Here is a 144,179-nt window from a genome sequence, read left to right as displayed (position 1 = left end):
GAGGGAATGTGAGAAGTTGAGGATGATGCTATAATTATGAACACAGGACACTGAAAAGATGGTGGTTCTCTAAGAAAAATAGGGAAGTTTGGAAGAGAGGAAGGTTTGGGAGGAAAGATAGTGGATCCTGATTTGGACATTTTGAGTTTTAGATGTCTCTGGAATGGCCAATTTGGAAATGTCTATTAGACAGTACCAAGAGAATAACATTTTTTTAATGGAGAAAACATCCAGGAGGACAGGTTAATCAAATGCAGTAGATTTGGCAATTAATTCAAGAAGACCTGGCTTTAAGTCTCATGTTTGATATACTCTCTTCCTCTTCCTCATCCCCCCACTAGTAACTAAGACTCAAAGTTGTAGAGAAAAAATGATTTATACTAGGAAAGTTAGGTAACTCTTCTCTAGGTTACATCAGAGAGATATTATTCCATTGGCCCATCCCAGTGAAATCACAGGTACTAATGAAATCAAAAGTCTAGTTTAAAAAAAAAAAAAAAAGGAATATCCATCTTTCTGGCCATCCCCTAGTTTGATGTATCACCATTTCAGAGCTTGTTTACTTTGACTGGGTTCTTCTTCAGTGTTTCCAGATTTGTAATTTCATCAATGTGAGCATTCAACCTATCAATTCCCATTATATACACGCCCTTACATGTCCTGGTGATAGGTACTTTGTAGTTCGGTGACGAAGAAAAAATTCCTCACCTGGGTTTCTAACTTCATGTATTGCCTCTTTCTGAGCTTAGATTGCCTGATTCTTGCAGGAGAGGTAAAATCTGTTTCTTGACCCTAGTCTTTCTAATTTAGGATTTAGGGAATCTTGTAGGCAGCTGGGTGGTGCCATAGTCTATAGAGTGCCAGACCTGGAGTCAGAAAGCCACATTTTTCTACATTCAAATTTGGCTTTAGACCCTTCCTAGCTGTGTGACTCTGAGCAAGTCACTTCACTCTGTTTGCCTCAGTTTCCTCATCTGTAAAATAAGCCAGAGAAGGAAATGGCAAGACATTCCAGTATCTCTGCCAAGAAAACCCCAGCTGGGGTCACAGATAGTCAGACATGACTGAACAACAACCACAAGAAATCAAGACGCTTCAATGAACCTAATGCCTTCAGAATAAGGTAGAAATTTTGTCATTGATAACTCTCTGCAAACTGGATCCAGCCTGCTTTGTAGACTTATTCTACTTTTTACAAACAGATGGACCTTTTTGAGTAATAATAGTAGCTCATATTTATTGAATGCTTGCTATGTGTCAGACACTTTACAGGCATCCCAACAATACTGGGAAGCAAACACTCTTTATAACCCCATTTTACAGATGAGGAAACTGAGGCAAATAGGAATTAAATGACTTGCCTAGAGCCACACAGCTAGTAAGAGTCTAAGACTAGATTTGAATTTAGATCTTCCTGATCCCAGGCTTAGTGTTCTATTTCTGGGTCACTGAGTAGTCCCTTTCTATAGCACCTTTTGTTGGACAGCATTCCATCTCCTGCCCCCATATATATGTATATACACACATACACATATGAACAAATGAATAAATAAATAAGCATTTATTAATTGTGTTTGCTAAATGCCAAGCCTTATGCTAAACACCAGAATACAAATAGAAAAGCAAGACAGCTCCTATTCTCAAAGAGAGCATATTCTAATTGGAAGAGATAACTCATATAGGAGAGTTCAGGTTCAGGGCAGATGCACTGGCTTAATGATTCTTTGGGCACAATGGTAAGGCAGATGGTAAAACCCGGTGGTCTGCCATCTTGCTGGAAGTGTTATGGTTGGCAAGGTCCTTGTTATGAAAATGGTGTGACTACCTAAATGAATCTACTTATTCAGTACCATACCAATCAAACTCCCAAGAAATTATTTTATAGAGCTAGAAACAATAATAATAAAGTTCATTTAGAAGAATTAGAAGTCAAGGATTTCAAGGGAATTGATGACAAAAATGCAAATGAAGGTGGCAACCTGTACTAGACCTAAAACTATATTATAAAGCAGCAGTCATCAAAACCATTTGGTATTGGCTAAGAAATAGAGTAATAGATCATTGGAACAGGTTAGATTCACAAGATACAGTAGTCAATAACTATAGTAATCTAGTGTTTGATAAACCCGAAGACCCCAGGTTCTGGGATAAGAATTCACTATTTGACAAAAATTGTTGGGAAAATTGGAAATTAGTAAGGCAAAAATTAGGCACTGACTCACATCTAACACCCTATAAGGTGTTAAGATAAGGTCAAAATGGATTCATGATTTAGACCATAAAGAGTGATACCACAGGTAAATTAGAAGAACAAAGGATAGTCTACCTCTCAGATCTATAGAGAAGGAAGGAATTTGTGGCCAAAGAAGAACTAGTGTACATTATGGAATGCAAAATGGATAATTTTGATTATATTAAGTTAAAAAGTTTTTGTACTAACAAAAACAATGCAGGCAAGATTAGAAAAGAAGCAGAAACTGGAAAAAAAGTTTTATATCTAAGGATTCTGATAAATCCATCATTTCTAAATTATAGAGAGAATCTAATCAAATAAGAATAGAAGCCATTCTCCAATTGATAAATTGTCAAAGAATATGAATAGACAATTTTCAGATGAAGAAATTAAAATCATTTCTAGTCATATAAAAAACGCTCTAAATCAATATTGATCAGAGAAATACAAATTAAGACAACTCAGGTATTACACATGTCTCAAATTGTCTAAGATGACAGGAAAAGATAATGATGAATGTTGGAGGGGGTGTGGGAAAACTGGGACACTAATAAATTGTTGGTGGAATTGTGAACACATCCAACCATTTGGAATTATGCCCAAAGGGCTATCAAACTGTCCATATCCTTTGATCCAGCAGTGTCACTTTGAGCCTGTATCCCAAAAAGATCATAAAAAAGGAAAAGGACATACATATGCAAAAATGTTTGTAGAAGCCCTTTATATAGTGGCAAGGAACTGGAAACTGAGTGAATGCCCATTAGTTGGGGAATGACTGAGTATGTTATGGTATATGAATGTAATGGAATATTATTGTTCTATAAGAAATTATCAGCAGGATAATTTCAGAGACCTGGACAGACTTGTATGAACCGATGTTAAGTGAAGTGAATAGAACCAAAAGAACATTGTACACAGCAATAAGTTTATGTGATGATCAATTCTTATGGATGTCAATGGTCTTGTGATGGAGAGACCCATCTGTACCCAGAGAGAGAACTGTGGGAACTGAGTATGGATCACAACATAGTATTTTCACTTTTTTGTTATTGTTTGCTTGCATTTTATTTTTTCTCTCATTTTTTCCTGATTTGAACTGATTTTTCTTGAGCATTATAATTGTGAAAATATGTATAGAAGAATTGCACATGTTTAACATATATTGGATTACTTTCCATTTAGGGGAGGGGGTGAGGGGAAGGGGGAAAGAAAAAAAAATGAAACACAACATTTTGTAATAGTGAATGTTGAAAGCTATCTATATATGTGTTTTGAAAATAAAAACGCTTTATTAAAGAAAAAGGAAAATAGTGTGAATAATTGTAACCACTCTGCATCTGGGAGATTTAGACAGGTACAACCAATGATATTTGGGGAAAGAAAAATGGATTTAAGATTCAGAGTGGAGTAGGGGGTCTGGATTCTTCTTTAGGGATGGGGGGAGTCAGAATCCAGTAAGAAATGGGACAAAACAAAAGGGAATGGTACCTCTCAAAGATTGGGGATAGGATCCCTACCCATCATGAAGATAGGATGGGTAGTGAAAACCTAATAATGGTCATAGGGCTCTTGGAAGAACACAAGTCAAATAAAAAACCCTGAACACTACAATACAAGAAAACTGTCCAGAATTTTACCAACAAATAAAATGAGCTACTTGGTTGAATTTTTTGGAAGAAGTTTGGTCATTAAGATATTCAAATAGTTAATACCACTGCTGTTTACCACATAGGGTTCTTTGAAATAGCCTTGGTTCAGTCTTTTTTTTTTTTTCTTCTTATTTCTCCAATACCCTGAGCTACTCTTGATGTATCAGTATGATTGATCTTATCTTCCTCTCATCTCCCTATATGGTCTTGAATAGCAAAGAATTTGTTCTTGCTGACTTAAGTCCTAACTAATTCTTTATAGCCTCATTTTGGGGCTTTCTTGGCAAAGATACTGGAGTGATTTGCCATTTCCTTCTCTAGCTCATTTTGCAGGTGAGGAAATTGAGGCAAGCAAGGTTAAATGATTTGTCCAAGGTCATGCATCTAGTGAGCTCATGAAGATGATTCTTGCTGATTCTAAGCCCAGAGCTCTATTCACTTGCAACTTCAGATTTTAATTAGAGCCAGATTTCTTATTCCAGGATGATCATTGTGAGTGAACTCTACCTATTCCATCCCATTCTGTTGGTGAGTAACAATGTTCCAAGATCCTATAAGATTACTTGATATACAGATACAACCATATAAATGGCTTTGCTTAAATGACTTGTCTTTTTTTGGCCACAATACAAAGTGAGGCAAAAATAGAAGGACATATGCTTGTGAAAGATTTTTCCATCATTACTTAGGATGTTCTGCATAAGGAAAAGGAATTCCCTAATAGATGGCAAGGTTTTCTACTTTTCAGATGACATTATGCTGGCTGCATTTAGGTTTTAGAAATCAGGGGTCTTAGCCATTTTGTGTGTGTGTGTGTGTCCTGGAGTTCTTCTTTGACATGCTTTTAAATACATAAAATAAAATACATAGAATTTCAAAAGAAACCAAAGTGGAAATAAAGATATATATATATTTTTTCTCCTCCAAGATCACAGATTTCCTGAAATCTGTTTCTATTCCCTTAGGAATTGGAGGGTTTGTGGACTCCAGGTTAAGCAACCATGGATGAGATAATCTCGAAGTTCCCTTCCATTTCTAAATCTAAGAGTGTGTACATTTTATAGAACATAATGTTATATAAATATCAGATATTGTCAATTAGTCTGCTAATCTTGTCAAAAAAGAAAATTAAGCTAGCCTAGTAAAACTGTATGTCCTCACAGTGAGCATTTTTTCTTTTTCTAAGTGCTCAAAAATATCCACTTATAATATGCAATGGCTAATTTTAAAAATAATGTATACTAGTGATGAGGTTCTGGGTGTGGTTGGCAGAAAAAGAATGAAATATTGATAGAATTGCTCTCTGGAGCAAGGCACTAATAGGAATGAATGTAGCCTTACGGTCCCACTCTCTGTGGAGGTTCCTCCCTACCCATGTCCCTGGGGTTGAAGTTCCCCTATAAATCTGCCTCTGGCCCATGCCAACTTTGCTGAACTCCTTTTTGTCAGTTGACCATGGCAGTTTGACTGGTGATGTTTTTCCCTTCACTCCTCCCTCACCCCATTTGGTATCTCTTCTCTCAACCACCCCCCTGCCTTTTGGAGTCTTTCTCCTTATAGTTAACTAATTCTTTTAGCGTGCTTCCAGCTAAGGGCATGCCCCAACCTCATGGAAAGTTTCCTTTCTCCTTGCTAATTGTGAGTTCCTCTAGGAAACTTGAATTTTCCATCATTAATTATTAAAACCCCTGTCTATGCTATGCTCTCTCAATTCTATTTCATATTTACCACTCTTAGTGTCTATTGTACCTCTTTATTTTTGTCTGTAGCCTCTTCTCCTAAATAAACCTACTTTTTGCTAAAGATTGCAAATTCTTCACATGACCGAACCCCAACATTTGGTGCACATCATTCCGTGCCTGAGCCTACAATCACATCATTTCGTACCTCAACCACATCACTAGCATTTTTGTCATGACTCAATACTAAGTTGAAAATTAGGACATTTGTATATGACCAGCAATGAAACATCTTCTCTCTGTGAGTTTTCTTCAATCTTGAACAACAGTTCATCAATCATATCCACAAACTCTTTCATTTTCTAGGGACATAATTCAAAATGGCCAGATGAACTTAAGTGATTGGAGATGGCTTGGTATTCTCTGGCCATCTCCTTATCTGGGTTCCATTTTCTTTCTAACAGTTTATAAAAATCTCTTCTTCCCAGAATGAAGTTTAATTCTTCTTTGTAAAGAATAGAAATGCAAAACCTAATTGGAGTGCCTCCACTTTTGTTTTCATGTGTCCATCTCTGTGTTATTGCCATCCCACTTACCCTAAATAGTGGTTCCTTACATTTCCCTTTGGTATGAATATAGCTAAAAATAAGAAAAAGCTCTTTTAGTTATCCTTGGCATTTATTGTAAGCCTTTCTTTCTGAGATTTAACTTTTCTAACATTTTTATAGGATTGTACCCTTCTTCCCTATTCATCTTAAGATATTGCCCTTGCTATTGTTTTCTGCAGGTCTTTAAAAACAAACAAAACCATGAGTTTATCAGTGTGTTCCATATGCAACTACCTCAGCCTGTTTAGGGAGGCACATTTCTCTTTTCTTCCTCATTGGAAGCCTTTTTTGGCTCTTTTCCTTGAAGTTTATGCTCCCAGCCATCTAATTTTTGTGAAAAGCTAAGCATTAAAAAATTTAACTATGCTGAAGTTTTATAAAATTGCATATTCTGACAATTAAATTTTTGTGGAGGCTGCTGCTATTCAAATCAGTGGGAATTGCTTTGTAAAACAAATAGTGGTAATTAGTAGCAGAGATGGTATCCTTGGTGAAGGGAAGAACAATTAGTAAATTTGTGGAGAGCTAGCTGTTTGGACTTGCATATTTTAAAGAATGTTTATTTGCTAAGGAGACCCTATGTGCTTCTTCAATACATTAAAAATTGGGGTAGGTCTGGATTTGCGTAAGAGTATAAAATTCAACCATTTCTTTATTTGGTCACATATACTAATAGGATTAATCATAGATTATAAGAAGACCAGTCATTGCATTTCCCACTGTGAGGAAGTATCAGTATTGAATTGAGTGAGCTAGGCCATCTTTCTTAAAATAAAAGAAATGCAAACATCTTGGTTTGTAGAATTAGGAAAATTTTCTTCTTCACTATAGACATTATCCAGTGTTTACAGGATAAATCTCGAATTTTCTTAAAGTATGAAATTTTTTCCTTGTTAATTTTCTAGATATTCTAAAATTACCAATTCTAAAGTTACCTATATATATATATTTAGGGTAACTTTTGTAGGGTATGTGAATTTCTACTCTACTAACCTGTATTGAATCCAGCTAATTAATTAGTAAAAGAAACTATTTATTAGGCATTATATTCTGTGGCAGATACTGGGAATAAAGCTAAATTCTGATTAGTGCAAATAATGAATCCCTTGAAAAGGACCCAAATATTTGAATTTTCACTATTCAAAGTTATAATTATGTAAAATAGAGTATATAGTGGCTAGGTGATATAGTCGATAAAGTACTGGGCTTGGAATCAGAAAGTCTCATCTTCATGAATTCAAATTTGTCCTCAGTCACTTAACTCTGCTTAACTCTCAGTTCCTCATCTGTAAAATGAGCTGGAGAAGAAAATGGCAAGCCACTGTAGTATCTATGCTAAGAAAAACCAAATGGGATCATAAAGAGTTGGAAACAATTGAACAACAATTAAAAAATATGGTAATCAGGTCTAGCCCAATGGAAATAGGTGATGCAAATTCAAATAATGAAAACATATCAGGAAAATTCACTATTGACACCAATTGGAGACAAGATATAAATGGCAGCAAGTTAATATTTGCTCCCAAGGAATTTACATTTTCATGGGAGAAGAGGATACTTACAGCGGCTAGAAAGGTGGGGAATATCTTGTAGCATGGTCTGGAAATATGATGCCCTGGAAATTACCTGGGAACCTGGTTTCAGGTAAGATAAAGAGAAAGAGAAAACTCATCTACTAGAACCTGGATTCCCGGAATAAAATATCAGCAATGAAAATCAGGTTTGAATCCAGTGCAATAGAAAACACAAGTTAAAAAGATTAAAAACAAAAGTGCTATTTTAAAATTGATAACCCTGTCCCTAATGAGCTTCAGGCAATAATAATTGAATTAATTTTAGCTCGTATAGAAGAAATAAAGTTTTTCTATGTTTAATATTAAGATGCTAACTACCCTGCATTTGAGCCCAATGTTAATAAGAAAGGAGGCATTTCTAAAAAAGATTGCTCAAAAGTTTGTTTGAAGCAAAGGTATATTTTCAAAGCATAATAGCATACTTCATTGAAAAGGCATAGATCTTCCTCACTTCTTCAGCAGCCAAACCTTGATGGTAGGAATGAAATTAGCACTGAAAGTATTAAAATATTGATAACAATCATTCCATGTCCAGGCTTTGCCAATTAATAATTAATTTTACCTTGAAGGTAAGTGTGAGAGTCAGACTTTGTTTTTTTTACTTAATGCTTTCACTCGGCAAGATGTTTGACTTTCTCCCCAATGTTATCAAGTCTCTAGCAAATAACTCACATTTTATGTGGTTAGTGGCTGGAATTTATTTTGTGTGGCTTCATAAAATGAGAAAAAAAAGATTATGTTGTGAAAGGTTTACAGAAGGAGTGAGTTAGTGATCTCTCCAGCTGATTTATATGGAGTATCAATAGATTCTTACTGTGTTATTTCCTATTGTGTACTTTCCATAGACTAGCTCTGGCTTTTAAATTTTTTAAAGGGACATTTCCAAAAGCACAGGGCAACCATATTTACCTTGTGTATGCTAACAATTATGAAAGTACTGCATATGTGCCAGAGAAATGGTTGTTTTCTCACTGAAGTAGAAGAAATTTCTTGGCTTTTATTTGGGTAACTGCTTGGTCTTAGGCAATCTTTCCCAATACCCTCCTGCTTTTGGTATGCAGTGAACAAAATGTCCTTCTCTCAGTTGGGATTTGGGCGGGAGCGGAGCTCGTGTTATGCAAGGGTTGATCTTGCTGAAAACAGCTGGTATCAACACATGCTTAATGACTATTAGACTTCTAACAGCTGTCCATTTGTTCAGGTTCCTTTTTGCAGTGGGGTGCTTTAGGGATTCCTATTTTAATAAACAAACAGTTGTTTAGAAGACAAATGCAGCCTTTCACCAAGCAGGGTTTCTCTAGCAGGACTGTGATTATCCTAAGAAAATAGCTTGCTTTATTTCCTCAAATTGAACAGGATATCGGTAGTCTTCAGACTTGATACCTAAATGTTCCTGCTTTCCAAAGGACTAGTCCTTCCCTTTGTAAGCTCTGATTTGGACATATGCATCTTTGATGTCCTAATGCCCCTTTCAGTTGTGAAAATCGCCTCTTTCCATGCTGTGCTTTAGAAATGTTATTGTAGATGGTGCAGGGGATAGAGCATCATTCAGCAAGGAATTAAGACCTGAGTTCAGATTCAGACGTTGAAGTAATTTTTGACTCTTTCCTCTCTCTTCCTCACTCTTTGTTGGCCAGTTATTGCCATTCCATCTTGGCAATATCTTTCAATTTCTCTCCTTTCCATTCCTAATAGGATGTATTGTTATTATTGTTCAGTCGTTTCAGTATAGCATGTCTGGCTCTCTATGACCCCGTTTGGGGTTTTCTTGGCCAACATACTGGTATGGTTTGCCATTTCCTTCCCCGGCTCATTTTACTGATGAAAAACCTGAGGTAAATAGGGTTAAGTGATTTGTCCAATGTCACCCACCTTCTAAGGGTCTGGGGCCAGTTTTGAACTCAGGAAGAAAAGTTTTCCTGACTCCAAGCCTGGCACTCTATCCACTATGGCACCACCTAGTTGTCAAGCCTTCCTCCCCAATCTATTGGAATAATGTCCTACCTAAACAATCTTTCCAGTAGAATTAATTCTTTAAATCACTTCCCAGGAGAGACAACAGAAGAATTTCTGTGGTTCACTAAACCAGATTACTCTTTATCTCATTTTCTGATTTTCCCCCCCGAATTTCAGTTCTTCAGCTTATACTCTCTCTTATGTCTAAAAGTTGTTTTCTTTCCATAGAATTTAATTTTGGATTGCAAAATATGATCAGTTTTTATCAAATGAGTTGATATGAGAAATACTATCAGAATATACTGATATTTATCAGTTGATATGTTAACAATACAGATATTGGTTATTAAAATTGTCAAGTCTGCAGGCATTTCTTAAATGCCTACTCTGTGTCATGAACTATACTAAATATTATGGATTCAAAGAAAAGTTAGAGAAAGTGAAACAGAGAGAGGGAGAGAGAAATAAAGAGAGGAAGAAGAAGAAGAAGAAGAAGAAGAAGAAGGAGAAGAAGAAGAAGAAGAAGAAGAAAAGAAGAAGGAAGAGGAGGAGGAGAAACAGAAGAGGAAGAGGAAGAAAAGAGAAAAAGGAGGAGAAGGAGAGGGAAAAGAAAAAGAAGAGGGAGAGAGAGAGGAAGAGGGAGAGGAAGAGAGTTCTTGCTCTCAAAGAGCTTATAGTCTAATGGGGAGGGGACAACATGAAAAGTCTATGTGCAAAGAAAATATAGATAGGATAAATTGTAGATAAATAAAGAGCTATGACACTAGCATTAAGGGGAATTGGGAAAGTCTCCATGTACAAGGTAAAACTTTATATTGAATTGGAAGGAATCTATGGAAGCCAGGAGATGGATATGAAGATTAAGAGACTTTCAGACATGGGGACAGTCAGTGAAAATACATGGACTCAGGAGATTGGATGCGTTGTGTGAGAAACAGCCAGGAAAACAGTGTTGCTAGATCACACAGTACATTGCAGTATGATCTAAGAAGACTGCCAAAGTAGGGATGGCCAGATTGTGAAGGGCTTTCAGAGTCATATAGAGAATATTATATTTGATTCTGCAGATCAGATTTGAGAGCAGAGCATATGTTGTGTGTGTGTGTGTGTGGATGTCACCAATAGTGCTTTATAATTTTGAAATAATAATTATCAATGGGATACTTATAACTGGCTCAAATAAAATGACTGTTTTTTTCCCTAACACCAAAACAGGTCAATAGGATCACTGGAAAGATGTTTGATAGAGGTATTATCTGTTTATGTGATTGTGGTTATCATTTCATTTCCAATATTTTGAGACCAGCTGATGTTTCCACATTTAAAGAGAATCAATTCCCGGTCATGATGTGTTTCTCATGTGTTTCATTTTGATCTTTACAATTCTTTATGAAGAGGTGGAATATTTATGAGAAGAAAGGCTCATTGTTGCTTGTAAATTTACAGGTTATGTGTTTTGGTCACATAAGAATTCCCAGTTTAGGTTGACAAGGAAAATCATAATGTTTTATGATCAACTTTTCAAAACCTTGTTAATTGTGCATAAGATAATACCCTTCAAGATCATCCTAAGTAGACAAATGACATCATTTGTTTTATTTGAGTCTCACTTACATATAACTACTGCATCTGTATGAATGCCTTCCTCTCATTTCTCAAAATCACTCATTTATACTATCCTAATATGTGACCAAATGAAAAACACTCACACATATTTATAGTGTAGGTTAAACTCTCTCCACCAAAGCAGAATCCAACTTGTTAATGCCTGAGCAAATAAGTCCTAGCAAGTTGCCTGAGGGATCCAGAGGTTAAATAACTTGCCCAGGTTTACAGAACCAGTAAATGTCAGAGGAGGAATCTGAAGGCCAAGTTCATACAATATGTCATGCTGCCTCTTTCATTAAAAAGTGACATCCTACATCCATGTGGACAGTGTTGTATAGTAAATGAAATTTTCTCCCCCATCAAGTTGCTTCTTGGAGGGAGAAAGATCTTTAAAGAAAAAAAAGTGGACATTTTTTCTTCAAAGGTAAGGAATGTGAAAATGTTCATATGTGTGTGTGTATTTCGGGTATTTGTTCTTCTCTGTTTCACTGCTTTTCTATCCAATGTTAATTGAATTTTTCTATGTCTTTTGCAGAAACTAAATCAGTTACTCAATCAATAAACAATTATTAAGTGCCTCCTGTGTACTAGGCCCTGTCAGATCTGTTATGGTGTGACCATAATTGGAAAAGTGGAAAGCAATTAGAGCTTAATACCTAGGAAGTCACCAGACTTTCTTTTTTAGAGGCTGCCTATAAACAGTAGATGGAAGAGAGAAGAAGTAACAATGATGGCAAAACAACTTCTAGTCTCATCATTCCACCGAAGATGAAACTGGCTCTTACCAAAGTTAATAATGATCTCTTAGTTGTCAAATCCTTTACTCTTTCCTCATTTTCTTTGATCTCTCTGCAGGTCACTGTTGATCAATACTCTCCTCAATACTCTCTTCTCTCTCATCCCATGACAGCAATCATAGATGTCCCTCGGGATTCTGTCTTGGTCAGGTTCCCCCCCCTCCTCTCCCTTCCCCTTCCTTCCTCTTTCCTTCCCCTTTCTTTTTCTTCCCCTTCCCTTCTCCTTCCCTTCCCTTCTCTTCCCTTCCCTTCCCTTCCGTCCCCTCTCCTCCCCTTTCCCCTTCCCTTCCTTCTCCCCTTCTCTTCCCTTCCCTTTTCTTCCTTTCTCTTCTTCCCATCTCTATGCTAACAATTCTCAAGTCCTATCCTGTCCCAACCTTTCTACTGGCCTCCAATCTTGCATCTCTAAATGCCTTTCAGGCTTCTTGAACTGGATGTCCAGCAGATGTCTTAAACTCAGTATTTCCAAAACTGAGTTCATCTTTCCCCTCCTTTGTTTCCTATTATGGGAGAGGTAATCTTCTTAATTTCTCAGACTTACAACCTAGGAAACATCCTTTATTTCTCTCTCTCACTGCCAAGAGTTTCCTTGTTTCCAAGGTTTGATAATCTCACCTTTGGAATATCTTCTGAATATGTCCCCTTTTCTCCTCTGACGACCATCTCTCTAATACAGGTCCTCTTTACCTTACTCTTGGGACTATTGCAATAGCCTACTGATGGGTTTGCCTGCCTCAAATCTTCCCCTATTCCAATCCATTTTCCATTCAGGTCACTAAGTGATTTTCTTAAAATGCAGATCAATCATGTCACCCTTCTTCTCTGTTTGACATTCAAAGCCCTTCATAACTTAGTCCTCTGTTACCTTTCCAGTCTTCTCACTCCAGTGCCATTGGAATCCTGACTGTTCCACAAACCAGACTTTCTTGGTTCTGGACATTTTTTTAGCTTTTCCCTATGCCTGAAATGCTGTCCACTGATCTCCCTGACTTCCTTTAAATCAATTAAAATTCTACCTTCTATAAGAAGCCTTTCCTGACTTCTCTTAATTATAGTGCCTTCTCTCTTTTTGTTATTTCCTATTTATTTTGTATTTAGCTTACTTTTATATATTTCTTTATATCTTATTTCTCTCATTAAGTTGTAAGCTTCTTGACATCAAGGACTATCTTTTGCTTCTTTTTCTACCCCCATCATTTATTACAGTGCCTGGCACATAGTGGGTGCTTACTAGAGACTGACTGATTGACTGATGGATATAATCTGAATGCCTTACTCCCTATTTCTGTCCTTTGTGTTCCTCAAATTGTCTGTGACTTTGAGAAACATTTTGTGAGTTGGTGGTGAGGCAAATTGCCCAATTTTAGGCTTGGTGATGATAATAATTCCATGCCATGAGGTCAGTGACAGATGCATCTTTGGCAATACATGGGATCTTTCCTATATTCCTAGATCTACATGTGGACAAGGTCAAATGAAACTGACTTTTGAAGTCTCATAGGAATAAAAGGTCTAGGAAAAAGGCAACTCCACTTGTGTGAAAAACATGTCCTTCCTTTGCTAGAGCATCTAGGAATAAAGGCTTTTGATTTTGAAGGTGTTTGTGAGATTTTCTATTCCATCTCCTTTATTTTATACACAGAGAAACTGAAACCCAGAGATGGTTACATAGTCAGCAAATGTCCTAACTGGGGTGGAAACTAAGTATTCTTTTTCCTTTACCATGTTTTCATGAGGAGGATATCTGAATGCTAGACTGCTAGGTGCCCATAGTACATAGAGAAGTGGACTGGGAGTCAGGAATAATTATCCTTATGAGTTCCAATCAAGCCTCAGGCACTTCCTGGGCAAGCCACTTAAACCTGTTTGTCTCAGTTTCCTCATCTGTAAAATGAACTGCAGAAGGAAATAACAAGCCATTCTAGTATCTTTGCCAAGGAGGTCCCCAAATGGGTTCATGGAGAATTAGACACTATTTTTTTTATTATTATAGCTTTTTATTTACAAGACATATGCATGCATAATTTTTTCAACATTGACCCTTGCAAAACCTTCTGTTCCAAATTTTCCCCTCCTTCCCTCCACTCTCTCCCCTAGAAGGCAGGTAGTCCAATATATGTTAAATATGTTAAAATATACGTTAAAGAATTAGACACTGTTGAATAATCACAACAACATACTTGAATATTCCTTTAAAATATCTTATAAAATTATTTGTGAGAAGGATAGAAAGAAGAACTATACAAGGACTTGTAAGATGAGGCATAGAACTGATTAAAATGTGTACTCTAGTAAATTAGCTGTAGTAAATGGCTTATTGAATGCTCTCTGCAATATAATCATGTTTATATACAGTGCCAGATTTTCTGGGCACTTCTAAATGAAGTTTCTCAAATGTAACCTCTCCAACCACCTCCCTTCTCCCCCACCAATTCCCAGTTGGTTGAAAACAGCCATTGCATAGTGATGATGATTTATTTTTTTGGCACTGCAGATCCAAGTTGAAGGTATTTGGGTTGCCATATAGGTTAAATGAAAGTGATATGTATTTTTTAATGCTTTGCAATGCACTTGCTATATATATTTTAGAAATCATTCTTAAATACCATAAAGTTAGTCTTAACATGTTTTCTAAAGTGTGCTAAGTTTAATTTTTTTTTAAAGGCTGTATTATTAAGGGGAAGTAACTCTAGGTGGTCACAGGGTAGCTTCTGCCAAACTTTTTGCAGAGTCAGATCTCTTCAATTACTCATGGAAATAGTCTCCAACTTTTCATTGCTGGGAAAGAGGAGAGAGGGTGGTTTTTATGCATTCTGTGAAATGAGAAACAATAAACCATTTTCAAGTTTCAGTGTTATCTACTAAGAGCAGTCTTCAGAAGACTATCTGTAAAACTGTGGATGTTAACTGCAGGAAAGTTGATTTGCCCTTTGGAATTTCCTGTGATCTGTTCTTCCTTATGTAATAAGGGTCTGGTGCCAACGGGTCTTTCCACATGGGAATTTGCTCCTGGGAAGATAATGGTGATGTACAAGGAAAATGACTTGGGGAAAGTGTGGAGCATATGTAGACATTCTGTAACTAGTTCCAGTCTGCTAACCATGTGTTGACAAGGAGGTCATCCCGGGAGCTCTGTGCTTATGAGACTCTCCTTCCACATGTTCCTTGCTACTGGGTGGATAGAGGTGTCCATATCCACTGAAGTTCAGGAGATTATAAGCTCCTGGAGGGCAGGGATTATTTCATGTTTTTGGGTGTTGTTGAATTGAAATGATTCCACGCCCAACTTGATATCCTTGTTATCTTTAAAGACTCCTACCATTAGGAACTATTTTCAGGAAGAAATTATCCTGTGACCTTGAAATTTTTTTCTGAATGGAATTTCTTGGTTTAGGTTTTTAGCAGGCAAAATTTGGACACAACTGTTTGCACTTTTTAGACTTCAACACAGTTATCTGTAATGCATGTGAACCATATTGAAAGGCAATGTGGGATAGTGGAGAAAGTACTATTTTTGGAATCAGAAAGGCCTGGCCAAATACTTAATTGCTGGGTGACCCTGGGTGAATCAAGAACATTCTCTGATTTTCATTTTCCCCATCTGTAAAATGGGGATAATAATAGCAGCTATTTTCTAGGATTGTTCCTCGGGATCAAATAAAATGACAAGATACCTGTAAAGAGTTTTCAAACTTTCAATTACTATTTGAGTTACTATGAACTGATATTTTGTCCATTATTGCTATAAATTCACTATTACTAAGCACTCTTCCAGATCTATGTGTATTGAAACATTTTATCTGTAGAAATATTCCTTTGACACTATCAAAAGCAGTATATATTTGTCTCCTTCTATATTCTACCACAAAAATTAACTAGCTCCTTGGTAAAGATGGTTGTTTAGGTTCTAGTGGAAAGAAGAGGAGCTCTTATGGAGATGGGATATTGGGGATGGGACACTGGAACTGCAGAAAAGTGTGACAGGAGGCAGTGGGATCTCCTTTCCTTCAGGAATCCATCACTTAACAAGATTTTATTAAGCATTTACTATGAGCCAGGTACTGTGCTAAGGCTAGACTAGTCAAGAAGCACTTATTAGGCACTTATGATGTGCCAGGCACTATGCTAAACTCTGAGGATATAAATACAAACAAAAAATAGTTCTTGCTTTCAGAGAGTTTATATTCTGAAGGGGAAATGGAAGGAGCTGAGTTTCTGCTGTTGGTGTTAGTTAAGGGCAGGGAATGAGGAGGAAAGATCTCCAAGTTGGACCATGGAGGAAAATTTTGAACAGTCAAGAAGGATATAAAGGCAGACTGGGAAGGCTTTAAATGGGTGACAGAAAAGCTTGCATTTGATTCTAGAAACAATAAGAAGTCATTGGTATTTCTTGAAAGATCAAGTCACAAAGTATTTATTAAGCACCTACTGTGTAACAGGCAGTTCTATATGACTAATTTCCTTTTAGACATAATAAAATAACAATAATAACAATAACTAGATTTGCATAGGACATTAAAATTCACAAAGCATCTTTACAAGTATTATCTCATTTATCTTCAAAACAGCACCAGGAGATAGGTACTATTATCATTTCCATTTCACAAATGAGGAAACAGAAGCAGAAAGAGATGAAATGATTTGATCGGGGTCATATAGCTACAAGTGTCCAAAACTGGATCTGAATTCAGGTCTTTTTGACATCCAAGGTAGCTAGGTGGCTCAGTGGACAGAGTGCTAGGGCTGGAGTCAGGAAGACCTGAGTTCAAATGTAGCTTCAGATACTTACTAGTTGGGTCACTTAACTTGTTTGTCTTAATCCACTGGAGAAGGAAATGGCAAGCCATTCTAATATCTTTCCCAAGAAAACTCCACAAATAGCATTGGTATGCTATGTTCCAAGGAGTCATGAAGAATTGGACACAAGGGAATGACTGAACAACAGTTTTCTGATTTCATGTTAAGGGCTCTATCTATTGTATTACTTGTCTATCTCATCTTGACTTGGATGTCCTGTAGGCATGTCAAATGTAGAATATCTCCTCCTTCTCCTGACCTCACCTCTCTTCCAAGTTACCCTGTTACTGTCATTTTTCTATTTAAATTAAAATAATTTAATCTAAAATTATTTAGATGCTTACTGCTTTATAGAATAGCTTGGTTAGACACTGAGGACATTGTATCCTGGTTCATTGCCAGTCACATTGTTTTTTGTCTTGACATTAGAATTTGATGACTCTGGGAATAATAGTAACTAGGTTACTATATTACCGAGATTCATAACCTTGTCATCCCTCCCTCTCACTATATCACATATGCAGTATGTTGCTTAATCTTTTAATTTCTATAGGTCTCTCCACTTATAGTCACCATCCTTGTTTAATTTATTATTTCTTTCTTCGACTATTGCAATAGCCTCCTAATTCATTTCCCTGCCTCAGTTGTCTCTAATCTATCCACCACTCAACTGGCTAAATGACTTTCCTATAGCATAGGTTTACTTATACCACCTCCCCACCCCTTTAACCTTACTCAGTCTCAATTTCCTTACCTATTAAATGGGAATAACAAAAGCATCCACTTCACAGGTTTGTTGTGAGGATCAAATAAGATATTGTTTATAAAGTGCTTTGCATAACTATAGAAATATTATATTATTAATATCATCTTAACTTCCAGGCAAACTGGACCACTATTTCCCAAACTGCATCTATTTTCTTTTGTTTCTTTGAATTTGTGCAAATTATCTGCTATCTCTGGAATGCATGTCTTCCTCATTTAAACCTGTCAAAATCCCTTTTCTTAAAGGTTCACCTTTGGTTTCAACACCTGAATCAGAGGACCTGGCTATTTTTAACTTGTGTACCCTTGGACAAATCTTTTAACTTCTTAGTTTCTTTTCAGTAAAATATGGAAATTGAGTTAGCTGTCTTAAGGTTTCCTAAAGTCCTAGAGCTATCATCCTCTGATCCTCTACAAAGCCTTCTGATGACCATAATTGAAGGTGGTTCTCTTCCTCCTCAGATTTTCCCCAAACACTTTGTCTATCTTTCCTCCTTTTTATCTCTACAACATTCCACTTTGTCTTCTATTTTACACTCTATATATCTATATCTATATATCTATATGTCAAATCTCCTTTATTAGACAGCAGTTAATTTTGTGTCATAAGCATCTAGGCTGGTGCTAGCCTTTGAGCACAAAGGAAGTACTCAATAAATATCTGCTAAATTTGCTTGAATTCCATAAGCCAAGGCTGGCTAACCCCAGGTGATATACTTATCTATGAACCTGACTTGATTTACCCAAAGGACACATCAACTTCCAATTTGTGGAGAAAACATATGATAGGCATCTCCTCATTTTCAGCCAGCTGCATTAATTTTGGACTTCCTATAGATTTCTTTTGCTTCTTCAATTGCTCTCATTATGGTCTTTTAAACTTCTCCACTCTGCCCTGTTCTGGGTCTCCACTTCTCCTTTCTGTTTTCATTAATGCGTTATCTTCCCTCATTAGATTGTAAGCTCCCTGTAAATCAAGGAATTTATTTTTCTTTCTTTTTCATATTTGTATCCTCTGAACTTAGCTCAGTGCTTGTATCCTCTCATCTTAGTTCACTACTTGACACATAGTAGGTGTTTAATTGACTATTGATTATATTTGTATGAGGTAACAAATTCTTTTTTTTCCTGATTTATGATGTGATCTTTTATATCTATATTGGTTATAAAATAGAACCAGCCTATTGAGTACATTGTGTGAGATGTTGATCTAGTTCTAATTTCTGCCGGATTGTTTTTCAATATTCCCTGAAGTTTTTGGTCAAAAAGAGAGTCCTTAATCCACGAATTTGTGTTCTTGGGCTTGTCAAACTATTTTAGTGTCTTCAATTGGATCTTGTATACCTGATGTGCTCCACTGATCATTTTTCTATTTAAAAGAAAACCAGCATAAAATTATTTATATGCTTACTGCTTTATAGAATAGCTTGGTCAGACATCAAGGACACTGAATCCTGGGCCATTGCCAATAACATTGTTTTTTATCTTGCCACTGGGCTTTGATGACTCTGGAAGAGAAAGGCTGAAGAACTTGTATAACTCTGCCTCACTGAATTCTAATTCACTCTTAAGTCAAGATAAACACCCTTATGATGTCATCATTCCCCTCTGAAAATGAAGGATGAACAATAATAGTTTGAGATCTGGTATTGCCCTCTTTCCCGTACATTTTGTTTAATTACTTCCCTTGAGACATTTGACTTTTTGTTACCCAAGATGAATTTTGCTATACTTTTATCCAGTCCTATAAAATTACCTTTTGGTAGTTTGATAGGCATGACACTGAATATATAAATTAATTTATTTAGCATTATCATTTTTATTATATTAGAAGTCTAAAAATGTGAGTGATCTCTGTCATCCTTTATTTCTGCAAAAAAATTTTGTAGTTGCATTCATATAATTCTTGTGTGTTTCTTTTGGCAAGTGAATAATAACTATCTTATATATTCTATAGTACTTTTAAATGGATTTTTCTTTTTGTACCTCTTTTTCTGGGTTTTCTTGGTAATGTACAGAAAAACCAGTGATCTTTGTTGGTTTATTCTACATACTGCTACTTTGCAGAAACTACTGTTTGTATTGAAATTTAATCGAATCATCAAGGTTCTTTAAGTAACCATTGTATCATCTACAAAGAGCAATGATTTTGCTGTTTTTTTTTTTCATGTTCTTAGAACCAAATCATGTAATAGTGGGAAAAACGGATACCTTTCCTTTATCTCTAATCTGATTGGGCAGTCAGATGATGTTTGCTCTAGATTTTAGAGGGATACTGTTTACCATTTTAAGGAAAGTTTCATTATTCCTCTGATTTATCTATATAATATTAACATAAAAGGATCACATTTTTTTCCTGAAGCAATTGGGGTTAAGTGACTTGCCCAGAGTCACACAACTAGGAAGTGTAAAGTGTTTAAGATCAAATTTGAACTCAGGACCTCCTGACTTCAGGGCTGCTGTTCTATCCACTGCGCCACCTAGCTGCCCCTGATCATACATAGTTTTAAAAGGTTTTCTTTCATTAATATAATCCTATGATTTTAATGTTTTTGTTATTAATATGGCCTTTAATTTTTCTTAATGTTGAACAATTGCTTTGTTACTCACATAAATCTATTCTGAACATAGTATATGAAAAAATTTAATATGTGATTATAACCTCTGATAATATTGGGCACTTTAAAAAAATCACTTTTCATGAGAGATATTTGTCAATTTTCTTTCTCTGACTATTTCTCCCTGGTTTAGGTATCAAGTATGTCACAGAAGGAGGATTTTTTCCCTTTGGAAATTTATTTGCTCCCCTTACAACTCTTTAGGAATTTAATATCTTTCCTTTGATATCAGGTTATTTAAACTATTTTTTTCTCTGATAATCTGTGTATTTTATATATTGCAAAGGATACATCTATATTATTTAAAAAATGTTTCCTGGCATACAGCAAATAGTTCATTTGTTGTAAGTTTTGCTATTTTAATTTTGTTAGTGGCAATTTGTTTTCCTTTGTTTATCAGATTAAGTAATAGTTCTCTTCCCCTCAATAAAACATCTCAAATTTTTGAATTTAAATTTAAATAGGAATTTTTTGTTTTGAATTTTTTCTTTTTTTCTCCTTTTGGATTTTCATATTTATGTGGGTTTTTTAATATTTGTTGCTTTTCTAGTTTTTTTTTTAAGTCACCAAATTCATTCATCTATCTTATTTTTTGTCATTGAAAATATTTAGAGGTATAGATTTGTCTCTAAAAACTACTTTGGTCACATTTTAAAAGTTTTAATATGCTTTCTTTTTATTGTCATTTTCTTTAATAACATTATCTGTTATTTCATTAATTTCTTAATGTCAATTATTTTCTTTAAATAAGTTCATATCTGAGATCTTGGAGATATCCAGTACTGCCAGTCCTTCCTCAATGTTTATAAATACTTATATTTGAATATCATATATATATGTGTGTATATGTGTATACATATGTGTATTCTCTTTTCACTTTGCCTTCTGATTCTAAAATATTTGGACATTATTCTTCTATGATTAACTTAACTATGGTATTCAAGTTTTTTTTTTTTTAATTTGTTTGGTCATGGTTTTAAGGGACTTGTGTGTTTCTAAAATTATATCGCCTTGACTAGGTCAGTTGGTTTTTAAAGTAGGTACCTACATTTTCTTCTGTTTTTTCAAGTTTTTATTTTGTTCTCATATTTCTTATTTCATATTCATTAATTTGCTCTTTTCTATTTGTCATAGAATCTACTACTTGGTAAAGTTTGCCATTTTATCATTTAAGATATATACTCTCTCTCTCTCTCTGTCTCTGTCTCCCCACTCCCTTACCCCCCACTTCCCCCCATATACATATATAGAATTTATTCAGTTTCTAATTTTTCCTCCCAAAGCCTAATTTTATTTCACTTTTCACTTTTTATTTCTTGCTATATTTCTTTCAGGCACTCTTACAGTTCTTGTGGCCCAGTTTGTTATTTCTCAGAGGCTCTGCTTTTAATTCCACTCTGCAGTGGAATTAGGGTTCTTTTAATCCATAGCATTTCTTAAATGTATTTTGTATTTTCATCTTTTTATTCATATTTTTAATCTTCATTCAGTTTGGAAATTTGTGCTTTTGCTTGTCTCCTCTGTTACTTTAACAGGGATTTGGGAGAGTCAGTTCCCCTCTTTAAACCCGCATGGCATTGTTGCTTCTGATCTGGGTGTGGTGACTGCTACTATGCCCACCTACTGCCTTCTGTCTCACTGTCCTTGTAGTTCATTGTAGGTTTTTGCCTTTTTTCTCCTACTCTAGGAATAATCCTCATTTTGACTTTTGCTCCAATTTCAGCTATGACCCCAACAGAAAAGATTATTGGAGGAGCAAGTTGGTGATCAAGTTAGGTTCAAGCTTCCTATATAGACTTCCTGGCAGATACTGAATTGGCTCTTCTGCTGTGATTTCTAGTACTCAAAGAAGTGTATGTTTGGCTCCCATCTCTTTGTGTAATGACTTATTTATGTTCTGGCCAGGCAACTGATTGTTGGAGTTGGTGCAAGGTCCCTGCTCATAAGCTGATTTCAGGTCCCTTTGCTCGTTCTCATTGACTTTCATCTTTTCAACCTCTCTCTTTATTCCCTTCCTCAGTTTCACAAGTTCAGAGTCTACATGAGTTTTCCTGTCTTGATCCCTTTCCTTACCTTTCCATTTATCCATCTTTCCTAGTGGTGCCTCTACCTTCCTCTACAGGAAGGTAGTCTAATCATCTTTTTGAGAAAGTTTGGTCTGGATAGAAAGAGTTTGCTAATGCTTCTTTTGATTGATCTTCATGGAAAACTTTTCATGTATATTTACTGAAATTTATATGGAAGAGCTGGACCTATATATGATCTTGCATGTTGCTATCTTAGCTAACAGTCTTATTTGTATCATTTTATTTCTCATTTATTTTATCAATTAAATTATGATCAATGAAATTGTTTCTCTATTCTCTTTTATCTACCAACATTTCAAATTTCCCTCTATCCTGAAAATAGAACAAAATGCCTTCTTTTAACTTGGCCATTCTCAAGACTATTGTTTGATTTTTTTTGGTTGCTAAAATTCTGAATAGGAATCTATACTAATTATCTCTGCTTTCTCACTGCCCATCCAATTTGCAAAACCTTGGTATTTGACTTTTATCTTTACCACTCTTATTAAGACAATATTTTTTTCAAAGTAACTAGTGGTTACTAGCAGTTGCCATAGTTAAATTTTTTAGTATTTTCTCAGGCTGCAAACTCCTTAATCTTTTAAGAATAGCATTTGACAGTGCCAAAGATTACTTCTTTCTTGATATGATCTGCTTCCTTTGTTTCTGTGATCCTGCTTTCTCCTGGTTCTCCTTGGACTACTCTGACTACTTCTGCTTAGTATACTTTATTGATTTTTCTCTGGACAATTAATTATGGGCTTCCCCAAGATTCTTTCTTTGTCTTCCCCCCCCCCACTTTACTTTTCCCCCTGGTGCTTTTTATATACTCTCATAGCTTTAATTATCATTTCAATTGTCTTCTCCTTTTAAATATCATTTCTATTTTTTATCTCCATTTCTACACTGTTCCTAGTCTTCCAGTATTTCTAATTGTTTATTGAACATCTTCCCTTACATTTTCTACCGAAAACTAAAGCTCATCATATCCCTAAGCTGAACACACCACCATCCCCCTAAAATCTGTCCCTTCCAAATTCCTCGATTTATTTGAAATAGAGAAGCTAGCCAAGTTTGAAATATCAGTCATCTTTAGTTCTTTCCTCTTTTCCTCACCCAATCAGGAATCAAGTACTATTAGTAATATCTCTGCCATATAGTTTAAATTTCTCTCCTTAGGGCAGCTAGATGGTATAGAGAATAAATAGGGCACCGACCCTGAAGTCAGGAGGACCTGGCCTCAAATACTTAACACTTCCTACTTGCATGAACCTTAGCAAGTCACTTATACCTAATTGCTTCATAAAAAAGTAAAATTAACAATATCATAGATGATCTTACCTAAATATTAATCTATTCCAGTTTTCTATATGCAGTAGATGTTTGTTAAATATTTCTTAAATAAAAAGAATCTAACATAATTATTCATATGTATAGTTTATCCATTGAATGAATTGTAAGCTTGTTAAGGGGAGAAACTGTGTCACTTTTTATTTTTGTTCCACTATGCTTTTCACATGGTAGATATTTAAATTATTTGTCAAATTTTTTTTTTTAAAATGCTTTGAATGACAGGTTTTTTTTTAATGTTACATTGCAAATTTTTTTAAAGTTGAGTATATAATTGGGTAGAGAGATAATTGTGAATGACATTTTTGAAACTGATGATATTTTTGAAAGATTTTAAAAATTAATCATGCAATTAGATGGCACAGTGAATAGAGCATCAGACTTAGAATCAGGAAGCCCTGAATTCAAAATCTGGCCTCAACCCCTGAGCAAGTTGCTTAACTCTATTTGCTCCAGTTTCTTTCTCTGTTAAATGAACTGGAGGAGTAATTGACAAACTACTATAGTATCTTTGCCAAGAAATCCCAAATAGGGTTGTGAAGAGTGGATATGACTGAAACGAATGAATAACAGCAAAAACTAATTATGTTTAAAAAGGCAGCACAAAATTAGGTCTCTCTTTTAAAGTGTGCTAGTTACTAGAATGATTTAATTCCACCAGAAAAAGAGCAGTGAAATGGTTCCATTGTGTTCAGAATCTCAACTCTTACAGATCACACTGCCCTAATTATGGGAACCTTGAACCAAATGGCATTTCTTCCATGAAATGTTTCCTCATCTCTCTGTGACTAATGATTTTTCCTCCTAGACCTCACTGAGCATTTTGTTTTATAATTATTTAGTGAAGTGATCATGTTGTATTGTATATTATACAGACACCGAATTCTTAGCCTGGCATTTAAACCTTTGCAACCTTCCCCCATCTACATGATAGGTTATATTTCATATTAATCTTCATTTATTCACTCTCTGTTCTAAGCATATCTCCTTGCCAACTCTTCCATATAGGTGATATTCCATTCCATTTCTTATCTGCATGCCTTTGCATGCCCTGTCTCCCATGCTTGGAATGTACTCTACCTGCATTTCCCCTCTTACATCCCATAACTTTATATATGCATGTACTTATTTTAATTTGGAGGCCACTAGGTGGTGCCATATTGTATAGTGCACCAAGCCTGGAAATTTATCTTCCCGAGTTCAGCTCTGGTTTTAGATACTTGCTGACTATGGTCCTGGGCAGGTCTCATGTTGCCTCAGTTTCCTCAGCTGTTAGAATTAGAATTAGAGAAGAAAAGAGAAGTTAGAGAAAGAAAAGTTAGAGTTAGAGAAAAAAATGATAAAACACCCCAATATCTTTGCCCCCAAAAATCCCAAATAGGGATTGAAAAGAATTGTACAGGACTGAAAGGACTGAGCAAAACAAAATCTTTCTATGGGCTTAATATGTGTGTGTATTCCTTTAGTATAATGTGGTTTTCTAGAAGTGCTTTATTTCCCATTTCATTCCATTTCAGAACCATGTATCTATTACGTGTCTATTATATGCCAATCCCTATACTAAATATTAGAGAAAAAGAAAAGGAGAGAGAGAGAGAGAGAGAATAATTCCTAGCTTCAAGGAATTAAATTCTACTTCAGAAGGGGGTTGTATTAGTGAGAAGAATTTTTTTTTAGTCATAGAGAAGACCATAGAAAATGAAAGGGTGTGAATTGAGTATGAAGGAGGTTATAGAAGGAGGATGTAGTCAAACTAGTTTTCCTGAATATTTTAACCCATTTAGAGAGAGTTCTAATTTAGAATAAACTCCGTGCAGGGTTCAGAAAAATCAGCCAATTTTGAGTGAATCCAGCCAATGGTTGGTTCAAAGTCACATTTTCCTTTATTAAGCATACACTGATATAATTCTGAAAGAAACTTATCCATTACAGATCCAAGAAACAGTCTGGAGGAGATTTGTTTTTTTTTAAATGTCAAGAGATGGGCACATTTTTTGTTGCTAAGTCTTTTGTACAAAACTGCTTTCCACAGTAGCAGACTGCAGCTGTTAACTAATCTCATAACAAGTGGTATTTACCCACACATTTTCCAAATTAAATATGCTCGCATGCAAGGACTTAGATCCTGTAATACAGGCACTTTTCTAACTAGGAAAGAGAGAGAGAGAAAATAAAACAAAGTTGCTCTGAATGTTATAAACACCTTTTATAAAAAACAAGAGAAAGAGAGAATATATATGGATAATGCATTAATGTCCACTGAAGGTGAGGGTAAGACACAGAGATGGGGATGGAGGAGAAGTGAAAAGCCTTGCCTATTAACCTAGCATTTGTTGGGAGATTTGATCAGTTATCAAGGAATATTTGTGCTTAAGTCATTAGTTAAGGCTCTGCATTATTGTTCTCCAGTCATATTTTTGTGACTATGTTTTGCTAGAAGATATTTATATAAATTCTTCTGGGATGTTGTGGAAGCCTTGCTTTTTGAAATTTTTTGAACATTTAAATAATAGTTTTATATCTCCCATTTAATTTGGACTTAGTCCAATATTGTTTTAAACGCAAGAAATTAATCATACATTGGATTAGAACTTACATGAGATTTTGCTGTTGTTGGGGAATTGCAACATCTCATCCTATAATTTTTTAAGAATCCTATTAAAAAAAATCAGGAGTCCCTTATCAGCCAAATGTATTGTTTCCATGGAAACAATTAATGGGGAGAACAATTTATAAGACTGATGTAAAAAAAATCAGCATTTCATCAGCCCCCCTGCTGGTCTCATATAGAGTCTCAAGGAATAAAGTCTGTTATTAGGAGGCTAGCAGAAGCTAGGTAGTTTAAAGGAGGAGAGCAATGAAAGAAGTCTTTCCCCCTCAATATCAAACTGTTTTATCATTTTTCAAACCCGTTTTAGAACCTTTTAGAACTTTTCCCCTTGTCCCAGATAACTAAAAAACAGACACCTTTTTTTTCTTTGGTGGCTAGAAGTAGGTTCTAGGGAAACATTCAAGTACAAGACATCTTGACCCAGGATGAAATCAGAGTACTGATGGACTGAAATCAGGGTGAATTCACTATCACGAGTTGTCTTCTCTTAGGATCTATCATCCTTTCCATTAGAAATCTCCAGTTTCAGGGGTGATGACTCAATCACTGAAAGTAGACTCCAGAGTGTAGCTTGAGCTCTGTTTGCTTGCTTGCTGCTGCTGCTGCTGTTGTGTTTTTTTATTTGAAAAAAATAAATTCACTGAAGGTACATTTGGACATGGTTTTTTGATCCCTCCTACCCATATAGTGCACAATTTCAAAACCTGCTGCAAGTTCCATAGCTCTGATGAGCCATCTTTCCTTCCCCAAGGCTCTAAGACCTGAAAGCAAGATCTAGACCAGAGGTTTTTATCGAATACCTAAGGGACTGGGATTCCCTCAGAATTAGAATTCTTTTTTAGACTGTTTTGTCCTGACTCAATTTGGGGTTGGGTGGGGGATGAATTAAACAGATCAATCAATCCGACTCACACTAGATTGTGTGACTCGTAGCACGAATACTGACCTTTTCTTTTCAAAAAATTCTTCTGCCTATTTTGAGTGTTTAAATATTCTAGAAGAAGCCCAAATAGTCACTGTTAGAGCATGAACTTTATGTTTTTTAGGGCAAACAAATAGAAAATAGTAATATTCAACGAACAAATCCATTTAGGAGCTTATTTGTTTGTCTTTTCAGGATTACAACCCTCCCCCCCCCCCCTTTTTTTAAATGCAGAAATCTGAGAGTACCTGAAATATCTGTTGGGGATGTATTTCCACCTGCAGAGGGCAGTCTTTATCCACAAAATGCAACCCATCGCCAGGGCAGGGCTTAGCGTTTGAGCTTGGAGAACATGCATATATGTATGCATAATTATTTTTTTAAAACCGTGAATGCAAATAATTCCTCTTCTAGGGAATGAGTATACCTGAAAGAACAACTGGTATATTAGGAAATTATAGATATTATATATAGAAGTGTGTTTGCATGCAATCCTCCGAACATTGCGTATTGTTTTGCTGACCATTTTTTTTTTTTTTTTTTAAGATTGAAAGCGTTTGTGAATAAAGCAGTGAGCTGGAGAGATAACAAATATGGTCCCAAGTGGGGGGGGGGATGGTAATCAGGAGAATAAGAGGAATATCAGACTCAGATGGAGGATGAAAATCTAGTAATATGAAGAATTGGAGGGTAAAAAAAAAATTGCATTGAGAATGCAAAGAAAGTAGAATTGATCACCTATTTAAAAATCCCAGAAATTAATTTTAGTTTAAAGGGGTTTCCACTGGCAGCGGAAGATATTCAATCTGAAAAAAAATGTTCAAGGGGTAGGTCTTTCTTTCGGTAATATTTCCACCCTGGCTGATGAAGGTCCCTGTCTAAGAGAGGAATGGATTAAATAGAGGTGGCTATTCTAGAAGAGGGTCAGAGCTCTTGGAGATGAGGCACGGGAAACAAGTGTAACGGGTGCTGAGATAAATACACAACACCCCAATTCCGAAACAGTTCAATAGCTGTTTTTCTGGACTTCTCAGAAGAGTCTCCTTTTCTGCTGACCATGGGGAAAGTGCTTGCAGATACTGTTGAGGCTGATTTTAAAAGAATGTGAAAAATGATCAAGCAAGAAATTATCATTTCAATAAATCAGCTTCACTGGGGGGGAGCAAATAACTCCTTTCTGATATGGAGATTCATAAATATTAGAGAACATACAATTTTCATTTGTTGAAAAAGTATATATCTCTATAAAAGAAATACATAAAAGGCTTCTTTAAGAACACAATAGCTAATAAAGGGAAAATGCTCAAAAACTTTTGTCTTGGGAATATTATAGGAATCTGCAGCCCACACTGATATTCACATTGTTAATGCAAGTTGTGAAATACCTCTGAGAATTTCTCTTTTGCTATTTGTCTTCCTATTTACTTGCAAGCATTTTTAGTTCCTCTTTTTTTTTTAAAGGTGTGTGTTTGAAAATGTGAATTTGAGACTAGTTGGTTCTACAAAGTGTAGTTTAGTTATTTTCTTCTCTCTAGGCATGTTTTTATTAATGTGAAAATATCATATAGAGAGACAACAAATGGAAGAGTGTGAATACAAAAAAAGAGTGTGTTTTCTGTATGCTAAGAGAACCAACCTGTAATGATTGAAAAAAAAATTTTTTTTGACATATATTTTGAAGACAGCATTCAAATCTCATTCTATTTTGTAAAGTGCAATTTATGATGGCTGGCTGCAGTGGAGGCAGGTAGAATCAGAGCAGCAAAATGGGAGGACAATAAGTTGAAGAGAAGAAAATCATGGTGGAATGTTGTCAGTTTCTAACTTGAGGTTTAACCCAGTTTGCTTTGGGATGATGGGGTCTTCCTTCTTAGCACAATCCAAACTATTTGGAAAATATAAATTGTGAACCTTTTGAAATATAAAATACACACAAAGGTTTAGAGCAGCATAGGTTACTTTGCCAATGATTTCTCTTAATATCATAGACTCTATCTTTAACAAGTTTTTAGCAATTAAATAGCTAGTCATGTTAATGTTGTCTGTACCATCCCAGAGGTTAGGATAGCATCATCATTAAAAATTCTGATATCAGATTTATTATAAATTGTAAAAACGAGAGTTCAACCATTATACATGATATATCATTTCTTTGCTTCAAATCGTCTAAATTAAGGCCAAATAATTTTGTTTGATTTAGGCTCTTTTGGTTTTTGAATGAGTGAAATTTAAAGGGAATTGGAGGCTGAAATAAGATGTAGCAGATCAACAAATACAGAGGATATCATTTAAGCACTCTAGTTTTTAGTTTAAGTTGGATGAATGTTGGGGTGAACTGGTGGTTTTCATTGAAAATTGAATAGGGATTCTTTAGTCCATGAAATTAGTCCTTGTGTCACTAATGCTGCTAGAACTCATCAGTAGCTTTCTTTTGATATACAAATTATATTTACTATCCTTCCCTAGTCCCAAATAAAAACATACCTCAATCTAGTTTTATCCTCCCTGGCCCGTAAGGTACACCTAATCAGCTATTTGTAAATTATTACCCTTCCTGAAATATGTTTACTTTTATGGTCTATGAAATGGATCATGCACATAACCGAATCCATACGGCTCGACTCTCTCTCTCTCTCTCTCTCTCTCTCTCTCTCTCTCTCTCTCTCTTTCTCTCTCTCTCTCTCTCTCCTTCCACAGATCCTTGGAATCTTGTGTGTAGAGAAGAAGCTGTGCACTAGCTGGGCAGCTGGAAAATTAATGTGAGCTTTTTCAAAATCACGATAAATACACTTACGTCTTTCATTTGAAGCTGACTTCCAGATGTGAAAAGAGTGTTGGATTAAGCTTGCAACTTAAAAAAAAGAAGTAATGTAACAACACACAAAACAAATCCCAAAAAGCACAATCCTATCATTTTTAGAAACATCAATATCATTCATTTTAATTCTCATTTAAAAAACAGGAGCCGTGAGAGCTACGACTGGCCCCCTTGTTTACTATTTTATTCTCATTTATGCCTTTTCTCTCTATTATCCACAGCTGAGTGTGGACAGGAGCCACTCACCTCTAATTATTCAGATCTCCCTGTGCCTTTACTGCTTGAAGACCCTTCCTTCTGTCTGATGCCACTGTTCCTGTTTTTTCTCTTATTATACCAAAGAAGAAGCCATTCAGTTTTTCTCCTCACTTTTGCCATTTCTTTGGTTTGTAGGTAAAAGGCATTTGAAGATTTAAAATAATGATAATAATCAATAATAATAACAATAATAAAGCTTTAATAATTATTCATCACATTCTCTTGTTCACTAGGTCTTTGTTTCTTCTCTGTGCAATACGTGTGTATTACGTTACATTTCACAACCTGTTGTGTTTTTTTTTTTAAATAAGACTCATGCAGTTTTTGAAATATTTTAACTCAACAAAAATTCCATTGGTTCTTCCAGAAATCTTGTCTCATAAGCCATTGTAGGACATGATCATATTGTTCTGGGTTTCATTTTGATCACTGGAGTATATTTTAATGATAAATTTAAAAAAGTATAATTTTAAAAATGTATTGTATGTTTGGAAGGCTAAAAAAGAGAATGACATGTTGTGGATAACTAAATAGCCGTGGATGAGGAAAACCAAAATGTACAAGCTGAATGCAATGGGAGCTTGGTAAAAGTATAGGCACTTTATTTTTCTCCTGTATATAGGCAGCAGGCAACCCAGCAGGTCAGAAGGAATGCCAACAGAGCCTCTAACAATTAATGGAAAAGGAGAAGGGGGAAAAATGGAATCATCTGACCTCCTTGCCTATTCAGTTTGCTGATGTGAAATCCTTTTTTTCTTTTTGATCCCAATTTGACATTTATAGAGAAAAATTCTTTGATGAGCACTAAACTAATGAACTATCAAATATCTAATAACTTTTTTCCTAATCAGTCCTGTGATAGAATGCAATTTCTGTATGCCTCAAAGCTTAAGAGCAAGGTCATCTTCTTTCCCAAACTTTTTCATTATTACCCTTCATCTGTCCAATGAATATTTTCCCTCCTCTTTTCATTTATCTCTCCTTTTTCAGAGGAGTAGTTATTTTTCCTTTCTCTTCAAAAGTCAGCCATTTATACTTTCATGTTTAGTATTTTGGAACCTATGGCATTGCCATGCTAAAGATCTGCCTAGTTCCAAACATTCTATCAATTTGAGTTCATTGGATCAACTAATTTTTATCTTACATATTTAGGGGCTGATCTATGAGTGCTCAATTTTTAAAAAAATACCAGATCACAGGAAAACAATTGTATTTACCTGACAAAAAAAGGCAAGGTTAGGGGAAAGTGAAGAATTGATTAAAAATATGTTAGCTTCAAGTTTTGGTCATTGTGATTATATATTTGTAAATAGGCTTACATATATATGTCGACATACACACACATATATTCACATATATGCATATGTGTATGGCCATATGTACAGATACATTTTGTGCATATGTGTATGTATGTATATATATGTATTGTGTGTGTGTGTATATATATATATATATATATATATATATATATATATATGCCTGACAAACCCCAGCATCCAAATGAATGTCCTCCTGTTGTGCTGTGGTAGACAAATGGTTAAAATATACACTCATTGGAGTATGAAGGCAGTTCCTCTTTGCTGACAGATAGTTTGACCGGTGTCAGGGTATCCTGATGCGTTCAGCATACCTTCATTGCATCATAAATAAAACAGACAAATTACTTTTTTTTCCCCCGGAATGGAATAAGCACCATGAAGGGGGAGGAAAAAGGGATTAGGGGGGGATGGGGTGATTTGGAGGGTCTGTGGGGGGAGTGAAGAATTAGAGGGGAAAGAAAAAAAGAGAGAGATCTTTTCAGCCACTCTATGAATCTCTGCATGGCAGCGGAGAACAATGGGAAAACCAAGCAATCACCTAGAATACTGTTCCCTTATCCAGACATAGAAAATATATTCCTGCACAAGCTTTTTTTCCCACCCCCCTTGCCTATTCTCTGCCCCCTCCCCCATATCTAATTCAGTTCTTCAGAGGAAGGCAAGGCAGTTATAACAAAGAGAGAAGGGTTTCCGATGATGGGCCACTCAGGACTCTAGGACTCGGCCTTCTAAGTCTGCTTTGGAAAAAACACTTAAAAAAATTCTGAGCCTTCACAAACTTTGTTAACCTCTGAAGTGGTATCAGTGAAAAATGAACAGAAAGGTATTTTATAGCCTGAATTCTTCATTTTTTAAAAACCTATTCCCTGAAAAATAAAGTAGTGAGAATAGTAAATCACTGGCATCCAAATGCATCCAAGTGACATGTTCTCTTTGCCTTTAGAAATCCAGCCCGGAGGTGTAAATAGGACTTTGGATTCTGAGAGCCTCTTATGCACGAGCCCAGCTGCTAGGCTCTTGGTGGCCTTCTGGAATTTCATTTAGAACAGAGGCTTTGTTTCTTGTTGAATCTCCTTCTTCTCTAAGTGGTCATTCATTACCCCATTTTTTCTCCTTCCTTTGGGCACCATCACTGAAAAAAGGTGATGGTCTCATATTGTCAGGTGGCTTGTTAAACCCAAGTACCTAGGGAGCTTGTCTTATGTAAACTTATTTGATTACTTTTGGTTGTACACAGGACTTACCTGTTTGAGGTCAGAACTTTACACTTATCACTGTGCCATTGGTATCCATATTGGGTAAAGAAACATCATTTTATTCTCCTGCCTTTTAATTATAAATCACAGGATTTAGAGCTAGAATGGACCACAGAAATAGTTTAGTATGGAGGGTTTTTTTTAAACCTGTAAGCTGGAACTGCACAATTAAAAATATATTCTGAGGATTATATTTCAATATAATTGGCTTCCTTTGTCATCCTATGTATTATACTTTATGTACTTACAATATTGTTCTAATAAGGAATTCATTGGTTTTACAGATTGCCCAAGAGGTTCATGACACAAAAGAACTGATGTGGGCAAAATCCTATTATTTTATAGATGAGGAAACCAAAGACAGAAAGATAAAATAATTTGCCTAAGGTTACTAAGTTGGAAAAAACAAAGGTGAGATAGGAACTCAAGTCCTCTAACTCTAACATGCAATGTTCTTCCCATTATATCTTGATTTGGGAACAAATGTGTTTCTTTGATAGGGAGATATGATTTGCAGAATCAGAAACGCTCTTCTGTTGACAAAAATAGATTTCATGGGGATTATTCTGAAAAGTGATGATTGATATGGCATCCTCCATACGCTTTCCAATAACCAGCAATATGTAAAGTCAGGGAGTTGACTAGAACTTGAATGTAATCATTAGCACAGGCCAAAATTCCTTTCTGAGTTTCTTACTGCCATCGTTTAGACTGTGCACATCTTATGCTTTCAGTGGGATGTCTATCTTTTCCCATTATACCTCTCAGGACAATAATACAAAGGGAAATCAGATTGCTTCATGAAAAAATAGTGAATAAAATGTCACCCACAACAAGATAAATAAAATAAAAATCACTGGCATTTCCTTGATTGTTCTACTTTATCTTAAAGAAAAAATAATTTTGCTATTTATGCTCTTATCTCTAGTTTTATCAGGTTTCAAGGGCTTCCTCTGTGATATTTGCTGTTACCTAAGCTATTACATTACTTTTCAGATATTTATGATGTTACCCAACTATAAAATACTCTATAAGCTCCATGAGGATAGGGACCCATCTAAGACTTCTCTGTCACCTCTGCAAGACTTCATATCCAATTGTTGCCCAATAAGTATTTGCTGATTTGATACAAAATTAGAAAAGAATTGAGTTATGACCAATTTGTAGACAATGAAGCCATTTCCCTAAAAGGACTTGCTATATTGTTCAGGACAAACTACTGAATAAATAAATACCTAGATTGCTAGAAAATATATTGGAGGATTCTGGTATCCAAGCATTTATTTTTAAATAAACCAAACACTTAAAAAGCTTGAATGTGTTTGTATATTTTCCCTCTCAGAGTGTGCTAAATTTGTTTCTATTTTTCACATGTTTAAAGATTTGACTTGTGTTTTTATTAGTACAGGAAACTCCCTCCAGCCCATGCAGGAAAGCCTTCTCTGCAACTTAGAATCTTATTTGCCTAAAGCACTGAGAGGTTAATTGATTCACCCAGTGTCACACAGCCTGTATGTGTTAGAAGTTAGAGCCTGAGCCTCCTGGCTTTGAGTATACTTCTCTATTTAGTCAATGATTAGGCAAATTAGTAAATAATTCAGTTAATATATTTCTGAGTTGCACTTTTGTGGATTAGTCATTTTTCAGTCGTCTGAAACTCTGTAACTATTTGGGATTTTCTTGGCAGAGAATGGTTTGTCATTTCCTTTTCTGGATCATTTTATAGATGAGAAAACTGAGGCAAATGGGATTAAGTGACTTGCCCAAATCATAGCTAGTAAGTGTCTGAGTGCAAATTTTAACTTAGGATGTTCCTTACTCTAGACCTGGTATTTTCTCTGCTGCGGTACCCCTTGTGATGTTTATGCTGACATTAATGCATTTCTTTTATCCTACTTTTCAACTCATACAAATTTTATTCTCACTCGGTATCTGGTTTTTTTTTTTTTTTTGGTATTATTGTTCATATTTTTCAGGGGTCCTCTTTGGAGGACCTGTCTAGCACATTGGAGGATTCCTTTTTGATCGTTTAAAATCCTGAGATCATTGCTAGAACTGTCCAATTATAGAAATTATTTTTATTTTCAACCTTAAATCAGTTTGACTGAGCTTTCTAAATGCCCTACAGATGTGTCCCATAAATATATCTATATATCTATAATATTGATATCTAATCAATTTCTCTATCAATTATCATTCATCCTTCCTTCCTTCCTTCCTTCCTTCCTTCCTTCCTTCCTTCCTTCCTTCCTTCCTTCCTTCCTTCCTTCCTTCCTTCCCTCCCTTCCCCCTCTTTCTTCCTTCCTTCCTTCCTTCCTTCCCTCCCTTCTCCATCTTTCTTTCTTCCTTTCTTTCTCTTTCTTTCATCTATCTATCTATCTTCCCACTCAATCATCATTTTTCCTGGAAGAGAAACTTTATTAACTTTTTCTCCACATTTATGAAGTTTTTGCATATTATAAAACTTTAAAAGTTTCAATGATCTCAAAGCCATTATCCCTGATTTATTCCTTTATTCTTATTGCCCTATTCATTGAATTTATGATAACAGAACTCATTATTAAGGTAGAATGAAAACTATGTCACCCCTATGTTTTTCATTGGACAAGGAATATACCTGACTTTTACTGGTTGATTTTTTTTAAAAAAAATTTGTTTTGATTTGATTTTTGGGGGGTTTTGTTTTAGAACTTGAGTCTAAATTTATGTTTTTGATCTCATCAGTGTTAAAGGCTTCTGGTAAGAAAAATCAGTTAATGCAGCTCATCAATTATTCTATAATTTTTAATCTTAAGAGTTATCTGGGGCAATGGAAGTTGTCTTGGAGGACACCATCAGTATGTATCTGAAGCATGGCTGAACCCAGGTCATCCTGGCTCTGAAGAAAATTTGCTGTCTGCTTTATTCACATCACTTTTCTATTGTTTTTTTAATAAATCTTTTTAAAAATTCAATTAATTTATTAGTTAATTTAAAAATATTTCTAACCTATGATTTCATTAATGTAGTGAACTATTGGTATTAAAATTCCTTTCACTGAAGCAGACACTGAAGCAGCCATTCTGTAATTTAACATCTTTGAGAATTGCCTAGAAGGTTGTGACCTGCCTGTGGTTCCATACAGCTGACATACATCACATGGAACTTGAACCTACAAGAATAAGTCAGTGGTCTCTAATCTGCTAGGTCTATGTCTGCTTCTCTTATATAAACCTATGAGAATAAAAATATATAAGCTCTGGAATCATTTGATGTTATCAGTTAGAAAGTGAGGAGGAATGATCTTTTCTGAATATGTGTCATGCTATTAAGGGTATTCCCAATTAGGTTCTGTCTAGATATCTATATGAGGATCACACACCCTGAAAACAGTTTGGATCATTGACCCAACAAAGCAAGAAACATACCAAAGTCAGATCTCCATTTCTTTATGTATGTTCTGCCATTTGATTGTAGCATGCATTAGTATTTATAATTAAACTACCGGTTCATATGTTAACACAATCATTATTTAAAATATTAAGCATGTAAAAAGTTGCATTTAATTGAAAGGATCTTATCACATTGGAAGGAAAAAAAAGAGAGAAAGAATATTTAAAATTGCATTTTATTTTAAACACACTCCAAATATTTCTTAAGATGCTGATTTGGCTTTGAGCTGCTTGGTTTTTGTCAGGTTGGAGGATGACAAATAATGTTCAAGGGACTTGTGAGGTAAGTATATGCTATACTTTATCTTCTCTTGCTCCTTAAGATAACACTTTTGTGAATCTGAACAAGACCTTTGTTTAAAACAACATAAGAGTTTATAGGAGCCTGTCATCTAGCTGCTCATTGGCTGTGTTTTACATAATACCCTTCAGCATCGTTGATATTAACCTTGATGGCATTATTCTTGCTATTTACAGTCATATGCTAGTAATGTTAAGCCTGAATGGGATTAATAAAATAAATTAAGTGATAGAGATATTAATGCCATTAACAATCAGTAACAATACTTGACAGCTCAAGAAAATGAATAGCTTTCCATTAACCAGGCTGCATAGTCTATATACTGTATACATAGAGATTTCTGACACTTCATTTTGATAAACCTGAAATTACTTTTTTCAGGCAGCTATTCTTCTTCAGTCTTCACTTATCTGTCTGTCTGTCTCTCTGCCTATCTCTCCTCCTCCTTTTTCTTTTTCTCCTCTCCCTCTCAGTCTCCTCCTTCTCCTTTCCTTCCCCTTTTCCTTTTTCTCTTTTTTTATTTTCTCTTTCCCTCCATCTTTCTCCCTCCCTTCTTTCTTCTTTTCTTCCCTCCTTTGTTTTTCTTCTCTCCCTCCCTCTCTTCCTTCCTTCCTTCCTTCCTTCCTTCTTCCTTCCTTCCTTCCTTCCTTCCTTCCTTCCTTCCTTCCCTTCCTTCCTTCTTTCCTTCCTTCCTTCCTTCCTTCCTTCCTTCCTTCCTTCCTTCCTTCCTTCCTTCCTTCCTTCCTTCTTTCCTTCCTTCCTTCTTTCTTTCATTTCTATCTTTTCTTTCTTTTTGATCATTCCATTTTAATGTCTGGAAGACATGAATAGAGATAAGATTGACCACTGCCTAAAAACTGGATATATGCCTTTTCCTATAAGCCTGAGACCACCTCCTTCCTCCATGGGCTCTCTGCCATTTCTATCTAGCTCGCTCTTCACTCCCACTGTCTTCCAGCTCCATCCTCAACACTCTTCATCCTGATGCAGATGCTTCCTGTGGTTCTTTTTGAAATTGATGCTTGTCTTTTGTTCCAGTCCCACTCTGAGTCTGCTCGGGTCAGGCAGCTCGCAGCCTCCCTGGGGCAGTGCTATGATGAATTTTGGCATGGCCAGACTGTTTAACAACTCCATCCTAAGAGTGCCAGTATCCTCAAAGATTGAAAGGAGCTCTGATGAGCTTTTCCAAAGACTCAACTCTATGGGGAAAGTTTTGAAACCATAAAGATCCTGTGGAGTCCTAAATTATGTGAGCTCATTCTCTATTAACTACTTTCACCCCCACCCTACCTCCACCAATTTTGACTTTCCTTTTATTTTATTAAAGAAAGAAAGGAAACCATTGAACAATATCCACTAATTTTCTAAGATTATATTATCTGTATTCTCTGATTTTTTAAATTATATTTTATAGGTCCTTGTAACCTGTTTAGTGATGGTATTTTGTTCTGTCTTATCTTTGTATTCATTTCTCTCCTTCCCTTTCTCCCTTTCTTTCTCCCTCCCTCTCTCTTGCCTATGTTTCTCCCTACTTTGTCCCTCCCTCCCTTCCTTCCTTCCTTTCTTCCTTCCTTCCCTTCTTTCCTCCCTTCCTCCTTCCTTCCTTCCTTCCTTCCTTCCTTCCTTCCTTCCTTCCTTCCTTCCTTCCTTCCTTCCTCCTCCCTCCCTCCCTCCTTTCCTTCCTTCCTTCCTCCCTCCTTTCCTTCCTTCTTCCTTCCTTTCTTCCTTTCTTCCTTCTCCTCCCTCCCTCCCTTCCTTCTTTCCTCCCTCCCTCCTTCCTTCTTTCCTTCCTTTCTTCCTTTCTTCCTTCCTCCATCCTTCCTTCTTTCCTTCCTTTCTTCCTTTCTTCCTTCCTCCATCCTTTCCTTCCTTCTTTCCTCCCTCCTTTCCTTCCTTCCTTCCTCCCTCCTTTCCTTCCTTCCTTCCTTCCTTCCTTCCTTCCTTCCTTCCTTCCTTCCCTCCCTCCCTCCCTCCCTCCTTCCTTCCTTCCTTCCCTTCCTTCCTTCCTTCCTTCCTTCCTTCCTTCTTCCTTCCTTCCTTCCTCCCTCCCTCCTTCCTTCCTTCCTTCCTTCCTTCCTTCCTTCCTTCCTTCCTTCCTTCCTTCCTTTCTTCCTTTCTTCCTTCTTTCCTCCCTCCCTCCTTCCTTCTTTCCTCCCTCCCTCCTTCCTTCTTTCCTTCCTTTCTTCCTTTCTTCCTTCCTCCATCCTTTCCTTTCCTTCCTCCCTCCTTCCTTCCTTCCTTCCTCCCTCCCTCCCTCCCTCCTTCCTTCCTTCCTTCCTTCCTTCCTTCCTTCCTTCCTTCCTTCCTTCCTCCTTTCCTTCCTTCCTTCCTCCCTCCTTTCCTTCCCTTCCTTCCTCCCTCCTTTCCTTTCCTTTCCTTCCTTCCTTCCTTCCTTCCTTCCTTCCTTCCTTCCTCTGTCCTTTCCTTCCTTCCTTCCTTCCTTCCTCCCTCCTTTCCTTCCTTCCTTCCTCCCTCCTTTCCTTCCTTCCTTCCTCCCTCCTTTCCTTCCTTCCTTCCTTCCTTTCTTCCTTTCTTCCTTTCTTCCTTCTTTCCTCCCTCCCTCCCTTCCTTCTTTCCTCCCTCCCTCCTTCCTTCTTTCCTTCCTTTCTTCCTTTCTTCCTTCCTCCATCCTTTCCTTCCTTCTTTCCTCCCTCCTTTCCTTCCTTCCTTCCTCCCTCCTTTCCTTCCTTCCTTCCTTCCTTCCTTCCCTTCCTTCCTTCCTTCCTTCCTTCCTTCCTTCCTTCCTTCCTTGTTCCCTGTTTCTCTGTCTGATTCTTCATCTCTCCCTACATTCCTTTCCTTATTTTCTTTCTTCTCTTTCTACCCACCTCCATCATTTTTGCCTGGCTTTTCTTCAACTTCCCTTCACTTTTCCTCTTCCCTTTCCTTCCTGTCTCCCTTCTACCTGCCTTTTAATTCTAGTTCATATTGAACCACACATACACATACATATTAACAGTTTGCAAATAATTAGAAATTTCTCTTTTTCCATTGGAATTTCCTTCCGTTTTCTGAGAGATCCCTGGTTATTCTGTCCAGCAAACATTAAATGCCTGCCACATGTAAGATTATACAAAGGGAAGTTTGAATTGACAGAAATTTAGTTTTCTGGTACTGATATTTTATTTAAAAATGTTTCTTCCCTTTACCTCTCTCCTGTTGGGGCTTTCATAGGTCATGGATGATGTGGCAGGCAAAAGAGGAATGATGACCTTTCCTTCAAAATATTTCTGTGGTCAGACTGGGATTTGTGCCATTGGGGAACTTGCTGATATTAGACATGGGTGAGAAAACAGTTTAAAGTAGATTTCTCCATTGCTCGTGTTAATATAGAAGGGGTTATACACATACACATAAAGGTTTTCCGAATTGGATTGGGTACAACTCTGTTCTCATTTGTTGGGGTGTCCAGTCTCTCTAGAACCTTAACATGGAGGAAAAATGCTTCCATTATGTTCTGTTTCTCCCCTGAATGATATGAGTCCCCTTAGAAAGGACAACATGGACCAGCGTTAACAACCCTGAGGCTTCCCCTCTTATTTTCTGCTTTCTGGTATTCATTATGATAATGTACCATAGTCTGCATGGGGCACCTTCTTTGATGGTGAATGCAGTTAAATGCCTGTTTAGACATGTCACAAAATCACCAAAGCAAGAAGGTGTGTGAAGTGTGGAAGAGGGGGAAAAGTGTTGCTATATATTTTTTTAACTTAAAAATGCGTCTTCTTAACAATCCTTTGCAGCTGGCAGAAAGCTAGGGTTTCTCACACTGTGAAAGGAAGTCAGACCATAAATAAACCAGTTGAGCACACCTGGAAAGAATAAAATGCCTTTCTAGGCTTTGCAATGCACTTAGAATCGATGTGAGTCTGGTGAGTGCATGGAAACGGTATGGAAGAATGTGTAAATGCCACATTAGGATAAAGCCAGTGAAATGCTTTCCATTTTTAATCTCCAATTTTAAAGTAATGGTGTACTGGAGAAAAATATGGAAAGGCATTTTTTTTCAAAGCATTTAGGTTAATATCTTGCAGCAGTATTTGTAGAAGCTGACATTTCCAGAAGTAAGAACAGAGCAAGAGAATCAAAGAATTTTCTATGGTACTTTCTGGGCCAGAGGAAAATGAACGGTCTCTCCAAGAACCATCATGGCTTTCACACTTGTGGATATAATACAGAGACCAAGAATGAACAATATACTCCTTGTGTGATGTAGATTAAAAAAACCCCAAACAACAAAAAGGATGAGTCAATGGTTATTGGCTGTTCTTTTTTCTTTCTCCATCTTCCAGCCGTTGCTTTCTTAGTTTTATTGCTTATCTGATCAAACAAGCACAGAGGATGAATGATTCTTGCTTTGGAAATCTCTGGTGTTTGTGTTGAGCCACCTGGTTGTCATTGCTTTCTGTGGATCCAGTCTCATCTGGCCTGCATCTTTGGCAGGATTTCAGGTAGCTTTGCTCAGTCTCACCAGAAGTTGGGTGCGATGGAAACGTGTCAAAGAACGCATAACTAATATGGCCTCAGTAGTCCTTGTTTGGAGCCTTCCTCATCTTCACTAAGGAGCTCATAACAAGTTAATTGAGATGGAAATGAAATAGATGCCAGCAAAGATTGAAGGATGTACTTTTTGAAGTGAAGGGGAATAGAGGGGGATGCTAGACTTGAGCAATGCACTCAGGGCTCAGTGTTTTCTTCACTTCAGGATTTTTTGTTTCTAGGGGTCAGGGAATTTTTCTATTTGCTTGTGTATGCAAACTTGAATGGGTTATTAGTAAACACAAATAAAGAAAAATAAAAAAGATAAACACAAATAAAAATAAAGAATAAATATTCAGTTGGCTGTCCCAAAAGTGAAAAAAAGTTAGGTACTCTCTCAAACTGATTCTTCTTGAGTGTGCTTGTGTATGTGCTTTCAGAATATAAGCTCCTTGAGGGCAGGCATTTTAATTTTATTTTATTTTTGTTCATAGCAGTGCTTAATAAATGTTGTTGAATTGAGTTGCAATGTTCTATGTCTTATCAGATTTGCTTTTACTGCTGAAGAGTAAACTTTTGGTTGAGAGTACACTCCTGCTACTGTATCAAATGCTTTTTTTTAAACTATGGAGTATAAGAAATACTAAGTTGAATTTGGTCTGGGAATGTTATCCAGGTAGCATTGTGAGATACATCTATCTCCTTTCCTGATGGAGTTTCCCTCCTCTATTCCTTTTATAAAGAGACCAGATTCCTCTCAGATCTTCCCCAGTGAGTCACTGCAGTCTCATTGCAGTCCAAAGAAGTGGCTGTTCACTACTGTAAGGCTTTTTTCAGGAAAGGAGTATGACTGAGAAGTAGGTCAGGGCTTAAAAGTTGTTGGTCTAGTGACCCTGAAAGTTAGCATTTTCTGGGATTTTTGAGAAGGCAAAATGCACTGGTATTAGAAGAGTTTTGAACTTCCAAGGAAAGAAAAGGAAAAAACACAACATAGGTTACTGGCTATTCCAAAAAGCAAACATCTGGCTAACATTCTTAGATCATATTTGGCTCAGCATCCTTTGCTGTCCAGAGCAAAGTACACACCAATGCAGGACCAGGGCAAAGTACATCCCATGTAGTTTATAATCTGCATAGGCAGATGATAACCCAGAAACATAAAGTAATTATGAGATGTGTAGATGCACATGTTATCTGCTTGATGTTTGTTGAACTTTTAGTAAGACATGATGGTCCATCGGTGAGTTGGGTTTAAACTGGAAACAGTAAAGAAAGAAATTAGACAAAAGAAAAGTCTCTCACTATAAGAGAATTGCAGAAGATGTAGAATCCATTCTGGACTGTGGTTTTCCATCGGCTTGAAGGAGCAGCATGGTATTCCAGGGTGGAAAAAAGCAACTTCCCAAGAGCTAGAATGGTGATGAGTTATTTTTTGTGATAATGTGAAAATACCTTCATTAATTCATTCCAAAATTTAATAGCTATATCCCACAGACTAACTGTGTACAAGGCACTCTGCTAGGGCAATACAAGTAAGCAAAAAGACATAGTCCTTTGCCTTTTCTTTCAGAGGCACCAAGCAACACAGTAGATAAAATGTTGGACCCAGAAGCAGGAAGACCTGAATTCAAATGTGACCTCTGACACTTACTCTCGGTAACTCTGGGCCAGTGATTTAACCTCTGTCTGCCTCAGTTACCTCAACTATAAAATGGGAACAATAATAATATTGGTCTCATAGAGTTGTGAGGATCAAATGAGATTAAAAACTTATAAAGGCTTATAAAGGGCTTAGCACAATGTTTAATACATAGCGGGCAATATTTACACAGAGGGGATGACATGCATAAGTTTTTTTTTTTGACTTTCATATCATACTAGTTACTACATGATAATTTTTTTGGTAGGTAAAAAATTTCCATATCTGTCTATTCAAAAACATACTCAAATATTTTCCTTCCTTATTTAAAAATAACATTTGCTGATCTGCGGGAAATAAAATAAAACAACCACCATTTTTTTATCTGACTTTAAAAAGAATATTTTCGTGCTTCTGCTTTTTAAATAAATGCATGTTAAGCATCATCTTGTCAAAGTAAAAGATAATAATTACCTTAGATTAAGCCACTGAGGACTATAGCTCAAGGTTTGCTTCAATCACAATCAAGACCCGGGGTCCATTGGATTATAACTTGTTGGGTCAGTTGTTTGTGGTATAAATGCAATGCTCCCAAACTTGCTGTGTACCACAAAGGATAGAGAGGGCTACCATTCTTATGGCAATCTGCTTATGTTTAAAGTATTGATCTTCTGATAACATTTCCCCCTGCCCCCTGAAATTTCCAAACGTGTAAATTAGATCTTGTAACCCTTGTTTCAGCCATACATCTGAAGATGGCTGATGGTTTTTATTTATGTAGTAGAATGTTCATGAAATTCTAGAGCTACAAACCCATGTGTCTTAAATTTCTATTGTAATTTTTTTCAGTTAAAAATTCAATGTGTGGATGGTAATATATAAACTGTTAAATGCTAGTATTATGAATCTAGAAAAAGAAAGGTAATCTTGGTATAAGGAAAACTTTCAGATTCAATAGTAATCTCTCATATTTTGGGCTAGCTCATGTCTTTTGATGGACATGGTTTTCAACATTTTCTAACTGATGATAATACCAAATGACTTTTGAAAGCCTTCATCAGTTTTTTTCTTACATTATTTACTTTTAATACACTTATAGGCTGGAGGTAGTAATGGGGGTGTATTCTTTCTCACTCAAAAATCAAATGGGAAGTAAACTATGTGATGGTAGAAGGAGCAATATTTCTAACCTAGCTCTGGTAGAAATGTCATATAACAGACATGGGTGTGATGTGTCATGGCGTTATATATAAATCTCTTTTCAGGGTTGCTAATTTTTTTCCTGACTGTCAAAATTCACCTCAGGGTGAAGCTGCAGAGGTTAAAAGTCTTAATTGAACAGGGAAGGGTTTTTTTTTCCCTCAAAAAAGACTTAAAAAACCCTCCAAGAGTGTTTTTTCAGGTACAAGTTTTGTATCTTGACCCACTCTAAAAAACGACAGTGAGATTTTAGCATGAAATGTGGCAGGCTATAAATCTCGTTCCACTGCGGTGTCTGAAGGGGAAAAAATATGTAATATAAAATACGAAGCATCCAAATATCTTTTCTTGCTTGCTCGCAGAATTATTTGTTCACAAAGTTTCATAAGGATTTTTTTATGATATCATTACGCATCACAGTTACACCTCTAATGAACTAATTATATATGTTGTTTCTACTCTGTAATTAGGTATAATTACACTAATTGCATAAACAGATGATAATCAACCTGAAATTACTTTATAAAACAAGGTCATTTACACAACAATAATGCCATTAAAAATACATAAGCCCCAGAGAGTGAGACAAAGCAGCACCCACGAGGAAATTCAGTTCCGGATTAAGTCTCTTGCTCTGTAGGTATAATAGGGACACCATCACCTTCGAATTAGCCTAATGTACTCTTGATATAGTAGGTTTAAATCCTGAGCTGTGCATTTCTATGCCTTTGTGGCTTTGTCTCACAACCTGAACATTTTTTAATGTAGTTTTTGTTGTGTAAATCTATATAAGTGCCATCAACCGTCAGCAGTGACATCTGATGGCATGATGCAGCCCTAGCCTGCATGCATTAGGTTTTTTTGTGTTTGTGCAGTGGAACCTACTTAAATGAATGCCACTCGCAGGAATCAACCTGTAAAAGGAATACATTTTCCCTTGCACTGAAACAATAGCTCTGTGCTGAATGAAGGCCCATGAAAAGAATAAATCACACAGAAGGATAAAGTTCTTTGCCTCAGAAAAAAAAAAGAAAAAGAAAAAAAAAAGAAAGAAAAAAGAAAGAAAAGAAAGAAAAAGAAAAAGAAAAAAAATGAACATAATGATTATTGTGACCTATGGGGAAAATGCATCTTTATATTTTTGGGGGTTTTAGGTGAACCCAACTAGAATTCACATCATGACTAAAGTCTGGAAAATTTTATTTGAGATACAGCTCAAATTTTCAGTGGTATTTAAAAAAACAAAGCAAAAATAAACCCTAAAAATAAAGTTCCCTAAAAGAAATTCATTCTCTCTCTCTCTCTCTCTCTCTCTCTCCCTCTCTCTCTCTCTCTCTCTCTCTAACTTACCAATACTACCTATGCAGCAGCAATAACAATAATGAAGCTGGAAATAGAACTAAATCTCTCCAGATAAATTTCATTCCTCTGAGATCTTTGAAAGTTTTGATTTTCTATCCTGAATATAGAGAGCATCTCATCCTTCTCTCTTTGCCTGCCACCTTCAGACGTTATGTTAATGCTGAAATTAAGATCCATTTAGTGAAGACACTTTCAGGTACCTGCGTCCACACTGAGATGGTCTATGGTAGGTAGCTTAGTAACATCAGCTCTGCAATTGAGCAAACAGCTTCCCCAAGGTTGAGATTTGCTGTTGTTAGCAAGATGATGAGTGCTATTAAAATCTAGAGATCGCTGGGATTGCTAGTTATTTTTGCTTTCATGCTACAGCATACACAGGGCTCTCTGTCCTCTTGCTACATTACCTTGGTTTGTAAGAAAACAATTTAGAGGAAGTCGAAATATTTTTAGGATGTTTCTGGCAACTTTTCACAGTTACTTCTGTGTTCCATAAAAGACTACTTCATCCTTGGCAAAATGTAATTGATGAATCTTCATTCCCAGCAGCTTTCAAAGTCCATTCACAAATGCTAAATCTTTCTGGGCACGTGGATGCTGAGGAAATGTTGGAATAAAGGTGTTAATGAAGGAATGAACAAACACAAGAAGAGACCAAAGGGAGAATAATTTGGATGCCATATTTGTGAAAGAAACCGATTTAGTATGGCTCGTCTCAAAACTCTTGCTTTTTTGGGAAGCTGGGGAGAAAGAGGGGGCTATTTTATTTGATAATAACCTCTTTTATTGTCTGTTACATCATATGCAGTTCCCAAAGCTTTTAGACAGTGTAGATGAGTCTTTCATTAGTTAAGCCATTAAAATGCAGCTAAAATGAAAATGTGAGGTTTTCCTGAGGATTTCAGACTCAAATGCTTTTCAATGTATCATTTTAAAAAAGATAGGGAATTTTATCCTATCAATGAAGTTTATTAAAATACTAGTGGCTAATTTTAAAATAAACCTATAAAATTAGAAGCAATATCATTAGGAGTTATGGTACAAGTCTGAACCTTAAAACTCTCCTGTAAATACTCTGGATATCATACTTGTTAAAATGTTAGGCAGAGGTGATTTTAAAAATATAATTTTCTCATTGTTACAGGACTTTGTTTTGAATTCTAGTTTTGTTGTTTCCTATCTGTGTGGTCTTGGGCAAGGCAATTAAACTCATGGAGATAAAGCTTCCTCATCTGTTAAATGATTAAGTTGATCAAATAGCCTTTAAAATTCATCCTTGCTTTAAATTTGTGATCCTGAATAGTACCTGGAAGGCTTGGATTGTAAAGTAATCTAGTTTAGCAAGGTATTTTCAAAGTACATAGCTCAATGTAATTCTTTTCTATGAGAGAATGCAAGCATGATCCAAGAAACGTCCAATCTATCTGCAACAAGAATTGGACATGAAAAACATATATCTAAAACCAAGATTTGGCATTATTTTTAATGGAGAAACAATGGAAGTTTTCAAAAAACAAACAGGAATAAAGCAAGTATATTTCATCCTCTTACTATCATTTGATGTATTTCTAGATATATACTGTTTATATCATAATATATAATTATAATATTATAATAACATAATGAGTTATAATAACATAAATGAGAAAATCATTAAAGGGAAGCCAGACTCTGAAAAACTAATGGTAATACCAGAAGCATGACTAGATTCGGCCATTGGATTGCTTGTCTTTCTTAATGTTTCAATGTTGTAGGAAAGGAAAGTTCAATTCTGAAACAGAAATCTGCTGTAAAACCAGAAGCCATTAATAAAACATAATCCCCATCTCTAAAACATCAAAATAACCTAGGTCATGCCAGAATAATCTTAATTCTTTTCTTTTTTAAAAACAGTAGCTAGGGGTAATACCACTGATTTTAGAAAAAATTTTAATGATCTTTCATGCTAACCTTGTAGGGTTTTCTTGGCAAAGCAACTGAAGCCGGTTGCCACTTCCTTCTTCAGCTCATTTTATAAAGGAGAAAATTGAAACAAAAAGGGTTAAGTGACTTGCCCAGGGTGATATCGCTAGTAAGTGTCTGAGGTCATATTTGAACTCAGGTCTTCTAGTCTCCAATTCCTTATGCTCTATCTATTGTGCTACACAATTGCCCTGGTGGGTACATAGTAAGCACTTAAATGTTTTTTTGGTTTTTTGATGGAGATCATATTTTCTCTAGACCTTTTCTTCTCTGGGTCAAACATAGGAAGTTTCTTAAAGCAATATAACTTGTTATCTAGCTTTCTTACTATCTGATTGTCCTTTTTTAATTTAAAAAACTTAAAAAAATTATTTAGGTTTTCTGTTTCTTACATTATTGTAATTATCTCAAATATTCCTCCCTCCTTACCTCCCAGAGAGTCATCTTATATAACAAAAAAATAGTGTTTTTAGAAAGGAAAGAAAAATCAGCACAATTGGTTTCAATGCACTGGAAAAAAATAGTCCTAAAACATGTGCAATGTGAAACACTTCCATGAAGGAATTAAGTTGAGGGTGCATTCTCATATGTCTTCATTTGAGTTCTGCTTGATCTTTGTAATTTTGTTATATTTATTTTTATTTTCAGCTTGTAATAGTTTTTTTCATTTAAATTGTTACAAATACTGTGTATGTTATCTTTTGACTTTGCTTACTTCACCATGAATCAGTTCATGTAAAAATTCCCTGTATATATCAAATCTATCAGTTTTTTTTGCTGAGGCAATCGGGGTTATATGACTTGCCCAGGGTCACACAGCTGTCTTTTTTTTCTAAACAACATTCCATTTCATTGGTGTACCAAAATTTGTAATGTCATTCTACAGTTGGAAGTCATTTGCTTCCAGTTCTTTCCAACTATAAAAAATATGATTATAAATATTTGGTATATATATGTCTTTAAAAAATTCTCCTCTTCTTGGAGTATGTACACACAGATGAATACATATGTCCATATCTATATCTATATCTATATTTATCTCCCTCTCTCTCTCTCTCTATATATATATATAGATAGATAGATATCCAGACACAATAATAATAGCTAGAATTTATATAGTGTTTTAAAGTTGGCAAAATACTTTACTTATGTTGTCTCATTTGATCCTTATAATTTTACAGTTGAGGAATCTGATTCTGAGAGAGGTTAAATAACTTGCCCAGGATCTCAGAACTAGTAAATTTCTGAAGAAAGATTTGAACTCCAAAGCCTTCCTAATAATTTTATCAATGTAAATGGAGAGAACAATAATAATAGTAAGATCACCAAAATTACATGGTATAAAATTATTATGGCTATGCTTGGTCCCAAAGAAGAGAGGAAGAGGCAGTTCCCTAATTTTCCCCCAGAGGTAGATGAGTATGAGTATAGACAACCAAATATAAAATTGGACTTGGTCTATTTGTTGTTTAATTTTTGCCAAACTATCCCCCTTTCTTGTTATTTGTTCTCTGAGAGGAAAAGGAAGAGATATATCGAAAAGTGGAAGTGCTAAAAAAACAAAAGATAAGATAGGATCTGTGATTTCATGGGCTAATAGAAACTTCCTTTCCCAAAGTAGAATGTCATCTCTGAAACTTAGAATTCTATAGAGTTGCCTAGAGTAATGAGAAGTTGAGTACTTACCCAGGGACCCACAGCCACTGTGTGTCAGAGTGAGACTCGATCTCAGATCTCTTGGCTATGAAGCCAAGGATCTACTCACTAAATTTCTCATAAAAATCAGAAAATGTCAATTTAAGTTAAAATTTTAATTTTAAAACAAAAAAGACTGTACAATTATTTTAGTTTGTGGCACACACACACACACACACACACACACACACACACTTCTCAAAAGTCTTTCTTTAGCAAAGTTCCATATATCAAGTTAATTTTGAAAAATCAAACAAAAACACTTAGCCTTGTGCTAAAGATAATCATGTATTCATTCCCTAGAGTTCTTGTAACTCTTGTAACTCTAGGGAATGAATACATGATTATCTTTAGACGAAGGAAACAAAGGCTTTGGAACTTGGTTTGGTTTCACATATGGCCCCAGCAACAAAATCTCAGATCCCTGTCTGTTCTCTCTCCTTGAACTCACAGTAGAGGGAGTTCCCACATCAGAAGTTCCCTCAGATCCTTCTTGTAAATCCACTGTACTCCAATTTGAGCATTAGGAATAAAGATCCTTAAAATCCCAATGGAAAAATGAGTTTCCACATTTCATACCTTTTAGGTTTCAATATAGCAAAATTTGTATTTTGCACATTGAAGGAGAAGGTAAACATTCAATTCAGTAAACATTTATTGAGCACCTAAAAACTCTGGGTATGTAAATGTTGGGGCCAAATAAAAGACTTTTTACCAGAGAAATTTAATTTCAGAGAAATTAAGTTCCTCATCTATAGCCATATAGCTAGCTCAGCATCAGATTCGGGCTTAGTTTTTTCCTGACTCCAAATGTAGCCTCTCTACCTACCATGTCAACTTGTGTCAACTTTAGAAGGTAAGAAGTTATGGATAAGTGTCTAAGACTTCTATCAATAAAATCATTGACTTATTGAAGAAAGATGCTAATACTGCAAATGCTTTAGTTGTAACCCTGAGTCACTATATTTTAAAAAATTATTTCTCCCTATTTTAGAGAAGGTTCAGCTGAGAAGAACCAGTCCCCAGAGATCATTTTCAGATCTAGAGTCAATTGTCTATAAAAACACAAGCTGGCTTATAACTTGGATTTTGTTTTGCAGAGGCAGAATGTTGCAGTGGATAGAAAAATAATGATTATGATAATAACATAATAGACAGGATTTAGATAGATAATACATTAAAGTTTGCAAAAAAATCTCTTTACAGACATTTTATTTGATACTCACAACAACTTTATAGAATAGGTTCTATTATTATCCCCATTTTACAGATGAGGAATTGAGACTAAAAATTAATCGACTTGCTCAGGCTATGTATCTAGGTTATAAGATAAAATCTGAACTCAGGATCTCCTAATTCCAAGCCCAACACCCTTTTCACTATGCCACCATATAGTGGTGCCCTATATAGAGCACTGTGTTAGGTGTTAAGAACACTTGAGTTCAAATCCAGCTCACTCACATAAAATACTTCATTTTTATGTGCTTCTGGCAGTATTTTAGGATTATGCTACTAAGTCATATATCAATTGGTTGGTCCAAAATGCAGGAAGTTTCCATACCACAGGTTTACCCAGATCTTTCACATAATTCTATGACAATCCAGTTTGAGAATTGGAAATGAAGCTACACGATCCCATTAAAAATGAATTTCTACATTTCATTAATACCAGATATTGAAATAACAAATAAATAATGAAATAATATATATTGAAATCTCTTTGGAATCATGGAGGAGGTCAACCAGTCAGTCAACAAGTATTTATTACAAGTCAACTATGGTGTTAAAAAAGGTGATAGAAATAAAAGCAAATACTTGGCTCTTGCTCCCAATGCTCATGGAATAAGATCATTAGCTCATATTGTAATGGAGGAGCTCTCAATTTAATGGGTAAAGGTGAACATGTAACATAGCTTTTAAATAATTAAACTTTAACTCTCCAAATAAGAAATGCTTGTTTTATTCCATAATTAAAAATAAAATTAAAAACATTTGTTAAAAAAAAAAAAGAAAAAATAAGACTCAATGGGCTCTTTCTAGGTATTATTGGATAACCACAGTTTTTCTCATGATACATCATATAGATGACATAGTGGTCAGAGAAATGGACTTGGGGATAGGAATACCCAGGTTCAAATCATATTTCAAATAATTACTAGCTGTGTTATCCTGGACAAGTCACTCGAATTACCTCACACAGTTGTGGGGGAGATTCACATGAGAGCTATGTAAGGCACTTGGCAAATCTTCAAATGCTTTATAAATAAAAGGTATTATTGTTTGTGTTAGTGAGCACCTCAGTAGGCCAGCACCTTTGGAAACTTGTCTCTTCATTTATAAAGGCTCATGGGTTGGTTAGTACCTTGTCAAGCTGTTCTCTCAGACATCCATCCTCCTTATTTTGATCACACCCTCCAGCTAATCAAGTATACATTTTTAAGAGGGAATAAAACTAGAATCAAAGTTGTTTCCCAAAGTCCATGAAATTTTTGAAGTATCTATTGTATCTTCTTAAAAAAATTCTGTTTGATTTTTTATCATTTTAAAACCATTGTTCTTCCCATTCAAAATATTTTGTTATTTATTTTTCTTGTTTTAAAACTAACATTCCTTCCCACTAACTCCCTTTTGTCATTGTAACTCTTCCTTGTAACAAAACAAAACAATTAATCCAAAGATACTTACATATCAACCATGTTTCATGGCATATGCAACATTTTGAACCCTTATTCCACTCAAGTCCATATTCCACCCATAAAGGTTCCACTTCAGTCTAAAACAAGTCAAGTTAACCATCATATATTAACTACTTGATATGTGTTAAAAATTGGGGATACAAAATAAAACAAAAATAATTCAGTGTGTCCCATTATCTGTTCTTTAGTCAATAATTATATTCTGGGGTCGTTCTATAAGAGAACAATTTATAAGTCTCAGTCTTCAGTCATGTCTATGTGATCTCATCAGGGGTCATCTTGTCTGAGAGACTAGTTATTTTTTTCTCCAGTTTATTTTGCAGATGAGGAGACTAAGGCAGACTAAGTTAAGTGACTTGTCTAAAATCATCAAACTGGTCAATGTCTGAGCCTAATTTGAACTCCTGACTGTGAGCCTTCCTCGCTCCAGACTTTGCAGTTTATCCACTGTACCATCTAGTTGCCTAGAGTCTCAGTTCAGAGGCAAGCAAATCAACTGATTTGGAATCTAGAACAAAAAAAAAGAAAAGAAAAGGATCAGGAGGGGAAGGATACAGTAGCAATTGGATTTAACTTGTCTTAAGGGGATATTTTGTTGTTTTTGAAACTTTAAACTAATTTTATCCATTGGGTCTTGTCTGTTATTTGCATTAAACGTAATAGAGATGGCAAATAATTTTACTTCCAAAGAAAAATCAAGAAACAGTTGAAGAGTCACTGAGCTCTAGAAGGAATTGGATTGAGCTTTAATGAAAGGAGGCTGCTTTCAGCCCTTACCTTTCCAGGCTGAACATGCCCCTCCGAGAAGATGAGTTTGCTATTGAACTGCCCTGGATCAGTATCCTGCATTAGTTTAGGTTCTCCTGTTTGTGACATAACACTTGTGATGTCACCCAATATCGGCCTTTAAAGGGGACCCAAATGTAACCCGATGTTAACATGAGAAAGTGTGACAGGATATGCCAGAAGTTTAAAGAGAAACACATGATTTCTAGATTGTATACCTGCTGTGTTCCAATATCTAATCAGAAAGACACGGAGATGTGGAAGAAGGTTGAATGGTAAGAGCAAGAGGGAAAAAAAAATCTGGCACGTCTTTTGTTGAAATTCAATCCTCCCTTTCCCCCCTTGATGCCCAGAAACAGTCTGCAGACTTTTCAATCACTTTTTAGGATACAGTGAATTTTATCATAATTTTTTTCAACCAAAACCACATGTGCTTGTTCTTTTGACAACAGAGAATAACGAAATCATATTTGTTAAGACCAAAAGGCAAGTAATAAATAACTGGGACACGATTCTGAAATCCAAAATTCTTCAAAAGAAAGAATGACCATTGTTGAAAAAAATTTAATTTGGAGAGGAAAATGAACTTTTGAAGAGAAAACCATCTGAGAGGTACCCTGTGGCTCAAGGCCTTCTCCTTTTCTGCTGGACCAATTGTAGTTCTGTGTCCTAAAGCCATAATAAAAAGGGATTGTCTACAAAATGCACCAGTACTTACAAAACTTGGGCCCCACTTATCAACTTCACGTAATGGTTAGGGTCAGGTTTTTGCCAAGCTAGAATTTCCAGAAGAAAATGCAATTGGGTTCTATTAAAGAGAGTGGGTGGGTGAGTGGGGTGGTGGGGGTGGGAGGAGATGCTGAATCCTACCTTGGAAAAGTGGTCTTAGAGAAAAGAGGATTAAGAGAAAGCTGTAGGGTAACTTAAGACACAGTTCCTCCTTAGACCTGAGTAAGACATATTTTTCTTTCATGGTACCAGGCAGACTAATCCTTCTGGTGTGACAAAGTATTGTCCGCATCGTGCAAAGGCCCCTCCAAGGTGGCTAGAAGGGTGCCGCCATCGGATTAGACTTTGGCAACAGGCCGTTGCCATTCTGAAAGTATCCCTCCCCAAATCCTCATTCTAAAAAATAAAAATTGGCTAGCTCAAATCAAATATTCATTAATTACCTAAAGGACTTTGGAGATTTAGGCTGTTGCATTTTAATGGTGTGCAACTTAGAAAGAGTCTCAGTGTTATGATTGATTGTATGTATGCCTTAAAACAAAATAAAACAGTGATAGATGACAAGGTTGCATCTTATATGTCTGTCTGTCTGTCTCTGAATCTCCCCTTCTCTGTCTTTGTCTGTCTCCTTTTCTCTCTATCTCTATCTCTTTGTCCTTCTGTTTCTGTCTGTCTCTCTGCCTCTGGGTATATCTCTGTCTCTGTAGCTATTTGTATCTCTCTGTCTGTCTGTCTGTCTCCTTTTCTCTCTTTCTTTCTGTCTCTCTCCCCTTTCTCTGTCTCTCTCCTTCCCTCTTCTTTTCTCCTTCCCATTCTCTCTCTGTCTCTCTGTCTCTGTCTCTGTCTCTCTGTCTTTCTGTCTCTCTCTCTTTGTCTCTCTCTCTCTCTCTCCCTCCCTCCCTCCCTTCTTCCCTCCTTCCTTCCCTTCCTTCCTTCCTCCTCCTCCTCCTCTTCCTCTTCCTCCTCCTCCTCTTCCTCCTCCTCATCCTTGTCCTCCTCCTCTTCCTCCTCCTTCTTCTCTCTCTCTCTCTTTCTCTCTCTTTCTTTCTCTCTCTCTCTCCTCTCCTCTCTTCTCCTCTCCTCTCCTCTCCTCTCCTCTCCTCTCCTCTCCTCTCCTCTCCTCTCCTCTCCTCTCCTCTCCTCTCCTCTCCTCTCCTCTCCTCTTCTCTCCTTTCCTCTGCTCTCTTCTCCTTTCACCTCTCTTTCTCTCCTCTTGTCTCCTCCCTTTCCCTGTTTCTCTGTCTGACTGTCTCTGTCTCTCTGTATCAGTCTCTGTAACTGGTTTGATTTTTTGGAATGCTAGCCATTTTAATATGATTGCACAAGCAGAACAAAAGAAATGTAATCGTATCTTGAATGAGATCTTTGATCACTTAATTGATGAATTAAAGGCTCTCAAATGCCACGCACCAGGCGGAATGCTTCAGATTTACTGGTAATTTTAGAACCACTTTGTTATTAGTTCCTTATTTCCAGCCGCCCAGTGCAGAGGTATTTCGAAATAGATGCTTAAGTAGAAGCCAGGCTGCCCCTCCTCTCCATCTGCCATGGAGCTCCAGGGAACTTACCACAGGCACCCCACGTCAGGAGATTTGGAAAGGTTAATTCATCTAGGAGGTGATAGGAACCAGGTTTGGGCTCTTTTTACATGAAAGAAAGGGAGAAGGGACAAAAGTGGGAAATGGGGACTGGATGAAAGGGGAAATTGAAGAGCTGTTCAAATTAATCAGGCCTGCAAGGCCCAGGCATAAAAGAAATCAGGTCAAACCAGAACAAAATAAGACTGGGGGGCAAATAAGAATTATACAAAAAGTTAACATTTGTCCTTAAAACACAGATAAGTGGACTCTGTGCTCTAGCCAGAATGGACTATTCATGTCCTCCATGTTCCATATTACATCTCCTGTCTCTGTACCCCAGGCCTGGGATGCTTTTCCACCTCACCTTTGTTTCTTGATCCTTCATGGTTCTGCTTGAGTTTTGCAATTACTGTTCTCCCCACCCTCCACCCACATGTTTTTTATATTTATATTATATTCTGTGTATATGTTTTCCCCAAGAGAATGCAGTTCCTTGGAATATCCAGTGACTTGCTTAATAGTTACTAGTGATTGTAGTTGCTTAATAAATTTGTGCTGAATTGAATCAATTGTAAATGTAAAATAACTATTAGTAGTTATCAGTGTGTTATATAGTATGGTCCATCTTCAGATGACTGACACTTTCTGTCATCCACTATGTCACTGCTGTATGATTATTAGTTAATAAACATGTATTAAGCACCCACTATATGCCAGGCACTGTGCTAAATGCTGGGAATATAAACACAACCAGGAAGACAGAATTTTAGTGACTTTTCTTTCCATTCAATCTACTAGCATTTATTAAACATTAATTACTATGTACCAGGAACTGGGTTAAGCATTGTACATACAAAGAAAGGCAAAAGCACTGTCTTTAACTTCCAGAAACTCGCATTCCAATTGGGAAGACAACTTGCAAAAAGCTATGTACATAGTTTATTGGAAAGGAATTTCATTGGCAATTATCACATGGTATTGGAGTGATGAGGTGGCCCAGTGGATAGATAGAACACCAGCCCTGAAATGAGGAGGAGGATCTGAGTTCAAATCTGGCCTCAGACACTTAACACTTCCTAGCTGTGTGACTCTGGGTAAGTCACTTAACCCTAATTGCCTCAGAAAAAAAGAAATAATCTAAATTATCCTATGATAAAAGGTCTGTCAGGCTGATGTATATGTATGTGTTTGCATTTTACCCGTCTACAAAACTATAGGAAATAGGTCTTAATATTGCCATTTGTCCTTTCATATTCTCTGTCTCTTCACCCCACCTATCCCCATCTCTGTGGATGCTTAATTTCTAATATGCCTTTGAGTTAATCTCTATCAGCCATGGAAGAAGCAGAAGCAGGACATCCCAGGCTCTGGGTGAAGTGAGATGTAGATTGCTGAGGAATGAGATAGGACAGAGAAAAGCTGGAAAGTCAATGAGCTTTGTGGTCTTCTTGTTTGTTCATTTGATTGTCTCTAACAATACAGAAATAATTTATGAGGCCTCAGGACTTGGTCCTAGATCTCCACTTGCTCTGTGGGTGCAGAAAGAGCACTCTATGAGATCTAGGTCTGGATTCTGCAGTTTGTTCCAGTGCTTGGACAGACAAGCGAACCTGGACAAATCCCAAGGCTAGGCGATTTCTTTGCTGTAAAATGGAGGAATCCTTAAATTCTAAGATTCTAGGAGTGTTTTGTTTATTCTCTTCCTTCTCAACATTAGATAGATAAGTAAATAGACAGACAGATGAGTATATAGATAGATAAAGCATTTATTAAGGCTTCCTTTATGCCAGGCATTGTCCTAAGTTTGGGGAATTCAAATACAAAAAAATGGTTCTGACTCTTAAAGTGCACATATTCTAAACAGGGAAAGATAAAATAAAGAGCACATGAAAAGTGAAGAAGGGGAAAAGTCCAGGCAGCTTGGTGTGAAGTGAAACATCTCAAGAAATGGCCACAGGAACCACATGTTCTAACATGCTGCCTCTAATCTATGAGATGCCCAGGATGAGTGAATGGAGCCATTCTACTAGAGCTAGGATTGTTTTGATACTCCATTTCACCATTTTCTTAGTAGCCTTTGGGGGTAAACCTTGTTCTTTTGTTTGAAAATAGGGGAAATCTGAGATATTTCAGCTATATCTTAGTTTATTTTATGGGTCATTCTCTAGTACTATTGTATAAAGAATTAATAGCTTTACTTCCAGAAACTCCACCACTGAAAATTCAGCTAATGGCTTGTCTATATGTAAATCTTTCCAGTGTATTGAATGGAGGGAGTTTATATTAGTTCAACTCTTAGTAATTTTCTTCATTGGTTTTTATGTATAACAACGTGTACAAAAGAAATGAAAGGCAGAGACTTTGATAAGAACCTTGCTTTGGTCCTTTTTCCTTTTTCCTCAGCTTTTCCTCTCTCATGTTGCTTCTCTTTGCTTAAAAGGACTCTTTCTTTCCTACACAAACCTAGCCCTTACTTGTGTTCTGAGATAGTCTTCTGTTTTAAATCTCCATTTTCCAAAACAAAGTCCATCCCCAATTCTTAGCTTCTCTCCAGTCCAGTTTGAACCAACAGAAAGTTCTCCTTGTTTAAGGAGGCCTCCATTCAAATTTATTACCTCATTTAGATCCTAGTAGCTGTCTACTGGAATTCAAGTCATTCTTCCTTTTCTCTGAAGGAATTCAAAACTTGGGTTATTTATCGTCTTCTCCTTCCAACTTTCTGGCCTTCTTTAAGGTGACTTCAACATACATATTGATATTCCCTCAAACAATTTAAACTACCAATTTCTAAGACTCCTTAATGACTGCACCAAAACTATATACTTAACAGGTATTTAATCTTACCATGTCTCACAAACATGCCCTTTTCTTGATCAAAACCTATGGCTCTGATTTTACAATCAGCCCACTTTCCCCCTTTCCTTACCTTTTCTAAATCTATTCTTTGACCCTACAATAATCCCCAATCTTAATCCTTCAATACTTTTTCAGGTAATCACCTCTGCTGTGATTTCATTTACTATACAGAGTTCTTTGCTAAGACTTATAACCCTATCAAAGTTTCAACCCTTCATTTAAAAATGTATTAGATAACTAATTCAATTCCATGTTGTCCTCCACTCTCAAATTGCTTGTGCTTTTTCCTGTATTTAGCACAATGAGTTCCTGGAACACAGTAAACACTTAATAAGTTATCTACCTACCTACCTGTCTATCTATCCATCCATCCATCCACCTATATACCTATATTTGTCTCATTATCATGCATGCATTTCAAACACAAAGCCTGGATTGATCCCTCCTATGTCTCCTACTCACATGTTGCTGAACAGAGCTTTAGAAAGTCATGTAATCAAGCTGGCTGGTCCATCACAGATTTATGTGCCTCACAGAAGCAAGAGAATGCTTTTACTATTCCCTTTTTGATTCTCTATACCATCCTCAGAAGCTGGTTTAAACCTTTTCATCTCTCCTTAAACCTTCACTTTTCTCTCCTCTACCCCTTCAGCTGAGGTCCTTACCCCTTACTTTACTGAGAAAATAGAAACCATTTGCAATAATATTCCTCTTTCCTCCTTCTCTACATCTCAAAATCTCTCCACATCATCCATCATGCTCTCTTCCTTTACTCCAGTCTTTGATAATGATGATGTGGCCCTTCTCCTTGCCAAGGGCAATCCATCTACATGTGCCAATGATCCCATCCCCTCCCATCTTCTCTTACAGATTACCCCATCAATCATCACCTTCATAATTTTAGTCACTACATACTGGGTTGTATATGCTGCCTAAAACAAGCCAAATATCCCCCCATCATTAAAAATCCTTACATCCTTTCAAGCTACTGTCTTCTATTTCTCTTCTCTTTTACAACCTCTAAAACTTCCCCCTTTTGCTCTTCATCTCATTGTAATCTACTTCCTGACATCATAACTCAATTGAAACTGATCTTTTAGGTTTCTAATGATTTCTTAATTGATAAGTCTGATGGTTTTTTCTTTGGGTCTCAGTTTCTCCTACTATAAAATGAGAAGATTGCACTAGGTGGACTTTGGTCTCTTCTAATACTCTATGTTCTGTGTATATGTATGTATTATCTCCCCTAATGGTCTTTGTCTCTCTGTTCTTGTCTGTCTGTCTCTGTCTCTCTGTGTCACACACACACACACACACACACACACACACACACACACACACACAGTATCCTCTGTTAGAATATAAGTACTTTGAAGAAAAGGGCTTCATTTTTGTCTTTGTATCTTGAAGCCTGCCATATGTAGGTGTTTAATAAATACTTGCTAATTGATTGATGGTTTGATCAGCCTTCTTAAGTCTTTTTTACTTCTATTTTTCAGTCAACTAATTTGTTGTTAATAGAGGATCTAATTTCTCCCTGTCCATCCACATTGGGCTTTTTTTCTTTTCATTTTCCATTTTTGTCTTGTCCTTGAACCCCAAGCCAATGAAAAGGCAATTAAATTTATTGAAAAATTAATCCTTATTTTCCTACAACTCCCTTGTAATTCCTCCATCCCTTGTAAAATGGCTTCTATTTCCTAATTATAACATCCTATATTAATTAATTAATTGCTAAATTCCTAGTCAGTTTTCCGTCTCTGCAACTTTTGACAGTTGGCCACTTCTAATCCTTCTCTGTCTCTGTGGTTTTTCTTCCTCTTTTCTTCCTCCTTTGAGGTTATGTTTCATCTAACTACATAGATGTCTGGTACGTACCTAGATATTTACTTGCTGTCTCTCAAGTTAGAGTACAAGTTCCTTGTGGGCAGAGATTGATTTTGTCTTTCTTTATGTCTCCAATGCTAACATTGTGTCTGAGACACAGCTTTTGAAATACTGGTTGATTTACTGATTGATTTAATGTTGTTTATCAAACAGCTGTCCTTGACTCTCTTCTCCACTTTACCTTGTGTGATTTCAATTCAATTCAGTGAACATTTACCAAGCATCTACTAGGTGCTAGACCCTGTACTAAGAGCTGGGGATCCAATTAAGAAGAAAAAAGATAGTTTCTATCCTTAAGGAGTTTATAATTTAATTGGGAAGATAACACATAAAAGGAAGTAAGAAAGCAGAGGTGGAGGGAAGGGTGGGAGACATCAAGGGGTACCTAGTGTTGGAGTATCTTGTTCTGTGGAGTTGAAACCAGAGAGGCAGTAGATGCAAAATGGATCTCCCATTTCCTTTTTTTTTTTAACTTTACATAAAACTTTTAATAATCATTAATAACAAAAACAATAGATAATATTTATACGGCCCATACTCTGTGCCAAGTGCTTTACAAATATTATTTGACGTGATCCTTAAATAATAAGAACTTCAAGCATTTTACCTGGACTAAACATTTTTAAAATACATAATTTCTTCATTTGCTCCTCATATGGTATGATCTTGACACTTCACCACTTTGGTTACCTTTATCAGGATTTATTCCATTTTATTAATGTCTTCCTAAAATCTAGAATTGAACAAAATATTCTAGAGACAGCATAAGAAGAGGACAGATTTGCCTCCCTGGTCCTGGACACTATGTGCTTTTTAAAATTTTAGCCTATTCACTAGCCATTAGCCTTCTTGGATACCATGACTTACTGTTAATATGTAGTCTACTAAAGCCCACAATTTTCCTCTCAGATGAACTGATATTTTGCCTTATCTCTCCCATGATTTACTTATGAAGTTGATTTTTTAAAAGCAAATGTAAGACTACACATTTATTACTTTCCAATTTTGTTTTATTAGACTTGACTTGTCAAGATGTTTTTGGATCATGTTAGCTTTTCCTCCGAGCCTTGCATCACCTGAAAATGTGATAAGCGCACCAATTTTGCCTGTATCTAAGTTATCAATAAATATGTTTAAGAGCACAGGCTCAAGCCCAGATCCCTGGAGCATTCGAATGAAGAACTTTTCCCAAGTTGACATTGAATTATCAATAACTACTTGTCAGGATTGAATTTGCTTGAAATATACTGTTGTCTGTCTAGCTCATACCTCTCTTTTGTTCATAAGAAGACCCTGAAAGATTTTGTCCAATGCTTTGCCAAAAACCTAAGTAAATTATATTTATTACATATTTCTAGAAGTCTATTAACCCTATCCAAAAATAAGATGAAGTTCATCTGATTCCAGCTTCATGAAACCACCATGACTCTTTGTGGTCATTGGTTTCTTTTATAGGTGCCTCCTAAATACCTCTTTAATACTATTTTATTGACTTTTGCAAGGATTCCCAGTAAAGATCATTGGTTTATAGTTTGTGGACTTTATTTTCTTCCTTTTCGGAGAGAGGGGAATTGGGATTGTATTTTCCCTTTTCCAATTCCAATTCCAATTCCAATTCCAATCTCTAATTCCAAATCAATGAAAAATTAGTAACAGTTACTCTGCACCTTGGTTTCAAATTTGGATGGTCCTGGGGACTGAACTCCTCAAGGGCAGGTAGGTAGGTTCCCTCTTGCTATATCCCTGCTTGTCTTGGGTCCTAATTTATGTTGACTACTTCTTTTCCTCCATGAATATTTCCCTGATGTGCCTACTAAGTGAGTTCTTTTGCCTCCTCCTTTGTCTAAAAAGATATTTTGTTTTTAGAAGAAAATTGGAGCCAGTGAAAATGCTTTGCAATTTCCCAATGGCAATCAAGTTCAACCCCTCCTTATTTCTTTTTGGATCCAATTCATTGTCCGTTTCAAGTTGAAGGGACAATCTATAGAGATCATATATTTTTGACAATATGGCTTCTTTCTTTCTTTTTACTTTATGGTTAATAAATTCAAATTCTTCAGAGTGTTTGTAGATCTCCATAAGAAGGTAAAGGAATTCCCTCAACATTGTGTCACTTTTGGTATGAACCTCTTGGTCCATTCAAGCTACTTTCCCCTTCTTTGTCCTCTTCAATATCAATTTCATTTCCTTTATAAGGACAATGGGAATTCTGGTATTCAAGTCTAAATTTGAAGATTCTTTTATTTTTAATGGTTAAAAGATTCATTGTAAAAATCATTGCAGTTTTCCTATCTTTCATGTCTGTTTTCCCCCTTACAGTTTCATTATGAAATGCCCTTGGGATGACTTTGCTCACTTGAGCCTCTTACCAAACTTTCTTTCAATTGTTTTTTTCCTTCTGCTGCTTCAGACTTCTTTTTTGGGGAGACAATATTGTTCATAATATTCTACCATTTTCTCTGATTTTACAAATAAATTTATAATCAAATTTTCCCCCTTAGCTGTCATATCTCTCTGCTTGACAAATAAACCAAGTCTTTGCCAAGGAAGCTTTAATTTTGTCTTTTTGTTATGATGATTTATACCACTTTTACATGGAATTGTTACAAGCAATGTCAATGTTCTTCCCTTCATTTATTTCCCATTTCCAATATAAATTTAAACAGATCAAGTAGTAATTTTAATTTCAAGCATTATTTTTTCTTATTTTTATTCTATCTTCAGCTTTGTATTATTTGTGATCTTGGCTCTAACATGCTGGTGGTCAGCTATTTGTATATATAGTTACTTACTGAATGAATGAATGACAGGGAAAAGTATCTGACCAATATAAATTAAAGCAATAGACTTGGCAAAATTATGCTGAGAATAATTCCTGTGTATTTAGAAAGATGCATAAATTATGGCAAATAGAACAAAGGTGAGGTGGGTTCTGAAAATAGTAATAATAAACTAAACAAGCTTTAAAAAGGCAGAAAATAAAAGTTATTGATAATAGTACAGTTTTAGTTATATACAATGATGGGTAGCATTTATGTAGTACTTAAAGATTTGTAAATGCTTTACAAGTATTTTTAAAGAAGCTCTGGGAGATGAGTGCTATCATTCCCATTTATAGATGGGGAAACTGAGGCAGAGGTTAAGTGTCTTGCTTGGGATCACATAGTTAATAAATGTCTGAGGAAGGATTACAAACTTCCTTACTCTAAGTCCTATGCTCTGTCTATTGATCTATTGTACCATCCAGCTGCACCCCAATCCATGTGGCTCACAAGTAGTAATCAATAGTCAGGACCTCCTGATCAAGATCTGTTAATTTCCAATTGTTGCTTTATCCTCTTTACCCATTTTTCATTTCACAGGGTCATTTTAGTAACTTCCTCTCACTTTCAAAGTCTTAACTAGCTACTTAGAGAGTGGGTTCTATCATGACCCAAACTATATAAAGGCTCTGGACCCTAGGGCTGAGGCAAAGTTGACTCTGTAGATAGATTCCTCCATGATATTGGTGCTTCATGTCTGATCTATTTTCCCTCCCTGGGGTACATGGGTTCTTCAAGAAAGACCTCTGATTGGACAGCTAGGTGGTACAGTGGATAGAGCACCAGCCCTGAAGTCAGGAGGACCTGAGTTCAAATTTGACCTGAGACACTTAATACTTCCTAGCTGTGTGACCTTGGGCAAGTCACTAGCCCCAATTGCCTCAGCAAAAAATAAATAAATGAATGAATAAATAAATAATAAATCTAAAAAGGAAGAACTCTGGTATCAGGACTTGCTGTGTCCTACTCAGAGCTGACCCCTGCCATCCAATTCTCACCTGCGGCTTCAAGAAGCTCTAGCATGAGCAGCAGCAACATCCTGGTGAAAATGTCTGGGCAGGTGAGCTAAATCAAGGTGAGAGTAACCAGCAGGGGTCAGACTCATCAGTGAGTTAGGGGAGTACCCAGGCATATGAAGATTTGGGTGCCTGAGAACAATTTGTTCCAATGGTAATGAAGGCGGCGGAAGCAGCTGGGGTGCTCAGAGCTTGGCTGGACATGGAAGGGTGCCAAGTTAATGCACTGCATCCTGAGCTATCACCAGTCATCCTGACTTTTGTCCTGCCACTGGACTTCAGTGGCAAAGAGTGAAGAGAGGCTGAGACTGATGACTTTATGGAACTCTGCTTCCCTTAAATCCAGTTCATTAGAAAGTCAAGACATCACCTTTCTGCTGTTTCAGACCTCTGAACAAATGGTAGACTCCCATGGTAGACTGTCTTTGTCTCTTTGGTTCTTACTTTTTTCTATTAATGTCATTCTGATCTTGATCATTCACCTAAATTTTTATCCAATTATCCTATTCTACCCTTACTCCTTGGTTCTAATGGATTCCTGCCTGTCTGCTTAATTAATTATATCCTGATCCCTATTCTAGCTCTTGGTATTCACATACACTTCCATTCTTTTTTGCCTTTTTGGTTCTGACCCGTGGCTTTTCTTTTCTTTTAGAAGCTGGATAACCTTTCACTCTGAGCTAATGGTTCTCAAAGTTCTCAATGTCTTTATATTATTATTAAAATTATTGAGGATCTATCCAAAGAGTTTTTGTTTATGTGGGTTATATTTATAGATATTAACTAAATTAGAAATAAAAATTAATTTTGAATTTATATATCTTCTGAACGTTTCAGAGACTCCAGGATTTTCTGGATCACACTTTGAGAACCACTGTTCTAGGATTCTTACTTGACTTGACATGTCTTCTAGGTTTTCCTTTATTCCTTGGTTGCTCAAATGACTGTACTCTTGCCTGAATTCCCAACCTTGTCAAGCCTTCCTGCACAATTTCTTTACCATATGGCCTGATACTTATGGGCCTGGGCATGTCAGTATCAGAGTACAAAGTTTAAAAATCACTGGTTTTTGTTTAAAAAAAAAAAAAAAACAAAAGCAAACTGCTTTTTTAACTTAAAAAATAAGTACAAAAAACTGCTATGAAAAACACTTTTGAGTTTTGAGTAGGATTAATTTAAAAAAAAACTCAGCTGAAAAAGACCAACATTTTTCTTAAATTTCATTGAAAAAAATTAAATTAATTTTATTGTTTTTCTAATTTTAAAAATCAAGGTTTTCTACCACTTAAGCAATGTCTTTTGCAATTGGATTAGTATTTGTGTGCTAGTGCATGTGCTACACACACACATACACGCATATTCATACAACCCAAGGGAGTGCAAGATTCTTGAGGAAAAACCATTGTCATAATATTTCCCCAGTAGAGAATTACTATCCAGATTTCATACAAGGGCAAACTGAGATTTGGAAAATGAAAAAAAAAATCCAAAATGAGTAGATGGAAAAGTATTAAAGATAACAAAAGAGCTGTGAGATAGTCTATCTTTTTAGATAGTCTATGTAAGAACAACTTTATTGGTCTTACAATTAATATTTTAGAATATTTGGCTATCTCAACATTTAGCATAAAAATAGTGTTTCTGAAGGACAAAGATGACATACTCAGACTTTATGTGAGAGAGAAAATGTGTCCTGAAGGTGCTGAAGTTTGTAAAGAGAATTACTATGGTCAAAGCTTGAGGAAGTAGGGGGCTGGGGAGAGAATTTCAGCAGTAGGGAGGGGAAGGCTGCAGGCTACATCCTAAATTCTCTTGTGAGGGTGGTGATAGATTTACAGACTCAAGAATCTTGGAAAGAGATAGAGGCTGGGATCAAAGATGATGTCAGTGCTCTATGGAAAGTGGATAGAGCTCAGCTGAGAAAGATGATTGAAGAGGGGAAAAAGTAAATTAACTTCTTTCCAGCTAAGGCAATGGAAAGAGCACCACCCCTTATTCCTTTATCCCCAGGTAAAAAACAGGGTAACTTCTTGAAATTGCGACAGCTGTGCAATCTAGACCAAATATATGGCATCTCCATGAACATTAGTATAGGCCTAGAAAATTAAGTTGGAAGGGGAGAGTTTGCCTTCAAAATGGAAAGTAGGAAAATTGAAAGAAATGGAAGTTAACTCCCCGCCCCCCCCAATCTGTTTATTTGTATGAGAAGCTATGAAGGTTTACTATTGCAGGCAAAAATAGATGTTTTCTCATTCAGGCTATGTAAATCAGATAGAAGGAAATGATGGGAGTGGGGAAAAGGGGCTGAGGTGATACTAGTAGAGGGGCTAGGCAGCCTGCAAGTATTATTTATGTGTAGTACCCATAGGCCACGCAGTGCTGCACTAGGTGCTGAAGGACCCTCATGCAGGAATGACCACAGTCCAACGCACGGTTTGTCAGACTGATTTTTTTTAATCTTTTGTGTCTTCCTCAAAGGCTTGACTAAGAACTATCTCATGCACAGTAGAAGAAGAGTCTCATAGGTGAAAACCATTCATAACCGACACACTTAAATGGAATATTGGCGATTTTATTTTTCTACTTTAAAAAAATGTGGGAGATGGATTGCTTCAGGCAAAATTGTGTTTTACACACAGTTTCCCCAGAGCCCAGATACTGCTAGAACTTTTCTTAAAATGTTTGCATTCATTTTTTTGTAAGAAGAAATCTGTGAGGTATCTCAGAATGTTGGTGTTCTATGCAGAAAAAGTAAACCCTTTCTCCCTAATTTTTAAATTCCAAGTGTTCAGAAGAAAATGGGGAAGACAAAATGGGTCGTTCACTGGTGTTCAGCCCCTCACATAGCATTATTTACTTTATTGTACATTTTGGGGGTCCTGATTTGTAATTTCTCTATGGTGGAGCCCACCTGAGAACAAATAAGCAAGTGCTCTGTGACTATGGTCTGAAAGAGTACCTGAGGACACAAGAGTTAAGCACTTGTCCAGGGTCATAAGCTAGTACATGTTAGAGGAGATATTTGACTCAATTTAACTCAAAGGTCGGGTCTTTAAGGACAATGCTAAGCTGCTTCTTATGCACTTCCTAGCTCTGAAAATTCTTGTACATGGATATTTTATAAATGGTGCAGATTTTCCTGTATATTTGTTTTATATAATTGTTTATACATGCTGTTGTCATTCCCTCCCCCTATTACAATGTGAGCTCCTTGAGATCAGTGATTGTCTTTTGCCTTTCTTTATGTCCCCAGGATTGAACACATTACCAGGCATACAGTTGGCACTCAATAAATGTTAATTGACCGACAGGGAAAATTCACTGAAATCACATTATTTCCCTCTTTGCTATAGAAAAGCATTAATGTTGGTGTTTTAAAATATACTTCTAAATCATTGAATTTAGTCTACTGATGATAAGAAATTGTGGTTAGATTTCATGGTAGCTGGGACACACAAGAAACCAAACAGATTGCCAAGATCCAGTCTCCTGTTTTACAGTTGCTCCATACAGATGCTGTTAAAGTTTTTTTTTTTATTCTGACAGTGGAAGAGAAAATAATAATCACTATTATTTAGGTAGTTAAAGAACAATCAAGTCAGTAAGGATTAGTGAAATTGGTTCAAATTCAACTCATAAATAACTTTGAAAGGATGCCATCTTGTAACTATCGCCAGGGACAAAACCCCAGCATTTATGATGATTTTGTGGGCCCATCTGCCATTTCTTAGCACTAGGATAGGAAACAACATGGCTTCTTCCTTTGTGAAGACAAAGCTAAAGAATATTTCATCATGTTACAGTTAATATTCAGTTATGGAATAATATCTAAAATGAGTTTAAAGCACTGGTACAAACTAAACACCAAAAAATCCTATTTTGAAGTATTAACATGCTTTTCTTTTTATGGTTCATTTAATAGTCATATTAATTCATTCCTGAAGAATTGGAGCTTCTTCACTTTTGATTTATGTTGAGTTTGGGGCATTAACTGTAGCCTCAGGTTAATGATGACTAGTATCTGGTTGTTGAATCTTAACTATATGGTGCATCTGTCTCTGTATGCCAATCTATGGGAGAGACAATATGAGAGGATAGCGAGTTAATTAGAAAAAAGGAAAGTTGAATTTAGGCCCTACCTCTGACATATAGAAGCATCATTGGACAAGTCATTTAACCTCTCAGTACCCCAAAAGCTATTATTTAAGATTACAGGTTTTAGGGCAGTCTACTTTAATAGAGAGAATTTCCCCACTTATAAGTTCCCTACAGAAAATGAAATCAGAGATTCAATCAAAAATATGTATATTCATACTACATGTGTATGTTTATATATATTTCCATATATTTATCTATAGTTACATCCCTATTTATATCCATATCTATACCTATATCTCTTTCATTTTTCTTATTTCTATCTATAGCTATATGATCATCTATACTTATCTATCTATATCGACATCCATATCTATATAGTTTTGTGTATATATTGTGTCAATCCTCATCCCATATCTATATTGATATTCACATCCACATCTATCTCTGTATCTATCCATAACCACATATATCCTATTTATATGTATATAACTCCCTCTCCCAGAAAGCTATAACAAAGATTTTAAAATAGAAATAGAGATAGACAAAATAGAAAAAAAGAGAGAAAATACAAAACTGTTAAAATACATTGCAGAAATTTAAAAATATGTGCAATCTCTCACCTCTCTGCAAATGAGTGAAAGTGAGACTGTCTTTTCATACTTCTGTGGAGCCATGCTTATTTTATGTAATTTTACAATATTCACTTTGGATTTTTGCTTTACATTACTTTGGTCATTGGCCATATGGATTTCTTGGCTCTGTTCACTTCCCTCTGCATCAGTTCTGGTAGAACTTTTTTGCTTCTCTATATTTACCATGTTCAGTAGAGTATAGTACTATTCTATTTCATTCATCTACCATAATTTGTTTTGTCTTTCTCCCATTGATGAGCAGCTACTTTATTTCCAATTCTTTGCTATTACAAAAAGAGCTACTGTTAATACTTTGGTGCTTATAAAGACTATCTATGTATCTATGTATCTATCTATGATCAATGGCCTTTTTGTCCATAGAATTCAAAAGAGAATGTTTAAAAAACAATCCATAACAATATTTAGATACAAGGGTCACTGTATGAAGGACGTTGTTGATTTTATTGGCTTAGTAGAAAGAGGGAGAAAACCAAGAGAAAAAGAATAAACTGTCAATATCTCAGGTGAATTGAGTGTTCAGTCTATAAAGTTATTTTAGATAGTAACTGCCATCTGGTTTACACAGGTTGGATTCTCTGAGTGTAGATACAGAATAGAATAATAAAATGCCCAAAAGGCCATGCTATGAGTAATAAACAAACTGTGTGGCCTTTGACAAGTCATCAAAATTAAAGGATGAGTTTGGAACGGTAGTGTCAGAATGAAACAGAAATGTCATTGATCCATGCATAAGGATCCCATGCTGACTGAATATTGACTTAGTTTTAAAATGTAATGTTATCTATGTTTTATTTTGTTTTCATTCACTTTGTCAAATTCTTCCCAGTTACATTTTAATCTGATTCTTGGCACACTGAAGTTTCATGGGCCACCACCTGAGGCTATGTAACACCTTTGGTGGATGATCTCTAACTTAAGTTCTATGACCTTTTAGATAAGATCCTTCTTTGGTACAATATCCCCTCATCTTCAACTACTTTTCAGGTTTTGTGTTGAGAGAATGACCAATTGATTAACTTAATTTTGGGAGAAGATATGCATCAGCTATTTTTCACCTACATCATTGCTTTGAGATTTTCAAGGATACACTCAACGTTTGGAATGACTTTAAATCATAAAACTTAGGAATCTTGAGAAATCACCTTGCTCAGCCTGCTGACAAACCTGGCTAGGACACATGCTTGTCTCTCCTTGAAAGTTCCCAGCTCTGGATAATGCTTAATAACCCATTTGGTTGTTTTATCACCCTGATACTCATGAAATTCTTCCTTTATGTCTAACTGAGATCTTTTGTACAAGGATCCATTTCCTCTTGTCAAATCTCCAATGAACAATCACTCAGTAATCTCCCCATAAAACACCTCCCCCCCAAAAAAAACTCTTTTGATACAAATCTGACTTGGGGAGGTCAGATTCTTCTTTCTTAACTTTTTGATTACAAACTCTTTCTCTCAGTCATACTATGGTGATGAAATCAAGACTGCAGAATTTCTTACTCAACAGGAATGTACCTCCTAATTTCCCAAGGCTTCCTGATCTTTTCCATGTATATTTTATATTTAAAAGTGCATCCTGAACATATTTATCCCTTATTATTCCTAATGTCAATATTCAGTTGATCTTTACAACTTCTTATTTTGCAGATTGAGTGGCAAATTCAGTTTAATCAAATCTTATAAACATTAATTAAGTACCTAGGGCACAAAGTGCTAGCTGCTGGAGACATAAAGACAAAAACAAATTACCTATAAAGTGTTTTAGATCCAAAGACCTCCACGGTATCTTCCAGCCTCAAATCTATGACTTCATATGAGCTAGAAGAAAAAAACTGTCTTATCCTAGTTGGAATAGAACTCATGTGTTAGGACAGAAATGATATTAGTTGTATTTTGCTGAGATTCCCTTTAATACCTACCTTTAGTTGATGCAAATTCACAGAAGGATCTGTTGGGTTCTTGTCATAGACACTTACCTATAATTTAGTGGTTCTAGAGAATGGTCCAAGGACATGGACGTTGCTTGATCACATCAGATCATGATCACAAAGACACTAAGGGACAGAAGGGACATTTGAATCTGAGCCTTCTTCATTTCAAGCCCTGCACTCTCTATGGTATCACAACATCTTGTCTCTAAGCCTTATAACTCCAAAGAACCTCTCTTTTGTTGGTTCAGAAATTTGTCTTGTCTATATTATGAATGTATTCTTTTTAAAAAATTCTCAAAAAGAAATCTCTACCATATAAGATTTTTTCCTTTGGAGAAAACATTTCCTTTGGATGTTTTGGTTTGAGCATATACTCAAGATTATATTTTGAAGACTATAGAAATGTTCTTGCTTTCCCTTTAATTTTTTTTAGATTGATTATAGGTTGAAATATACAAATATTTGGCTTCATTATCTTCAATTTTCTGTCTTTGGTTCTATGGACAGCAAAGTGACCATTAAAAATATTAGCATAGTTTTGATCATGTCTTTCCTCCTCAATAAACTATAGCAGTTTCTTATTGCTCTCTGTTCAACTTATTTTTTTTAATTTTATTTTAAATTCATGGAATAATACAAACATTTATATAACATAATAAAATAAAAAGATTGCACATGAAATTGCAAATCTATTATGTACAATTTGCTATTCTTATCAAATATACAAAAACAATTATGTAAATTTCTCTCCCCCCCCTTTTTTCTCTCTCCTTCCCCCACCCTAGAAATAGCTGCCGTTAGACACAAATAGGTTTAGGTAAATACAATTATTCTCTACATATTTTTTATTTATCATTTATTTCTCTGAATGTAGATAATATCTTTTTCTATATATCATTTGTAGCTAATTTGGATATTTATAATGGACAAGAAAACTTAATCACTCAAAGTCGTTCTTTAAAACAATATTGCTATTACTGTATACAATATCTTCTTGGTTCTGTTTGGCTTGTAATACCCTTTACAATGTAGCCCCAATCTCCCTCTCTAAGTATATTGCAGATTTTTCTTGAGACACACAACTCTTCACACACCCCACTTTTTAAGTCTTTGCCTTTGTATTGGCCATCCTCCATGCCTGGGAAATGCTCCATCTTTTAGAACCTGTATTTCCTTCAAAGCAAAATGACCTCGGATTTATTCTATACCTCCTCCTATATATACATATTGTCTCTCCTGATTGAACATGAGTTCTTTGCGGTCAGGGACTATTTTGTTTTTGTCTTTTCATCTCCAGGGCCCAACACAATGCCTGTGCCAGAGTAGGTTGTTAATAAATACTTGTTGATTGGTTGATTGATCAGGAATTTTTTCTTAGAATATTTGACTTACATGAAAGACTCTCCCCAATCCAACTGAATTTTTAGATCTCAGAGAGGAAAGTTGGGGTTTCTCTTGCTATTCTAACAAATTGGTTCACCTCTTTAAAAAAAATTCCCTTGGTAGAATCCATGAATTTTCTCAACTTTGATAAGATGCCTACTTTGGGTTGCTCATTCAATAAGTTCATGTTTTGTACATTATCACTACTCTCTACCTCCAACTCATGGTCATTTCTCTGAACTTAATAGAGGACTGAGTTCTTTGAGAATACTCACCCCTGTGATATTATCATTGATTCTTGGTTTTAGGGGCAAGGAAATTTAAGGGTCTCATTTGTTAAGTATTTTAGGGAAGAAAATTGTGATTATGGCTTCATCCTGATCTCCTTATATTGAAGGCTGAAATTCTTGAAAAGCACCTTTTCCATGTGAGCTTGTGGAGTGGAATTCCATCAAGGAAGTTGCTTTAGTTCAAGATCTGGGAGTGGCGGTAATGGGGAAGGGGGTTGGGAGAGGAGCTTCGTACAGTTGGAAGAAAGAGCTACTTAAAGCAAATGCTAATGATTTAAAATGTTATTCCTTCTGTGCTTTTAGAAAAAAAAATAAAATTAAAGTAATAAAGGCTCACAGCCTGTACCTCATCTCCAGTCACTCCACTGAAATTCCCAAGAGGGTCTCCAGGCTCCCCTCTCCCCCCTCTTTAAAGATGGTGGACCTGGAACCACTTACAAGAGAGGTTTAATAAGAGGCAAATGTGTTTTATATTTTGTATCTTGTTAAGTGAAAAAAGACGGATTCTCACAAGTAGTCTCTTGGTGCAGATTTGAGTGGTCTCTGCATGCAAACGTTCTGATGCTTTGCCTGCTAGCATCTCTGCTCTGGTCCCCCTTGTCTACTTAAAATCCCACCCCACCCCCAGCCCCCAGAGCCAGCAAAAATGAAATTGCTTCATTTGTAGAATAGATCTGCAGATCTAGGAAACTTGTTTCTATCTGATTTGCCGATAATTTACTCCTCATTTGATATATTAAAAAAAGAGAGAGACACACAGAGAAAGAGAGAAATAAAACTGTGTGTCTCTACTTACATACCTCTTCCCCAAGGAAAGGTGGATTGCTTTGTGGGTCTGAGGAAACCATGATAGAAAGCAACTGAAAAAAATTAATAAAGATTTACACAAAGATTGTGCATTTATCCACGGGAAGAAGGGAAAAAAATCTTGCCTCTCTGGCAAGGTGGCATGATGGAATAATACTTCACTTAAAGATTAGCTCATTGGAAACTGAGTTGGGGGGAAATGATTTTTAAAATATATGAATTTATTATTATTATTATTATTATTATTATTATTTTACAATGAGACACATTCTCTTTCTGATAATCTTTTTTTTTAATGACCTTTTGGTGCAAGATAAAGCCATGCCTGCTGTCTGCTTTCACTATTCAGGGTTGAGGAAACTCATTATATCTGTCTTTGATCCAAAGATCTGGATTGCTAAAACTGATGGCCACAATTAAAGACAGTCCTGTTGAAAACCTGACCTCTGTCTGCTCTCAACTTCATGTAAACTTTTCAATATGGATGTAATTTGGTATTAAATTACCCGTGCTTTATTGCTTTTTAGTACAGCCCTGTCTGTTGCCTTTTAAAGATAAAGGTAACATAAAAGAAAAAAATTGTAGTGTGTCTGCATAATTATGTAATTATAAACTTGTTTTCCTACATTCAGAAAGCTCTTTGTGTGTGTGTGCATCTATTGAAAAGTAATAGGCTGATAGCATTTGAGAAGAAGCCTTTATGTATATTTTTCCCATGATCTCTTTGAGTTTGGTGTGTACTGTACAAGGTAGGGTTACTGTATTTAACTAGTCCAATCTTAGGTTACATTGGTTATTCTTGAGACAGACTTGGGAGTGAGTAAGATCTCAAAGTATATCTTGTAGGTCACTTAGTGTTCATAGAGCCACGATGGATATTTATAATAGAATTAGAAGGTGTAACTTTCATATCAACATTAACAGATCCATTCCAGTCTGTATTCTTCTCCCCCTTGTCCCCACCACCCATATGGGTTTACAACTGTTCCTAGTCTCAATTATCATCCTTGAAATGAAACGGAGGCAGAAAGCTCTCTCCTTCCCTTTCAGCTTGTCTGATAAAGAAAACAGGGGCAAGGTGGAGAAACCTAGTCAGATAGCCATTTAACATGATGTAGCTGTTGTTGCTTCTATGGTCTGTGGGCCAATGCGCTACTATTTCAGCCAGAAAGAAGCGTAAGCTATCATTAGAGAGTGGTTCAGGTTTCTAGAATTATGCTTTCTGAATAGAGACACAATATCTGTTCAGAAGTAGAGCTGAAATCATAATCTCATCATAAAACCCAAAGGCAGAAACACTTTTAGGACCCTGGAAACACACAATTATTCTATGTATAAATGGTGTGTGTGTGTGTGTGTGTGTGTGTGTGTGTGTGTGTGTGTGTTTGCCTGCCTGTTTGTTCTTCTTGTTAAATGTACCATGGAAAAATTTTTTAGAAGAATCGCATAATAAACCAAGCAGATAAATAAGTCAATATCAAAACAAGTCACCCAAGGGAAGTCAAATGGGTTCCTCTAGAAGATCTCATATATAATAGTAATAAAGATAAGGCTTTTTTAGTAGTAAAAAAAAAATTCCACTGAATGGAGACAAACCCGTCTCAATTTCCCTCCATGGCCCTATGATTGAATTCTGGGGTCTTGGTCCACTCTGGGCAGCCTGACCCATAGGACCTAATGAAGAACTGCAGGTCAATCCAAGTTGTGATTCATCTAGTTCCCATATATAATTCACATTCTGTGAAAAACACGTACAACAAAGCTTTTTTTTTCTTCTGGGTCTCCCTAAAGATATGATTCTGGAATATTAAGGAAATGTTAAAAAATATGTTCCATGACAAATTAAATGCTTTTAAAAAAATATTTCCCAAGCTTAGTTTGTGGACTAAGTATTTTAGGACCAAAGGAGAAACAATCAAATTGGAAGTTTAGATATAGAGTTGTTATTGTTTTTTTTTTTTTTCACTAAGCCTATGTTTTCTTTCCAAATCCCATTTCATATAAGCATCTCCCATTTCCTGCCTGTTGCATATATTCTCAATTTATATTCCTTACTTATCATTAGAAGGTGTATGTACACATAAGGAAGAAATCAATAGAATTTCAAGGTCACATGCTTGGAGTTCCAATGACCACCCTGGGCTCCTGGGCTCCCAATTCATGAGAAGTTGCTATATGTGGGCACTTACCCCCATGTTCCATTCTGGATATTTTTCTGCTTTGCTAAATACTTTTATTTCCTCCCTTTTCATTTCTTGCTCTGGGAATAATGATAGATAAAATATTATTTATGGAAAAGACATATCTTACTGTGACATATTTAACATGTATAGGACTGCTTGCCATCTGAGAGAGGGGGTGGAGGAAGGGAGGGGGAAAGTCGGAACAGAATTAAGTGCAAGGGATAATGTTGTAAAAAATTACCCAGGCATGGTTTCTATCAATAAAAAAAAAAAATGAAAGAAAAGAAATATCAATCAACTGTCCTATCTCATCACTCACTGTCCTAATTTCTCCACAGATCAATACACCCTTCCCTGGCCACTATATTTCTTTATGTTGTTGTCTTTCTCTATTAGAGTATAAGTTCCTTGAGGTCAAGTACTGATATATTCTTTGTCTTTGTATTCTAAGTTTTTAGTACTATCTAGCTCATTTCTTTCACCCAATCAACATGAAGATGAATTACATGTAATTTCCAACTTCAGAATTCATAGCACAAGTAGAAGCATCACAAACTACTTTGTGATAAAAATGAGAAATGTTTTTGGACATTTTTGAATCTCATTTTCATACATTGCCATTGATATTTTACTTTAAGACTTGTAATATCAATGATTGCAGCAATGTGGGGTACATTCTCTAGCAACATAGATCCCTAAGCTTTTCATTTTTTATGGTCATAGACAGTCTTTAGAAGTTGCTATGGGAAAAAATCTAATCCAGGCCACAATGATCCACATTGCTTTCATTAACAGAATTACCATAAAATTCTTCACTTTTTTCCCAGCTAATATAGAAGCACTCTAGTCATTTTTAAAAGCAAACATTTGGCAAAAATCACACCTATTTATCATCATCTTCATTCACAGTAAGTATGCTAAAGGGATGGAAAACTCTGGAACAAATGAGAAAAATACCAAAAACAAGTTTTGGAGTAAAAAAGACCTAGAAATAATTTTATTCCTTTTATTAAGATGTTACCTGAAAGTCCTCCATGCCTGTCCAATTTGCTCTTTCACCATTCAAAAAGACCTTAGAGTTTTTTTTTCTTCCTGTCTTGGTAGGAATTCTATGGAAAGGACAAAATGCTGCTCTGTGGGAGACATGCTACTCACACAGATCTAACTGTGAAAACCCCTGTTGCCTTACACAGCACAGAATTTAGAACTTTAGTGATGGATCCTCAGAGATCATCTTCAATCCATTTATTTCACAGAAGAGGGAAAATGAGGTCCAAAGTCATAAAGGAGTTGGTCACATAAAGCTGGATCAAAACCCAGCCCTCCTGATTTCTGCTTCTTTATTCTTTCCTTTTCAACAGTAATTTTTGATGGTGTTCCCTGGGAATTTTGCGTGGGTTCGCCTTAAATTTTATGGAATTTATAGTTGGAATGGCGTAAGCCTCCCGACTTTTATGTAATGTGCCCTCCTTCCTCATGTCAAAGAATAATATGATGCCATGGGCAAAACAATTTTACAATCACAGCTTACGTGATATATCCTGCCTCTTAGATTAATCTAATGACACAAGATCCAGTTTTTAAATGTCCATTATGTCAAGATCTAAACGCTAGTTACTGAGTATACAAAGATAAAAAAACCCAAAGCTCTTACAGAGCTTACATTCTATTCTAAAGAAGGAGAGAATTATACTGTTTAGACTAAGAAACATATACATGAAATGTAGAATGGAATAATGGATAAGGCAAGAATTGCATTTCTATCTTTCCTTAAAGACCTTTTAGCTATTTAATTTTGAGTAAAGAACTTCAACTCTCCTTGTTTCAATCTCCCTAACTTTAAAATAAAGAAGTTAAATTCAATGGCTCCTAACATTCTTCTAGCTCAGAATCTATAATCCTAAAGTGTTTTTTTAAAAGTAAGAGGCTAGATTAGCTGATTTCCAAAGTCATTTCCATGATATTTTGAGTCTCATCAAATTTTCATCCTGAAATGTTTTGGGATTGTGGCAATTTAGTTGCCTTGCGATATGACTGATTTAATATTTAAATTTTCGTTGAAGTTACTGTATTTCATTATCATCCTTAAGCAGTAAAATGGCTTTGAAAAATAACTATGGTGTCCACGGGATAGAACATACAGGAAGGGGGAGAGAAAGGGAGCAGCAGCGGCTGCCACTTCTCAGCCCATTAGGATCCTGATGGTGGCACTCAGTCCAACTTTGCAGTCAGGTGCCCCGAGCCAAGCTGTGTGTACCATTCAGTCGGAGGCCACCAGAGCCACTGGCCGGGGTTATGCCACGGCATCATTTAGGTGGCTGATGGAGTGGGATCAGAGGGAAGGTATAAAAGGTGGGCTGAAGCAAAGGGTTGATAAACTCAAGCCTTGTGATGCTGGGTGGGGGCAGGTTAGGCTGTTGGCATGAGTGAGACAGAGGATAACAGTCAGTTAATAAGTTTGGGGTGCTGGTGATAGAAACCAGATCACTGGTGCCTGTCAGTTGGAGTGGGGCGTTATCCCAGGTGGATGGTGACCTGGTCAGCTCCATTACGGCGGATGCTTTATTGTTCCCCTTTCGCTACTACTGTTTGCTTTGTTCCGTCTTTTGTGGAATGACAGTGAAGGTCTGCCCTTTTTTTTCTCTCATGCTGATGTAGGAAAAGGCAGAGACTGATGGTGCCAGCCTTAATTCCCCAAAGGAGAGGAAATCCAGATTTATGTGAATACCCTTAGTTCTGAAGCAAGAAAAGATAAAAAGGTTGCATTCAGGTATTCATAAAGCAGACAGAGCGTGTGTATAGGCGAATTCGGTACAAATTCACACACTGTACCAGCCCTCTTAGTTCTGAAGACTGTGTGCTCATTTTCCCAATAACATAAAAGCAGTTGGAGCTCAGCTGAACTTCCAGGCTTAGACCAGGCATTCATAGTTAAAGTTCCTTTTATTTGCGGCACAACAACTTGATTAAAAGATCAATTCAGATCCAGCAGGAATAAAAGTTTATTTCCCCCCCACCTCTGGTTTGTAAGATGTATTTTTTGGTAAATCAGTGAAACAAAAGGAAACTACCTTTTAGGAGAACTGCTGGCCACAGGTCAAAACCTGACCTCTTAGAAAAAATGCTGAGCTGGTGATGACCAGCATTCGTTTCTTTCTTTCTTTCTTTCTTTCTTTCTTTCTTTCTTTCTTTCTTTCTTTCTTTCTTTCTTTCTTTCTTTCTTTCTTTCTTTCTTTCTTTCTTTCTTTCTTTCTCTTTCCTTCCTTCCTTCCCCTTCCTTCCTTCCTTCCTTCCTTCCTTCCTTCCTTCCTTCCTTCCTTCCTTCCTTTCTTCCTTCCTTCCCTCCCTCCTTCCATTCCTCCCTCCTTCCTTCTTTCCTTTCCTCCTTCCTTCCTTACATCCATCCTTCCATCCTTCTTCTCCTCCTCCCTTCCTTTCTTTTTCTTTGTTTATTTTATAATTGTTTGTATATTATTTTCCTGCCTCTCTCTCTCTCCCTCCCATTCTCCCTCTGTCTGTCTGTCTCTTCTCATTGAGTGACGTTTTTGAAACTGAAGTAAAATCTTTATTGAAAGCTCCAGGAGGGGGAAAAGGAAACCTGAGTAAAGGAATTAATTTTTCTATTAATATGTGCTAATATTGAAAGAAATGTTATTCAGAGTTTCCTCTCTAACTATGTACACCCAATGAGTAGAGCACTGGTCTTGGATTCAAGAAAACATGAGTTCTAATTCTGCTGTTAATAATTACTAGCTATGATGACTATGATACTGAGTCTCAGTTTTTCATCTGTTAAGTGAAGAAAATAATATTCACTATATTCATTTTGTTGAAATGTTGTAAGTGTCCAAGAAGGCAAAATCTGTAAATCACTTTGAGAACTTCAAGGTGCAGTGAGGCCTTTATTGGACAGCAGGAGACACAGAGAATAGCACACTGATCTTGGATTTAGGAAAATTCATCTTCCTGAGTTCAAATCCAGTTTCAGCTACTCACTAGCTATACAAATGCTATTTGCCTCAGTTTCCTCATCTGCCAAATGAATCGAAGAAGGAAATGGTAAACCAACCCAGTGTCTTTGCCAAGAAAATGTTAAACAGGGCCATACAGAGTGGGACAAATGAGGCCCCTATTAATATGAACAATGAATCCATTGGAATGGTGGTATTATTTGAAACGCTAGTGTATTTTTACATCCCTTTGGAACCAATGTCTGTCTTTTATATAAATATAACTTAGTGTGAATCTGAATATGTTCAATGATTGCATCATGAGACCTAGTGTTAATGTCAGGGATTATTATCATTAGTGTCATCCTCATACTATATGGACTTAAACCAGAGAGAATAAATCATCAAGTCCAAGGACTCACCTCCTTTGGGAAGCCATTTCTGCTCCCCCTAATTTTAACAGCTCTCTCTTCAGGTAATTGTGTATGTATATTTATTGGTTAACTTGTATGGACTATACACATACAAAACTGAACTCATTATCTTTCCTTTTAAACCCACCCTTCTTCCAAACTTCTCTATTTCTTTTGTAAGAATACCATCCTTTCAGTATCCAAGGTTTGTAATCTTGATATCATTTCAGGTTCCTCACTCTCTCTCACCCCACATCCAATCAATTGTCAAATCTTGCCCTTTGCCCCATTATTATATAAACTCACTGAGAACAAGCACTGGGTTTTGTCTGTCTCTGTATACCTATAACCTGGTACAATGTCTTATGCATAGTAGATATTCAATAAATATCTCTTGAATTGGATTGTTTTGGATACAATAGGGCTGTAGCGATGCAATGGATTGGTGTGATTTTTTTCATAAGTGCAATTATTTTCATGTTGACATTGATAGTGGAATCATCGACATGGATGTTGGTAACATACTAAGCTATATTACATCCCCATTGACAATATTAGGACCCAAGGGCCAGGCGAGGTGGTTGGCAGACCAGACCTGACTTCTGAGTTGTATTACATCTATCCTGACCTAGACATTTCAGAGACATGATCTTCTCTTATTAAATGTCATTCCCCATTTCCCCCTTGAACATGCAATTTCCCAAAGAGATGCTTGTCCTTTTGGAAATGGTTATTCCAGTAACCTTTTAAAAACATGACCAACTATAGCCATGAAATCTCACTTCCCAACAAGAGTTACATTAAATAGTGGAATGAGTATATAGTACATTATGATAAGGACTTTGAGGAACCAGTTCTTTTTCTTCAATTAAAAGAAATCAGTAATTTTTAAGGTGATATCATGTATATATATATGTATGTATTGTATGTGATTTTGGTGGTATCTAGACAAAAATGAAATAATTATTTTCTTGCTACTAGATCTTACTAAGTAAGTATTAAGTGGTTATCCTTGACAAAATACCCAATACCAGCTAAATAAACACTACTAACTACTCTAGAAATAAAGCTTGTATTGGATGAAAAATAATGAAAATAGCTTGTGGTAGAGATATGAACTGAAGAGAAAAACATGGAATTATTTTTCTTTCATTTTGTGCTAAATTTTCTCTCCCCCTCCCCCGCCTTCTCCTCTTCTTTTTTCTTTTCTGCTGCTCCTCCTATTCTTTTTCTTCTTTCTTCTTTCTTCTTCTTCCAAAAATCAATCACTAAACTTTTTCTGCTTATGTAGAAGTGAGAGAGGATGTTTTCTCCTATCAGGATAATCATATAAGTAACATATCCAAAGGCCACAATTCCATGAACAACCTCACGATTTAATGTTTTTGTTTGATTTCCTTCCCATTTGAATGTGGATATTTGGACTCAACATGTATATTCATATTACTGTTTTCTGTTTTATCTTCACAGCTTTCATTATCACCATCAGAAAATCTATACCCATATGCCTATGTGTATTTATTAATATTTAACAAAAAATTCTGCATGCAATATACTTTTAAATTAATTCTGCATTCTCCATAACTTTCTTAAGTCTAGATTTTTAGAATTAGAATTTAGATTTAGAATTTAGATTCAACAAAATGATGTCAAACCCTGATTTTTAGCATTTCCTCATTTTCTAAGTGAAAAGGTCACACTGAAAATCGAGGTTGGTAAGACTCGACTCCAATATACCTCTGGCTGTAGAGATATATCTATATCTATATTTTATATATCTTTTAGGGTCTCATATATATATGTGTATATATATATATATATATAAATGTATATACTCAGTAGAATTCCTGCCCTCAAATTGCTTAAAATCTAGTTTAGGAAAGTGAATCTGTTTGAGGACAGGAACTATATGTGTATAACTTCCTCTCAATAGAGTTTACCACAGTCTAACTTATGTGAAAATATTTAATTATTATATCTTGACTAGTATATTTCTAGCTTTGATCCACCCAATGGATTTTTCTTATTTCCCTTAAAGCACATATTACCCCATCTCTGCCATAGACTGCTATAATTTCTCAAAAGCTGTGTCTTGGGATTAAAAGCATAATAAAAAGTTAATTTTAGTCATTTGAGTGACTTATTCATGTCAGGATAAGATACATTTAAATTTTTTTCCATTTTCTTTATTTATTCCTTCAGCTTGAGCCTGATTTCAAGATTGTTCTATGATTCTATGTGAACTAGGAGACTTCTAAAAAATATTTTGGATTTTGAAACTGACAGACTTTAACTTCTCAAATAATGTATTTTTTGCATCCTGGGGAGATGTGGACAGATTTTAGAAATCCATTCTAGCTAATAGAGACAGTTTCTATTTGTAGAACTTGATTTTTGTATCTAATAGGTCTCCTGGACAGGGCAGGGATGGAAACTAAATAATATGAGACTTGCATCTTGAAGAAGGTTGTTGGGGAATGGGGCAAGGAAGAGATTTTAAGTGGCCCTTTAGAAAGATAATAGAATTTAGAATTAGAAGTCTGCTTTTGGGCTTTAAAAAAAAAGGCTTCATTAATGACTATGTTTTAATGTCACTGTCCTTCCCTAATATACCATTTCTATTCCTTGAACTCTCCTTAATAACAGGGGGGGGAAAAGGAAACCAACCAGCATGGTGATCCTATTCAATAGATGCCACTGTTGATATTTGTAGTCTTCCATCTTGCTATGGGGATGAGGGAAATATAATTCATCATCTGTTCTTCCTGGGCAAGGTCTCTTTCACATTTTTGAAATAAATAAACCAATGCTCAGAAAGAAGTAGTTTGTTTTGTGTTTATACCACTAGGATAAACTTGAAAGATCTGGGGCTAGAACATTATGATGACTTGTCCAAGGTCACATAAGTTATAATAACAATAGTGATGATAATAAGGGAGTATTTACATAGTTCTTGAGATTTACAAGGCACTTTGCAAATGTTATCTCATTTGATCCTAACAAAACCCCTGGGAGGTAGGTGCTATTATAATACTCATTCTACAGAAAAGGAAATAGAGGTAGACAGCTTATAAGTGGCTTGCCTAGGATTACACATCTACTAAGAGTCTGAGGATCAGGCTTTCCTGATTCTATCTACTGGGCCACCTACCTGCCAATAATAACTTTAATTAGCAATGTATCTCTATCTATCTATCTATCTATCTATCCATCCATCATCTTTCTTTCTTTCTTTCTTTCTATCCATCCATCCATTCACCCATCCCTCTATCTATCTGTCTGATTATCTATCTATCTATTATCTATCTATATTTTCTCTCCTGAATTTCAATCCTATGCCATCAACTGCCTATTGGACATTTTAAACTGACTATCTCAGAAGCATCTTAAACTCAGTATGACTAACATTTTTTCCCTTCACCTCTGCAGTTGTATTTGACTTTGTGAACTCTGAACCACAGCATGCCAGTCCCTTCTATCTTCTGCTGTTTCTCAAAGTCTGTTCATCCTTATGTTCATTGCTTCCATGAAACTATCTGGCCATCCCATCTTTTGCTGTCCCCTTCTCCTGTTGCCTTCAATCTTTCCCAATCTCAAGATCTTTTCATTATGTCACCAAAGTATTTAAGCTTCAGCTTCCAGTGAATGGCCTGAATTTATTTTTTAAGTATTGATTGATTTGATCTCTTTGCTACTCAAGGAAATCTCAAAAGTCTTCTTCAGTACCAAAATTTGAAAGCTTCTATTCTGCAGCACTCAGCTGTCCTTATTGTCCAAGTCTTATAATCACACATTACCAATGGAAAAACCATAGCTTTGACTGTGAACCTTTGTTAGCAGGGTGATATCTCTGCTTTTTAGTATTATGTCCAGATTTGCCATAGCTTTCCTTCCAAGGAACATCTTTTACTTTTTTGGCTGCTATCACCATTGGCAGTGGATTTTTGAGACAAAGAATATAAAATATGAAATTTCTTCCATTTCTTCTCCCTCTAGTTGCAAACTCTTTCCTTTTCCAAATTTCCTATATCTGTGGTAGATCACACCATGTTTATAGTCTTACAGGTTTATGGCTTTGACATTATCTTATATTCCCCATTCTCCCTCATTCCACATATCTGCTCTGTGTCCATTTTTCTCCCTTCTACAATGTCTTTCACATTTGACTCACAGTGCTACCATCACCTTTCCCCGAAATTACTACAAAAGCCCACCTAATTGGTTTCCCTGCCTCGTTTTTCTTACATTTCAATCTACCTTATACTGTTACTGACGTGTTTTCCTTTAACATAATCTAAGTATGTGATTTCAACCATTCAAGTAACTTCAGATTGTTTCTGAGATCAAATGTAAATCTCATCTATTTTGTTTCTAAAGCCCTTTCCAACCTGATCTCCACCTATCTTTTGAACTTTCTCAGATATTGGTTCCCCTCCTCTTTTTACCATCTAGCCAAAGTTATTTTTGTTCTTCCCTTCTTTCTGCCTTTGTCTTTCATCTCCCATGCTTAGAATGAATTTTCTCATTATCCACAATTCACTGAGATCTTCTCTTCCTTAAAATGAAACTCAAGCACTGCCTTTTACATCTTTCCTTATTTCCCAGTTGTTAGTGCCATCTCTCCCATATTGCTTCATACTTAAATACTTTTGTATGAATTTTTATTTATTCACCTTGTGTATGTATGTATGTATGTGTATATATATATATATATATATATATATATATATATATATATATCTTATATGGACTTCTCTTCCCTTGAGTTCCTTGTGGGTAGCAATTGCTTTATTCTTTGTACTTTTATTACCAAGCACATAATAACTGGTTTTTAATATGTACTTGTTGACTGATTGATTACACATTAGAAAGAGATATGGATTCACTAGTGAAAATGACACTTTGCTATTGATTCTCAATCCTCAGTTTCCTTGTCTTCTCCATAGCATTTGACACAATCAATCCCAGCCTTCCCCTGGACGTTTCCTTTTTCCTAGAGTTCCATGCTATCATTCTCTCCTAGTCCTCCAGTTTCTCTGAATGCTCCTCCTTTGCCATCTTTGCTAGGTCGTAATGCAACTCCCTCCTTCCAAACATAGATGTAATCTAAATCAGTCCCCGGACTCTTTTCTCTCTCACCCCTCTCCCTTAATGATCTCATTTGTTTATATGGTTTTGATGATTAGCTTTGTGTGGATGACTTTCCAACGCATGTAGACAGACATTATTTTTCTCCTATCTCTAGTTCTCCTGAATCCCATCCCTAACTGCCTTATGTCCATCTTTACCTGACTGTCAAACTGAACATGTGCAAAACTGAATCCATTATCTTCCCTTCTCATTTTGTTCCTTCTTTAAGTGTCCATATTTCTGAAATATCATTTAATTAAGAACCAGTTATAATGTCACTATCCTCTTAAGCATCCAGATTTCACAACTTTGGAGTCATCTTTAACTCACCTGTTGCCAAGTCAAATCAATTTTACTGGACAGCCAGAACATCTGTCCCATTCATTCCCTTCTCACTTGTCATCTTGTCATCACCCTTCTTCAGAGGCAGCTGGTGGTGCAGTGGATAGAGCACTGGCCTGGAATCAGGAGAATTGGAGAACAGAGCTGGCTTCAGACTCTTATTAGCTGTGTGACCCTGGGAAAGTCACTTAAGCTCTGTTTGCCTCAGTTTCCTCCTTTTTAAAATGGGGATAATAATTATAGGGTTCTTATCAGGATCAAATGAGATTATATTTGTAAAAATAATATATGTTAATATTAATAAAGTATCTGGCACACAATCTATACTATATAAATGCTTATCCCCTTCCTCTTGTAAAGGTCCTCATTACCCCTAGCCTAAGATACGATCTTCTAATTTCTTTCCTTTTTACCACTTTCTCCCTCCCAATTCTATTTTTCAATAATTTCCCAAAGTAATTCTTCTAAGGCACAGATCTGATCATCTTCCTCTCCCACCTCTAGTCAGAGATCTTAAATAGTTCCTTATTTCCTCTGGGATAAAATACTGCTGAGTTTGTCTTTAAAGTCCCCCTGCAATGTGACCCCACCTAACTTTCCAGTATTTTTCATATTAATCCCTCTCAATTCCTACCTGTTCCAGACAAACTGATACAACAGTTGCTTGTGTACAATATCTATCTCCTGTGTCTGTGTCATATGTGGGTGCACGTGTGTGTGTATGTGTGAGAAAGAAATATAGAGACAGAGAGACAGAAAGACAGAAATAGACACACAGAGAGAAGGACAGCAAGTCAGAGGGAGAGAGAGAGAGAGAGAGAGAGAGAGAGAGAGAGAGCGCACAGAGAAGCAGAATCAGAGAGATACAGTCAGAGGGAGACACTCAAAGAGTGTGACAGAGACAAAGAGTAAGGGTAACAGAGAGAAAAGAGAAAGAGAGACAGATGGAGAATCAGAGACAGAGTGAGAAAAGAGAGAGAGTAGACAGAGAAAAGAGAGAGATAAGAGAAAGAGAGGAGAGATATGAGAGAGAAACAGACAGATAGACAGAGACAGAGTCTGAGAGACAGACAGAGAGACAGTGTGTGTGTGTGTGTGTGTGTGTGTGTGTGTGTGTGTATGAGAGAGAGAGCACAGAGAGAGACAGAATCAGATATAGATATAGTGTCAGAGAGAGAGAGAGAGAGAGAGAGAACACAGAGAGGCAGAATCAGAAAGATACAGATTCAGAGAGAGACAGTCAGAGAGAGAGAGAGAGTGACAGAGAGACAGAGAGAAGAGAGAGACAGAGACAGTCAGAGAGAGATAGAGACAGAGATAGAGAATCAGAGACAGAGAGATAGAAGAGAAAGAGAGAGAGTAGAGACACACAGAGAAGAGAGAGAAAAGAGAGAGAGAAATACAGACAAAGAGAGGCAGAGACAGAGAGGGATAGAGTGAGATGTTTGTAATGTTCTTCTTTGTCCCTCTCATCTTTTGGGATCCCTAGCTTCTTTCAAGAAACAGTTCAGATGTCATCTTCTACATGAAGCCTTTTCTAAAATCCCCTATTATTAACCTTCTAATAAAACTACTTTGTATTATTTTGTATGTAAATTGTATCCACAAATTTTTGTATATGTGTCACTAAAATAGAATACTAAATAGCAAAATGTAAGCTCCTTGAGGACAGGGAGTCACTGCATAGGGTCTTTTTTAAAAAAATTAAAATTTGTCATCTTTTGCTTAAAATTCTGCCTATATCCCTCTCGGTCCCAGAGAGCCATCCTACACATCAAAGAATTTGGGGTAGAGTCTTAACAAATGTTTCTTGAATTGGATTTAATCACTTAAAAACCTCCAGTGGTTCCCTACTGCCTTTAGGATAAAACACAAATTCTCCGCCTGACATTAAAGATTCTACACAGTCTGGGTTCCAACTGACCTCTTGGATTTATTTTACTTTATACCTCTCTAAGCACTCTCTCTTTCAGCCAGACTGTACTCCTTGCTAGTCTCTGAACTCAACATGCCAGCCCCTGCCTCAGTGCCTCCCATTGCTGGCGTGCATTCCCTCCTCATCTGTGTCTTTCAAAATCCTTACCTTTATGCAAGACTCCACTCAATGTTCCCTCCTTCCTTCATGTCTCTCGCTTTTATTGCTCTCTTATTCCTGTGGCATGTGCCTCTATCCCTAGAGCTCTTTGCTCTTGCCTTTATTCCCAATCCTGTGATTTACTTAGCCGTGTCTGTCCTTTGTCCCCCCCATCAGTATAGAAGCTCCCTGAGGGATTGCCTTGATTTTATTCCCCAATCCATACTGAAAATACTGGGAAGCTGGATGGTGTCATAGTGCACAATAGGAAGTCAGGAAGATGTATTTTCCCAAGTTCAAATCTGAGCTCAGACACTTACTAGCTGGGTGACCCTGGACAAGTCACCTAATCCAGCTTGCCTCAGTTTCCCCTTCTGTAAAATGATATAGGGAAGGAAATGGCAAAATACTCTAGTTTCTCTGCCAAGAAAATGAAGAGTTGAACATGAGAGACCCAACCAAAGGACAAAAACACACTCAACAATTTAATGACACCAGTCTCCTTGATGTTCCTTGAACATACAACATTTGTTGGTGCTGGCAGATACCCGTGGCTGGGCGCTCTGTGTACATCCACCTCCTGCTTCTCTGTTAAGCCTCTTTTTTCCTAGTTGAGCTTCCCCCTAACCTTCACTACTAATGCCTTCTCTTTTCAATAATACTTTATATTTCCTCTATGCACATAGCTGTCTGTGTATTGTCTCCCCCATTAGAATGTGGGCTCCTTCAGGGCAGAGACTGTGTTTTTGTGTTTCTTTGTACCTCCGGAGCTTAGCACAGAACCTGGTGTGGAGTAAGCCCTTAATAAATGCTTATTGACTGATTGAAGGCTCTTTTTGTCATTGCTCAATTGCTTGTGTGTCTAGCCGTGGGTCATAACTTTATTTTAAAATAATCTCTCCATTTTATAGATGAGGATACTCATTCCCAGGGAAGTTGAGTGGCTTCTCCAATGTCAGTAGTTAGGTCAGGATTTCATCCTCATATGACAGATTTGGAGTTGGAAGGGACCTCAGAAGCCCAATAGCACACACACAGACACACATGGTGCAGACACAAGAGATAGGATATCATATGGAGGCAACTATTATACACTGGACCAATTTGTCTAGAACTAATAAGGGGGATTAATATAAAATAAACTGAAAAAACTGAGCCCCAGTGAGGTTGTCATAATATAATAATGTATATTATAATATAATAATAATGCATAAGCATTGAGGGCCAGGAACAAGATTTGAATTCATGTTCTGTGTCACCTGGGCTAGTGTTTTTCCTGTTGTACCTGGAAATAAACAGCATCACTTGGCAGAAAAAGAAGTGTTGGACATAACGAGGGCTTGCATCTAGCCTGTAACGCTTCTTCATTGTATGAGAACGGGGAAGTCATTTTAATCCCTCTGAGCCTCAGTTTACTGATGCATTAAACTGGGCACTACTATTATTAAGCCTTGTGGTACCTACAGGTGAGGCTTTAATGAGATAATGTGTGTAAAGTGCTGAAGTGTTAGTAGTAGAGGAGACAGAGTGTTTTGCCATGGAAGCAGTGAGTTAGTGAACTCATATTTCTGGCACTGAGTTGTTTAATTTCCATTATGACACATTTGTTTCCTGTTGCTGTTCCTCTGGTATCCTCATAACAACTAGCTTTTAGAGAGAATTTTAAGGCTTGCAAAGCATTTTACAAATATTACGTCATTTGATCTACATACCGACTCTAGGAGGTAGGTATAGTATTTTCCACATTTTACAGAGAAGGAAACTAAGGCTGAGAAAGAAAATCATTTGCCCAAGGTCATAACAGTTTTTTAATTTGCCTTCTTGACTCTAAGTCCAGTGCTCTAGCCATCGCTCAGATGTTTCATGGAAACAGCATAGCAAAGACATCTGGCTGCAAGAGACACGCTCTGATTTCTCTGAGAAACAGAGATTTTCTTGAAAGCCTCGGCTAAAGTTGATGAAATGTTGAAGAAAAGTTTAGTAAGATTCTCAGCAACCCACTGCCCCATTACATTTGTATTTGCTGTTTGAATTCTTTTGAATATTAAACACACACACATTCATTTATCTGTTCAGCCTAACTTAGGGATCATTAATTATACTGGACTTGGAGTTAGGAAGTTGATATTGTTCAGTCATTATTCAGTCTTGGCAAAGACACTGAAGTGATTTGCCATTTCCTTCTCCAGCTCACTTTACAGATGAGGAAACTGAGGCAAACTGGGTTAAGTAGTTAAGCCACATGACTAGTAAGTGTCTGAGACCAGATTTGAACTCAGGAAGTTGGGTCTTCTTGACTCCAGACTGGGTCTGGGCCAGACTGTGGCCACTGTGCCACTTAATTGCCCATTTTGGCAAAACTTTATCCACAATAGTTGGCAAAAGCTGAGTTCCAATCTGACCTCAGATACTAACTATATGTCCCTAGTAAAATCACTAATCCCTGTTTGCCTCAATTTCCTCAATTGTAAGTGGGGATAATAATAGGACCTACCTCACAGATTACTAAGAATGAATGAGAAAACATTTGTAAAAGCATGTTGTAAACTTTAAAGCACTATATAATTGCTAGCTATTATTAGCCCTCTGTGTATGGAGGCTCATCAAATGTCTTGTAGTTAGAGAATATGCTTGATTATTGCCCAAACCTAATACTTTCTTGAATACAAAAAAAGAAAAACAAACAAAAAGACCTTCCTACTTCTACTCCTTACACTTAAAACTTTGGGGACATCGACTTGAAGTCAATGAATTGGAGTCTCTGAGGCTATACATGGAGTACCTAAAATGATTTTCCAGAAGTACAGGTCTAACCATGGCATCTTCCTATTCTATAAAGTCCAGTGGTTCCCTATTGCCTTCAGACTGTTTGGCAAATAATTCATTTTACCACTTGGTCTCTTCCTACTTCCCCAGCTCTTTTTACCCATTCTTTACCCCACCTTTCTTCCTCTATGCTGTCCAGCTACACTGGACTTCTTGCTTATTGTTCATGTACAACTGTCCCTTTCCTTTTCCTGAGCCCTATTTATAAACGGTCTCCTCTACCTCTTAGAATCTCTGTCTTTCTTTAGGACTCAGTTCAAGGGATCACCTGCAAGAGACCTTTCCTGGTCTACCCCAGCCATTAGTACCATCCCCTTCAAGCCTATCTCACTCTTGCTTTATATATATATATATATATATATATATATATATATATAAAAATACCCCCTCCTGGATCACTATCTTGTCATGGTGGAAGGGCTTCCATCATTCAGTTAAATTAGGAACTGCACTGTGCAAGGTTATCCAAAATGGACAGGCCATAATGGAAAATTTTGACAAAAGGTGACCCATTGGAGAAGGAAATGGCAAATCACTCCATGGTTTTCCAAGAAAATCCCATGGAGAGCATTGATAGACTTTGGGAGATGGACAAGGCTGGAAAGACCCTTGCCTGTAGGGTCTATCAAAGGTTAGCTGAATGACTCAGAAATATTTTATAAATATACAAATATATGACTATACACATATATGTAAATGTATATTTTTTCTATTACTATATATGAACATATTTCCCCCTAAGGGCAGGAACTGCTTCCCTTTTATTTTTAGATTCTCAGTATCTTGCTCAGCCTCAAGCTAGAAAGAATATTTCATTATAATCAGAAGCTTCCAGATGTTGTCTCCCACAGGCTGGTAGGTTGTCCAGGTGAACTCTCCTCAAGCCCACTTTGACTATCTTAGGAGCTATGTCCCATCCACTCATCTCATAAGCAACTACATTTTTCCAGGGCACAAGAAATGCTACTTCAAGCTCTGCATAAATATCAGGGAAATTCCTGCCTCCCCCTCAATTCCTCCTCCCACCCCAGTCTTTCATTGTTGTTGTTATTGCTATTCTTTTTATTCTTCTATTCTTTCTTCTCTCCTTTCTCTTCTTCTTCCTCCTCCTTTTTATTTTTGAGAAAATATGCACATAACATTATTTCTGTATTATATAGAGAAATGTAGCTTATGTAGCAATTAAACAAATTCACCACATCGGAAGATGATCTAGCCACAGTAAGTGGTTCTGGTTAATTTTTTTAATCCTTTTTTCATGTTTCCCTCCCTTATTAGTGTCCCCTGGCATTGAACTACAACTTTTATCATTTCTGGAGCAGTGTCTGGCTTTCTCCCTAAGATAGCAAGACCACTTAATTATTTTTATTTACCACAGGTGTTCATTTCATGCTTGTTTTTGTTTCTCCAAACTGCAATTTGGAATGGCATTTTGGGAATGCCAAGAATCCTATGGAGATAATTTCTTTCTTTCTTTCTTTCTTTCTTTCTTTCTTTCTTTCTTTCTTTCTTTCTTTCTTTCTTTCTTTCTTTCTTTCTTTCTTTCTCTGTTTTTCTTTATTTTTTGCCTCTTTCCTTCCTTCCTTCCTTCCTTCCTTCCTTCCTTCCTTCCTTCCTTCCTTCCTTCCTTCCTTCCTTCCTTCCTTCCTTCTTCTCCCTCTCTTTCCCCATTTTCCTTCTCTCACTCATTCCCTCTTATTTTCTTCTTCTTTTTTCCTCCCTTTTTCTCTTTTCTTATTCTCTTCTTTCTCTCTTTTCCACCTTCATTTTCTTTTTCCATCTCTTGTTTTATCTCTCCTTTTTCACTTTCTCTGTCTCTTCCTATACCTCTCTCCCTTCATCCTCTTCCTTTCCTCTCATCTCTCTCTGTTCTCTATAAGTCCCTTTCTTCTTCTATCTCCTCTCTCTTCCTTTCTCTCATTCTCTCTCCATCTCTGTCTCTCTTTCTGCCTTTCTCTGTCTCTCCCTCTGACTTTATCTGTCACCCAGCCAGTCCTGTGATCCTCTGTATTCCTCATAAAGATGATGCTGTTCGGCTCAACACATTCTCATTGACAAGAGCATGAAAAAAGGGTATGGTCAGCTAATTACATGTTCTCTATCGAGACTGGAGCCAGAATGCAAGGAAGAAAAGTCAGCAAGCTGCCCACCTCCCCTCAGTTTAACTTGCTGTCAGTGCTACTGTTCTGGCCCTAACAGGTCTTAATGGAACCAAGGGCGAAGTGGGTGATTGTTATCCCCTTTACTAAAATAATTAGCTCTTTACTGAGAAGGCTAAAGATGAACTGATTTTTAAACAATATTTCCTTGATTTTCTGAAAGGCCCTTTCTCTGGAGAGCTTCCCCATCACCTTTTATTTTCCCGTCCTCTCATTTGATTCTTTTCATAGTAGTGGAGAACACACATCCTATAGAGGTGCCTCACATCAGTGTGGATTGAAAGCAGTTGTTGCTAGAACAAGACAGGGACAGAGACAGAGACAGGCCGTGAAGCTCAAGGCCCCAAGCTTTTAATGAACCTAGTTTGTTAGCTGGCATTGCAGCACTACACTCTCTCTCCCCCCCCCCCCACCCCCCAGAAACAGCAAAGTGGAAAGACATAATAATAATGAGAAGGGGGCAGGGTGGGAATCAAGGCAAAAGTTCTGGAGATCATTTCCACTCTCTCTGCTTTTAAAGCTAAAAGCGCAGCAGCCACATTTTCCATTTCCAAACCACCCGTGTGAAATTATTAGTATTTGATTCTCATCAGTTTTCCAGAACAGATTTCTTCTATTAAAATATTTTTATCATACAAAATAAGCAATAAAACTCTGATTATTAGCTACTAGACCTATCTCTAGTTCTCATACTGCTGAATCAGGGTCTTGCCTTCACTCTTAAATATTTTTGGAATTTAAAAGCAGCTACTCCACAGGAATTTGGTTCTGTAGCATATGTTTAGGTCTCTAAATATGATTGAGTCAATCAATGTTGTAGGTTAATTTGGATTAGAGATTTGGTAGATTTATACTTGGACCAAAGCTTTCTGAAAATTTTCAAATTTATTTAAGGATTTAAGAAAACCATTAATAGCCATTAAAAATTAAGAATTGAAGTTAGTGAATCTGGGTTCAAATCTTGGCTTTTCTCCTACCTTGGCTGGAGCTGAACAGCATCATCTTTATAAGGAATACTGAGGATCACAGCACTGGCTGGGTGACAGATAAAGTCAGAGGGAAAGACAGAGACAGAGAAAGCCAGAAAGAGAGACAAACATGGAGAGCAAATGAGAGAAAGAAAGAGAGAGGAGATAAAAGAAGAGAGGGAGAGTTAGAGAAAGAACAGAGAGACATGAGAGGAAAGGAAGAGGACGAAGGGAGAGAGGTGTGATTTTAGGAAAGTCATTTAATCCTTTTGAGCTTCAACTTCCTTCCTTGTAAAAGGAAGAAGATAGATTGCTATGACTTCTGATGTTCTTCCTAATGCTAACTCTGATCCTATGAATGACCCAGAAAACCAAGGGTTTCACGTTAGGAAATAATGATAACCTTTGGCTTGTACAAAAACATTGTCGCTATCAAAGTTCTCAATTTGAAATGCACATCACCTGCAGACTTAGGAAGAAACATTAAACTACAGATTGAAGCTTACTTTTTTTCTAATAAATAAACCAGTACCCTCCCAATATGTAAACACTGTTGTCGGCTAAATTAAAATTAGATTGCAAAAGAATTATACATTACATGGGCTCAATGCTAAGATGGTTTCATAGTGATGTCAGTGGAAGCAATTGTTGCTTTTAAAAGCTTTTGCTTTAAAAATTCACAACAGACCAGGGAGTATCAACTGAGGTAGCCTTTATGTCTTAAAGAGGTGATTTGATATTAGGAGAAACTTTAGATTTTGGATTCAGTTGAGGCAAGAATTCATTAGATATAGATCATGGTTTGCATCCATAGAGTGTTCATAGAAAAGGGCCTTGGAAGTCAATTAGTCCAGCTTTTTCGTTTTACAGAAAAAGAAATTGAGACACAGAGACAAATTCAAGAAGAAGGGAACAACCATTTAAATGCCTTCTATGTACTGAGCATTTTGTAAACATTATCTCATTTGATTCTCACACCAACCCTGGGCAATTGGGGGAAGGAGGGAAGAAGAGAGATGCTATCTTTATTCCCATTTTACAATTGAGGAAACTGAGGTAAGACAGGTAAACTGACTCGCCCAGGGTCACACAGCCAATAAGTATCTGAGGCTAGATTTGAACTCAGGTATTTTTAACTCCAGTTAGAGAGCCCAGTGCTCTATCCTTTGTGCCATCTTGCTGAGAAGAAAAACCAGGTACTCAATCCCGGACTCCTTCCATTATGCCATAATGCCTGTTGTTGGAATGGAATGAAATAACACCAGTGAAATGCTTTGCAAACCTGAAAGCATTATATACAATGATTTATTGTTAATTATTATAATTATACGACTGTTTGATACAATCATTACATTATGTAATATAATGACTGTATAACGATTATTAATTATAATCAATTAGATGCCATTATTATTATTATAATTTGACACGAAGTTCCCTTTCACCTGCAATGAATCCATTTCTCTCCTCAGCGCCCAGCTTCCCAGTGTGATCAAGTGAGAGGGGGGAATTCTCATTTCTCAGGAGAAAGTTTGTCCCCCTGAAAGGCAGTCATCAGAGAGGGGAGCGGAGGAGGAGGGGGTGGGAAACCCGGGTAGGAAGGAGCCAGTGCTTTTCTCCTGGCAATCCCCCTTTCTGTCTTAGGCTCCAGTTGGGCCTGGCCTTGGTAAATAAATAAATTCTAGGACACCAATCCTCTTGGTGGAATTGATAAATCCACTAGTGGGTGCTGTAGGGCTGCCTACGCCATTGTGTTTCCACGGTGGATATTTTGATCTGGGGCATGGAATAAAACACAAGCCAGAACACACCGAGTTTCCCCTTTATAGCTGCAGCCCTATCTAGCAAGACACTGAAAACACACGTGGAGGATGACAACATCTGCAATGATTTTGTACAATTCTGGGACAGAACAACACTGTCCTCAGAACTGTGACTTAATCCATGTTAAAAATTCATTTGCCTTTTCGGAGCCGACCTGTTTATCTTTATTTTATGGGCAAGGATCTGAAGTCAACATCTGCAGAACACTCTCGGTGCTTAACTCCCCAGTGCAAATTAAGAATATTTATTAGGAGAAAAAAACCCCCTGCATTTTTCTATTAAGGAAAAAAAAAGCATTTAACATGTTTGGTTTATGTAATTTTGAGTATGAAGCTGAGCAGTTGTGGATAAGATGTCTATTTGATATTTAGGGAAGGATTTGATGCTTTAATAAGGGAATCCTGTGTCTCCCTCATCCATCATCCGCCATCCTCATCCATCCAAACACCACTGTAAATTTGTCAGAGCCTTTTCCATATTCAGTACTTGTATAAGTAATGGCTGCTGTGATTTGAAAAAGGGAGATGTGCATTTTCGAGCTCTGTTATATATCCAATCACGGTCAGTGCGCCATCTCCCCTAGTTTTTGTTTTGCGGGGCTCAGCCTGGAAGGCTGGCGCAATAGTGCATTTAGACTTGACCCTGGTTGGGGTTGCTACTTGCCAAAATGAAATTAGTTAGTGGTGGGGAGCGGGGAGAGGGAGGGCCTTTCTGCACCAGATGAAACAGAGTCTCTTTGCTCCATTACGACCCCTTTTATCACTGCCCATCACTTCTTCTTTCTATTTGGTGCTATCTTAGGGATTATGCAGCTTCCCTGCAATATTCTGAAATTAATCAAAGCAAGCAAAACCTCATATTATCCATATTATCCGTGACTGGGGGAGAGTGATTTCCACAATCCGGTCAGCTTTGTGATGTTGTCTAGTTTCAGGACTCGGGATCTTATTATTCTCAGGACTGCTAAGAAATAAACATTTTGCTTTTTAGAAAATTAAACAATTTCAGGTTCACCCTGTACAAGCAGTAGGTGTCTCTCTGTGCGCGTGACGATTGTTCTGTCTGTAATTGAAAGGCTGTTTCTCCTATTTAAATAAGGTTCTGATGGAGGGGGGGGGGAAGCACACAATGTCCATTTCTTCCTTTGATTTTTAGCTTGGCTGAACAACTACATGACATTAATGCAGTTGGGTCGGAGAGGCTTTTTATGCAATGAGATATGGACAGACTTAAAGGCTGCTTATCCAGACTGGACCTTGTTTTTTTTTTATCTCATCATCTCTATAATCGAGCTCTACAAATAATTTCTTTCAATAAATTAGTAACCATAGTACAGATTGCAGACACTTAGTTTGATTGAACGTAATAAAGGGAGATTATCCACAGAGTTGGTTGAGTAAAGGTTCTGATTTGACCCACTGCCTGGAGAGAAAAGAATTAATCTTATAAAATACTCTACACTTCTGTCACGCTTTGGGAAAAAAAAAAACAGCTGGGGATACCTTGAGATTCTCTTTGTCTTAAGTCTAGTTAGATTTAATGGTGGAAAACAACTGACCCAATGTGTGGATGAAATCAGTGATGGTTTATATTCAGTGACTTGGTGGGTTTCCCAAGACCCTGTCTGTTCCAACAGTGTCTCCTTCATTGGGTTCTCCTGGTGCCATTTCCCACTGTTACCTCATCTGGAATTCTTACCACTGGAATCTCCATAGATTAGACAAAAACCCAAGAGTATTTTCTCCAGAAAGCTGTTTTTGAGATTCATATATTAATCCATGGATGAAAGCAATTTAGCGCTCTACTTTTGGAACATTAACATGGATTAATTTAGTCTTCAAAGGCTCAAGAATACTGGTCTTGAGACAAAAAAGAACAAGAAAGATAACGAGGATAATGGAAGAACATAGAAGATAGAAATTCCAAATGGTAAAAAATAACATGACTAAAGAATCACAAGTGTTTATATATATATATATATATATTCACCGTTTTTGAGGCACTTTAGAGACTATCTTATTTGATTTTCCCATCAACCTTGTCAGGTAGGTGGCTGCTTATATGAGCCTCACAACAACTGTGTCAGGCAGGTGCTATAATTACCCTCTTTTTATAGATGTGGAATCAGGTTTAGAAAATTTAAGTGACTTATTGAGAGTCATACAATGCTTTCAATAGAGTTCAGGTCCAATCCTTGGAAAAATGGGGGAGAGGATACAAATCTTGGCCCTGGCTATGTCCATTTCTACAGCAGGTTTCCAAAGCTAATAATAGACTCTGTTGGAACAATAGACACGAAGCCCTTAAAAGGCAGAAGTGTCAGACATAAGGCCTGCATGTGGCCCCAGACACACCCAAGTGGATCTGAACCAGATTAAAATGTAATTGGGAACTATTTAACAAAATAAATAAAAATACCATAAAACATAGATAATATTACATTTTATATTAAGGCATTATGTGGCCCACAGGGATCCTTATGTATGGTTTAATGACTCATTTCTATTTGAGATTGATACACTAGTATAGGAGATTTTCTTTTAAAACGTATAGTCCTTTTTGTCATTTCTAGCAATAGGTCTTCCAAAGAGATTTCTATATACATACATGTATATATATATATATATGTGGATGCATGTATATATGTACGTAAATGAATGTATATGTGTATATAGGTATACATCTATGAATGTAGTATATGTATATTGTACATGTATATATGTATACTTGTATGAGCATATGCATATGTGTCTATATGGATATATGTATATATAAGTGTGCATACACACAGAGATTTGTGTGTATATGCAATATACAGTTGCTTTTTCTGCATCATCTTTCTGTTTCTAAAAGACAGAAATAGAGAGAGATGTATCAGAAAAAAAAACTATAAAAAGCAGTAGATAGGATGAGGAAGAGTTGGGAGGAGATCCTTGTTCTGTCTGCTGGTTACTTGGTACTACAAAATTCTCTGAATCAGTTGAAGGAAAGGCTGCTCCTGTAGAAACCATGTAGATGTCTATATTTGTGATAAATTGCTGTAGGTGACTGCCTATTCAGAGACACCTGAGAATGACTGGTTATTCTGCTGAATCATGTTAAAATACCTGGTCTTCAGGAGAACTGGAACATTGATCATTAGGTTATGTTCTTCCATTATCAAAACAACATGAGTAAAATGATTTGAGTTTTTTAAAAATGCACAACCTCTTCTTGACCTAGCTTTCCAGTCCCAGAATAAGCAATGGTGTGAGTGTATGTGAGCATTATCCCCAATAAAGCATATTATACCACCAACCAGCCTCTCTACTACAATTTTTGCCTTCCCTTGTTTATCCAGTTTTTAGCATTTTCCCTGGAACAGGTTAAGTGCTTAATAAATACCTATTGACTGGCAGACTATCACTCAGAACCTATTCATTACTACAGAAAAGCTTTCCCCAGTCTTCCTAGTTGCAGTCTCTCTGTCTCTCTCTCTCTCTGTCTCTCTGTATCTCTCTCTCTGTCTGTCTGTCTCTCTGTCTCTCTGTCTCTGTCTCTGTCTCTCTCTCTCTCTCTCTCTCTCTCTCTGATTACTTTTCATCTATTCTGTACATATCTAATTCAAACTGAATTATTTATGTGCTGTTTCCCTCAAGTCAACAAGAACTTATGTGCCTACTTTGTGCCAGATATTGTGTTAACTAAAAGACCCCCAAAAGTTCCCTACCCTCATGGAGTTTACAGTCTAATGATAGAGACAACATGTAAACATCTGATCAAAAAGCTAGAAATGGCTCCTTGAAAGCAGGTCTTCTTTGTGCCTTTCTTTGTATCTTTTCCATCTTAGCAGACAGTAGGTGCTTTATAAATGCTACTTTACTTACTTATAAATGGCTACTCTGGGCCACTATTTCATCATTTTAATTAGCTTGGTGCTTGACACAGTCTTGACTTCCACCCCAAACTCTTCGAAGCCCTTTCATCACCTTCTCTTAATTTCTCCTTCCACTGAGTAGGAGGTGAGGTAACTTAGTAGGGCGGATATGATGTGTGGATTTGGAAAACCCTGGTTTCAAATATAATACACAAATCCAAAATAAGCAAACAAAAATGACCCTTGGTGGAAAGAGTAAACCAGACTGTAACCAGGTGGGATTAATCCATCCACAGTCTACCTGTTCATGGACTTCCTTGGGGAAAGGTGGTAGTGAAAGAATATCTGGGCTGGATAAATTGTTAGATGTGAGTCAGGAGGGACCTGAGTTCAAATTCCATCTCTGACACTAGTTATGAACAAATCAATTAATTATTCTGAAGCTTAGTTCCTTCATATATAAAATAGAGATAACACTGACTACTTGTATTGCCAATCTTATAGAATTGTTATGGGGGGCATAGTAAAGGTACATATAGCACTTTGTAGAATTTAAAATGAAATTAAAATGTCAGTTAATATTGCTAATTATTATTGCTATTGTTGAGTCTGAGTCTATATTACAGCTCTCCTATCTTTTGAAAAACCAGTAACCAATTTTCAGGGAGTTGAGAGAAGCTTTAAAATGGTATCATACAATCGAATGGTCTTATTTTTTAGATTTATTCCAGGTAGCCTTTCAGATATAAATGTGAACACAATATAAGAGTCATTTTACTTATTTAAGAGTGTTTTATTAATGCTTTTTTGTTTCTATGTCCGGACCCACCCTTCCACACCCTCATGAAACCTCTATTATAACAAAGAAAAATAGCCAAAGCCTGATAATGTATACCACATTCTGCCCTGATAGTTCCCCACCTCTCTACTCAGAGGAGGGACATATATTTCATCATTTGTTCTCAGCATTATTATTGGTTTTACAATTGCTCACAGTTCAGTTTTCTATAAGTAATTTTTGAAGTAAATGGAAACGATATAAAAAAACTACTTTTTGGCTCCCCCTGCCAAAAAAAAAAATCGCATTGGATTACATACTACAGAGTTGACCACATCCTATTATAAAAATAAAGCACAACTTCTTTATCCACCTGAAAAGAACTAGAGATTAAGTCTTGCCTAGATGTGTAATGTCAATTATTTTTAAAATGGGGTTCATTGTTTCTGCTGATAGCAGAGGACAGTTTACTAAGATACCAGCATGCTGTTTGTGGAAATGTTTTGTCAAATGAAAGCATGATACAAGCAGACCTTTGTTGACATCTAAAGACATGACATTCAGAATTAGAAAACAAACTAGCCAGTTTTTAAAAAATAAAATCTTTTAAGATGAAGTACCATAAGAGTGCCTTTAAAAAGTGTCTGTAAGCAGAAAAAAATTGCTTGTGAAGTCTTCGAATTTAATTGCTTTTTTAAACTGCTGTCAGCTGAAAATGATCTTGATAATAATAAAATCAAAGCAAAGAAATTGGTTGATGCCTGGCCCTGTCTGTGTCCTACAGTCACATCTTTCATTCCAAGGGTAGAAAACTTAGTTTGTTAGGGAATAAAGAAGGAACCCAGCAAGCCACAAATTCACAGGGAATCCTCTCCTGATTTCTCTATACCTGGTGATGAAAATAAAGAACATAACTGTACTCCTGGAAAGAAAAATTAAATAATTAAATTTGAATTTTCATTATTATTATTATTGAGTAGGAGGTGGGGTAACTTAGTAGGGCAGATATGATGTGTGGATTTAGGAAACCCTGGTTTCAAATCCTATCTTAAAGACTTACTAGCTATGTAACCCTGGCTTAATTACTTAATTTCTGGGTATTTCCAGCAACTAAGAGGCATTTGAAAAGTCACAGAAGGGTCATGCTTTGCCTTGATGGAAATTAATTCCCATAAATAGGAGTTCACCACACTGCAGAAATCACAGGATATTTGCTGCTTATCATGAACACATTTTGCATAAAATTTATTTAGTAATATTTAAATACAGTTTTTACCATAGATTTTTGTTTTATTTTAGCAATTAAAAGTCAATGGAAATATTTAATAAAACAATTTATTCTGTTTATTAAATAATCTAATATATATGTTCATATATCTATATCATATATGCATTCATCTATATGCATCATACATGGATATGTGCACATATATACATATAGCTATATATGTGTATCTATATGTACATATATGTGTGCAGAAATATGTGGGTATATATATCCCTACATATATAAAAAATAGGAAATTCCCTGCTTATATAAAAATAGGGAGTTGCTTTTGGAGACACTGTCTATGTCAGCTTCCATCTCCACTAAGGGTCCCTTTGCTTTGTTACCATGCATGAGATTCAAATACAGTTTAGTCCCAAGACATCTGACTTCTTATAAGAAAAAATTAAAAAGAAAAAAAAGAAAAAAAGGAATTAAGATTCCTGTATCCAGGCTCCTTGAGGAAAATTTCCTAAGGCTTGGGTTTTGGCAGATGTCCCCAGCCTTTCCAAAATAAGTACTTGACGTGTATTCAATGTATATTGTGAATCTGCACACAAAAGAAAATTAAAATATATTTTAAAAAACCTTCATGATGTTTAAACAAAGTTCCAGCAGTTAAGAACTTAGAGTTTACAGCCACTGTTAGGAGCTGCTGGGAGGTAAATATCTGAACAAAAAACAGTTTTCAGGATAGCTGAATAGGCATTCTACATTTCACCTTGGTTCTGCACTGTCCAAATAACTTTTAAGCTATGTCTTCTGTTGATCCAGATAAGAATTTAGACTCGTCTTTCTATTGACAATCAATGTTCTTCAGTGAAAGAGTTCCTCTTGCCATCACTCAGCTATACCTGGTGGACCAGACCACGGTTAATCCCAAGCCAGCTGTCTCAAGAAGGATGTTGAGAAGACATCTTCTCACCCAATTTCTCACTCCAGCTGAGATTACCCATACCCACACACAAATATCCACACAACCTGATATGTGACTTTGCATTTTTAATACTTAATTTGTATATCCATACCTTTTTGACTGTTGTATTATAATAAAGTACAAACTCCTTGAGGGCAGGGACTGTTTTATGTTTTTCTTTATATACCCATCACCAAATATGGTATTTAGAATGTAAGAAGCACTTAATAAGTGATTACTGATTGACTGATTTTTAGGTATCACTAAGGGATAGGGGTAAAGCATTTAGATATTCGATTAACTATAAATAAATATTAGCTATTTAGTACTGTTTGGGTTGGGAAACACTGTTCTCAGCTGTTTGTATGACACTACAATTTCTCCCTTCTCTCCTTAGAGTTTCTAGATGTAATGTGCCTCGAAGCCAGGAAATTACAGGGTTGTTTGGGGCACTGACTTTACAGATTTGGCCTTACAACCAAATCAACCCTCCCATTATAAACGAAACTCATCTGTTCCTTGCATCTCCGGCCCTTCTGGTGGAAAAAATTAGCTAGAAGAAAGGAAATGGAGAGAGAACGTTTCTTGAGTTGCTATGGACTTTCTCCCTTCACTTTCACTCTTTCCTTTTGTCTTAAGCAGAGTCAAGATAGAGAGGCCTATGAGCTGTGCAGATGTCTCTGTGCAGACATCCAGCTGGGCTTATTTAACCCACAGAGTGTTTGTGTTTGTAGTTGACAGCCAAGACAGGGAGCAGGAAGGCTGTTTTCATTGGGATCAGCCACAGTGGTTCCTCCAAAAGAAAAAGAAAAGAAGGGAATTCTTTAGTTGAAGCCGACTTTCTCAAGGCATGGTGTTATGAAGTAAAGATTCAAAGGACAGATATATTATCTGGGAAGAATTCTTGGTTCAACTTAAAAAAATACAGCCTGAACAGACAACTATAAAATATAATGTTTATGAAAAACCGGTTTTTCTTCAAAATTAAAATATTAAACTACCCCATTCTCAAAAGCAGGTTAGAGAGTAACAAAGGTCAGTTTTCTTTTTTAATCATAGAAATAAAGAAACAGAAGTACAGAGAGAAGGCAGATTGCAGAAGTTTACCCAGTGAATATAATTTTTACTGATACAACCTACCCGTACTGGTGCTGTTGCCCTCCCGAGTTTTGCTACCATATATGGTTGTGTCTACATAATGTCAAAATAACCAGTTAGAAAAATTCAAAATCAGATATTTGCTTTGCCGATAGGACACCCTGCAGCTGGTTTGGCTTTTGTATGTTGTACTTTACTGAATTGACTGTTTTGATTTCCTGTAGATTCGGTCCCAGCCAGCCTTGAAGAAAATAGGAAGGAGAAAACCATTCTGACCCTGTGCTCTAGGCTAGTAGTCTCCAAAGTGGAGCCTGAGGCAGTACCCCAAGGAGGAGTGCCATCATCCAATCAGGGCATGGGAAAATGGGTTCCATACTATCCTTCCTTTCAGTAGCCATTCGTGGGTTCGATCTGCAAGCTACCATTATAGCCCACTTTACTCAGTCCTGATGCCCTGAAAGCTTTTAGTTGGCCCTTTAGGTCAATTATAACCTCACCAAGCCTGGTGAGCATTACAGGGGCCATTGGGAAAATCCATCCCACCTCACACTCTATCCAGAATACCCATCAGGAAAAAAAAACCCTAAAGGGGGACACAATGCAAAAATTTGGAGAATTAGGTAGCAGAAAGGTTAATAACTGAGGAAAGAAAGGATATTAGGGAGTTTTTTCCCATATATTATCCCAAATGCTGACTTTTTGTGTGTATATGTAGGTAGATTTTGTTCTGTTGCTAATTGTATTTAACAGTTTTTTCCAAACAAGTAAAAAAAGCAGGATCCAGCCCAGCAAACCAGATTCTTTTCCCAGGTGCCGTTCCTTACAAGGATTCCACAGTTTGATGATGACTCCCACATCTGTGGGAAGATGTATGTGAATGCACTCAGCTGCAGTAGTTTATACATTGCTTTCCAGAACATAATTGCAGAGAAGTGTGTAATCGCTCTCTAATGGAAAGCAGGTGTAAGTAGTAATGATCAGGACTGAGGGAATGGGAGCAAATTGAAGCAGGAGGGATTTAGGTTAGGCATTTAAAACAAACAAACAAACAAACAAACACTTCCTGTTTGTAAGTATTGTGAGCCACTGCAATATATTTACAAAGGGAATGTAGAATTTCCTTTAGGGATCTTAAGAAAGGAGATTATAATTTTCTTTATATAATCAGTTCCACCATTGCCTATCCAGAGAAACGGTAATGGATGGGTTGGATACCCACTGGATCTTTTCTAGTTTTGTGAGTCTTAGGAGTTTGAGTTAAATAAAACGGCAACTCAACCTGTGATTTCATTAACATGTAAAAGTCATGAGTGAGGGAGGTGACCACTGTATATTGAAATCATAGGGTCAAACACCTGTGGTCTTCCAGACACCAATATTTCCATAATCTTCATGCATAATAGTGTATCACAGATTTTAAAATTTTATTTTATTTTCAATTTGTGAAACAAATTCAGCATTTCCATAACACAGTACAACAAAAAAGATAATTGCACTCGAAACTGTCAAATCACCCTGTAAAACTTGCTATTCCTTCCAAATATACAACAGAGTTATCATGTAAATTTCATGGTTTTCTAAGTATATATTTGTTAAGAATATTATCTTATGCAGTATCTGCTTTGCCTAAATAACAGTAGCTTGAATTTATATAGAGTTTAAATATTTGTAAAGTTCTATAATACATTATCTCATTTGGTTCCATTTTACAGATGAGAAAATTGAGTTTGGTAAAGGCTAGGGTCACATAGTCAGTGTCTGAGGCGAGATTCCAATCCAGGTCAATCTGACCTGATAGTCTGGCATTTTTATGTGTTCTACATCCTGAGCTAAGACTCTTATGACTAGAGAGTATACCTGGTTCTTCTCTTTTTCATAAATATTTTACCTTTCTGAACACTATTATAAAATAAAAAAATAAATAAGTAAAATAAAAATAAAATTTAAAAAAACCTGTGGAATTCCTTAGAACTCCAAAATTTGACCAAACCAGTTCTCTCCCGGTGTGATTATGGCCTTACGGAAATGTGTGTTTCTGGAATTACTTATTAAGACTGTACCTTGACTTTGGTGAAAATACTTTCCTTTTAAAATGGTATTTCACCCAGTGATATCTCCAAGCATTGACCTTCTTTCCTTTGAGTGACTTGGTACAATAACGGATGGAGGAAGATGTATGCCCATTGGAACCAAATGGCTATGACACTGGTTTTTATTTATTTATTTATTTTTGCCATCACTCCCTTTTGTAACCTATGTCTAGAGGCAGTGACAGTGTCTGAAAATAGTGGAGATTAAAGTTTCCCTGGTTTTCAGGGCGATCCTTGAAATGAAATGTGTGTCTTTTAGGAGACTAATGGGAGCTTCATACAAACAGCAGCAAAAGATGACCACAAAGACTCACATAAAGTTGAGAAATGGGCACTTGAATTTCTAGTTAATATTTGTGAGCTCCTTATGTACGTGGGGTCAGCAGTGTACATTCAGCAAAAAGCAGCAATAGGTCATGGACAAAGTCAGAGAAATTCTGTGGATCTGATGCCTGAAAACCTAAGACAGCTCTGAGAGTTATAAAGGCTTTGTGTGGGGCACTCATGAAACTGATACTTTGTGGGAGAAAACTGAAGAAAGTGGGAAAAATGAGGTAGAGTTCAAATTTTCCAAGATGCTGAAAAATGCTTATCTGACAAGTGTTTACCAATCATGAAACTCTCATACAGAAAGTAACCCATTATCTGGATTCCGTATTACTCTACATTTTTTGTCATTTCATCCTTTTAGTACAATAATTATCTTACTAACGACTTGGGCATCAATTTAGGAATTGATGGAAGAGAATCTTTCTTATTTTTCCCCTATATATGTGACATTCAGCTGAAGATAGCAAATAGTAGGTCAACCCCCCAGTTTCTCCTTATTCCATTCTCCGTGATGCTGCCAAACTCATATTTCTAAAGCCTAGGATCTGACTAGGTCATTCCTCTTCTCCAAAAAACTTTAATGGTTCCCTGTTGCTTAGAGGATAAAATATAAATTTCTTCTGTTTGGCATTTAGAGTCCTTCACTGTCTGGTTGAAACCTATTTTTTTAGATTTAGTTCACATTACTTCCTTATTACAGTTTCTATTTTCTAGCTAAACTATTATCAAATGAAATAATATTTGAAAGATTTGTAGCACAGTGTCTGAACTGTAATAGGTACTTAATACATGCTTGTTTCCTTTTCATGGTTTTTCTTCCTTGGTTCCTTTCTTCCCTCCCTCCTTTCCTCTTTTCTTCTTTCCCTCTCTCTAAGATAAGTCATTCACAGTTCTTCATCAAACAATATTGCTACTACTATGTACAATGTTCTCTTGGTTCTGTTTGCTTCACTATGCATCAGTTCATGTAAGTCCATTTTTTCCCCTGAAATTATCCTGCTCGACCTTTCTTATAGCACAATAATATTTTATTACAATCATATACCATAGATTGTTTAGCCATTCCCAATTGATGGGCATACCTATGATGTCCAATTCTTAAGCCACCATAAAAAAAGAACTTTTACAAGTATTTTTGTATAAGTAGGTTCTTTTCCCTTTTGTGAATGCCTTTGCCTCCTTCCTTTTATTTCCTCTCTCTTTCTTTCCTTCCTCCCTCCCTCCCTCCCTTCCTCCTTCTCTCCCTTCCTTCCTTCCTTCCTTCCTTCCTTCCTTCCTTCCTTCCTTCCTTCCTTCCTTCCTTCCTTCCTTCCTTCCTTCCTTCCTTCCTTCCTTCCTTCCTTATCTATGCTCTATGCCTGAAAGACTCTCCCTTTTTACTCCCACCTCTTGGAATCCCTAGCTCTCTTCAAGGTTTAGTTGCTCCAAGAAATCTTTTCTTATTTTTCTGGTTGTCAGCCTTCTAACCCATCTACCCCAAGTTACTTCATATTTCATTTGCATATTTGATATTTTGCTTTATTTGTGTATATGTTGTTTTCCATATTACAATACAAGTTCCTTGAGGTTAGATCCCATTTTCACTTTCTCTTTTGCAACACAATTCCTTTCCCATGATAAATTGATCATTATGGATTGATGTGATTATAAGATTAGTGAGTTAATAAAATGACAAGAAAGAAATATTTTAAAGCTCTTTAGATGCAAAAGTTTTAGGGGAAAAACTAGGTGATTTCTGGACATTCCTGAGATCTTTGACTATTGCAGTCCTTCATAGCTAATAAGAATAAACCCGTAATTGGAGCATACTTTTGCAGAGTGTTAGAATTTGGGAATTTTTCTTGAAAATGCCTTATTTAAAGAGCCATGCCTCAATTGATAAATGATCAAAAGATATGATCTGTGTCCAAAATGCTATAAATTCATGCATGTCCTTTGACCTAACAACACTACTACTTGGCATGAATACCAAAATATTTTTTTGGGGAAAAAGGAAAAATGACCTATACGTACAAAAAAATATTCACGACAGCTTTCTTCTCAGGGCAGAAATTGAAGGGATTCCATGAAACGAGGAATAACTCAATAAACTGTGGTATGTGTTTATGATGGAATATTGTTGTTCTGTGGGAAATGATGAGCAGGATGCTCTCAGGAAGGAAAAAAAAAACTGAAAAGTCCTCCATAAACTCAAGCAAAATGAAACATACTGCATACAAAGAAATAGAAATTTTCTGGAATGGCCAACTGTGAATGACTGCTATTCTCAGTAGTACAATCATCCATGACTACTCTAAAGGACTTATGATGAAAAATCCTAGCCATAGCCATATAAGGAACCGAAACTGATTGTGTCTGAATACAGACTGAAGCGCGCTCTCTCTCTCCCTCTTTTTCTCTCCCTTTCTTTCTCTATGTGTCTCTTTCTCTCTGTCTTTGTCTATTTCTCTCTTTGTCTCTGTGTCTGTGTCTGTCTCTCTCTCTTTCTCTCTGTGTCTCTTTTCCCTGTCTTTGTCTGTGTCTCTGTGTCTCTTTGTCTCTGTCTCTCTCAATTTAGTTTTTCTTGAGAATTTTTATTTTCATTAAGGTGGGAGATCTGTTTTTCCCCCACAATTTGAGTTTTGTAGAAATGTCACAAGTGGTTTCTTAATTGTGGGTGGGGATAAGGGAGAGAACTTAGAACACAAAAGAATTAGAAAAAAAAGTAAAAAATGTTTTTTTTTTTTTGTGAATGTAACTGGGGAAGAAAAATAAATAAAAAGAAAAGATGGTCTCTGAAAACACCTTATTTAAGAGAAATGAAATTCCACTATTTAGGAAGAGCATGAAAGCATTTAGTTTATTCTATTTCTGCATTGCTTTTAGCATTAATAAATTCTTTGTCTTTTTGAATTAGGATGGCATCTCTTCCTGAAGTCTTTCTTCACTCCAATAGACACATCCTCAACACAGTCATAAAAGTCTTAAGTAATTATCCTAAAGCACAGGCTTATGTCACTCCCTTATTCAACATACTATAGTGGATTCTTATTATCTCAAGGATCAGATATGACTACCCATCCAATCTTTACGTTCCATATCCATACACTTATGGTCCTGCCACTCTGCTCTTCTTATGGTTTTTCAGATATAGCACCCCATGTCTCTCTAGGATTTTTCAGTAACAATCTCCTTTGCCTGCCTGGAATATATGCCCCCCTCATTTCCTTGAAATTCCTGTTTTCTAACAAGACAGCTTAAGAGCTTTTGCATGAGCTCTTTCCTTGTCTCCCCAGCTCTTTGTGGTCCTTTTCTCGCAGTTCCTTTCTATTTGCTTTGTATGTGTTCCATATATACCTATATACATATTTCTCTCCCCAGCTAGAATATAAGCTCTTTGAGGACAGGGATTATTCCATTTTCATCTTTGTATCCCTTTTGCCTGCATATAATAAATACTTAATAAATGCATTCTAAAGATAGAGAAAAATCATTCTCCTTAGTTACATTATTCCTAAATTTTTCTAGGTTTCTAACATTAAAAAATAGTGATTTTGCTATATGATAGCATGAAGTTATAAGTCTTAAAATATGAAATGAGAAATGTCTCCAATGTTATTGTCCCAAGTTTTAGATATTTGTTTGAAAAGCTTTCTGGACTCAAAAGCTTCAGCCACAATAGGAAATGGAATGAACACCATACCTCAAGGATTGAAAACTGATTGGGAGTGTTCAGCCTGGTTCAAACATTAGGTATTTTAGCACTTTTTCATTGTAGCTTGCTTACTAGGTATCAAGTCAGATTTCTCACTAAGATATTATATTTTAGATCCCTATTCAGGGACTAAATAAAGTTTCCCAGTAGAAACTCCAATTCACACTTTGAGTCTTTGCTAAAATTTGTGTCCAGCTGATACAAACGTTTCCTACAGAAGATGCAAGAAGCAAGATGCTTGACTTGACTGAATGGAATGCAGCTGACCCCAGCTTCATGCAGGGTATGCAGTTGAATACATGCTTTGGCAGATTGTGCCAAGCTAGGAAGTCCTCAAGCTAAGAAGATTGAATTTAGAACATGTTTGATTTTTGAAGTGATTTTATTCTTTGAAGTTTTTTTGAAATTGTTTACAAAAGTTATAGGATAGTCATTTCCCTATACCATTTCTCACTCCCCTATACCCTTATGAACTTTCCCTTGGAGCAAAGAAAAACAATTGAATCAATTCGACTAAGAAAATGACTGCATATATGATATCAAACTGTTATAATCTTCCAAGAATCCACAAAGGGGAAGGAATTATGTTTTATTATTTTTTTATGTTTTTTAGTGTTTTTTGTTTTTATGTTTTATGACTACTAAAAGGAAGTATGTTTTAAATTTGTGCTTGCACCAATAATTTTAGTTTCAATCAATCCAAGTTTAATTTTGATGTTTTCATTTCTGCTTTTAAAAAATAGTATTATGTTAATTTATAATAAGGCCAATAGCTATATATTAAGGTTTGTTAAATGTATCATTAGTCATATTTGCCAGATGAGAAAACCAAAGTCTTGAATTTAGTCTCACAGTCAGTAAGTGATAGAGAAAATATTCAGACCCAAATCTTCTAGGTCTTTTTCTACTATACTATATTCACACACACACACACACACACACACACACACAAATTGCTGCTATAAATATTCTGCTGTCTTTGGGATCTTTAACTTTCTTGGGATATATGTCTCGTAGTGGAGCTTTCAGGTCAAGGTCACCTCCTACATCTTAGAAAAACAAGAACAAATATTCTCTATTGAGATGTGGTTAAGTTGACGTGGATTTGGGCCCAGAACTGAAATAAGACCTGGGAATGAATGATAGGATTGTGGAGGTACCAGAGCATTTCAGACAAAGCTTGCTAAGATTTCTTCCAGCACGACTGATTGTAGTCATTTGTTTGTTTATACTATGTGCTGTAGTGATATAAGGTACCATATGTGTATATGTATTATGTTCTGTGGATATACAGTGCTAACGAGAGGCAGAATGTGTTTACTTTTTTAAATTCGGGAAAGTCTTATCTGAAGCTTGAAAGTGGTCAAGTGAGCAAGCTCTCTGAATTTCTTTTTTTCCTCTTATACAGAGATGTTCCCCTTGCTGTGCTAGGTTTATATTTTGTGTGAGAGAAAATTCCCCCTTTAAATGTTTGCTTGTTTAAATATTGTTTGGACATTTGGCCATAAATAGCAGTTTTAAATTTAGGCCTGGCTTCCTTGAAACTCATCTGTCTTACTGGATTAAACTCTCTGTGTTTTAACCATGAATGCTCTGCTTAGAGTTCAAGAAAAATAAAACCACTATCAAGGAGACCTAAGAGTAAACAATTATCCCAAAGTCCTCAACAGTCACCCTCAGAGAGAGAGCTATAGCCCCTCCTCTTCTTTCCAGTCATTTCAAGTATTAAGGTTTCCTTAAAACTCTTTCTCTCCCCCGCCCACTTGTACTAATACAGATATTAAGTCTAATAGTATCTACTTAGCATAAACAAGAAGATAAAAATGATTTCTGTGATTGAAATGTTTGTTATTTAGCATTAAGCATCTTCATATTCTCATGTGTTTAGCATTTTAATCCACCCTGTGCTTGGTTTTGGGATTGATAGATTAGTTTTAAGCTCCTGTCTAATAGTAGAGTACTGGTGAGATTTATTAAACAGGCAGGGTTTGGTACTTGGATTTAAGAGGACTCACATGCACTGTTCATGCATATTAAATTGGGAAAATCACTGGTTCTGTTTATAAAGGTTCGCAAGAAAGCACTCTATCTCAGAATGGCTCTTTTTTCACTTTTGTAAAGTACAATCAGCATTAATGAAAAGAAAATTGATTGGTGAGGGGAACCCAAGATTGGGCTCCAAGACAGACCTTAGAAAATAACAGTAAGAAGGACCCACAACTTAACACTATACATCTGGAATACAACTTGATTATACTAATAGTTGCTAAACACAAAATAAAACAAAAATAAGTTTTAAAAATGAGTAAGCAAAGGAAAAAGAACCCAATCATAAGCAGTAACAATGGGGATAAAGAAGATCTGGGTTCTTAAGGAGCTAAAATAAAAAAGCCACTCCTTTTTCAGTGAGAAATGTCAAATGGTCCTAAGCATAAAAATAGTTCCTGGAAAATCTTAAAAAGTATTTTACAAATCAAATAAAGAGATTGAGGGGAAAATGAGAAAATAACATAAGAACAACCCAAGAAAATCAAGGAAACTTTGAAAAGAAAGTCAACTAACTTGAAATAGAGAATCAACAACTTAAGGAACAAAATAATTCCTTGTAAATTAGAATTTGACATGAGGAAGCTTAATAATGTTCTAAAACACTAAGAAATCATAAAATAGAATCAAGAAGAGAATGTGAAATATCTCATCAGAAAAAAAAAACACTATCTGGAGAATAGATCATGGAGAAATAATGTAAAAATAGTGAGACTATCTGAAAAATCATGATAAAAAAGAATCTTGAAATAATATTATAAGAAATTGCCAAGGAAAATTATCCTGAAGTTCTGAAATAAGAAGCTAAAGTAGAAATAGAAAAAAATTCACTGATCACCAGTGAAAGAGAATCCTAGAAGAAAACTTACAGGAATATCATAGTCAAGTTTCAAAGGTCCCAGGTTAAGGAGAAATTATTGGAAGCAACAAGGGAAAAAAATCAATTTAAATATCATTACAATACAATAAGAATTACATGATACTTAGCAGCTACTACATTGAAGAGCCATAGGTCTTGGAATGCCATATTCTGTAGAGCAAAAGAGTTGGGGTTACAAGAAAGCAATTTTACTCAGAAAAGTTAAGTATAGTCCTGAATGAAAAAAGGGATATTTAATGAACTCAAAGATTTTCAGGTTTTTGTGAAAAAAAAAGAGACCCAGAATTTAAGGGAAAATTTGACATATAATACCCAGGAGAAATATAAGGTAACCAATATAAAGAAGTCAATAAAGTCAAATTGTTCACTTTGTAAATGTAAGAATATTAGCAGTACTCTTAAAGACTGTCATTGTTACTCAGGTAGTTTGATATAAAGGCATATGCTGAGCTGAGTATGGTGGAGTGAGTCTTAAAAAAAAGAGTATCTCATATAAATAAAGCATAAAAATTGATATAGAAGAACATAGTGGGGGGAGAGCATGTAGTGTTGAAACTCTACTCATAAGAAATGGGTTAAAGAGGGAACAATATATATATTTAGAACAGTATAACACTTCAAAATAAAGATAAAGTGGCGAAGGAGGGTAAGGGAGGGATTCATTTAGATGGGTAGGTTAGAGAATAGGAGGGGAAGGTAGTGGGTAGAAGTAAAGTAGAGGACTGAGGAGGGATAGGGTAAATAGAGTGAGAAAGACTATAAGGGAAAATCAAAAGGAGGAAAATACACAAATAATTGTAGCCTAGAAAGTGAATGGGACAAATTTACCCATAAAATGGAAATGGATAGCAGATTAAAAATTTGAATTCAACAATATGTTGCTTTAAGGAAATATAAAAATGAGAGATATGCACAGATATAAAATAAAGTAAATATTAGAAATTAATATATATATATAAAGCAGATATAATAATCATATCTTAGACAAAGTTAAAGTTATACATGTAATCAAAAGTGAAAAATAAAGAAACTACACAATGTGTCAACAATATCACTCAATATTGTTTTAGGCTATTTGAAATGCCTAGGCAAATAAAATATCTGAATATATAATTGCTAAATAATTGAAGAAATATTTATTGTTCATGGGTAAGTGAAGTCAATATAATTTTAAAGATGACAATTTTGTTAAATTAATCTATTTATTCAATTTCATCCCAATTGAATTACGAAAAAACCCCACAGTTTGTTTGGAAGAAAAAAGGTCAGGAACTTCAAAGAAACCAGTTAAAAAAAAAAGTTGTAAAAGAAGTAGATTCAGCAATACAAGCCTTAAACTATATTATAAGGTGAGAAAATTGTTGAAATGTATAAGAGGATAATTTCAATTATTTTAAATTAAAATTGTTTTGTGTTAATAAATCTATGTAGCCAAGAATAGAAAGAATACAGGAAATTGGGGGAAATTTTTCATAGACAGTCTCTCAGATAAGATGGGATTAGAGTATTGTTGTGGTATAGGAAATGATGAGCTGGTTGATTTAAAAAAGCATGGAAAGATTTAGACTTATGATGCTATCCACCTTCAAAGAAACAGATGATAAGAGGAAATAAGCATTGTGTGATCTTACATATATATCTATGAGTATATATGTGTACATATTTTTAGTTATCTACATATATGAATATATATTCTCCCTTAATTGTGGCTTTCTTTAGGGAGGTGGGGGGAAGGAGGGAGAAAATAAAGTAAAAACTGCACAACAGAGAACAAAAGAAAAACAACAAGGAAGCAAAGACAATCTGGGCAGCTTTGAAAACATGTAGTATTTATTTTATAGGTTTTCTTGAAATGGAAATTTATTGTTTTATATCGAATCTTCTTACAATGAAAATGTCTACATGAAGATTTTTTTTCATTTCTCATTTTATATTTAAGTTTGAAATTTAAAAAAAATTACAAAACAAAGAAAATTGCTTTAAAGGCATTCTTTCTTTTTTCTTTACTTTCTTTTTCTTTTCTTTTCTTCTTTTTTTTTTTTGTTTGGGCTAATATTCTGAGGTACCATTTCCCCTCTACTTTTTCTGTGTTTTTTTTAACCTTCTTTAAAAAGCATTTTAAATTTTTTTTTTGATTTCTCAGTGGGGTATCTCAAAGGCAGAGATAAATGGCTTATTACATAATGTACTCCGCCCAAGAAAGGTTGAAGAGAAGTTGTTGAGATCTCTGTGATCAAGGGAATAATTATTTCCAGAAGTCACTTGCAGATCTTTTAAGAAATAGCCAAATGGGTCAGGGGACCTGATAATCACACATTTTCAGGTGACTTGCCAAACCTTCTCAGAGTTGGTGGTGTTTTTATGTCAAAAGTCAGGGAATTTTGTAAGTTGAAATTTTTAAGTTTTCTATATTTCAGAATATCATGTGAAAACAATGCTTTTCAGCTTTTGAGTAAAAGAAACTGCAGGAGGCAACAATACCTTAAACTTCATAAACATTTTTGTATATAATAAATGGATTTCTAATAAAGGAAAGAAAGCCCAGCCTTAAGATGTATAACTCCTCAGAGGAGGTGTATTGTGGTCATCATTCTCTTTTCAAGGTTGAAATGGAGGATTTCTTTTTTTTTTTAAATTGCAAATTTATCATCTTTTGCCAACAAAATGATGTTTTCTATATAAAGAGATGTTTTCTATATAAAAAGTGTCATCATAGGCTTGACTGTGGAAGAAGGATTTTTATTAGGTAAGGTCACCCAAGTCTTAAGTATTACCTATGATCCTGATGATCAATTAATTGAGTCTTCTCAGAAGTGTTTGAGAGATAATATTGTGATGGGTGCAATGTAGGGACCTTGCAAAGTGATCAGGTTTGAGAAGAGAGAAACTGGGAGAAATTGTGTCAGAAGGCAAAGGAAAAGTGCTAGAAATTTAGGGGCAAAGACCAAGGTATTTAAATTTTAAAAAATACATTGCATTGTATATGGATAGCCTTCATATTTTGGGACATTTGGTATAACATCAGTGGGTAGGTAGCCTCAGAGCCAAGACCTGTACTTGAGTTTAACCTTTGGTACATAATAGATATGGGCCAAGCAACTCTCTAAGGTTACAAGTTACTAAGGAGATACCTACTGGATCTGGTACAAAAAGTTTACTGACCATTGAAACTGCAGATCTTATCCAACTTTTTTCCCACAAATTTGCAATGGGTGTGAGTGAAATAATATTAACAATATAATCAGAATGAAAAACAAGATGGACTGGTAGCCTTATGAGCAATGGGGATAACTTTTAAAAATCTAAATAACTATCTATATATCTATATCTATCTATATTAATGTCATTTTTTTATATCAGCACAATTTTTCCTAGGCTTTCCATTCTCCCCTATCAGAGCAACTTTCAACTAAAAATAACATTTTAAGGACAAAAAAAGAATAATAAAATCAGCAAAACTGATCAATACTTCGAAAATATCTGAAAATATGTGCAACCCTACTTGTGTATCTCCCACTTCTGTAAAAGGATGGAATGGAGATGTTTAACAACTGGTTCTCAAAAAATGTATACAAAGACTTTTAAATTTAAACTGGGGGCAGTGATGTAAATGCAGTGGATAGAGCACTGACTCTGGTACCAAAAGAATTTGAGTTCAAATCTGACCTTGGGCACTTGATGTATGACCCTGGTTAAATCACTTAATCTGATTGCCTGCCCCCCCCCCAAATCAATCTGCATTATTTTTATTTTTCCCATCATCTTCTTAAGTCTAGACAGTTAGCATAACAATAAATCAAGCTCTGATTTGTAGCATTTGCTTATTTCATAAGTGTAAATCCTCATAATGAAAGTTTGACAATCTGCCTAGCCTGTTTGAGCTGGCTCCAACATATCTCTGTATGGGAGTGATTTCTCGTATCTCTCTTTTGACCCAAGCTTGTTGTCATAGGAATCACTTGTAGACAAATTATCCATGTTCCACTAGTATTTTTTGTGTTAAGAGAATGTAGGGCATTTTGGGTAATTCCCATGGAGTGAAGCTAGTTGAGGTGATGGATGACACAATTGCACAAGACCAGTAAGCATGCATGGGAAGTACACATCTTTTTGAAGGAATTCCCCCATCAATGAGATTGAAGATTCATTGGAACACTGGAATATTGAATACTCATAATGTCTTGAATATTGCTTTTTTAAAACTATGACCCCAAAAGGGTTATCCTATGTCTTTTTCTTAATGTTTGCTATTTACTCAGAGATGAAGATGTCTAATTTTTCTTAACATTATCATTATATCACAAAATGAGCAAACCAAAATGAGAGTATGAATAGTTAAGAAAACCTATGATTTGTATAAGATGTTTGATCTTCATATTGGGGTATAGTGAGGAGATATTTGAACTCTTCTGAATTCTTTCATATTCTGACCTTGACATTCTAAACCAAATGGAACCACAGAAAACCATATTAAATTAATGCATCAAATATACTGAGCATTAGCCATGAATTGAAGTAACCATCACTCAAGAAAATTGATTTATTTGAATGAGCTATAAAACAAAAAAACACCTACTGGAACATGACTGATGCAATTCATAACATCCTTAAGACAAACATAATGTAACAGGGGCAAGACTATGAGAGCCCTCCCTAACTACCATTCAGTCCAAGTGAAACTTGGGGGAATTGGTTTGAATCATGAGTACTGTTTGATAATGAGATGTCTTCTAATTGGCTGTGGAGCTGGAAGGACCGAAGACTCACAAGTCATTGAACCAGAACTGATAGTATGAATGCATAGCCCACTGCTTCTTATCAACTTTTATATTATAGCTCTGAGGAGGCAGAAATGTATTGAACCACCAGATGGAGAAAAAGGATAGTTGCCATACCTTTCTACCTGGTCAAGGTTGCTATGACTACATAGCCACATCTGTTGCTACCTGTATTTTTTTTTTGATATTAGACAAATGGGTCTTCCAAGGTGGATGTGTCCAGGTAGCAATCCTGTTAAGTTTGAGAGATAGAGGAGAGCCACTGGTGATCAGAGCTAATAGCACCAGTCACCAGAGAGGTAGTGACTGATGGCATCAAAAGTGGCTACAGTGGGTGGGAAAGGAGAGTCCCCGGAGAACATCAGTAGCTTCTGAGAGTGTGGGTATGACTCCCATGGCAGAAAGAAGCATCATCTATGGACTCTAGAAAGGGAGTGATCCTTAGAGCACAGTAGAAGGCTACATCTAATGGGGACTTGAGCAGGATCCCATGAAGAGACGAACAGGATGTTCCAGGTGAGGAGTTGGATTATGTGTTTTTAATAGGCATATTTGAGGCTATTCTCCCCTTAGAGAATATCTTGAGTATCTCAGGGGAGAATTGCTTCTGGCTTGGTTTGGGATGCATGCTACTATTCATAGAATATTTTCTCATTAAATCAAGCCATTATATGGCATAGTGTATTAGAGTCCCGGGGCTGGAATCAGGAAAACCTGAATTCAAATCTAACCGTAGATATGACATTCAAGAGATTAGGATCTTTCAAGGGGAGTGGTAGAGCAAAGGAGTCTTGTTTAGAAAAACTTAATTTCTTTAAAAAAAAAAGTTTTCCCCTAGATTATTTATGTGTTCCTGAAAAGATAGCAACAGCCATAATTCAAATAGGAAAGACTGTTTCCAAATATTTTAATCCAGACTTGGTTTCTTTGGCCATGAAATAGTCACTTAATCTCTGTTTGCTTCAATCTTCTCATTTACAAATGTGTAAATGGAAAAATAATGAGAAAATATTTGTAAAGTGCTTTACAAATCTGTAGGTACTATGTGAATTCTAGTCATTAATGGCTGGCTAATATTTATATAATATAAACTATGTGCCAAACACTGTGCTAAGCACTTTAGAAATTATAATCACATTTGGTCTTTGAAAAAACCTTGGGAAGTGATTACTATTATCATCTCCATTTTATAGATGAGGTAGTTGAGGCAAACAGATATTAAAATGACTTGTCCAGGGTGACTTAGCTAACAAATGCCTAAGACTGGATTTGAACTTGAAGTGAGTTTATGTATCCTGGTTAGCTATTAATAAGGATCACACTGGTGGGGGCTTGTGAGTGATCGTACTAGAAATCCAATTCATGAGGGCTACCTGTAGGACAATGAAGTGAGTACTAACAAATTGCTTCCTTGGAACCCAACCTTCCAGAGTATTTAAAGTAGTAGAATGTGCCCAAGAGGGGTGCCCCACGAAGATCACAGGTCTCAAGCTAAAAAGGACATTCTTTGGAGGTCATCTAGCATGACCTCCTCCTCTTCCCAGGTGAAGAAACTGAGATTATTCATATGCACACAGAGATGTCAAAGACATGATTTGAACCTAGTATCTTGGACCCTAACACTGGTCCTTTCCATTGCATCACACAAGATAGCTTTTGTAACATAAATAAGGATTTATTGGCTTCCTAGTAAATCTTACCAAATCCAGACTTAGATCCATTCGTATCAGATGGAAATGTACAAAAACAATTCAGTTCCACCATTTAGAATTTCAGGGAAGCCTCAGAGAGCTAAGCCTCTGAAATCACATTTAGTCTCTATAACAATAATGTGAGCTTTAGCATCACCCCTTGATTTGCTTTTGAAGGAGAAAAAAAGCCAAACATCTGTGAATCCTCTACTGATTAGGTCCAGAGACAACAGCCTCCTAACCATCTAAACAGACATGAGCATGTCAGTGAGCATGGTAATGTTAAAATGACCTGAGAACCTGATTCATGTATAGCCAGTTAATAAAAAGGGTAAGAAATCATGGAGCCACAGATTTAGAGCAGGAAGAGACCTTAGAAATTACCCAACCCAGCCTTCTCATTAAATCTGGGGGAAAAGAAAATAGGGGAGAATGCTTGCTGTGATTTTCCCAAACCACAGAAATAACATGCAAACAATATAGTTAAATATAATCCATACAAGCTATAAACCTTCTACATATGGCCCATAGATACATGATACATACATATGTGCCAAATTGTGTTGGTCAAATTGAATCTGAGGAGGGAAGAAAAAAGAGAAGATGTGAAGAGGGTGTGTGTGTGTGTGTGTGTGTGTGTGTGTGTTTAAACCTTCAAGATTCTTTTGTGCCAGTTTTTAAAAATGAATGATAGGTATAGGTAGAACAGATAGGTTCTGACTTTCCTACAGTGACTTTGAATTCAGAAGAATAGATGCTTCAGTTGTATTTCTCCAGTTTTCTCTTTAATGGGTCATAGGGGACACACCACATTCAAGAGATTGGGGCCTTTAAGAGGGGAGCAAGGGAGTAAAGGGATTCTAGTTGAGGAAACCTTATTTTCTTTTTAAAAAGAGCCTTTCCCTAGTTTATTAATAATATGCTCTGAAAAGCATATTTCTCTGTTGTTGTTCAGTTCTGTCTGACTCTTCCTGACCTCCTTTGAACTTTTCTTGGTGATGAGAGCGGTTTTTCTTTTCCTTTTTCAGCTTATTTTGCAGATGAGAAAACTGAGGCAAATACGATTAAGTGACTTGCCCAGAGTTATATAGCTAGAAAGTATCTGGGGCTGGATTTGAACTCAGGGAGATGAATCTCCCTAGCTACTCTTATAGTTCTTCTATTGTCCTCCCTCAATGTTTAGAATGCTCTATCTCTTCATCTCAGTCTGCTGGCTTCCCTGGAGTCTTTCAAGTGCTAATTAAAATCCTATTTATTGGCCTTTACAAATGCCTTTAAATTCTAGTGTTTTCCCATTGTTAAATGCCACTGAACTTTAATGACTTTGGAAGAATGAGGCTGATGACTTTGTGTAACTGTCTTGCTTAAATCCAATTCACTCACAAGTCAAGCCATCAGTCATGATATCATTGTTCCTCTTTGAAAACAGAGGGCAGATAATAAGAACGACTTCCTTCTTATCCTGTATACAATTTATTATAATATATAATATGATAATAATAATTATTATTATGTATATATTTGTTTTCTCTCATGAGACACTTGGATTATTGAGATACTTAGTATTTTCAATGCCTGGGATATAGTAGGTGCTTAATAATTGCTTATTTGTTGACCACTTATTGACTGAAAAGAAAGCAGCCTTAGTGATATGAATAGCAGAGGTTGCTCCTAAGTCTTTTAAATATTTCCCAGCTACTAGATTCTGAATTTAAAAAGGAAATATCAAACTGAAAATGTTAAAGAGGTTTTTAAAGCATTTGATAGGAGAGATTATTTTTAGATATCTGAAGTCCTTAATTTGTGTCAGCAACTTGTCTCAAGTATTTACCCAGCACTGTATAGGTACGGTATACTTTGCTATCCAACAATGATAAGCTAAATAAAGTTGACAGTAATGTTACAGCCCTTGGTATTTGTGACTTAAAACAGCTTCAAGAGGCGTTTCTGCCATTTTAATTTCTGTCTCATTTTCCTGAAATTTGGGTGAATAATTTTCATATGTAAATTAAATGAATTCATATGAATTCAATTCATATGAATAATTTTCATATATCTTTTTAGATCCCTGAAAAGTTAGGAAAGCAAGACTGTAATCATTGTACCTGTGTCTAATCATTTATTGTTTTATTGATATTACCCCTTCCTCCCAACACTGTCATTTCCTAATAATATCTACTCCTTTCCACCTTCTATTAAGATTCTTCCTCGTAACCAAGTTGTTCAGTCCTTTTAGTTGAGTCTGTTTTCTTGGCAAAGATACTGGAATAATTTGCTATTTTCTCCACTCATTTTACAGACAAGGAAACGGAGGCAAACAGGGTTAAATCCTTTGCCCAGAGTCACATAGCTTAGTAAATGTCTGAGCTTTGATTTCAAATTTGATTTGATTTTGATATCAAATTTTGATTTCAAAGAAACTTTGATTTCATTAATTTGATTTGATATCAAAGAAACCAAGATAGTGAATCAAAGAAACCAAGATAGTGACTCTCTCTGACATCCTCGACTTCATTCTATACTTATAGTTTACTATCTTTATGTTGGGAATACGGAGTTAGATTTCACCATCAGTCATTAGCTTTAATTATCAACATAAGATTTACAGCCAGAAGGTCCCAACTCCCTCATTGTCAGGTGATAAAAATGGACAGAGGGGTTTCCTAGGGTCACTTTGCAAGAAGATGTTTGAGCCAACACTTTAAGATTTGGGTCTTCCTCATTCCTGGTTTATGACTCCATCCATTCTATTTTACTGCCTTTCTTTGAGATTATAATAGGTCAGTGCACTTATGAGAGGTTTCAAATGCTGTTTTCCTTTATACTGTTTTAAATTGGTCTCTTGCTTCTACTTTTTTCATTCTATATCAGCTCAAAGATGTCTTCTCAATTTTCTTTAAATTCTACATATTTATTTTTTCTCATGGTATAGTAATATTCTATCATAATCAATTCTAATTCTTTTTTTTTTTTTTTTGCTGAGGCAATTGGGGTTAAGTGACTATCCCAGGATCACACAACTAGGAAGTGTTAAGTGTCTGAGACCAGATTTGACCTCAGGTCCTCCTGAATTCAGGGCTGGTGCTCTATGCACTGCACCACCTAGCTGCCCCCTAATTCTTTTTTAAGGAATTATTTTCCTCAGTGAGTTTTTGTACCTCCTTTCCCATTTGGCCAATTTTGCTTTTTAAAACATTCTTCTCCTTATTAGCTTTTTCTGTTTCCTTCTGCACCACTCTCAATTCTCTACCTAATTTTTCCTCTATTTCTTTTCCTTATTAACTTTTTCTATTTCCTTCTGCATCACTCTTAATTGTCTGTCTATTTTTTCTTCAATCTCTCTTCTTTATTTTTTAAATTGTTTTTGGCAAGGCAATTGGGGTTAAGTTACTTGTCACACAGTTAGTAAGTGTTAAGTGTCTAAGGCCAGATTTGAATTAGGTCCTCCTGATTCCAGGGCCATTTCTTTATCCACTGCACCATCAGATTTCTCCCTCCTCCATCTCTCTTACTTGGTTTTCAAAATTCCATTTGAGTTCTTCCATAGCCTGAGACCAATTCTTTTTTTTTTTTTTTGGAGACTTTGGATATAGGAGCTTTGTATCTGAGTATGTGCTTTGATCTTCCTTGCCACCATAACTTTCTATGGTCAGAAACTTTTTCTGTTGTCTGCTTATTTTCCTATTACTCAATTTTTAACTTTTTGTTGAAGGAAAGTTCTATTTCCAGGTGGAGGGCACACTGATTCAAGCTTCAAGAATTTTGTGCAGCTGTTTTCAGAGATTTGTCTAAGGACTTGACCCCAAGCATTCTTTTCTGCCCTGGAATTGTTGGAGTGTCCCCACCCCACTGCAGCTATGAGATCTAGAATGTTAAAGCAACAGACACTTTCCTCGATAGTTGCCCCCTACCACCCCTGCCCCTATCTTGCTGGTTTTCCCAGGCCCTTTCACTCTTCTGACAACCTTTTCAGCTGACTTTCCATGTACTCTTTGTTGTCTCTGGGACAAGAAGTTTGGAAGCCACCAGTACTGCTGCTGATTCAGTCATCACTAGCTAGTTCCTGCTTTGCTATCTGGGGCTGGGACTAGGGCTGGGGCTAGCACACTAACTAACTCACTAACCAGGTTAGTTTTCATATGTAAATTAAATGAATTCATATGAATTCAATTCATATGAATAATTTTCATATATCTTTTTAGGTCCCTGAAAAGTTAGGAAAGCAAGACTGTAATCATTGTACCTGTGTCTAATCATTTATTGTTTTATTGTTCAACCAGAACCGCACTGGGTAACTACATGCTGGACTCCCACTCTGGTGCCACAGAACTTTTCTGCTGGCCTTCTAAGTTGTCTATGTTCTACTCTGTCTTTTTGGGTGTTCTGATGCTCTAAAATTTGTTTAAAGTCATTATTTAAAGGAATGTGGGGGAGAGATCAAGTGAATTGCTGCCTTTAATCCACTATCTTGGCTCTGTCTCCCATTATAATCATTTGTCACAATTGTTTCAGCCATTTCTCAGTTAATGTGCAATCACTTTGCTTCTAGTTTATTTCTTTTTTTTTCCTTGTCCAAAAAGTACTGCTAAAATATTTTTATTTGTACAGGAACTTTCCTTATGTCTTTGAGCTCCTTGAGATATAAACCCCATTGTGGTCTCACTGGATCAAAGGCTGTTTACAATTTAGGGAATTTTCAAGTATACTTCCAACTGATTTCCCACAATGACTGAAAGGAAATTATTAAGTTCCTGATAATAGGTGACAAAGTAGATATATCTCAGAAAGATCAGAGTTGACATCCAGTCTCACCTGTATGACTTTGGACATGTCACTGCTTGACTCAGTTTCCTCATCTGTAAAATGAACTGAAGAAAGTAAACCATCCCAGTATCTTTGCCAAGAAAACCCCAAATGGGCTCATTAAGGGTCATACATGCTAAGCATTTTATAAGTGGTGCAATGGATAAAGTTCTGGGCCTAGAGTCAGGAAGGTCTGAATTCAAATCTGGCTTCAGACATGTTCTAGCTGCTTAAGTTTCTCATCTATATAATGATGATTTTATAGTATCTACCTCCATGGTTTTTGTGAGAATCAAATCAGAAAAAATTCATAAAGTACTTAGCATAAGGTAAGTATTTTATACTTATATGAATGCATATATATTATAGTTATTCTTATCATTTGTTCTCCACAACAACCCTGTGAGGCAGATGCTGTTATTATTCTCATTTTATAGTTGAGGAAACTGAGGTGAAGTGGACTTTTCCAGGGTCAGACAGCTAGAGGATGTTTTAGGTTAAATTTGGAATTGGGTCTCCCTCGCAAGACTCAGTATTTTATGTATTATGACACCTCTAGCCCCCTCTGGGCCAATTATAACTAGTTTACTTTTTACCAAGTTCTAGGAACTAACAAGGAACCAGAGTTCCTAGCTCTACCTCCAATATGTAGTGTGCCTCCTTTCCACAATTGTGCTAACATTTGCCAATTTTGTCTTTTGTACCTGTTAGTGACCACTCTGCACCCTCCAGCTGCCCCAAACTCCAAGACCTCTTCTAATAAATTAAAGAAGAACTCTGGGAGCATCCCTTTCTCACTAGAAACCTATTCCTTCATGTGGAAATTACCCACCTGTTGGATCCCTAAAGATTCTTTATTGCTTGAAATAATCGTGGACACTTGTGTACCTTTAACAGGTTTTTATTGAGTTATTCCAGACAGCCACACCAGCACAAGGGCAAAGCTCTGCTCTGGGCTTGGAACACTCAGGCAAAGGACTAGTTGTCATGTGTGGTATGTAGTTAACCTAGAAACTTTTGGCTAGTATTACCAACAAGAGTTGGTTGATTTTGTCATCAGAGAAAACAAATGTAAAGCAAGAGACAGGATTCAAGTAATGGTTTATTCCTTTTATTTGACTGTTTTCATTTCTGGAAATGTCTATCTCTATCTCCTCTCTGTCTCTCTGCATCTCTGTTTTTACGTCTCTATATCTCTCTCTGCCTTTGTCTCTGTGTTTCTGTTTCTCTCTGTCTCTCTCTTTATGTCTTTCTGTCACACTTTGTTTCTGTCTCTGTCCCTCTGTCACTGCCTCCATCTCTTTTTCCATCCTTCTTGTCTCCCTCCCTCCTTCCCTCCCTCCCTTCCTTCTTTCCTTCCTTCCTTCCTTCCTTCCTTCCCTCTTTCCTTCCTTCCTTCCTTCCCTCCCTCCTTTTCTCCTTCCCTCCCTTCTCCCCCTCTCTCCCCCTCTCTTTCTCTCAGTGTTAGTATGCTTCAAACCTGAAAGAAGCATTGTATTTATAATTTCATAATAATAAAAATCAATCAATAAACAAATAAAATATCTCATTTATAAAAAGTCCCATAGTTCACAAAGCACTCTCTCACAACAACCTTCTATATTCTAATCCAACACCAACTTTTTCTGCTTTTTACACTCACATTACTGGGTGAATCCCTTCAGCTTTTAAAAGCTTGTTGACCTCTGAATTTTACTTCCCTTATCTGTGAAACATTGGAGTTGGGTTAGATGAATGAATGAATGAGTCAGAAACCATTTTTACATCTTTCCCATGTGCTAACCACTGGGGATACACATAGAAAAGCAAGGTATTTCTTGTTTTCAAGGAACCCTCAATCTAATGGGGAAGACAATACGTAGAGGGAGTTTTAGTAGCAAATCAGATACAAAGCCCTCATTATCTTTAGGTTGTAAATACTTCTTTTAAAATGCCATTTCTATTGATAAAATCACATTCATTTCTGATGCTGAACCATTTTGAAAGCGCCAAGTACTTAAAGTAGCTGATTTTTTTTTTCTGGGCTCTTCAGGAGTTGTGGCTGCTGAGGAGGCAGGAGCTATAGCACCCATAGAAACAGTTGCCAGGTTTCATCTCCATGGAGTTGCTCTCTTGATGATGACTGGAAGGGGATGGGTGGAAAACAGTGCAGGTGATATGGGGATGCTGCTGCTCCCAGGGTTTTTGGGTTTGCATGCTTGTGTATAGCAATTAGCATTCAGATCGGTGGTGCTAAAGGAAGTAGCCCTGCTCTCAGAGAGCTTCCACTCCACTGGGGCAGTGGATATCTACCTACCTTTCTATCTATGTATCTATTTATCTCAGATCTGGTCTAGGACACAACACTTCCAACTATGTGACGCTGGGCAAGTCACTTAAACCCAATTGCCTCAGAGAAAGAACTGAAATAGAGTATAAATGAGAACTACTGGAAGATTAGAATGAAGCATGGGAAGGGAATAAAATTGAAATGAGACTGGGAAGAATGACAGGAAAGAAGGAATGATCTCATAGGATCTTGTTCAGGGTAGATGCTTAATAAATATTTGTGGGAATAAACGTTCTGCATTCACCTAGTTTGGCTTGCACACAAGTGAATGAACTAGATTATTCTGAAGATATCAAAGTAGAGATCAATAGCAATGTGGGAAATAGAAAGAAGCACAAGAGGAGGGAACCTGGTATTGAAAAGATATGAGCAAAAACTTTGGGGAGTTGGGACTGATAGATAAAGCATTTCCTCCTTTGATTTAAGAATAAAGGGATTTTTGCTGGTTGTAATTAATAAAAATATTTTTGAAATTTTGGTATGCCATTCCCAGAATTTGTAACATTCTTCTCAAGTGGAATCAGAGTCGTAAAATTGAGATTTTCTTTTCAGAAATTTAGCATCCTAGGTTGATGTCTGTTCACCATGCATCAATCAGTGAAGTACTAATATTTAATTAATAGACTGATTTTGTTGATCTTACAAGCAATCAAATGTTTAAGTGTATAATATGTACCAAGCATTATGCTGTGAACACAGTATAAAAACAAAAATAAAACAGTTTCTGCCCTCAAGGAGCTTAAATTCCTTCAAAAGAAATAACCTGTATCTATATAAATATTCACAGAATAAAAACATGAATGTAAAGAGTTAGCATCTGCTAGCAGATATCAGGAAAGGACTCCTATAGAGAAGGGTATCCTTCAGCTAGTCTTTGAAGGAAGATAGGAATGATCCATTATGGAAAGAAAAAAATTTTTTTTTCTGGGATTCTATCTATATAGAATTATCCTTGTTGCCTTGAAAAGGCTGGGATGCTATCTCTACTTCTATCACTGGTTTTGTTTAGTTGTCCCAGGATGGACATTTAGAGCATTTGGGGAATGAAATGTACATGTTAAAATGTGCACACATACACAAAAATGTACACACACACACACATACACACATCAAAAACAGATATTATGCAAATTGAACAGAAGGAAACTAGTAATGGTCTGGTTTGAGGTGTTATTTTTCCATAATGAGTATTGGGAGGAGGAGGAGGGGGCAAAAGGTGGAGGTTAAAAATTGGAAACTGTGTATATGTATGTAATAAGCCCGCCCGAAAAGCAGATGTGCAGCGTGGAAGTCATGTATAGAGTCAATAATCTGTGACGGAAAGATTTACATAATATTCTTTCAGGGCAAGTTCCCCATTTTAAAAAGATGGCGAAATGTGGACTGGCATGTCTGACTGTAATGAATCTAAATCAGGTAAATAATTTGCACTTTCAGATTATTGCCCCCAAATCCGCACTTACTTAATGGATCTATTACAGCTTAGGGTGTAGAGAGGACTGAAGTTATGCTGACATGCATGCATGATGTAAATGAAAATGCTGGATTTCAAAGGACACAATTCCACCGAGGTGTAGACAGCAGCTTTCACAATTTGGATCTCTCAGAGAGCTAATTAAGGATTGGTACCTTTAAGGAGAGTAGGGAAAAAGCTCCCCCAAACCAAGATTATTATTATTATTATTAATAAATAATAATAATAATAACAATCAAATGAGCTTAGAGAACGAAGGTCAAAGATGCTGCTTTTATATTGTCTGTGAATTTTAGCTTTTTTTTGTTGGTTGATGTCACAACATGCATATTATGTAAAATATATCTCTGCCCATCACTCTCACTGCCCTCTTCCCAGTTTTCCCCCCTTTTTCTTTTTGCTGCACATTTCTATTAGGTTCAGGGAAGCCTCCTGGTGAAGAGAGAGGAAAATAACTGGCTCACTTAGCCGATGAACTTCCATATCTTTGAGGGAGAGAAAAGAGGGAAAAACAGTTTTTGTGGAAGACATCTTGACTGTCTCAGTGATGTCACACAGAATCGAGTATGGGTGAAATCCAAGATGTCACTGACAGTCCAAATCCGACTTCATCCCTTCCATTTAAGGTTGATTTCAATGTGCAAATTTCAAGTTCCCCTTGTCTCTATTTAGAGAAGCTCCAGGCTTGTCAGGAATCCTCTCTGCCTTACTCATGTAATTCTAAATGGTTTCATAGTGGTCTGTAAATTGAGATTAGAGGACTTTTTAGCATCTTGTGCTCTGTGTGTAATATTCTTGACTCTCTCTCTCTAGATCTTAGACTTATTTTTCCAACTTTTTTTTCCAGTACATCACAAAGGTCTGATTTGGAGACTTAATACCCCGGTTCTATACATAAGTTTCAATTAACCTGAAAACCTTCTTGGTTAGTGTGATGCTTAACTAAAACTATAGTAATTAGTGGGCTATGATTATCATGGAAAGAAATTTAAAGTGTGGTTACATGTGTATTGGAATAAAAGAAATCCTTAAAATAGATTTGTGCTTACAGGAATTTTGAACCATCTGAAGAAAATTCTTTGATTTTTTTTAAATCACACAGTGTTTTTTAAGGCAACTAGTCAATGTTAGATACCCTTAAGAGCATTAAAAATACCCAGTTTTACTGCAAGTATTCACTCCTTTCACTTTCTTTTTAGATCACCAATGTTGGTACAAAATGAGATGGGGAAAGGGAGAGAATTCTAATTAGGTTTAAAAAGGAAAAAAATGCATTTTATTTGGAGCGTGTGTCTGATTTGCTAAGGCACATCCCTGCTTCAGATGCAGGCGACTGTGAATTATTATTACGCATTTATCATCATAAAAATGCTTATTTGGGTTTTTTTTAGAGAAAGGGAAAAAATATAAAAAGGGCAAAGCAAAGAGCTGTCTCTGAAGGGCAGCTATTGCTTGCCCTTGCTTGGAGAAAAAGGCTTTCTCAATGGGATTACGTCCCCTCTCATAACCTATCAGTCGTCTGATCAGAAATTCATAATGCAGACCATCTATTTCTCAGCTCTGCTAGGGCTGCATGATTGAATTTAAATAGGCAAATGCCAGACTTGAGCTTTGACATTCTCTCTGTCTCTCTCAATCTTTTTCTTTCTCTTGCCCTCCCAATCATATTGTCTCTCTTTTCTTTCTTCTTTCTTTTCTGTTCTTCTCTTTTTTTAATTTTACTTCTCCGCACACCACCATTTTATATTAGACATGAAGTAACGTGATGAGAAGTTATCAGGAAATGGAGGATGGATGGTGAGTGGAGAGAGAGACACACACAGTCAGAGCAGAGGGAGGGAGGATAAGAGAATGAGATGGAAGAAAATTGTAAATCGTTGCTGTCATACTCTCCCTGGGTCAGTAAAATCTGTTTTTAAAGGCCGCCTTTCTCTTTCTTTCCCTCTCTTTTTGGTTGCATTTCAAAGGAGATATTTCAGGATAAATTACTTAGCCTTGTATCCTTACCCAACCAGCAAGATGTCTGTGTGTAGAAAGATTCTCTGTCCCATCTTCTTCTCCCTTTTGTGTAGCTGATAATGAAGAAAATGCATCCAAATTTGTAAGTTGTCAATCTTGGCTGTGTGAAAAGGCTGCCCCATGATGGCAATTCTATATAGTTGTTACGTGATGGCATTTAACTTTTCCCTGATAAAGTTGTAATTCAGGATCTTCCTTTCCATCCTTACCTCCCGACAAATATAAATTAGATATATCTTCATAAGAACTGAAAAGAGAAGCAAAAGGTGGCGGGGAGGAGAAAGAAAACATGTAATTGATAACACATTGAGTACATCTCGTGGAACTTAAATGTTAAAAGTTGAATCCTTTTGTATTTTAGACAGATTGGGTAAATGCTAATCAAACTGATTGGGTTCTGCCATAAAAGACTAAGGAATGAAAATTGCAGCAGAGAGATGTTCTATTGTCCTCTCGTTCTTCCTGAAGAGGATGGCAAACTCATTCAGTCTTATGACAGATGGTTAGCAATGAAGAGTTGCACTCATTTTTGGCACATCTCTTTTCATTGGCTGAGAAAGTAAATAATAAAACCAAGCCTTCTTTTTGATAACTGAGGTTGTTCTCCCCTCACGAGAGGTGTCCCTCAATTTTAATATTCCTATTAATATGCCATGTTGAAGGAAAAACATAAACAAGATAAAGCAGAAGTGATTATTACTTGTATTTGAATTTAACCCAGAGGGCAAGATTCAAATTAATTTAGATCATATAAGAATAGATAGGGTATGGAGTATTCTACAAAATATGTAATAAATATATTTACCACTTACTGAGGAGGAAGCAACTGTAGAATCTCTTGAACTGGGGATTTCTAGCAATAGTGAGCTAAGTCAATCAGCTGTCAGCAGTATTTAGCATCAACAGGATGCCCTTCTGGGAGCAGAAAATCACCAGGTTGCCTTAGGAGGGCAAAGCAGCCCAGGTCAGATACAGATCAGATCAAAGGTGCCAATGTTGATCAGAAATGGTATCACAGGGGCAGCTAAGTGGCGCGGTGAATAGAGCAATAGTCCTGAAGTCAGGAGGACCTGAGTTCAAATCTGATCTCAGACACTTAACACTTCCTAACTGTGTGACCCTGGGGAAGTCACTTAACCCCAATTGCCTCTGGGAAAAAAACCAAAAAAAATGGAATCATGTAATAACTATTTGCTACAATTCCAGCCTGGGGAAATGGGGAGACTCAGTCTTTAAAAACAATGTCAAATATAATCCATTGAAAGCAATATACAATTTTGGGTAGGGGGTTGGTCTTGAAGTCAGGAAGACCTGAATTCAAATCTTAGCCCTTTGATGCATATTAGGTTTGTGACTATGGGCAGGCCACTCAACCTCCTAGTGTCCCCTAGCTATTCTCTAGGGTAATTATTTTTACTTGAGTTTCAGCTTTGTATTGGTAGAGGAAATTCCTGCAATAAGGGTACCCCACATTGATTACACCATCGATCAAGTTGGACATTTTTTCCTCAAACCAACCAACTAACCAAAAGAGTCCTAAATTGTGTATGATGGGTTTCCATGGACAATGTTCTATAACTTTGGCAATGTACATTCATGAAGTGATTTATATTTGTATTGGAGACATTCTGTCTCAGGACATTACAGAAAACAAGCAAAACTAACTGAGTGGCTTGGTAACTAACAGAGAAAAGAAAGAATAAAAACTGATTGATGATCATGGTCCAGGGACCTTGGACACACTATAAATACAGGTGGTGTTGGTTTTGTGTACGTGTCTGCCATCATATGATCTCCCAGGTACCTTCAATGCCTTTATGGGCACATGACCCCAAAAGTATCTCATAAATACAGTATTGGTTCCAACAGGCCAAGAAAAATGTATTTGAATAAGCCTAATTCCAGGGAAAGGAGAAGGATCTGTGGTTATATCCCTATAGAAATTACTTTGACCAACTAACCATCTCTGCCTGAGTTCATAAATTCTAGGAAATTGCCTGAGGTACCTAGAAGGTAAATGAATTGTCTAGGATCACATTCCCAGGAAGTTTCAGAAACTTCTTATGGCAGAGCTCAGTCAAACAAATGTCTGTTTTGTCCAAACCCTCACATACAAAACAGAGAAAACCAAAAGTTATCTAAGCTTAATAATCTACTTAATAGATCTTCTAACTAAAATACTCAACTAATTCTCTTATTCTTGCTTTGAGTTAGCTACTGACGACTTCAGAGCAAAGAGTGATTCCAGAGAATGGAAGGAATGGGACCCAATTGCCTGATCTTTTTATACTAGCTGTCAATTTTGGTACTTGGCCAATGGTCGCACCAATTCTATAGCTTCCTGGAGGCAGTAAGTTGGTGTAAAGATTAGAACACTAGACCTGGATTCAGAAAGATGAGTTTCAAATCCTGCCACAGGATTTGTGTGTGATCCTGGAAAAGTCAATTGATCTCTCTTAGCCTTTGTTTGTAAATTTGTAAAATGGGTTAATTACATGTGCTACTTACCTCTTGGGTTATTGCAAGGCTCAATAAAACAAAATCTGCAAAATATTTCACAAACTTTAAAAGACTACAAAGTTTAGTTACAATAATAATTATTACTCTTAGTACTATTTTTTATTTAATACAAGACACAGGCACATAGTCCAGGGAAGGTATAATTAATGAAGTATCATTTCCAACAGCCTACAGAAAAAAGTAGAATTGAGACTAATTGGTCAATAGCCTAAAATAATCTGACTAATATCACCATTGATAGGGTATCTATAACCTATTTTTCTTAAAATTTTTTCAGATATTTGAATCTAACATAGAACCCTGTTTTTGTTATTTATAGTGGGCTACCTCATAAATTAGACCTCTCTAGGTCTCAGTTTCCTCATCTGTAAGTTGTACTAGAAGGTGCTAGACTAAATGATTTACATGATTCTTTTTTGCCAGATCTAAATTTATTATTCAATTATCCTAAGTATTTGAAAATATCCATGATGATCTCCCTGAATCTTGTCTTCTCCAGGATTTACAATCCCAGTTCTTTCTATTGGTTGTCATATGGCTTAGATTTGAGGCCCTTTACCATGCTGGCTGGTCTCCCTTGGATGCTTTCCAACTCATCAATGTCTTTCTTAAACCATATTGCCCAGAACTGAACAAATATTCCAGGATGCTTTTTTCTCCCATAAAGATTCCTTAGAGAAAAATTGTTTCCACTTGTGTGAAAAAGCAAATTTTGGAGACAAGAAGAGAATAGAGAATAAATACAGACTGAAGCTTTTTTTCTTTGGGCTTCCATGTCTTTAGCCACCTCCCCTATTTCAAACACTTTCCAATTTGGGTGTGATTAAATGTCTTGTTTTTTTTAGTTTCTTGTGGTATTTTCTCTTTACCCTAATAAGTTCCATAATTCTAGAGACTTTGAGAATCCAATTTCCAGAAAATGGCTAGATTTTCCATTTTAAAGGTTGCTGGTCTTGATTAGAATATAAGTTCTTTGAGGGTAGGGACTGTCTTTTTTTAAAACTTGCATTTTTATTCCCTTAGCACTTAGCACAGTACTTTCCACATAGCATGGGCTTAATAAATACTTTTTACATGATTCATTTTCTTATTTTCCTTCGGTGAGTGAAGATTCTCTAATTTATATTAAACTCTACTGTGTCCTCAAGCTTTACAAAAATGTGAATAGACCAGAAAGAAATCATACTGTTAGTAAGTTGAATAGACCAGAAAGAAATCATACTGTTAGTAAGTTGGGGCTATAAATTATAGGACTGTTTTTGGACTATTCCTATACTCTGGGTCAAAGACAACTTTGTTGTGACCTTGGTATGGAGAGTAGTGGGGAAAGTTTGAAGACCTGGTAGATTAAACCAAAGGTCTACCATATAGTTTTTAAGGATAGCTTATTCCTGTCCTCCACAAACCAGGGGTTTGCTTCCTGGTTAAATATCTCTATTTGTCCAAATGCATGATCTTTATAGAATACAACTTATAGAATATAAGCTGTAGGTAAACTTGATTCTTCCTCTACCTAGTCTTCAAAAAGGTATCAAGTACTTATTATATGCCTAAGGAAGCAAAGAAAAGCTAATGATCCTTGCCCTCAAGAAGGTTACATTCTAATAGGGAAGCTAACATCTAAATAACATGGCTTGTACAAGATATATGTAGCAAAGTAGATTCTTAACTTACTTGTCCAATCCCACCTCTTGGGGTCCTCATTGCATGGCTACTATCTCCCCTCTGGATTCTAAAAATAATCCTGAGGAGTTGGGGGGCATCATGTTTTCTAGTATTACATAACCTACCCCACTGATTCACTACTCTATTTCTTAGCCAATACCAAATTGTTTTTGATAACTTCCAATTATAATAGAGTTTTAGGTCTGGTACTGCTAGACCATCTCTTTTTATATTTTTCCATTATTTTCCTTGTTTTTCTTGATGTTTTCTTTTACTACATAGATTTGGGTTTTTTTTTAGCTCTATAAAATAATTTTTGGCAGTTTGATTAACATGATATTGAATAAATAGGCTAATTTTGGTAGCTCAGCCTATCCATGAGCAAATGATATTTTTACAGTTGTTTAGAGCTGACTTTATTTGTGTGAAAAGTGTTTTGTAATTGTGTTCATATGAGTCCTGGGTTTGTCTTGGCAAGTAGACTCTCTAATATTTTATATTGTCTACAATTATTTTAAATAGAATTTCTCTTTTTATCTCTTGCTGTTGGGCTTTGTTGGTAACATATAAAAATGTCAATGATTTATGTGGGTTTATCTTATATCCTGCAACTTTGCTAAAGGTGTTAATTGTTTTAAGTAGTTTTTTTAGTTTATTTTCTAGGACTCTTTAAGTATACCATCATATCATCTGATAGCTTTATTTCCTCATTGTCTTACTATAATTCCTTTAATTACCTTTTCTTCTCTTACTACTAAAGCTAATATTCTAGTACAATATTAAATAATAGTGGTGATAATGGGCATCCTTGTTTCACCCTTGATCTAATTGAGCCTCTAATTGATCTAATTGAGCCTTGATCTAATTGAGAGGCTTCTAGCCTCTCCCCATTACATATAATACTTGCTAATAGTTTTATATAGACGTTGCTTAACATTTTAAGGAAAACTCCATTTATTCCTGTGCTTTGTGTGTTTGTAATATGAATGGATGCTGTGTTTTGTCAAAAGCTTTTTCTATAGCTATTGAGATTATTATATGATTTCTGTTAGTTTTGTTATTAATTTGATTAATTATGTCAATAGTTTTCCTGATATTGAACTAGCCCTCCATTCCTGGTATAAATTCCACACATAGTATATTATCTTGCTAATAAATTGTAATCTCTTTGCTAATATTTTATTTAAAATTTTCACATCAATATCCATCAGGGATATTGGTCTATAATTTTCTTTTTCTGTTTTGGCTCTTTCTGGTTTAAATATCAGCACCATATTTGTGTCATAAAAGGAATTTGGAAGGACTCCTTCTTTGCCTATTATCTGAAGAGTTTATATAGTATTGGAATTAATTGTTTTTCACTTATTTATTTTTCTTTTTAAAAAATAATTGTTTTTAAACATTTGTTAGAATAACTTGCAAATCTACCTGGTACAACTAAGATTAGAAGGAAAGCGAAAAGTTGAGAAATAATTTTTTATAGCCTGTATTCCTGATAAAGGTCTTATTTTTAAATATATAGAGAACTAAGTTAAATTTATAAGAATATGTCATTCCTTAATTTAATAATGATCAAGAGATACAAGCAGTTTTCAGATGAAGAAATTAAAACTATCCATAATCATAAGAAAAAATGTTCCAAATCACTATTGAATAGAGAAATGTAAATTAAAACAATTCTGAAGTACTACCTCAAACTAGCTAATATGAAAGAAAAAGAAAATGATAAGTGTGAGAGAGAGAATATATGGACAAATTTGTTTGTGGAGTTGTGAACTGATCCAGCCATTCTGGAGAGCAATTTGGACCGATACCCAAAGGGTTATAAAATTGTTCATGTCCTTTGATCCAGCACTACTAGTACTAGCTCTACATCCTAAAGAGATTATAAAAAAGGATAAAGGATAAAGGATAAAAAAGGATGAATAAAAACATAAAGAGCAGCTCTTTTTGTGGTGGCAAAGAATTGAAAATTAAAAGGATACCTACCAATTGGGGAATGACTAAACAAGTTATGGTATATGAATGCAATGGAATGCTATTGTGCTGTAAGATATGATGAGGAGGCAGATTTTTGGAAAAAAAACTAGAAAGACTTAAGTGAACTAATGCTGAATGAAGTGAGCAGAACCAGAACATTGTACATAATAAAAGCAACAATGTGTGATTATCAATTATGATAGACTTAGCTCTTCTCAGCAACACAATGATAAAAGACAATTCCAAAAGACTCAGGATGGAAAATACAATTTACATCTAGAGAAAGAACTGTGGAGTCCAGAATATAAATCGAAGCATACTATTTTCACTAATTTGTTTTGGCTTTGTTTCTTTGTTGTGGTTTTTCCCTTTTCTTCTGATTATTCTTTTAAAACATGACTAATGTAGAAATATGTTTAACATGAATGCACATGTATAACTTATATCAGATGGCTTGTTGTTTTGGGAAGGGAGAGGAGAGGAAAGCAGGGAAGAAAAATTTGAAATTCAAAATCTTATAAAATTAACAATCTTTATAGGTATTTGGAAAAAAAATAGAATACTATTAAGTGTGTGAATATGTGTGTGTGTGTTTGTGTAAGGAAAAATCCCAGAGTTTATTGGAAAACCAATTTCACACACAAACATTGAGTCTTTATCTCCATATTATTATAAGCAGTAAGTAATAGGGGTTGCATAGGGCAGGAAGCACCATCAATTTATTTCTCATTTTCAAATGTAAACGTGGGTTTGATCCTGCTAAGAAGGTTGCTTAAATGGTCTTTAAAGGGGACTTTGAGGATTTAGATCTTCTTGGTGACACATTCCTGTACCAAGCAGAACACAGAAAATCGCAGACATTTCCCTTCCTTCTTTGACTTTCTAACATGGGAACAGAGCTTTAACTATAAGATGAAAAAGTATCTAGGGAAAAGTCAATTGTTGTGGAGAGGGCAAAGATTAAAAAATGGGAGTTGATGGTGATACTTTCATGGGAGGGGTTGTTTCAGGAAAGTGGTAACCAGAGAGTCCTCTAGGGCTGCTGTTAGAGGATGAAAACCTCTTAAGAGATGGGTCATTGTCTCCATAAACTCTATGATCCAGTTCCTTACTATTTGCTCCTTACTAGTTCTTAAACATGATCCTCCATTTCCCAACTCTCTGCTTTTGCTCTTACTGTCCCCCATACTTACAATGTGCTGCCTCTCCATCTTTTCCTCTTAATTTTTTGGGCTTCCTGCAGCATTCAACTCAAATCCTATCTTCTATAGAAAATATCATTTGACTCCCCTCCAGTTGTGGATACCTGCTCCTTTCATATAATTATCTGTCTAGCCATCATCTATCTATCTATCTGTATGTATGTATATATGTAACAGTTATTTGCATGCTGTCTTTCCCCTGGAGAAGAAGGGCTGTTTTTGTCTTCTTTGTCTTTCCCCTTGAGGGCAGAGACATATAGTAAGTGTTTAAATAATACTTTGTAACTAACTCTTTGACTGGAAGCTTGCCCTCTGCATCATTGGAGGGCCCTGGGGCACCATTCTTCTTGCCAGTGAGTCTCTTAGCTATTCTGGTTCCAAGTTTTCCCATCTATAAAATGAAAGAGTTGGACTTCTTGGTCTCTGAGGTCTCTTTTAGCTCTAGGTCTAGGATCTAATAATTCTTCAGCTCTGCCTAGTATTGCAAATGCTATCATTTCTATCTTATTCATCATAGACTTTCTTAGGAGAGTAAAGCCTTTTCCATTTTCATTGAAGTTTTCCAGTTTGAAGCAACCCTTATGTGTCTCATTTCCATCAGTCAGCATTTATGAAATGTCTCCTATGTACAAGGTACTATGGTAAGTACTGGGGAAGCAAAACAAAATGGGAGAGTCCCTATGTTAAGGACCTTACATTATATTGAGGAAAACAGAATATACCTGTAATAAGTATGTACAAAATATATAGAAAATAAATACAAGAAAATATTTTGGGGGCACAGGAAATTGGCAATTGGTGATGTTTAGGAAAAGCTTTCAGTAGGAAGAAGCATTTTAGCTGAGCTTTGATGGAATTCAAAAGGATTCTAAGGTAGGAAGAAAGAGGGAGTTCATTCTAGGCATGAAAAACAAGCAACATAAAGGAAACATGATTCAGATATATTTTTGTCTTCCACATAACTTTGACCTAGGATATAAGAAAACTAAGGAAGTACCTATAGAAAAAATAAATTAAAATGAGTGAATGGGATATAAAGATACGAAGAAGATACCTATAAAAGAAATAAATTAGAATGAGTGACAGGTCAAACTTTGTGATAATCTCTTTTTTTTCCCCCAGATAACAACTAAATTAATTAGATTCCTTTACATTTTCAAAGAGGTTATCTGTCAGATATATTTATGAAATGGTTATTTTAACAATATGATGAACTTGGCTAAAAGATTTACCTTAATGAAGTTTCTGAGGTTCTAGTCTTGTAGACTTTTCCTGGTCTTTTTTGTATTTTGAATTGTGCCATTCAGAGTGTTGACATGGTAATAATGATATGATTTTAAATTATTTGAAATGCAACTTTCAAAATTTTAGTAAAAAAAATGATTTTATTATCTAAGTACATATATTAATAAATAACATAATATATATACACACATGTATATATATATATATATATATTAGGACTTATAAATAATTGAATAAGAGAGCCCATGTGAAGGAAAAAATAGGGAAATATATTTGAAAGTTTGCATGATTGACTACGGAAGTAAATATTCAGCAATTTTGAAAGGGAAATTATTAATTTATCATTTATTCAACAAGTATTGATTAGGTGACTAGTATGTGAAAAACACTGTGCTAGGATGCAATATAATAAGTAAAATAATCCCTATTTATATGGAATAATCCAATTCTATAGAATGACAAACAACAAATCATAGAAATAATCCATGATTTCATCCAAGAGAATGACAGAATTTATATATTTAAGTAGTTACATGAATTGAAATGGAGAAAGAAGGGATCAATGAATTGGGCATGCAACTAAAAAAGTTAGAAAAAGAACAAATTAATCCCTCCAATTATGCCAAATTAGCTGTTCTGATAATCAAGGGAGAGATTAATAAAACTGAAAGAAAACTAATGTACTAATTAACAAAACTAAGAGTTTGTTCTATGAAAAAACAACAAAATAAATAGACATTTGACTACTTTGATTAGAAAAAGGAAAGAAAAAACCCAAATTACCAACTTCAAAAATAAAAAGGGTGAATTTATCATTGAAGAAGAAATTAAATCAATAGTTAAGGAGCTATTTTGCCCAACTGTATACCATCAATCTAGCAATCTAATTGAAATGGATGAGTATTTATAGAAATATAAATTGCCCAGATTAACAGAAAAGGAAATAAATTACTTAACTCCATTTTATAAAAAAAAAAAAAGAACAAACTATCATTGAACTCCTAAGAAAAAAATCTCCAGGGTCAGATGGATTTACAAGTGAATTCTAACAAATATTTAAAGAAAAATTAATTCCAATACTATGCAAATTATTTAGAAAAATAGATAAATAAGGAATCCTGTCAAATTCCTTTTATAACACAAATATGGTGCTGATATCTAAACCAGGAAGAGCCAAAATAGAGAAAGAAAATTACAAACCAATTTCCCTAATGAAAATTGATGCAAAAATTTAAATAAAATATTAGCAAAGAGTTATCAAAACTTTATCAGCAAGATATTACACTATGACCATAGGGGATTTATACCAGGAATTCAGGGCTGCAAAACTTTTGGCTTAATTGGCTATATCAATAACAAAACTCACAGAAATCATATGATAATATCAATAGATGCAGAAAAAGCTTTTGACAAAATGCAGCACCTATTCCTTTTAAAAAAACACTAAAAAGCAAAAGAATAAATGGAATTTTCCTTAAAAAGATAACAAACTATTGACAAACATTATTTGTAATAGGGAGAAGTTGGATGCATACCCAATAAGATAAGGGGTGAAACAAGGATGCCCATTATAACCACTATTAAGCAATATTGCACTAGAAATGTTGATTTTAACAATAAGAAAAGAAAAATAAACTAAAGGAATTAGAGTAGAAAATGAGGAGATAAAACTATCACTATTGCAGAGGATATGATAATATACTTAGAGAATCCTAGAGAATCATCCAAAAATCAATTTGAAACAATTAATAGCTTTAGAAAAGTTAAAGGATATGAAATAAATCCACACAAATCATCAGTATTTCTATGTTACCAACAAAGTCCAACAGCAAGAGATAAAAAAGAAATCCCATTTAAAATAACTGTATACAATATAAAATATTTGGAAGTCTACTTACCAAGACAAGCTGAGTAACTATAAGAACACAATTACAAAACACTTTTCACACAACATAAAGTCAGATCTAAATAATTGGAAAAATATCAATTGCTCATAGGTAGGCAAGTATAATATAATAAAAATGATAATTCTATCTAAATTAGCCTACTTATTTATTCAGTGCCACACCAATCAAATTGCCAAGAAATAATTTTATTTTATTTAAAAAATTATTTTATTGTTTTTTTTTCTGGTTAGATTTATATATTGACTTATTAAATACACATTTCTTTCTTTTTTTTCCCTGAGGTAATTTAGCTTAAGTGACTTGCCCAGGGTCACACAGCTAGGTATGTTAAGTGTCTGAGGCCAGATTTGAACTCAGGTTCTCCTGACTTCAGGGCTGGAATACCCATTTCTTTATGAAATAGATTAGGGGAGAAAAATCAGAACAAAAGGAGAAAATCAAGAGAGAGGGAAAAAAGAAGTGAATATAAGATATGTTGATTTATATTCAATCTTCACAGTTCTCTTTCTGGATGCTGATGGCGGTTTCTATCAAAAGTGTATTGACATTTCCTTGGATCATTGAACCACTGAGAAGAACCAAGTCTTTCATAGTTGATAATCACACAATCTTGCTATTACCACATTACCATACAATGCAATGTATTCCTGCTTCTGCTTGTTTTGCTCAGCATCAGTTCATGTAAATCTTTCCATGCCTTTCTAAAATCAACTTTTTAATCATTTTTATAGAACAATAATAATATATTATTCTCATATGCCACTTATTTAGCTATTCCTCAATTAATGGAAATTTTCTCATTTTCCAATTCTTTGCTACCACAAAAAGAGCTGTTACCAAGCATTTTTGCACATTTGGATCCTTTCCCCTCCATTATATTTCCTTGGGATACAGATCCAGGAGTGGCACTGTTGTATCAAAGGGTATCGACAATTTTATAGTGCTCTGGGTTTAGTTCCAAATTGTTCTTCAGAATAGTTGGATCATTTCACAACCTCACCAACAATGCATTAGTTTCACATCCCCTCCAACATTTGTCATTATCTTTTCCTGTCATCTTAGTCAATCTGAGAGGTATGAAGTGGTACCTCAGAATTGTTTTAATTTACATTCTTCTAATCAATAATGATTTAGAGCATTTTTCATATCACAAGAAATGGTTTTAATTTCTTCATCTGAAAATTATCAGTTTATATCCTTTGATCATTTATCAATTGGTGAATGACTTGTATTCTTATAAATTTGACACAATTCTTTATATATTTTAGAAATGAGACCTTTATTAGAAACCCTGGCTGTAAATTTCCCTCCCCCCCTCCCCCAGATTTGTATTTCCTTTTTAATCTTTTCTTGTGTGTGTTGGTTTTTGCAAAAGCCTTTTAATTTAATGTAATCAAAGTTGTCCACTTTGCATTTCTTAATGTTCTCTAGTTCTACTTTGGTCATAAATTCCTCCCTTCACAGATCTGATAAGTAAATGATCTCTTATCCTCCTAATTTGCTTATAGTATCACTTGTTATGTCCAAATCATGTACTCACTTGACTTTATTTTAGTATGAAGTGTGAAATGTAGGTCTATGCTGAATTTCTGACATTATTTTCCAGTTTTCACCAAATTTTTATTGAAATAGTGAGTTCTTATTCCAGAAGCTGGAGTTTGGAGGTTTATCAAATAATAGATTACTATAATCATTGATTATATCTAATCTATTGCATTGATCCACCACTCTATTTCTTTGCCAGTATCAAATGGTTTTGATGATTGTTGTTTTATAATATAGTTTTTAGATCTGATACTACTAGCCCACAATTAATTTTTTGTATTTTTTTCCATTAATTCCCTTGATATACTTGACCTTTTCTTCTTCCAGATGAATTTTGCTATTATTTTTTCTAGATCTATAAAATAATTTTTGGCAGTTTGATTTTATGGCACTGAATAAGTAGACTAATTTAGGTAGAATTGTCATTTTTATTATATTAGCTCAGTCAACCCATGAGCAATTGATATTTTCCAAACTCTTTAAAACTGACTTTATTTGTGTGAAAAGTGTTTTATAATTATGTTCTTATAGTTCTTGGGTTTGTCTTAGTAGGTAGAAAACTGAATATTTTATTTTGCCTACACTTGTTTTAAACAGAATTTCTCTTTGTATGTCTTGTTGCTGGATTTTGTCAGCAATATATAGAAATGCTGATGATTTGTGTAGGTTTATTTTATATCCTGTAACTTTGCTAAAGCTGTTAATTGTTTTAAGCAGTTTTTTGCAAAATTTTCTAGGATTCATTAAATATAGCATCATATCATCTGCAAAGAGTGATAGTTTTATTTCCTTGTTGCCTATCTTAGTTCCTTTTACTTTTCTTATTGCTAAAACCAACATTTCTAGTACAATACTGAATAATAGTGGTGATAATAGGCATGCTTGTTTCACCTCTGATCTTATTGGGAATGCATCCAGCTTATCTCTATTACAAATAAGATTTGCTGTTGGTTTTAGATAGAAGCTGCTTATCATTTTAAGGAAAACCCCTTTGCTTTTTTTTTTTAATAGGAATAGGGTGCTATATTTTGTCAAAGCTTTTTCTGTATTTATTAAGATTATCATATGATTTCTGTTAGTTTTGTTATTGATATGGTCAATTATACCAATAGTTTTCCTGATACTGAACTAGCCCCACATCTTGGTATAAGTCCAACATAGTCATAGTGGATTATCCTGCTAATAAGTTATTGTAATCTCTTTGCTAATATTTTATTTGAAATTTTTGCATCAATATTCATTAGGGAGATTGATCTATAATTTTCTTTCTCCATCTTGGCTCTTCCTGGTTTAGTTATCAGTACTGTATTTGTGTCATAGAAGGAATTTGATAGGACTCCTTCTTTACCTATTTTTCCAAATAGTTTGCATAATATTAGAATTAATTTTTTTAAATGTTTAGTAGAATTCACTTATAAAAATCCATCTGGTTCTGGAGACTTTTTCTTAGGCAGTTAATTGATGGCTTGTTTAATTTTTTTTTCTAAAACAGGATAGTTTAAATAATGTATTTCCTCTTTAGTTAATCTGGGCAATTTATATTTTTTTGAATATTCTTCCATTTAAATTTGATTGTCAGACTTGATGGTATACAGACTTTGATGAGCAAAATAGCTCCTAATTATTGCTTTAATTTCCTTTTTATTTATAGTAAGCTCATGTTTTTCATTTTTGAAGCTAGTGATTTTGTATTTTCTTTCCTTTTTCTAATCAAATAACCAACAGTTTATCTATTTTTTTCATAAAATCAAGTCTTAGTTTTATTGATTAGTTCAATTAGTTTTCTTAGTTTCAATTTTATTAATCTCTCTAATTTGTTATTTGGTTTTTAAAAATTTGTTCTTTTTCTAGCTTTTTCAGTTGCATGCCCAATTCATTCATCTCTTCTTTCTTTGTTTTATTCATGTAGCTATTTAGAAATATAAAATTTTCCTTAAGAACTGCTTTGGCCACATCCCATAATGTTGTTTCATCCAACTTCTTGGATTGTTTCTGTGATTTGTTGTTTGACCCACTCAGTTTTTAGAATTAGATCATTTAATTTCCAATTGGCTCTTTCCCTGGCTCTTTATTGAATATAATCTTTATTTCATTGTGATCTGAAAAGGAAGCATTTTCTTTTTCTGCCTTTCTGCATTTAACTGTGAGGCTTTTATGCTCTAATATATGGTCAGTTTTTGTGTAAGTGCCATGTACTGCTGAGACAAAGGTGTATTCCTTTCTGTCTCTATTCATTCTTTTCCCCCCTCCCCCAGAAATCTAGTATATTTAACTTTTCTAGGATACTATTAACCTAGCTAGTTTTGTTCTTGTTAATTTTGTGGTTAGATTGTCTAATTCTGAGACAGGAAGGTTGAAGTCCCCCCACTAATATAGTTTTGCTGTCTATTTCTTCCTGCCACTGGCTTAACATTTTCTCTTAAGAATTTTGATGCTCTATAGTATATATACATTTGTTATCAATACTGTTTCATTGTTTATGGTATCCTTTAATAAGATATAGTTTCTTTTTCATCTCTTTTAATTAGATCTATTTTTACTTTTGCTTTATCTGAGATCAGACTTGCTACCCTTGCATTTTTTTTTAGCTGAAGCATAATAGATTCTACTCCAGCCTTTTACCCTTACTCTGAACATATCTCTCTGTTTCAAATGTGTTTCTTGTAAGCAACATTTTGTAGGATTCTTTTTTTAATCTACTCTGCTAGCCACTTCTGGTCTATGGGAGAGTTCATCCCATTCACATTCAAAATTATGATTATCAGCCCTGTATTTCCCTCCATCCATTTCCACCCTGTCATTCCTTAGTAGTGTTTAGTTTTTAATCCACTCCAGCTTCTACCTGCCCTATGTTCTATTCTCTCTCCTCCTTTTCTCCCTTAGCCCTTTCTCTTAGTATTTATGCCTTCCCTTCTATCCTGCCTTTCTCTTTTCTTTCCACTTTCTCCTTCTACTTCCTCATTAGGTTAAATAAATTTCTATACTCAACTGAATATTGTCATTACCTCTTAGAGCCAAAACTGATGAGATCAAGCCCCCCAAAATGCTCATCCCCTGCCTTCTTTTCCTCTATTATCATAATAGGTCTTTTCCCTTTTCATGTGATCTAATTATATATCCCCTTTTTCCTTCTCTCATTACATTCCTTTTTTCATTTCTTCATGTATTTTTCTTTGATATTATCACCTCAGGTCCATTCACAACTATACCCTGTGTCCACATGATGTCCTCTCTAATTGCTTGAATTATAGATACAGCTCTAAAGAGTTACAGATATCGTTTTCCCATCTAGAGATGTAAACAGTTTAACCTTTAAATAATATATATTTCCCCCTGTTTACTTTTCTGTACTTTGCTTGAGTCCTATGTTTGAAAATCACATTCTCTGTTTAGTTTTTTTCAATAAAAATGTTTGAAATTCTCTTACTTCATTGTACATTAATCTCCTCTCCTGAAAGATGAAGTTCAGTCTCGCTGGGTAGTTAATTCCTGGTTGTAAACCCAGATTCTTTGCCTTTTGGAATATGGTATTCTAGGCCTCCAATCCTTTATTCTAGACGCTGCCATATCCTGGCCATCCTGGCTGTTGCTCCTTGATATTTGAATTGCTTTTTGATTGGCATTTTGCAGTATTTTTTCCTTGGGATTATAGTCTTGGAATTTCACAGCAATGTTCCTTGGGAATTTTCTTGGAGATTTGTTTCTGCAGGTGACAGA

Source organism: Sarcophilus harrisii, chromosome 2 (assembly GCF_902635505.1).
Source record: "Sarcophilus harrisii chromosome 2, mSarHar1.11, whole genome shotgun sequence".
NCBI classification, from domain to species: domain Eukaryota; kingdom Metazoa; phylum Chordata; class Mammalia; order Dasyuromorphia; family Dasyuridae; genus Sarcophilus; species Sarcophilus harrisii.
The sequence above is the reverse complement of the archived record's forward strand: the minus strand, read 5'-3'. Positions refer to the sequence as shown.